Source organism: Chelonia mydas, chromosome 1 (assembly GCF_015237465.2).
Source record: "Chelonia mydas isolate rCheMyd1 chromosome 1, rCheMyd1.pri.v2, whole genome shotgun sequence".
Lineage (NCBI taxonomy): Eukaryota > Metazoa > Chordata > Testudines > Cheloniidae > Chelonia > Chelonia mydas.
Window position 1 is genome coordinate 257840331 of NC_057849.1, and position 142930 is coordinate 257983260.

At 47.0% G+C, this 142930-nt stretch overlaps 2 protein-coding genes across 10 annotated transcripts; both read left to right on the forward strand.

The window, feature by feature from the left end:
* Positions 1-13033: 13033 nt before the first annotated feature.
* ZC3H7B (zinc finger CCCH-type containing 7B) lies at positions 13034-79083 on the forward strand. 6 transcript variants are annotated; one of them, XM_043544089.1, is made up of 24 exons: positions 13034-13289; positions 13696-13803; positions 20888-20948; positions 23838-23871; positions 24370-24567; positions 29110-29268; positions 33973-34053; positions 35889-35945; positions 38135-38177; positions 40447-40706; positions 41183-41528; positions 42556-42614; positions 43435-43597; positions 43680-43841; positions 44582-44787; positions 45837-45937; positions 46448-46629; positions 51157-51242; positions 60807-60940; positions 66625-66730; positions 69518-69626; positions 70860-70993; positions 71799-71962; positions 73226-79083. In XM_043544089.1, exons 2-24 carry the CDS (start codon positions 13722-13724, stop codon positions 73416-73418), a joined length of 3120 nt encoding a protein of 1039 aa, XP_043400024.1. In that variant the 5' UTR covers positions 13034-13289; positions 13696-13721; the 3' UTR covers positions 73419-79083. The 6 variants fall into 6 exon arrangements, with proteins under 6 accessions (XP_043400024.1, XP_043400019.1, XP_007053376.1 ...); XM_043544084.1 differs by having other exon boundaries at positions 13064-13289; positions 35886-35945; XM_007053314.4 differs by lacking the exon at positions 13696-13803 and having other exon boundaries at positions 13064-13289; positions 35886-35945.
* Positions 79084-101463: 22380 nt separating this feature from the next.
* On the forward strand, positions 101464-125552 carry TEF (TEF transcription factor, PAR bZIP family member). Of its 4 annotated transcripts, none has more exons than XM_037882538.2 (5): positions 101464-101926; positions 111365-111688; positions 113892-114112; positions 114890-115101; positions 117015-125552. In XM_037882538.2, the coding sequence occupies exons 1-5, from the start codon at positions 101824-101826 to the stop codon at positions 117034-117036; spliced, it is 882 nt and encodes a 293-aa protein (XP_037738466.1). In that variant the 5' UTR covers positions 101464-101823; the 3' UTR covers positions 117037-125552. The 4 variants fall into 4 exon arrangements, with proteins under 4 accessions (XP_037738466.1, XP_037738473.1, XP_037738453.1 ...); XM_037882525.2 differs by lacking the exon at positions 101464-101926 and adding an exon at positions 108103-108392; XM_037882545.2 differs by having other exon boundaries at positions 101657-101926; positions 114890-125552.
* Positions 125553-142930: the final 17378 nt, after the last annotated feature.

Consider the following 142930-nt stretch of genomic DNA (forward strand, 5'->3'; position numbering starts at 1 on the left):
TTGACACTGCTTGAGTGTCCATCACAGAAAGGTTTGGACAAATGAAGCACCAGAAAAAGACCTGGGGGAGGGAGGGTTGTATGACCTTAATAGGCTGCCAGCAGACAGGAAAACACTGTTGAACATTTATATAGATCTTCACCAGACGCTGACACATGGGACTGTTTGGACATCAATGATAAAGACCTCTATGTCAAATTGGACAACATCCATGACATTTTGTCAAATGGGAAGCACTCTCCACTCCAAGTTCTGCAATTTATTCATGATGCAGAGCTGAAGGACACTTTTCCTAATGTATGGATAGCTTTGAGGATTCTGCTCACACTGCGGGTCACAGTCACGAGCGGTGAGCGCAGCTTTTCAAAGGTCAGGATCGTTAAAACATATCTTTGACGATGGCTGATGAGAGACTGACATCGCTTGCTATTTCATTGCTTGAAAATGCTATTGGCCAATCTTTGGATCTCTCTGACTCTGTGCTTCTGTTCGCGAGGGCAAAAGCGAGAAAAGTGACCTTTTGAACTAAAGGACATGGGTTAATGTTCTAAGGCTATCACCTACTGTCACACTATTTAATACTGATCCACCCAGTGTTGGTGCACAGTTCAATTTCTTGATGTTAGTACATTTCAATTGTTCTTAAAATTAAAAAGTTTCTATAAGCTTAGAGGAAATACATTTGTTATTTGTTTGTATATGGCATGAATAAATACAGATTCACAGATTCTAGTGTGCAAATTTATTGTCTTATATGACATGGATAAATCATGCATCAAAGTCGTGAAATGGGCTACAAATGCAATAAAAATAAGGTATTCAAAAGTTTATCAAATAAAGTGTGAGGGGGGTGCCAAAGATACTCCTCACCTGGGGTGCCATTTAGTCCAGGGCCAGCTCTGCTGATATTCCTACATAACCAAACAACTTCAAGATCTGGGGCTTTAAGAAAAACAATGAATATCATAAGACCCATGATAAAAATCACAAGAATTGGCACTGGTGCATGAACTTGCTAGGTTCCGGAGAGCCATACTCATATCTGAGCAGTGTAAGCAAAGGCCTGGTATAGTCACAATTTTTATACCAGTTGAACTATTTTGATTAGGGGTGAAATATTTCTGCCAAAATTGTTAAATTGGTACTGTTATGCTAGAGAGTATTGGCAGTTACTAGTAAATGTGTAACTAGCGATTTCATTTAAGCTGATGGGCCTACTAGCTGCTTTTCATTCTGTCTCAATGGAAGACGCAATTAAGCTCCTTTATGGAGTAGGTGTAGCTGAAAAATTAGAAGTCACGGCCCAAAGCATTGGCCACCTGGAAGGCTTGAACAAGAACTAACTCAGGGAAAATAATAAGGGTTTCCCTGGGAACTGATGGAAAATGCAGGGAATAGGTGTAAAACCTAACTGTTCCCCAATGCAGCTGGCACTCTGTTGTCATGATATGTACCCAAAAGCTTGCATGTAATATTTCATTGGAAATCTAATAACTACTGATCATTGAAATTCTTGCATGATGTATGCATGATAAACCCACAAAGGACTGTATAGATATGTGCAGAAAATATGTTCTTAAAATATATTTGGCAAGCAGTGCCTCAGCCAAACCTGCTCCAGAAAAAAAAAAAAGTGTGGCTCCACCTTCTTGAATGGATCTCCAATGTAAATTAGGCAAGGTGTGACCAAAGACAAAGACAAACACATTTACATGTAAGATAAACAAACCAACAGGAGAGCAAGTGGGGAAAGATGAATATTTAACTATCTGGATGGAGGATGGAGACTGCACCCCCAGGAAGCCTTCCTGCCTCTTGAAGCAGAATCAATGAACTTTGGGAAGACAGCCTGGTGTCTATACCCCCGCAGGAAAGAGAAGCTTTGGCTGGGCTTACTTTTCAGAGAATACATTTCAAAGGTTTACTGGACTATCAAAAGAAAGAAGAGAGAATCCCATAGTTATCCATGACTGAGCAGATACAAGAGGCTAGAGCTCTTGTACATCTGAGAAAAGTGGACCCTTCAACCAAGAGTGTTGATGTCTCTGGGAACTGAGTTTAGGTGAGAAACCTGCTTAGGCAAGGATTGTAACTTGCTGAAGTTAAGTTTCAGTCTTAGAAGTGTATTTTTACTTTTGTTTGCTTGTAGCCATTTCTGTCTTTACTCCTTATACTTGGTAGCACTAGGTATGACTTTTGTTTAATAAACTTGTTTTACTGTAAACCAATTCAATGCACTGATTGAAAGGAAGGGTGCATTAAGCCCTGTTAAGCTAACAGGCTGCAGTGTATTGTGTTTTTAAAGGACCAACAAACTTAATAACTTCTGTGAGTGTTCAGTGAAGGAAGCTAGGCAGTGCAGGGAGACATCTCTAGGGAACTCGGGAGTTGGGGTTCACTGTTTGTTACCTGTTAGGCAAGGTTTGGAGTAGCAGAGTCCTGGAGTTTGCTGGAAAGGCAGACAAGCTGGTGTTTCTGGGAGTTGACACAGCTTAGCTGTAGCAAAATCTCATTTGCTGAGGCTGAAGGGGGAACACAAAATTACTTACCTTTCCATAAGTGTTGTTCTTCAAACTGTGTTGCACATGTCCATTCCATTGTAGGTATGTGTGGGGCGGGTTGTAGAATGGACAGGTGCAACACATCTTGAAGAACAATTATGGAAAGGTAGGTAACCACTTTCGACAGGTATTTTGGATGAGATTCATGGGTGGCAGGTATAATAGGACAGGGGAGGCAGACCTGGTGCTGCTGCTGCTGCTGCTGGACCCCTGGTTGCGGGGTTTGGGGGGGTGGAAGTTTTTGCTTTATTATGCCCCATGCAGGTTCCAGGGTGGCTGAGGAGGCAGTATTTGCTATTCAGCTTCCTGGATTCATCAGTAATCTCCCTGGACTCTAGGGACGTTATTGATGGAACCAGGAAGCTGAGTAGCAAATACCACATCAGCAGCAGCCCCGGAACCTGCATGGGGCATATCAAAAGCTTATTCAGGCAAGAATGAGAGGCAACTGCATGTGAGGAGGGACAGGGGTTTTCCCAGGCCTGTTGCTGCAGCCAAAGCCTATAGGAAGGAGAAGAGAGCAAGGGGTGTTGTTGCTCGGTGAAGTCTGTGCTGTGGTGTATCCCTGCCTATCATATAGGCAGACCAGGGTCCGACTCCCTGACAGGGAGTGCAATGCCTTTTGAATGGGGAGAAAGAAATGCCTGGCCCAGCCAGCATATTCTTCACCTCCTCCTTCTATTTTTTAAAAAGGGCTCCAGAAGTGATTCTGGCAATTACAAGCTGGTAAGCCTGACTTCAGAACCAGGCAAACAGGTTGAAACTATAATAAAGAACAAAATTGTCAGACACATAGATGAACATAATTTGTTGGGGAAGAGTCAACATGGTTTTTGTAAAAGGAAATCATGCCTCACCAATCTACCAGAATTCTTTGAGGGGGTCAACAAGCATGTGGCCAAGGGGGATCCAGTGGATATATTGTATTTAGATATAATGTACACCAAAGGCTCTTAAGCAAAGTACGCTGTCATGGATAAGAGGGAAGGTCCTCTCATGGATTGGTAACTGGTTAAAAGATAGGAAACAAAGGGTAGGTATAAATGGTCAGTTTTCAGAATGGAGAGAGGTAAATATTGGTGTCCCCTAGGGGTCTGTACTGGGACCAGTCCTATTCAACATTTTCATAAATGACCTGGAAAGAGGGATAAACGTGAGGTGGCAAAATTTGCAGATGGCATAAAGCTACCCAAGATAGTTAAGTCCCAGGCAGACTGCGAAGAGCTACAAAAGGATCTCTCAGAACTGGGTGACTGGGCAACAAAATGGCAGATGAAATTCAATGTTGATAAATGCAAAGTAATGCACATTGGAAAAATTATCCCAACTATACATATAAAATGATGGGGTCGAAGTTAGCTGCTACAACTCAAAAAAGAGATCTTAGAGTCACTGTGAATAGTTCTCTGAAAACATCCACTCAATGTGCAATGACAGTCAAAAAAGAGAACAGAATGTTGGGAATCATTAAGGGATAGAAAATAAGACAGAAAATATCATATTGCCTCTATATAAATCCATGGTACTCCCACATCTTGAATACTAGGTGCAGATGTGGACACCCATCTCAAAAAAAGATATATTGGAATTGGAAGACGTTCAGAAAAGAGCAACAAAAATGATTAGGGGTATGGAATGGCTGCCATATGAGGAGAGATGAATAAAATTGCGACTTTTCAGCTTGGAAAATAGATGACTAAGGGGGGATATGATAGAGGTCTATAAAATCATGATTGATGTGGAGAAAGTAAATAAGGAAGTGTTATTTACTCCTCATAATACAAGAACTAGGGGTCACCAAATGAAATTAATAGGCAGCAGATTTAAAACAAACGAAAGGAAGTATTTTTTCACACAATGCACAGTCAACCTGTGGAACTCTTTGCCAGAGGATGTTGTGAAGGCCAAGACTGTAACAGGGTTAAAAAAATAACTAGATAAATTAATGGAGGATAGGTCCTTCAATGGCTGTTAGCCAGAATGGACAGGGATGGTGTCCCTAGCCTCTGTTTGCCAGAAGCTGGGAATGGGCGACAGGGGATGGATCACTTGATGATTACCTGTTCTGTTTATTCCTCTGGGGCACCTGGCACTGGCCACTGTTGGAAGACAGGATACTGGCCTAGATGGACCTTTGGTTTGACCCAGTATGGCTGTTCTTATGTTCTAATGAAGGGTCTATGGGCCTGAGAAGCTGCAGCCCTCAAGAGGCGCTTTGAAAGCCAAAGGGGCCTTGGGTGAGTTTGTGATGGCATGACTTTGAGGAGTGTGTGAATTATGGAAGTAGAAGGGTAGAAAGAAAGGGTTGTGAGAGGAAGGTGAGGGAAAGGTCCCAGGCAGGTGTTGTCAGAGGAGCTGTGTAGCCCACAAAGGTAGCCTGCTGAGAGGCTTTTCCCTGCAGCGGCTTGGGGTCTAGGGAGGGGAGGCACGGCACGGCTGTGGCTGATTCAGGGCACCTCCAGGTCAGGGAGTGGAGGCTGAGGGGCAGGGGGGGCGCTCAGGCCTCCGATCAGCGTGAGACTCCTTCGGCCGAAGTGGAGGGGCACTCAGGACTTCTCCAGACAGCGGGGGACTTGTGGCCCTGGCCACAGGGGAGGGACAAGGGGTCTTGGGACTCTGGTTGCGGGGTGAGCGAAAGAGGCAGAGCCAGGGGCTAGCCTCCCCTAAGGGGGGCTCCATCCGCCACCCATGGTGAGGTTGAAGGAAAACCTGGTCCCCAAAGAAAATTGTATAGGGAGGCTCTGATACTAAAGCTTGCATCTCTTGTACTCTCCTGGCTGAGGTTATAGCAACCAAGAAAGCCACCTTTGTAGAGAAGCATAATACAGAACAAGTTGCTAGTGGCTCAAACGGGGGGCACATCTGCTTTGCTAGAACTAAATTTAAACTTCACTGTGGAACTAGGCTGGGAACCTGTGGGTATAATCTGAGCAAACCCTTGAGAAATCTGATGGAGACAGGGTTTGAAAAAAGCTGATTTGTTATCCTTGGAAGGGTGAAAAGCTGGATAGCCGTCAAATGGACTCTGATGGAGCTAAGAGCTAACCCTTGTCGTTTAAAACAAAAGACAGTCTAAGATTTGGGAAATCGGAAATTGAGCTGGGGGAACACCTCTTTGTATGGCCCAAACAGAGACTCTCTTCCATCTAGCAAGCTAAGTAGATTTAGTTGAAGGTTTCCTACTATTTAGCAGAACTTCCTGCACCCACTTAGAGCAAACTCGTTTCAAGGCTGTTGGCCATGAAGCATCCATGCTGTCACATGGAGGGCCTGGAGGTTGAAATTAAGGAGGCGGCTGTGACCCTGGAAGATCACATCCACATCTCTCAGGAATAACAGTGGACATTGACCGATAGTAGGAGTAGAGTCAAAACGCAGTGTTGACAGGGCCATGCTGGGGCTATTAGAATAAGGTGAGCAGAATCTTCTTGACTTTGGACACGACTTTGGGCAAGAAAGGAACTGGAGGGAAGGCATACAGCAGGCCTTTAGACCGAGATAGGAGGAAAGCATCTCTCAGTGAAACCAGACTGTGACCTGCTCAGGAACAAAAAAGGTCATATTTTTTATTTCTTCTTGTTGCAAACAGGCCCACTTGGGGAGTTCCCCACTGCTGGAAAAAGGACCTGGACACATCTGGGCAAAGAGATCACTCATGATGACCTGAGAGCAACCTGCTCAGGCGGTCTCCCAGAGAGTTTTGAACTCCTGGAAGATAAGCAGCTCTCAGATTGACGGAACTGGTGATGCAGAAATTCCAAAGGAGGATCAATGCCTGGCATAACTTTAACAAATGCCTCCCTTTTACATAGAACATGGTTGCTGTGCTGTCTGTGAGTACCAATAAATTCTGCCCCTTGATATATAGAAGGAGTGCCATGCAAGCTAAATGGTCGGCCGGAAGCTCCGTGATATTTAAGACTTAGGCCTTGTCTACACTACAGAGTTTTGTTGAAAAGAGGCAGCTTTTCCTCGACACAACAGTGGAGGTGTACACACTCCAATGGAATTTTTGGTGACAAAATAAAACCACCTCGACAAGAGGCATAGAGCTTTTTGGGGCAAAGTTATATGGACAAAGTATCAGTGTAGACACCGCGCTTGGTTTAGTCGCTGTAAATGGCCTCCAGGAGATGTCCCACAATGCCCATCCTGACTGCTCTGGTCAGCAGTTAGAACTCCTCTGCCCTGCAGCCAGGTAAACAGGCTGAAAAGCAGTACTGTGAATTGGTAGTGAGATCCATTCACCATGATTCTGAGAAACTTTCTGTGGCTCTGGTGAATCACCATGCGAAAATAAGTGTCCTTGAAGCTGAGAGCAGCATACCAATCCCTGGGATCTAAGGAAGGGATAATAGATGCTAGAGCGACCATCCAGAATTTTGTTTTCTTTAGGAACTTGTTTAGCTGTCTTAGATCTAAAATAGGTTTTAAAATCCCCTGCCCCCTGCCTTCCCCACCACATACTTTTGCCTTTGGGATTAGGAAGAAATAGGAATAAAATCCCTTCCCTCTGAATGACACGGGAACTTCCTGTGTGGCTCTCATGAGGAGGAGAGACTGGACCTCCTGAAGTAGCATGGTTTTGTGAGAGTGGTCCCTGAAGAGGGATGGAGAAGGGGATTGGGAAGGGAGGATAGAAATAAATTAAAGAGTGTATCCCTCTTCCACTGTGCTTAAGACCCATTGATCCATGATGATGCGGGTCCAAGCACTTAGGAAGTGGTTGGCAAAAATTGTGGTGTGAAAGATGGTACTCTGGTCAGTGGTAGACTGCTCACAATGATTGTTTAGAGGATCCAGTTTGTCTAGTTGCAGAAGAGGTGGGAGGAGAAGAAGGCTGCCTCTTGTAACTTCTGCTCCTCTCTTTGGATGGGTCCTGGCTTTGTGGCAAGAAGGGCTGAAACCCTTGGGACTGCCATGGATGGAACAGCTTTCTTTTTGCCACCGGTGTATATATCCCCAGGGACTTAAGGGTCACCCTTGAATCCTTAAGGCTCTGAAGCCTCTTCTGTGTCTTATCAGAAAAGAGTTAGTAGCCTTCAAATGGGAGGTCTTGAATGGTTTGCTGCACCTCCGGGGGAAGACCTGACACCTGCAGCCAAGATGAACACCGTATAGTAATGGCAGAAGCCATAGCTCGAGCCATAGAGTCTGCCGCATCTGGGCTCACTTGCAATGCTGTTTTTGCAACTAATTTGCCATTCTCCACCACAGCAGTGAACTCCTGCTTTGCCTCATCAGGAAGCTTGACTTTGAACTTCAGGATATTATCCCACAGGCTGAAGTCTTATCGACTCAGCAGAGCCTGCTGGTTTGTGATCCTAAGCTATAACCCTCCTGTGGAATAAAGCTTCCTGCTGAATAGGTGTATCTTTTTTTATTCTTTTCCTTTCAGGGTAGAGGCTGGTGTCCCTGCCTCTCTTTTTCATTTGCAGCAGTGACTACTAGGGAGCCTAGAGGAGGGTGGTTATAGACATGCTCAAATCCTTGTGAAGGGACATAATGTCTTCTCTCCACCCTTTTAGCAATGGGAGGAAGGGAAGATTTGCCATAAACCCTTGACAGATTCCTGGATAGCCTCATTAACAGGGGAAGCTACCGTAGAGGATCCTGCTGAGGCTAAAATGTCAATGAGCCTGCGTGACCTTACCTGCACCTCTTCTGGTTAGATAGCCAGAGCTGCAGCCACCCTCCTCAACAAGTCTTCATGAGCTTTGAAATCATCAGGAGGGGGAGAAGTAGGTATCGCCTCATCAGGTGACGAAGAAGAAGAGACAAAGGGTTATTGAGGAGCTCCCTCCTCCAATTCCTCCACAGGTGAGTCCTCAGCATGCTGTTCCCCCTGCACGGTACCGGTCCCTGTACTGGGGGAGGGAAGACAGTGACATTGCTGCAGATGCTCCTGGTGCCTAGTCAATGTATAAGGGCAGGAAGGGAGCGTAGAGGCTTTAGAATGTGGAGGGAAGCCCCAAGGCCCCAAAAGGGCCATTGATATGGAGATGGGACCGAGTTATATGCAGGCCTTTGGTCCTTACAGTGCTGAGGCTGTGGCCGGTACCACAGTGGTCTGGTGCCCCAATGGGGCTAATGGGCATTCAGATCAGGACACATATGATCCGACCTTGAGGTCTGATGTGGAGTTTGTTTCTCAGACCATAGTGGAGCTGACCCTATTGGTACTGGGGAGATTGGCTCTGAGTTTGGAGATGGCGGTTCTGGTGAGATCATCACTGGCTTCCCTCTACGTGGAACCCTACGGAGAGGAGCATAGGTGCTAGAACTAGGGGAGCTGTCACACCCCCTGTCTTGAAGTGGTTTCTATCATATAGAGGGTTTACAGTTTGGTTCAATGGCTCTCAGCACCCCCATCATACAAATTGTTCCAGCACCCCTGGAGAGGAGCCACAACAGTAGAAGCCACCGAATGGTGCTCTGGGGTTAGAGCTGGGACCATGCGAACATGTACTTCCAATCCCATTACTGGTTGAGATTCCTGAACAGCAGGGGAAGCTGGCACTGACAGGTTAAGCAACTCTCTGGCTGCCTCAAAAGCTTCAGGTGTAGACAGCACCAGAAAGGGCTCCTGAGTCTGCAATACCAAAAAGTGCACACTGGTCCTTCAGGGATTGGTATCACTGGACCCTTCCTGGACTCCCAAGTCAGCAATCTCCGCTGGTTTATGGACTGTGTCTAGGAGTGCCTCTTCTTTGAGTGCACTTCTGAGACATCATCTCTGCTTGGTGCCTTCACTGTAGACTTCAAAGCCCCGGTACTGAGTCTATGGGAGACTTAATGTTGTCTTGTCTTAGGTACTGGCAATGAGGATCTGCCTCTGGATTCAATCAGAACAGGAGGAGCACTCCTAGATGATTTGGACTTGCTCAGTACCCATTCCGAGCAGGTTCCTATGGCAGGTGAAGCACAAGACACCATAAGCGGGTACTTGAGTCTGCCAGCCCCGTCCTTTTTCGATCAGGGTTTGAACCCCCTATAAATGTCACATTTGTCACTCACATATGCCTCTCCCAAACAGTTAAGGCAGCTGGAGTGTTGGTTGCTCACTGGCATAGATTTGTTACATGAGCGACAGGCCTTGAAGCCAGGAAAACGATGCATTAGTCTGGTACCGAGACCGATACCCAGCCGCTCTAGAAAATTACTATCCTTAACTTATTCTTATATCTAAATAGTACAAACACATTACACTAGACTGAAAAGTAACTCTGCGGGTACTAGATACACTGAAAGAGGGAAGACTTGCCGATACAAAGATTGGAGCTCCAACAAAGCAAGGAATTAAAGGGATCTGGGGCACCATAGCCCTTTATACCTCTAGCAGTTGTATGAGGCACCAGAGGACACTGACGCTGCCCCAACAGGTACCGCTCAGGAAAAAATCTGCAAGAACTGTGCATGAGGTGTGCACATACCTACAGTGTAATGGACATGTGCAATCACTCGATGAAGAACTCACAGTTCTGGGAAGCCCAGCAAATTGTCACAATGGGTCATCGATTGAATTTTAGCCATATGAACGAGAAGTATAAAACAACCAGAAAGTCAGGATCATATAGCAAGAGAAGCATTGGTAATGTGGTCCTAAGAGGAAGCCAGGAGAGAGAGGGCTTATTTTGGACAGAAAGCTGCCTGGAAAAGCAGGCTTGGAAATTGTGAGCAAGGAAACTGCCTACTGTTGTTTGATCTTACTGTGTTGAGGGAAACAAGATTTTGTGAACATTCTTACAGAACTGTGTCAACATTAGGGATGGGGGTAGGGGGCTGTACCACTTGAACTGTACTGTTATAGATTGAGCAGTACAACCTTTGTGTGTATAGATAATGCCTGAATAGCCTTCCCTGCTGACTGCTGGTGGTAGAATCTTGGGGTTAACCAATGGGGAAAGATGATTTGGCCAAGTTGGAGCAGTACACATTAGGGCATGTCACTGTTGAATACACCTTGCTGTTACAGGCAAGGGTTGTTAGGGGAACAAGTTAGGACACCCACAGATTGCAGTTGGGTATTTCCATATTGAAACTGAACATTCTTGTATGAAAAATTTAGTCCTTATTTACAACCTAGTGCATGGGCAGCTGGAGGATGAGTTTAAACTAGATTAATTATTAGGCTGGAGGTCCTTTTCTTTCGTATGCGTCGCAGGTCAATATCTAGATTGTTCAACCATCTTACCGCTGCAACATCAAGGGCAGCAAGGTGTTGCAGTCCACCCTCCAATCTTCTAATTGTGCACTCCTCCACCACATGTGTGGCCATTTGCATCGCTACCCCACGGTCACACTGTGAAGATTGGACTAAGCCAAATTTCTGCATTGCGGCAGCCACTCTGGCTGTTCCAGTCAGCAGTCTGTGAAGCCTAGTCCAAGATCTGCACCACAGGTTGCAAACAGAGGGCTATAAGTTGGGGCTTCTGAAATTCATCAGCATGCCTGTCTCTCTATCCCAGAGTTGCTGCCACTCTGAGAGGACATAGCTGTTGGCCTTGATATGCTGTTGTTCATCCAAGATTGGCACTGGCCATGATGCATGGATGGCCCCCGCAAAAGTATGTTACAAAGTTAGTTGTGCCAAGTCAGCAGGAACTTCAGGTGTAGGTGTTTTCTTCTGGAAGTGGGCAGATCTTCTTCTGTGTTGCTTATTTGTGCCTATTGGGACCATTGTCAGCCTTGTGTGCAGCAGGTTGTTTTCATCCACCATAGTCCTCTGTGCAGTTTTAAGGGTGATGGCATCTTGGCAAAGTTTTGGGGGAGCTATATGAGCCAACTTATAAATTAGATGTTAATGTGTGGCTAAGACAGCCAATAATGATATAGGTGGCTGTGTTCATCTCTGAATCAACGAGCTGTATAGCCAACTTCTGCCCCAGACTGCTGCACAATAGTCCGCTGGAGCAAATACCAGCACCAGGAGGTACTGAGTTCGTAAAACATTTGCTTTTGCTCCCCAGAAGGTTCCTGCTAGCTTCTGGATCAAGACAGTGCAGATCTTTAAGTGTTCTAGATAGAACAGGTATCAGTGTGGTCCAGTTTGACTCCTAAATAAGTGACAACTGATTGGAAAGGAAGTGGACAATCCACAATACAGACTGTAAGGGGTTGATTAGCCAGGTAATTGTTCAGATAGAAGGTTGTGGCCACTGTCTCAGTCTCAATGTCAGGCTCCCGAGAGGCAGGCGGTGAGTTGGGAGTACTACTCCCAACTGGCTAAGAACTGTGCACAGTCTTTTAGTGTTTAGGCCCTTAACCCTGCCTCCTTAACCCCCACCCTGTCCCTCTTGTTGTCTTACCCACCTGTTATGTCTTGTCTTTTCAGAATTGGTCCGAAGAGAAACATCTGCCACTAAACAATATTGTTGGGGGGAGACAACGACAGCAGATTAAGCCCCCATCCTGGAATTGGATCCAAATGGAGTTAATTGAAGATAGAGGTGCTCCACATGGATGCAGGGTTCTGCCTGCATGGAGCTTTATGTGGGATCAGGGCCTAAACAGGAAATATGTATGGATTTGAAAAAGCAGTAAAAATTATTTTACAGTTGATATTTCTAGCAACAGACAATCAGTCCCCAGCAGAAGCCAATTAGAAGTTTGAAAGTAACTGAAATTGGATATGTTGCTTGTGTCTTTTGTACTGAGATAAAGAGTTTGAGTGTAGTGTAAAGCAGAGGTTCTAAACCTTTTTCTTTCTGAGGTCCCCTCCAACATGCTGTAAAAACTCTGTGGTCCACCTGTGCCACAATAACTGATTTTATGCATATAAAAGCCAGGGCTGGCATTAAGGGGTAGCAAGCAGGGCAATTGCCTGGGGCCCCATGCCACAGGGGCCCCCACGAAGCTACATTGCTCAGGCTTCAGCTTTAGCCCCAAGTGGTGGGGCTCAGGGATCTGGGCTTCAGCCCCAGGTGAGGGGGCTTCAGCTTTCTACCCTGGGCCCCAGTGAGTCTAATGCTGGCCCTGCTTGGAGGCTCCCCTGAAACCTGCTTGAGGCCCCCAGACCCCTGGTTGAGAACTACTAGTGTAAAGAACAATCCCAAAGCAGTGTGGGATGAACTAGGTAATTGCCATCTCTAATTTTCATGGCCCTCATCCTGCAAGCCATTTAGGCACCTGCAGTTGCTTAACTTAATGCATGTGATAGTCACATTGCTCACAGAGTGATGGTCTTTTTAGGTGGCATATTCTAACTGCTGACTTCAATGTGATGCCTTATTTGCATAAAGTTACTCAAGTGTGTATGCAAAGATTCCAGGCCTGTGTTATTGCACAGGTATTTACTAAAAAGAGCAGTAAAAGTTATTGAAATCAGTGATCAAAATAATATCAACCATAACAAACACTGTGACAATTTGGTAGCAAGACAGTTATCTTGGTAAAAATCAAATAACCGATTTCCAACGCCATGAGGGAAGGGTCTATTTAGGCAAAACCGGTTACCACTAGGACCTAGAAGAAGCTCAGGGAAGCTGCTGTTACTGCTGAGGGAGGGGGAGAGAGAGACCTGGAAATGAAAGTAAAGAGACCAGGAGGCACATGGAGGGAGCTGCAGGGGCAGCAGATCCGGAAGCAGAATGCTTCCTTCTGTAATTAAATAGCATTTACTATTATTATTACTAACAGTAATAATACTCTAATAATATCTCTAGTAATATCATACCATTTATCAAGGAAAGTTATACATAGTGTGAGTGGGGGAAAACCCAAGCAGAGGTGAGTCCTTTATTATTTTTTTGGATTTTTTTTCCTAACTCCAGACATAAAAGGGGACAGGTCTGAGAAATAGGAAGAAAAGCTAAATATTGTATACACTAGCAAAATCCCCCCCTTCCTAATAGTAATTAAATAGAGGAAACGTTTTGCAGTAGCAAAAAACAAGTAGAGAAAATGATTTCTTTTCGAGGCCACCTCCCACCAAAAAGATGTGGGGCTTGCAGGAAATAATTGTCAAAGACCCTAATCCCCTCCTTTAAAAAAAAAAAATGCAACTGGAGTTTAAAAGTTACTAGCGAGCTAAAAAAGCCCCTAGGGTTGATGTGAACACTGGGTATGAACTGGTTTTATGTTTGTGTGGTTTTCAGATTTCAAAGCTTTATCCTTCTCTGTGTTTCGCCTGCAGTTTTCCCTTTTGTGGGTATAAGCCCCATGAAACAGCAAAGAAATGCTTGTGACATAGCTTTTCAGATGTGCATTTCTCAGGGGTTGGAAAGTTCATCAAATAAGAAAGGTTATTTTTATTCTTTGATCCTTTTTATGGCTTCTGGGTGGAGGTTTGCTGTTAGCCCCCCAACCCCCCTTTTTTAAGTCGTCTCCCAAAACACTTGGAAATAGGTGTTTTGTTTTCGTTTTTTGGTTGAAATGATTTGGGAGTTGTTTTTTAAGTGGGTGGGGGAGCTGGGCGATATTGGTGATGGGAGACACCTCCCAGCAATAGGGAGAGCTGACTTCGGGGTGATCAACGCCTGGAAGACTAGACGGGAGACGTTTGTAGTTGCCAAAGGAAGGCGGCGCTGCCTTGGCGCATGTCCCCGCCCGAGATGCTCCTGCCGCCCGTTGCTTCTGCTAAGCGAGCCCGGGGATCGGCGGCCTATGGCTGGTGGGGGAGGGGAGGAGATGACTTTATTCCTGGGAGCTCAAACCAGGCTATTTTGCTGCTAGGGCCCTCAGTGGGGCAGGGGAGTGACACCGCCCCGAGGAGCGGGGAGAAGGGCTGCAGCGCCTGCAATACAAAGAAGTGGCTGGGGAAAAAAATCCCCCTGCCCCTTTGGGTGCCTGTTGCATTGAAATGCCACCCCCTCAGGAGATGCACGGACCCACCGCCTGGGGGAAACATGGCTCAGTGCAGGTGGGAGCCTGCTATAAAGTGGGGCAAGGCCTGAGCATGGGGTGGGGATCCCCAAGACTTGGTGCGCTGGGCGGTGTGTCTAAATGGCATTATTGTGTGTGCTTTTAAATGGGGGGGGCGGCACTCGGGTACTCTGGGCACAGGGGTGGCTATAGAAGTGCCCCATATTTATTTCAGAGAGGTTGTAACAATGACGCTGTCTTGCCAGACACCACTAACGACCTTGGTGGCTTGCAGCATTTCTAATGGGCACGGCGCGAGGGAGAGAAGAGGAGTGGTAGGGTGAGAGAGGGTGGCTGGGTATATGGGATGGGGCATGTTAGAAGGAATGGGGGTTGGTCAGACATGGAGAGTGGGGTATGGGATGAGGTGGTCAGGTATACAGGGTGGACATGGAGCGTTGTCAGGCATGGGCTATGGTGGAGAAGGACTGGGGAAGAGTTCAAGCACATGGAGCGGAGGACAATCAAATGTGCAGGATTGGACAGAGCTCTTTGGTGTACTGGCTTATGCAGAATGTTCTGCATTTGAGTTGAATTAGGTTGTCTGTTTTGCTGCACAAAATCAGGTACAGTTCTGCAGGTTAGCAACTCCTTATCTAAATACCCTGTGGCCCGCTCGCTGGGACATGGCTGCCGGCATCCTGGGCCGTGGCCCCAGGATCCTTCTGCCGTGCCACATGTGGAGAACGTTTGCTTCGCAGACTGATGGGGAAGCCAGGGTGATGCAGGTCCTCCGAGAAAAATTCCCTTTGGCTTTGGCCATCAAAGTAGTGGATATCTCAGGAGGCTGTGGAGCAATTTATGAAATTCATATAGAATCTGAAGAATTTAAAGAAAAGAGAACTGTCCAGCACCATGGTTAATCAGGCACTAAGTGAAGAAATTAAAGCAATGCATGGACTACGGATATTCACATTTATTCCAAAGCACTGAAGATTAACCAGGCAGCATGGTTACAAACCTGTGTGGAGATGGGACACCTCTGGGCATGAGACAAATCAGGAAGTTTGTATTTTTGGATTAGTGACTTGTTTATCTTTAAATAATCAATATTTAAAGGTGTTAAAACAAGGACAGTAAGTATTTCAGAAGCTATTTAAAGAGATCCTATTTCATGTTTGTTTAATTTTAATTTGTAGATTGATTTCTTATCTTTTCATAAAGTACCTGATGCCAAAAAAAAAAAAAAAGCTGGGAGTGAGAAGACCTGAGTTCTGATCTCACCTCTACTGATTACCATTTATATTTCAACGTGTTTATAGCCCATATTACTGACCAAAGCATTGTAACCAAACCCTGGAAAGCAGTCAAGTATTGGCCTTCTCAATCCCCATTTTTCAAATAAATTCACAGAAACTTTGCACAGACAGAATTGGAAATAAAAACCAGATCTCTAATATGGCAGACTCAAGTCTTTTCCACCGAGTTATACTGTCTTTCAGTCTGAATGTGCCAAATCTACGTGCTTCGGTTACCCTGTCTAACTACTAGACCACATTTCCCTCCCAGAGCCAGGGATAGAATTTAGGATACGTGGTTGCCAATATTTTTCTGCTGTCTAGTAAATAGTTTGTAACTCCTTGGCAAAATGTGTGTAAAGTCCCCTCTAGTGGTTAGTCCACCCAGATGGTAGCAGCTAACCTCTGTGACTCAAGTGGTAGAGGTCTGTGCAGGGTTTAAACCTTCCTGCCGATTGAGTCAGAGAGAGTATTGTGTTGTTGCATGTGGTATAGCATAGTTTCCCATTTTTATTTTAAAACAAAAAAACACTAGCTTATTTAATTAAGATGGTGCGAACACATCCTTTAAAACAGGTTTTATAATTAAAAACAATTATCTGTCAGTTATGTTATGACATGCCACAAAATCAAGTGCTCCACATATTGCTTGTTTTTCACGCATTTGGATTGCTGGTGTTCCACATTTGCAGGTTTGAAGTTTGCGAGGCATAGGATGGGACATGGTATGGGGGACTGGAGAATAGTCAGGCTCACAGAGGGAGATGAGAAAGTGGTCAGATTTGCAGAGGGGTGGCAGAAGGAGTTGGGGGCGTGGTCATATGTGGGATAAGGGAGTGGTCAGGCAGGCAGGTCACAGCAGTTATGGAGGGAGAAAGGGGGAGTGGTCAGCTTCATGGGGTGGAGCACAGTGGAAAGTGGTGGTGATCCTTGTTCAGTGAAAGATAGTGGAAGGAGATGTTGTGTCTGAGATATATAAAGGAGTGGGTAGTATTGCAGGATGGTGGGATGCAGGAGGACAGTTCTTGTGTGTGGGGTTATATAAAGCAGGGGTGGAGGCGCGTGAAAAGGTGTGGGTGGGTTCAACAGCAAAGGAAGGTGGTCAGGGTCAGCAGTAGAGGAGGTTGGTTAACCACGTGAGGTAGGAGGGGCGCTATTAGGCATGCAGAGCGTAGAAAGGCCAGTGAAAGGGCTGGCTATGCCTGCAGTACAGGGAGGTAAGAGCACCTCTGAGGCACAGAGGATGGTGCAGAGGAGACAGTATGCAGGGTTCAGCAGAGATAGTGGTCCTTTATGTGGGGTTATCCAGTGGGGATCAGTGGACAGGTACGAGGGTCACAGCAGGGGTAGATTAGGCTGGTGAGTCATCAAAGTGGGGAGCTCTGGAGGGGAGGCATGTGGGGTGTGGCAGGTTAGATGGGTGTGGGGGAAGCAGGGGTGGTGAAAAAGGGGAGAAATCTGAAATGAGCTCCAAGGGGAGCTGGGTGAGTCTGGGGGATCAGAGAAGAGTTATGGAGCCTTTTCCCCGCAAAGTCCGTGGCTCCAACCAGGCCTCTGATCGGTAATGACTAGGGGTGCAGATTTGTCGTGACATTTTTTTATCAAAAGCACAGAGCAGTCATGGTAAATTTAATAAAAATCATGGGTTTAAAGGGAAATGGCGTGTAAAGTCACAGGTAGGAGTCATGAGGTATGAGTCATGACAGAGCAACGGCCAGGCCAGACCTGAGCGGCACTGTGACTCTGTTTCCCAGGTTGCAACACCCTGGAGCAGGGAACCAGACCCAGCCCTGTGGGACAGGAGCTGCTGCTGCAGAGTGAGTGTGAGGCAAGCTGGCTTTGCAGCCCCTGTGCCTGGGACCTGGCCAGGATTGGGGTTGCTGTGCTGGGATGGAGGATGCTGCTGTGTGTTGTCAATGCGCCCTCTCTCCAGGCTGAAAAGGCACAGTGTCACCGCCATAACAATCCTATAGTCCTAGTAGTGACTGAAAGTCATTCTCCGTTGACAGCTTTTTCAGTGATGTGTGAAATAGGTCAGGAGTCCTAGTCCAGATCTTGTTGTAATTTATGTCCACGCCCCATTTGGCCATCTCGTGGGGTGTCTGAGCAGGAAGGTTAAGGATGTAATAGAATGGAGGTTGAACTCCTCTTCCCCCGACAACTTCTCCTACTGGTCCCTTGAGAATAAGGTTGATGCAAATGGCAAAGGTTACGTTAGGTGATGTGTACAGGAAACTTTCATAGCTGCTGCTCATGCTGTACTTGGTGTGTGGATAAACAGGAGTTCAAAGTGCTGCCATAGCATTTTTTTGGCTTGTTGCCTCTAGCTTTGGAATGACCTGCCAATGTTTGATTGTTCTCACCATGGTCCCCAGTGGGCCAAGTCTGTAGGCAACTGCTTTATTTTCATATCTTTTGTTCTATCTGATACGGCCAGTAACTCCCTCTTCCTCTACATTCTCTCCTCTCTCTGGATTTTTGTGATTCTGTGTTCTCTTGCCTTTCCAGCCTTTCCCGTTGCTGCTTCAGTGTCTCTGGTGGTGGCTTCTCCACTTCCTCTTCCTCTCTTTCTCATGTCCCCGAAGGTTCTTTGACTAGGGCTCTTTGTCTCCTTCTTTACTTCATCCTTGGGTGACCTTATTCTTCCTCATCACTTCAACTATCACCTCTATGTGGATATTTCCTAAATCTACCGCTTCCTGACATCAGATCAAACTCTTTGGCCCGAACTCAAGTCCATATCCTCCCCTCTCCAAGCCTTCCCTTCTCTATCACAGTTGATCATCCCAACCTCACAATTTCATTGTTACATTTATCTCCTCTCTTTTTTACACCCAGGTTGTTGATAAATCCTACTGATTTCTCTATTACAACCTCTCTGACATCTATCCAGTCTTCTCCATACCTTTTACTAAAAACCCTCGTCTGTACGTTGATAATCTCTTGCCTCATTTATTACACTGTCCTCCTCTCTGACCTCATTGGTTCTTTCCTTCAGTCCATCCAAAATGCTGATGCTAAAATAGTCTCTTCCACCTGTTGCTTGGACCATGCAACTCTTCTCTTTGAACATGACCTCTGGCTTCCCATCACCTGGGGCAGGTACCTGCTTCCCAGCCTCACCTTCAAGGCTCTGCCCAGCTCAGCATCTGCTTGCATTTCTTTTTACTCTCCCTCTGGCTCCTTTTGTTCTGCCCAATCCTCCTATTTCACTGCTCCCTTTGTAGCCATCTCCAACTCTAGCTTTCATACTTTCTTCCACTTTCCCCTGGAACAGTCCCCTCATTTGCATCAGGCATATTCTCTTTCCTCATCCAGATCCCCTTTATAAAGCTGCCCTTCTTCCACAGGTCCTAGTAAAGAAAATTCCCAAAGAGATTTAAACTGTCTGCCCCACTTTACCCTCTGATCCCTGGTGTGTTACATATCTGAGCACTAGTGTCTGTCCAGTCTTCCATGGAAAGACTCCTTGGAGTAGGGGCCATGACTTTCTCTACGTTTTGTATAATGCAGAGCATGGTGAGGGGGCTTCAATAAATGATAATGGTTGGATTCTGCTGCCATTTCTTGCTTAGACGTCAAGGGCTTAATTCTCGTTTACAACAAGGCTCCTTCAACCTGTTCTGGTTTAGTGTAAAGAACACTTAAAATGGGTGGAAATGGCCTTAATGTAAATAAGAAGTAGGCCATATCTCTTTGATGTTTTGGTGTGGACTTGGAGGGGTGGCTGATTTTTCCTCCACCCCCAGAACCTTTTCGGTGGGAACCCTAGCATGGGAGCATAAATCATGCCTTGAAGAACGTGGCAGCTTGAATTCCACCTCACTTCCCTGATTCTGCCCTTACTCTGTTTATCTGCCTCTCTCCCTTCCCCCCGCGCACCAGGTTGAACACCTTTCATGAACATGGCTTCTCTATGTCAGTGTGGATCTGTGGGCTTCAACAGATCTTTCCTGGCACAGAATTCCAGGGTGCCTTCTATCTCTCTCTGCTACTTCTATGCTCTCACTAAAATAGCAGTGCAGATGTGGGGAGTGGGCTATTCCTGGTTTTGCACCAAAGCTGCAGCAAATGAACAGTGCAAACGTAACTGTTTGAATCTAACCCATTTCAGTTGAGAACAGGGCCTTCTAGGTCTCACTACTCACAAATCTAAGGTAGGGGGGATATTGGCCCCTTTGTATGGTTAACTTGTTTTCATTCATAGAGTCATGGAAAATAGAGGTGCAAGAGAATGGATCTGGTCTCTTTCTATCCTTGGCCAATGCAGGATTGTTCTCTACAGTGGCTTCCCCTGGGCTCTGTCCATTCCATGTTAAATGATGGGACTTTCACCACTTTCCTTAGGAGAATATTCCATAGTCTAACAGGTGTCACCATATTTTCCAGTAGTCAGCCTGAAATTCTCTTTGCCCAGTTTCATCCTTGTACTTTTATTTGTACCACACAAATCAGTTCCTCAGCTACCATGGTGCTTACATCTCTCAAATACTGTAGGCAGTTTTTCTATATCCCCATGGTATCCAACCTCCCCCATCTTACACCAGGTTAAAATCTAACCCAGGTAAGTAGTGATCAAAGTTGCTTATCATCTGATGGCTGCTTGGTAGCCTGCATTAAATTAGTTAGTGGGGGGAAGGTCTCAGTTAATTTTCTAGTGAACAACCACCATCACAATTTTCACTAATTGACTTCCTTGCTGGCCAGTGGCATACCGGTACATATTTAGTCAGGCATGCACTTCTACACTTGCATGCAAAATTGTGTCCTTGATGTGGCGTGACCTCGCATGTACAGTGCATGCAAGGTCATGCTGTGCAGAAGGTGCCATTTTGTTCTTCAAAATGGCATCCTCCATGTGCATTTGGGGGCCGGATGGAATCATCCTGCAGGCATGGTTGGTCCTGGGGAATGCCAGGCATGTATTGCATACACAGACAATATGCTACTGTTGTTGGCAATCTAAGCAGAGAGCTTGGACTGAATGGGCCGGTATGAATGAATTCCTTTTTACACCATTGGGTGGTCTCCTGCAAATCATGGGGGAGATCCATGGGTGGCGAGTTTGCATTGGTGCTGCCTCCCACGCTGTGGGTAAATAAAACATTTTGGTGTCTAAGGCAGTCAGTCTGGAACATTTTGCTAGTGCTATATTCACTTAAATAGTGCACTGCTACTTTGACAGTAAGATCTGTAATAACTGGCTTTGTCTTTTTCTCTCTGCAGACGCTATAATGGAGAGACAGAAAAGGAAAGAGGAAATAGAGAAGGGACTTCAATTCATTCAGTAAGTGAGCAGGTTCACTGCTATTTTCTTTTGACTTTGGACATAGTCCTTGCAACGTATGGTATAAGGAGAAATAACATTTTCTTTTCATTCTGTTCACTGGTCCAGGGCTGATGCTTGGAAAGGTCCAGAGAGCATTTGTCCTGATTCTTCCAAGTGTTGCTCGTCCTGCAAGATGTCCATATTTAAAATCACATCATTCCAATTCCTGTCTTGGTTTTGCCCACTACTTCCGTTCCAATGTGATCTTAATACCCAGTGCAGCAGCGGTAATAATAATATTAACACTCTGCACTTCTTCAAAGCCTTCCATCTGAGGATTTCAAAGCATTGGTCAAGCACTGATAATTTAAGCCTTTCACTGCCTCAGTGAGGTAGGTAAGAGTAGTATCTCCATTTGAGATACGAGGAAACCAAGGCACAAGAGGTGCCATATGTCCCAAGAAGAATCCTGATCCCTTAACTGCCAGTCCTGGGATTTAATTTCTAGACCATCCTTATGTGACTATCTATGAGTTTGAGATGAATGTTTGTACAGTGTTTGGAAGCTAGGAGCCTAAGTTGCTTTTACATGGAATACAACTTTGTATTCCTTCTCCAACAGTTACTTTAGCAAATGCTGAAAACTCAGGTCAAAATTCCAGTGTGTGTGTGAGAGAGAAGCAAGGTGGTAATGAGAATTATGTGTTGGTATTCTGTTTTTTCTTTTTTTAAAGATCCGTTTTGTAATGGAAAGCTGAGAAGGTTAGTTCTCCAATAGTATGTATTTGTACTTCTGATGGATCAATTTGTGACATATAGGACTTCAGAACTGTTGCCAGTGCCTTGGCCTTGCAGTGCTATTTTGGTCCTAGTTCTGCCAGACTGAGTATGTGGGGCTAATAATGCTTACCTACTTCACAGGGGAAGTTGTGAGGCTTAATTTGTTCACATTTCTACAGCACTTTCCAGATGTGGATCTCAAGGCACTTTAGAAATATGAAGTAGTAGTATTCCTGTATAGCATGTCCTGAGCCTTGGAGCAGTGTAAGTTTCATTTAATGGCTTGATTTGAGGGGTCACTGTGGAGGAGGGGCTTTCAAATTTTAGTGGCCTGATGATTCCACCGCCCCCACACACTTTACTTATGAAGTCCATGAAAATTCTTCTGCCTAATTTTAAGGCGCAATAACTGATGAGCTCTAGAAAGAGAGTCTGGTGTATCTGGCTAATGAGATGATTATGATGTAGTGTTCCGAGAGTAGACAGGGGTTAGAAAGGTATGGGGAAAGTGAAAGGCTTTTTGGGGAGCTTGGCATTCTCTTCCCTGAAGAAAAGAAACACTGTGGATCTGGGCTTTGGTGCATTGATCAAGGGGAAGGAACATGGCTTATCTTGTGATTGGTTAAACAAAAGACACTTTATTGAAGGTGACTGGATGATCTCAAGATTGGGTTTGGGATATGGAGTCTTTCACCTCTGGGTCACTTGTTCTAGTCTGGCCCCATCTTGAAAGTGACCAAAAGTCCTTACTGTCGGACTGCTGTTTGGTGGTCCGTATGAAATGGCGTGGTCTCAGTCCTGTTGTGGTACATGTGTTCTCACCACAGTAGCCACCCAGCACTACTGGCTCCCTGGCTGGTGGTCTCTGCAGAAAAGGCAAGGATTGATGGCCTATGCAGCCAGAGCTCCTGTGAGGTGCTCCCTCCAGGGGAGGGTTTAGACCAGCGTTGCTCAAATGTGGCCACCATGAACTTTTCTTGTGGCCACAGCCTCCTGGGCTGGGGGGGGCGGGGGGGGGGGGCAAAGTAGCAGCCACTCCCCCACCCTGTTGCTCCTGGATGCCCTGCCCTGGTGTTGGTTGCTGGGGCCCTGTCCCCCTCTGGAGACAAGGGGGTTGGGCCCTGGGGCACAATGCTGGAGGAGCAGTTCTCCACCTTCCCATGGATGGTGGATCTCAGGCTTTGGGGTTCAGCCCTGGGGCGGTGGGGTGGGGTGGGTGGGTGAGGGGCTTCAGGTTCCAGTTCTGGGCTCCGACTGTGCAGCAGCAGGCCCCAGACTCCAGCAGCTGGGCTTCAGGCTCTAGCCCCCCGCTGCCTCCCTTGGCCCCTCATCCAGGGCTTAATCTGTCACTGGCTTGCCAGAGCTGAATAAATCTCTGTGAAAAGTGATACTTGTATGTATGTTAATATCACTTTTCACAACAGACTTACTAGCTAGCAATAAATAAATTACAATGATTTGGACGTGTATATGTGCTTATTTATTTGGTTGTCCTAAAGCTAATTAAATATTTTAGGGGAAAGTGTGAGAGCGGCCACTGCCAAGAGTTGGTGGCCGCACTCTGAGGCCACCAAAAATTTTGTCCTGAGAACCTCTGGTTTAGACCCTTTGTCGGGGGAAGCGTGGAAGCAACTTGCTGCGCTCTGGGCCTTACTTGTTCCATGGCTAAACAGAGGGATTCAGTGTTCTGGGACCTACCAGTCCAACATCTTTCACTGGTACCAAATTCTCTTAAAAAAATTATGTTCTTTTATAAAAACATTTTAGCATAACAGTATCTGTTCTGATCCCAGATTGAAACCTGGCTGCCTGAATGCAGCCCCTAGAGCAGCTGGTTTGCATAGGGAATAGCCATGAAAATGCAGTCTCCTAAATTAGTCAGATTGTAAACTCTTTGAGGCAGTGACCATCTCCTGTTGTGGCTGTCTGGTGCCTAGCTCGGTGGAGTACTGATCTCTAACTGGCCCTCTTGGCACAACAGCGATACAAGTAATCAATAGTAAATGTGGAGTAAAATGCATAATGAGATCCATAACACAGAGCCAGAAAGACTGCCTGTTTAGCTGAGAGAGATGCATGTGTTTGCACAGACCCACGTTTCATGAAACCTTCCTCTTCTCTCCTCAGGTCCACATTACCCCTAAACCAAGAAGATTATGAGGTAATTTAAGATTTGTTTTTCTGAAGGCGTTTGAAACCGCATAATGGTGGCTTTTGGTCAATACATGTTGCCCTCTTGCACAGATGTTATAAATTAGTGTCCTTGCTTTTGAGAGCCAAGAGGGGCTAGTTATGTGTGGGAGTGGTCTAGTGCCATTTGTCTATAGTGGAAGATCTTTAAGGGGAAGAATACTGGGAGGAGTTAACCTCTAAGAGAGGGGGAATTTGGGTGATGGCACTTAACCCTAGGAGGGAAGGAGTTTTGGTTGAATTAGCCTCCCCACTAGGGGACGGATGGAGTTTGAGGATGGGGAATTAATTTCTTGACAGGAGGACTTGATTTGAGGGCACACGTGAAGATGAATTGGGGGTTGGGAAACCCCTCTCAGTTTCTGGGCATGTTATACAGGAGGTCAGACTAGATGATCGCAATGACCTGTTCTGGCCATGGAATCTATGAATCTCCACTCCACTCTGTTTATATTCTTTTTCCACCCAGGCCTTTTTACAGAAGCTGGTGCGGAACCTTTTTGCAGAGGGGAATGACCTGTTCCGGGAGAAGGACTTCAAGCTGGCACTGGTGCAGTACGTAGAAGGGCTGAACGTGGCGGATTATGCGGCCTCGGACGAGGTGACCATCCCAGTGGAGCTCCTATGTAAGCTGCACGTCAACCGGGCTGCTTGCTACTTTGCCATGGTGAGCACCTACCTGAGCCATTCCCAAGAGCTGGACACAAAACATCGGGAAGTGGGGAGACCCAACAGATGGCCATGCATAGGATGGGGGTTTGAACTGATCTCGTCCACTTCTCCAGCATTGGAGGAGGAATACAGAAAACTCTGAACTCTTCTCATTATGACATTGGTGTCACAAGATCCAGAAAGAAAATGTGAGGGGGTGCCCTTACAGGCCTTGAGAGTGCACTAATATAGATCACAGTGCTGGGGGAGAGGTTGAAGTGCTGTGGAGTTCTGAGCTATAAAGGGCCAGTTCCTTCAAGTATTCCATGATGATAATGCAATCTTGGGAGCATTGCTCTGTAAATTATTCTTTCTCCTGTGCTTGAGAAAATATATTTAATCTAGATCTGGTGTGAATATGGTGGGTGTGGGGTTTCCGTAGAAAATTTTGAAATATTTCAACCAAAAACTGAAATATGTTGATTCTGAATACTGCTGTGGTACCTCATAGGAGCTGTAGTTCAAGGGCCTCATTCTCTATACACCAGGTTCCCTGGTCAGACTACATCTCCCATGATGCACCTCCACTTACCAAGAGGGGAGCTGAGGTGGTGCATCATGGCAGTGTCATGACCACAATGAGTCACGAAAGGTGAAGTCTGGCTGGTAACTCAGCCTATAGAGGGGTATAGGAGCATGAGGTACCCAAACCACAGCTTCCTTGAGGCATTTCAGAACTAAAATATTTCATTTTTTGTATGAGGAAAAAAAAAATCAATTTTTTGGTTTTCAAGTGTTCAGTTTTTCAATGGGGAAAAAAATAAGTTTTATGTGGAAATAGGACACTTTGCAAAAGTTTTGTTTAGTGAAAACCCAATTTTCTGTCAACATCCTCCCCCCACACACATACCGCAAATCATCAGATGGAAAAAATTTCTAATAGCTCTAACTTCATAATTCTCTCAACAAAGTATGCCATGAACACCCAGTACCCTCCTAGTTAAATTGCTGTCATCCATTATAACTCCTCCTAAAGACAAATTTAATAAAACATTACATGTCAAGAGAAGGGTTATTAGCTGCAGTGTCTCTGAAGATAAGATGAAAAATGGAGGCAGTTGTGGGGAAATTTTCTCTTCTTATCCTCTGGCTTCAGGGCCACCGTCTTCTGAAGTATCAACCATTGGTGGAGATAAGATCCTGAACTAAGTAGACCAGTGGCCAAAACTGGTATGGTAAGAGAGAGGGTGCTGGATTGGGTGGACTGTTTGTTTGAACTGGTATGGCAGGATATTGTACTAGATGGACCAGTGCTGTGATCTGGTGTGGTAGTATATTCTATATTCCTGTCTAACTGGTTTTAAACGTTACCCTTCCAGGATCCCAATGTGGTCATACCAGTACTCTTGCAGTAGAAGCTTCAGTCAACCAGTAGGATTTCTTCCCTTCAGAAGCCCATTTCAAAGTTGTTATAGGTGGAACTGGTAGGCAGTGCCTATTATTAAGGTTGCTTCCATCCCAGTATAAGATCCTGTTTCAAGTTGGTTATAACTTTGCCAAACTAACTGTTTAGGCTGAAATTTTCCACACTGGGTGTCTGCCTTCGGCTGAATGTTTTTGGGAAAACTTCAGCTGAAATGGTTCAACTGTTTCCGAGAACAAGGCGAGGGGGAAAATTATGTTTTGCCCATGTTCAAAATTTCTGACAAGTTTTTCTTGAAGATGCTCTTGCTATCTCGCTCTTTGGAGCGGGGACTTTAATTTGGCAGTGAGATGGCCTTTGTGACAGGGAGGTGTCTTTTGCAATCCCTAGGAAAATCCAGCCCAGTTTTAAGCCTTTGAAAAATTCTAAGTTTGCACATACCCAACTGAGACATGTTAAACTTTGTAGCAAATTTCCCCAAGATTCTAAGGGGCCTGAGCATGCTCCATCTTGGGGCTGAGAAGGATTTTACCTGTAGCTACTGCTCCTTGATGCTATGGGCTAGTCTGGAGCCAGGCACTGGAGCAAGGGGCCTGTCTCTCCTATGCTAACAGTGAACACCCTCTGCTGGTCCCATGCAGTGTGGAAGAAGCTGACTGATTCAAATACAAAGGGGACAATAGCCAGACCTGGGGTGGGGAAGGGAGAGTAGATTGGGACAAGGACTCTGATGGGAGGGAGGCAGGGACTGCAGGCAGGTGAGGTGGGGTGGAAACTGGGACTGAAAATTGGGGTAGAGAGAGACTGGTACTGGCTGTGCAAGAAGACCTGAACTGTGAACTAGTGGGTTGAGGGGACGTAGCTGTGGGGGGAGAAGAGACAGATCTGACAAGGAGCTGAAGTGCAATGGGAGAACTGAGATGGGCTGGGTAAAGAGACTGGAATGAGAAGCTTGTGGGGTTGATGCTGTGGTTAGACTAGGAACTTGGGGAGGGAGACTGGAACATGAGTGGGCATGACTGGAGGCCAGTATGCAGATGAGGAGCTTGGAGGGGGAAGTAAGACTGTTTCAGCAAAGAAACTAGGGACAGTGATCTGGGTGGGGATCTGGGATTGGTTGAGCAGGGGTGTGGGGAGATAAGGAGTCCGGAGGGAGACACTAAGACTGGCTGGGCGAGGAGATTGGAATGAAAAGCATGAGGAGTGGAGACTGGGACTGGCTAGGTGGGCAGAGAATGGGACTGGGATGAGGAACCAGGGGTGAGAAAGAGACAGGACTGGGCCAGGTGTGGGCTGGAGGGGCCAGGCGCAGAAGGGGTTAAGTTTGGAGGAAGTGGGTGGAAAAGTCTGTGCTTGCTAGATCATACTCTCCTCCAGAGCCTGAAATGGAACCTAGGATTCCTGAGTCTCGGCATTCCTCTGCTGTCAGCAAATATCTGTGAAATCCACTGACAGTGTCTCTCATCTCCCTGTAGTGCTGGTACACAAAGAGGATGACAGCCTACTTCTGCTACCAGTTACTCCACTAACTCAAGTGGCAGAGGTCTGTGTGGTAAATCTAAAGGTTCCAACTCTGCTGATGACCCTTAGATGCCAAAATCAGAAGGATCCACTGTGATCATCCAGTCTGACCTCCTGAATAACATAAACCATAAAAATCTCCCAAAGTAACTCTATTGGAACTAGAGCATATCTTTGAAAAAAAATCAAAGCATGTTTTAAAATGGTCAGTGATGGAGAATCCATGATCCTTGGTAAATTGTTCCAGAGGTTAATTACCCTCGCTGTTAGAAATTTATCAATATGATAGTATTTGACTTGCTTATTTTAAACCTAGGAAATTACACACACACGCACACGCATGTTAAAAAAAACCCAAACATTGAGGTGGTAGTCAAGCATTCAAAAGTTAAGAAATGCCTGAATTATGGTTGCTTGTGTGATCTTAATTTGGCCCGCTTGTGCCTCATATTATGATGCAGTCTCTAGTTACATGTTTACATACTATTTTTTCCACAGAACCCCTGCCTCATTCAGTGTGGATGGTGCACAGCACAGAACAGGCAGCGCTTACCGAATGAGCGGCTATTCAATATTTAGTTTTCTCCTCATTGGTCAGAGAATGGCCCCAGACCTTATTTAATGCACACTAGTCAAACTCTGCTCTGAAGACAGAGTTGTTAATTTCCTCATATGCTATTCTATGGTGCTCATAAGTACATTATCTGAGTGCTTCACAACCATTAACAAATTTATTCTCACAACACACCCCTGTAAGATGGGAAGGGGGGTGTTATCTCAGTTTTACAGATGGGGAACTGAGGCACGATGATTAGTGGAACTTTTGACTTTAATTTTGGGTGCCTAATTTGAGATGCCTAGGATCTGATTTTTCAGAGTACTCCGCATTACATAGCACTTTTAATGTTCAGATCGCGGCTCCCATTGAGTTCAGTTGCAGCTCAGCACTTCTCCAAAATGGACCCCAGGGTCTCAGGCACCCAGAAAATGAGGAATACATAAGTAGTGACCACCTGTAAAAAGTCTGGTTTAAGTGACTTGCCCAGCATCACACAGGAACTTTGTGGCAGAGGGAGGGGTAGACTCCCATTCTCCACGGCAGCATTCACCTGCCTTAACCGTGAGACCATCCTTGCCCTTTCTTCGATTGTCTGCCTCTTTTACTACACGCCTTCCAACTCCCCCCAACACATGGGGCAGGCCCCTTCGCTACACAACCCTTATTCATCCCTAGAGCTGGCCCACCCTGTGCACTGAATGGTGCAGGAAGTCCTGTGGAAAAAGTGGTATGGGATCATGTAATTCAAGACTACAGCGTACACAGAAGGGGCTGAATTAAGATGCACACAGACGCCCTTAATTCTGGCATTTCCTAACTTTTGAGTGCTTGACTCTGTAACCTTTATAACCTTATAATTACGCGCCCCCCCCCCCCCCCCCAACTGCATTAAATCTAATCTCCAATTGCTTTTATATTCATGGGTTTTGATGACGTATGTTCCCAGTGAACTGCAGTAAATGGTTGGGCAGAACTTTCACCCAGGGAGAGGAGGTGGATTCCAGTGTGTGACAGACACCATTGCCTGCTCAGGTGGTCTCTTTCCTCTCATGCAGGGCTTGTACGAGAAGGCACTGGAAGACAGCGAGAAGGCTTTGGTGCTTGAGAAGGAGAACATCCGTGCCCTCTTCCGCAAAGCGCGCTCCTTAAATGAGCTGGGGAGGCACAAGGAGGCATACGAATGTAACAGCCGCTGCCTGCTGTCCCTTCCACATGTAAGTGTGCGACATGCGTGTCTACCCCAGCCTCTGAGGCACTTTTCCATCTTTCCTTTCCCGCGGTCTAGTGCGGCATGAATGGTGATGGTAGTGGAAGAGAGAAGCTGGCTGTTCTATACGACACACCCGTTCCCAGTAATCGCATCTCTTGGGGAGTTCCAACTCCATGTCCCTGTCAGCCCAAATCATCTCTGCTGAGGCTGCCAACAAAAAAGCTGCCTCTTTCCCATTGGGATGGCTTTGTGATGTGAAAGCCTGCCCCAGTTGGAACTGAGCTGAGATCATCAACTCGCTTCATGTCCATGTTGGAACAGCTATCAGGTGGGAATGACTGCTAGTCACTACCAGTCTAGGAGAGATGGGAACTGGAGACATGGACGAGAGAGATTCATGCCTGGTCTACTCTACACGTTTTAAATGGACATAAAGCAGCTTATGTTGACCTAATTATGTCAGTGTCTAGACTACAGCCTTGCTCCCGTCAGTGTAAGTGCCCTACTCGACTTCCACAAGAGGCTTAGAGCTTAAGTCGGTGTATTTAGGGCAATGCAGTGACTGTGTAGACACTGCATTACTTACATCAGCTGTTGACTGTCTTGTCAGGTTCACAGCAGGAGAGTCGGGACAAGAATGGATCCTGCTTCCAGCTGGGGGCCGGGCCGGGCCGGCTGGAAATGTTGGCTGTCTTGTCAAATTTCATGCCTCCATGCTGTAGCTGTGAAATTGACAGGGCTTCGTGACTCCTAGCGGATGCAGGGGGCCAAGAAGCTGGGACCACTGGATCCCACTCCCCAGAGGCAAGAAGCCCTGGGCGACTTCCCCTCTCTCTCTCCAGCCCACCCCACTCTCAGTAGGGAACGGGGAGGCGAGAAGCCCCAGTCAGCCCACTTGGAGTCCAGGAGCCTGTAGGACAGCTGGGCTCCGGCCAGGGACTTGCAAGCAGAGCTGAGACATCAGGCTTTCATCTCTCCACAGTGCCCCTCTTAGGTCAGTGGAAGAGCTCATGGTGAGGCTGTGCACCACCAACCCAAGGAGGGAAGTGTGGACATGCACCACTGCAGTAATTACTGTGCTGACTGTAAGTCAACCTAATATAGGTCGACTTAAGTTTCTAGTGTAGACATACCCTATTCCTAATCCCCGAGGCTCAGTAGAGCACCATAAATATGTTTTAACTGATAAATAGCGGTCGTTTTACCCATTAAGAGCTGAGTTCAGGCCCTCAGTGGCCAGTGTTTCTTGGGGTGAGAGGTGTCAGTGTGTGAAAGGGGCTTTAATGTGGGTATATTAACAGAAGTGTCATATATAAGACACTGGAGGTAACTGTTCCGCTCTGCTCGGCACAGATGAGGCCTCAGCTGCAGTATTGTGTCCAGTTCTGGATGCCACACTTTAGGAAAGATAAGGAGGACTTGCGGCCCCTTAGAGACTAACAAATTTATTTGAGCATAAGCTTTCGTGAGCTACAGCTCAATTCGTCGGATGTGGACAAACTGGAGAAAGTCCAAAGGAGATCAACAAAAATGATAAAAGGTTTAGGTTTTTTAACCTTTTCTATGAGGAAAAGGTTAAAAAACAACGGGGCATGTTTAGTCATGAGAAAAGGAGGCTGAGGGGGGACCTGATAACACTCCTCAGATATGTTAAGGGCTGTTATAAAGGGGACTGTGACTGACTGTCCTCCGAAGGTAGGACAAGAAGTAATGGGCTTAATCTGCGACCAGGGAGATTTAGGTTAGGTATTAAAAAGTTTTTCCTAACTATAAGGATAGTAAAGCTCTGGAATGGGGATTCCATCCCTATTGGAAGCTTATCCCTGATGGCTGTTAAGAACAGGTTGGAGAAACACCTGTCAGGGATGGTCTAGGTTTACTTGGTCCTGTCTCAGTGCAGGGGGCTGGACTAGATGACCTCTCAAAGTCTCTACATTTCTGGGATTCTGTAATGTTGCTTTGATGTCCTAGATTTTAAGGCCAGAAAGTGACTGTTGTAACCATCTAGTCTGGCCTCCTGTATAACCCAGGCCAGAGAGCTTCACCCAGGAATTCCTGAATCAATCCTGTAACTCCTTTTTGAACTATAGACTATCTAAAGGCTTCAAGTGATTGACTGAGTTAATTTGGTACCTGGTTCTGCTATTTCCTGCTGCTGGCTTGTGTGGTTAATACATTACCAGTATGATGATGATATTGATATTATTTATATCGCTGTAGCATCATGGATCAGGGCACCGTTGTGCTAGGCCCTGTGCACCTACTTAACAAAAAGATGTTCTATCCCCCAAAGAGCTTAAAATCTAAATAATAGTAAATAATACTGTGGTGCTATATAGTATGCTTCTGTGTGGTCCTCGTTGTTGTAATGTTAAGGAATTTTTAGGGCATTTGGTATAGGTATTCCTTAAACTGTTTAAATAAATCATTAGATTCAGTGTAGGCAGCATGGCAGAAGTGGGTCTTTAAGAGAGACTTAAACGTGGACAGAGTCGGGGCCTTGTGGCTAAGGTCAGGGAGCTGGGCCCATGTATGGGGGCCCTGGAGGCATTTTTGGGATAGACTGAGGGAGAAACGCAGAGTTTGAGAAGGGAGGATAATTGGGGCAGGGCAGAGTCCTCTAGAGCCTTAAAGGTGGTGACCTGCAGATTGAATTTGCTATAATAGCTTATGGGCAGCTGGTAGAGGAATCTGAAGAGGGAAGAGACTAAACAGACTGATGAGTAAAGGAGATGATTTTAGCAGCCGTATTATGTACGGACTGAAGGGAGCAATGTGTGTGTTTGGAACATCAGAGAGGAGTGTGCGGCAGTAGTCGAGATGGGATGTAATGAGGGCCTGAATGGAGGTTTTTACTGTGGGAAATGGGAAAACAAAGGATGGATCTTGGAGCTGTTAAGAAGGAAGCAGGATTTGGCTATCGCCTGAGTATTTGTGGCAACAGAGTGGGAGGGTACAAAAGAAACCCTCGAATTGCAGGCCTGAGTGACAGTGACAGCGTGGTGTGGTTGACAGAGATAAGGATGGGAAAGTGGAGGAGGTTTGTGAGGAGAGAGAAGTTCAGTTTTGACCACATATTTACCTGAAGATGGGACGTCCAAGAGGAGATGTCACAGACAGGTTGAGAAGCGGAGTAAGCAGACAAGCTGGCCCTGTGCTGTCCTCACTTTACATCCTGTCTCCGGGCCACGGACAGAGGCCTGGGGAACCCCCACTGTGAGTGGGAGAGGGGAGGAGGTGGGCCCACTGAAAGAGAAGCTGAGGGAATGGACAGAGAGATAGAAGGAGAACCAGGAGACAGTGGTATCTCAAAAACTCAGAGAGGTTAAGATGTCAAGAAGGGGAGGGTAATGGACAGTATCAAAAGCGGCACAGAGTTGGCGGCCCTGAGGTTTGGCCAGGAAGAGGTTGTTGGAGACACTAGTGAGACCAGTTTCAGTAGAGAGGAGAGGTGGGGTGCCAGATTGGAAGGGGTCCAAGACCGAGGAGAGGAAGTAAATGCGTTGGTTTTAGATTGTGCTCAGTGGGTTCAGAGACGGCGAGGATGGCGACAGGGCAGTAGTTGGAGAGACAGGTCTGGTTGAAGGATGGTGCTCTAAAGAGAGGGGAAACCAGGGCACACTAGTATTTGTGAGGGGGAGGAGCCAAAGGCTGGGGAGAGGTTGACAAGGAGGGGGAGGAGCAAGGGGCGCAACGTAGGTAAAGAGCCAAGCATCAGTGGACTCACTGGGGCAGGTGGAGGGGTTAGTGGTGGAGAGAAGGCAGCAGACTTCAAAATTTGAAGTTTGGTGATGAGGGAGAAGATGTTTGCAGGGGGCGAATCATAGAGGATTTAGTTGATTTTTCCATGTGACAAAGTTAACCAAATACTTTGCAAGGAGGGAAGAAAGGATGGGGAACATGAGGCTGAAGGAGGCAGTCAGAGGGTGAAAATAAGTGTTGGGGATTGTGCTCGTGGGACTTGGTGATGGAGGAAACCTGTTTTTGTTTGGCCAGGGAGATGACAGAGTTGAAGGAGGAGAGAACGAAACTGTAGTGGGGGATGCAGTGTGGTCATGGGCCTCCCTCCAACGGTGCTGAGCGACATGGTAGCAGGAGTGGATGCTGGGAGTGACCTAGTGCTGTGGGTTAATAGGGTGGACTCTAACGGGAGAGAGGGGCAGTGATTGGCTGAATTTACGTTGTGACTTGTGTAGTTCCAGGAAGTAGCGTCTATGTGTTTGATACATTGGAAACTTTTTTAAAGAGGAACTGAGAAAGTGAATGCAGACTGGACGTGATGAGCTAAATCATTAGCAGAGCTCAGTGCAGCAGAGGGTGTGGAAAGTCAAAGGTGCCTCTGAACCAGTGTTCCCACCCAGATCCTGGGATTGGAGAGAGGGAGTGGGGTTGAAGGTGGGGCCCTTGTGTCAGTAAGGATCACTAGCCCTGCATTTGGAGACTCGATACTTTGTTTGCCTCTCCATTTCCGCGGCTTTGTATCTCTGCAGGGCAGAATGACATCTTAAATCTGCACGGCCTCTCCTGGAATGGAGTCTGCAATTGACTACCTCTCGACTTGCATGCCAATAAGAATACTAGCATGTAATTCAGTCTGTGTAGTCTGTTTGTGTAACTTGTGGTCTGATTCTGGTTGGTTATTGTATGTGCAGGAAAATAAAACCACATGCTTTAAAATGACAATGTCCTTGAATTACATTTTCCCTAGGATGAGAGCGTTACGCAGCTTGGTCAGGAGCTCGCACAGAAGCTGGGTTTAAGGGTTCGGAAAGCATATAAGAGGCCTCAGGTATGACTCTTTCTAGACTGTCCTTTGGAGTCCACTGATATGTTTCTGTACAGGCTACTGATTCTGAGTGGCTGCATTGCCATAGTTATAGCCTTCAGCACCTCCTGCTATTCCACTCCTGGGAATGCCCCACCCCCAGATCTGCCAATCATTCTTCAGTCCTGGCCTGCAGCACCCCTGCAGGTGGATTTCCAGCTTGCAGCCATAAGCATCTTGGCTTGGTGCACAATCTCATATATCCTAAGCTACGCAGAATGGAGCCTGGACGTTGTTTGAGGGGATAGCTCTAAGGCAGCAGTTCTCAAACTGGGTCAGGACCTCAAAGTGGATTGCAACCCCATTTTAGTGGGGTCGCCAGGCTGGCTTAGACTTGCTGGGGCAAGGGGTCGAAACCAAAGCCCGAGTCCCATACTTTGGGGCTGAAGCCCGAGGGCTTCAGTCTTGAGCAGTGGGGCTGAGATTACAGGCCCCCTGCCTGGGGCTGAAGTGGTTCCCCCCACCACTCCCCTGGCAGTGGGGCTTCCCCCCCCCACCACCACCACCCGGAGTGGCAGGGGTTGACCAGGCTCAGACTTCGGTCCCCCCTCCTGGGGTCGTGTAGTAATTTTTTATTTTTTTTGTCAGAAGGGGGGGGTCACATTGCAATGAAGTTTGAGAATCACTGCTCTAAGGAAAACCCTAGTGCTGCAATAAATGGATGTGGTGGTTCAATATGGAGCATTGTTCTCTCTATCAGCATGAAATGTACACCCCAGGATTGTGCTAAGGGGTGCTGAGCTACTGCTATGGCTGTCCTTTAGATAAGGCAAAATCACTTCTGGTCACTGACGCTCCTGTGACACATTTCTCAAGAATAGGAATGTTAGCCCCAAGGCTCTGGCTGAATTCCAGCTTGAGTGATTGACATTCTGGTCCCTCAAATTCCTCTCTGTGGTTTTATTTAGATGCAACATTCTTCTTCAGTTCCTGTCTCTAACTCTTGTGTAACCTTGCTGTGCAGTGTTAAACAGCTGGCACATTCCAGCTGAGAAGTGGCTGCATTTCAGTGCTAAGTGAAGTGATTTGTAGTAGTTGGCAAAGAGCTTTTGGGTAACTGATGCTATATAAATATCAAGTCTGCGTGTTTTGAAATGCAGAATAATAAGTGGTGTTGGATTAGAGGAAAATCCTCCACTTGCTAGATCTCTAAAAATGTTGTAATCATTGAATCTTGAGAGAAGGGAAACTTTCCCTGAAATACTTTCCATACTTACTCACCCCGTTGGCCCTCTGCACTTTTCCCTCTACCTCGTTACTCCACAGAGATGAGTCTAAACTGTGTCTATGCAAGCAAAACACAAGACTCCCTTTTTTAATTAATTGAAACATTTTAGTAGCATTTTGCTACAGCTTGCTCTAGCTTCTGTTTTTCATTCCAGTCCTTTAATGCACTCCAAAACTAATTTTTTAAATTACAAGGCGGAATGTCTGTCGTGGGGTGGGGTTCAAACTTACCATCTCCTTATGCAGCATTACAACAGGGGTGTTTTCGCACCAGGGTATTGCATTGATGTGCATTTTGCGCCAGGATGGCTGGACTGAATCTGGGGCTCTTTCATAATCCTGCAAGCAACAGGCTTCAGGGACAATCACATGAATTTTGGGATGATTGGTGCACACTGAGGAAAAGCAGGCAGTCCTGATTTCTCTCCCTATGGTTTGTGGTTGTAGAGAATGCCTGATAGGGAAGTGTACTGTTGGATAGCAGTGGCTGAGAAGATACAATCAGTCACCACCTAATTTGCAGGAGTTCAAGGAATCCCTGTGTCATGAAATCTCTCTCTTCCTTGCAGCAGGAATTGGAAACTTTCTCTCTACTCAGTAATGGCACATCAGCCAGCTTAGCAAATCAGGTACAGTTCCTGTCTGACATTCTCAATGTCCGTACATTATTTTACATGAGAGTTTCTATATTTTATTTCATGCAAGTTTATTACCATCTTTTAGGAATAAAGGATCAGTGTTTATCTATTTTTCCCTTTTCAAGGAACAATGTCAAGAAAATTATTTTTTTTTAAATATTTCCATTTGCTGCAGTGCTGATTACATTATTAAAGTTGAAAAATTCTTAATCTAATTTTGCTTTTCACTGTCAAAGCTTGCATTTCACTTATCTAGACTGGATGACTTCACTTTCTGTTTCCTTCTCTGGTTCTGGTACAATTACAAAGTGCTAATATGCAAGAACAGGAAGTGAAACAGATGAAGAAACTTATAAAATGAAACTAGACTGGGGGATTTCACTGTCCAAGCTGAGTGAAGTGTGCCAATTTAAACATTACTTAATTTATTATTTACTCTTTTGTATTACCGTAGCACCTAGGAGCTCCAGTCATGGACCAGGACCCCATTGTGCTAGGCACTGTACAAACACAGAATGAAAGATAATCAGATCACTGATTTCATTGCAGGTTTTTAAGAGATTTCATTAAAACGCTTCATATTTTTTAAAAAAAATTTCACAATCATTTTAGGCTCTTAAATTTGGGGCCTAGCACAATTTGACATTGTCCCTTTTTAAATGAACCTAAAAATCCCTTAAAAGATACTAGAGCAGTACAATTTGAAGTTTACATTGCTGGGTGACTTACCTTAATATCTGTCTAGCAATGAGAATCAGCCTTGGATCATTTCTTGTAGCTGCCCATAATCTTCTTCTATTGAAAATGTTCCCTTTTATGGAAAATTAGAACACTGCAAAAGCTGAAGTTGTAACTGATGAAGTTGCAAATGTGTAATCTCTAATATTTGTCATACTGACGTCTGTCATTTTTAACTAAAAGTAGGAAGAAAAATGTGTTTGCACTGTTGGACTATAGGCTCACATTAGGGTGAACTGTGGCTTTAACTTGAGTTTCAATCTTAGCATAAGGAATAGGCCCAAAGCCTGTGATTTTTAAAGAGAGTCAGATCATAAGAAGGAAGAGTTGTTTGTGTTAAACTTGTGGTGACCCTTAAACTACTTGTGTTATCTTATTTAAGGTTTGGGCTGAGGTCACAGAAATTTTTAAATTATTATTATTTGGGTACCAGGTGCAGTAAATGATTGGTTGAATTGATTATAAAGAAATGCTTAGTTTAGGAATATGGTAAAATGAGATAAGAAAACCTTGAGGAGAGAGGCCCAGTCATTAATCTTGTCCTGACCAGAGCAGAGGGTAGAGCTCGGCTCTAAGCTGCTTCATCTGGCCTTGGCCAAGGTCTGGTAACCAGCAATGACATCACTCGTTTGTTAGAGTGCATAAAAGGCAAGGTTTTCTATGGGTTCTGTGTCAGAGTGATGGCATGATGGGAAGGTGTCTTCCGGAGCCGGAGCCTGTTTAGCCAAAATACTTAAAACTGTGCTGTTGCTGGAGTATAGAATATAGGTATATTTGCTTATACTTGTATTTTGGATATAACTAACACCAAGTGGCCTTTGGACTAATACAGGAATGTTTGTGTGGAAATGGAGTCATGGTAGGCCTAATAAAATTATTAGGAAAATTATTCCCAGCAGCACCATTCATACTTCTGTAAAGTTGCCCATTTATTCCTTGCCTAGGGCTCACAGTCAGCAGTTGTTTTGGCGGGAACCTTTTCCTGTTTTTAGTCTTGCTGTAAAAATTAGTGGTTTATTAAATGGAAAGATATATAAGCTAAGAAAGGCTAGTTATGTAAGATAAAGCTAATCAGATCTCATGCTTTGTGGGGCTAGCTGATTGGCTCTGGGAATCAGGAAGGAATATTCTCACCCACATGCAATCCCATGTGCAGAATTACTGAGAAGGTCAGGTATTATGGGGGTTTGTTACTTCAGAGGAATGCAGGTTTTGGTCACTGCTGAAGGTGAAATACCAGGCTAGGTGGAATAGTGGTCTAAAAGTACATCAGTTCAATTGTTCCAGCACTGAAAGGCGGGGGTGGGGGGAGAGGAGGGAAGCAGCAGCAGCCTGCACTGAAGATATTTGGGAGGGGAGATTTGGGGCTATGAAGCACTAACACCTTTCAAAAGATGTCTTTGTAGTGATGAGTTGTTCTTCTCCTTCTCCCTGCCTTGCAGATGACTTCCAATGGGTTGGGCTCCATAGATGATATTGAAACAGGTAAAGCTTTCTCCTTTCTGTTTCTCATGGCAGCAGTAAAGCACCTGCCCGGGTTGGGTGGACTAATAGTTGCTTTGTCTTCATTTGGACCTCTTTTGCGTTTCCTGACTTTGGAGACTGGAAGAGACCAGCCTAGCAGGGATGGGGGCAGGAGGTGGTGGGGAGCAGGAATGTATGAGGTGCTGTTCTTTATATTGGTTTGTCTTCACGTCTTCAGAATCCTCAGTGAACTATTAAGACACTGACAGAGGGGAAAACCAGGTCAAGAGGCACTTACTAGGAGAACCTTGTACAATCGAACTCTATAGCTATCCAAGCAGAACAAGGGACATATCATATTTTTGGATAAATGGGGACTAATCCATGCAAATTACAAACACATGGGGACGTAACCTATTTTCAGCTCTAAAGCTGGGTTTGAACAAATGCGATTCTTCTGTATGTTCCCAAACAAAACAACTTTAAAGTTAAGACGGTAGACACAGAGCCGTGCTTTGAATACACGCTACCCTCCAAGAACATTAGAATTGGAGCCTTATATGTTTAGAACCCCGGGAAATGCAGAGTGAAAGTTGCAAGGTTGCTGTCCTCCTGCCAGGGACTAAACTACCGTAACTCTATCCCCCGTAGAAATGCCAGCCCAACACCCACCCTCCTTAACAGCGTATTGAAAACCATGCTCCACAGCACACTGGTTTTTATTTGTTCCTTGCATAAATGTCTGCAATACTAGGTGTGAAGCTTTGTCACTGCACTAACTATTGCTGGGCCCTGGTAAAGGGCCCCATTTTATGATCTGGGTGTATGAAGTTTGCATGTGGAAACACATTAGCTCTGTGCTTAATGACTCTTGAATAATTGACTATCACATGGAATCATAAGACCCAGACCTGTGAGGTGATGAGCGTCTCTTATGAGCCTTCAGTACGTCACAGAATTGGGCTGTTAATGCAGAGTGAGGAATGATTGCTTTCGCTTTGCTATTTGTCTGATCAGGAATTGACATATGTGGAAGACCATAAAGCAGCCGAATCACTAATCAGTTGAGATGAAGGCGTTCTAGTTTTGGGGTTGCTGATAACGTTTTTGGGGAGGTTCTATGGCCTGTGCTATACAGGAGGTCAGACTAGATGATCACAGTGGTCCCTTCTGGCCTTGAAATGTCTGAACATGGAACTCTTTAGTAGAGGATGGAGAAGGTGGTAGTATTTTTCTGATTTTTTTTCTTTTCAGGGCATCACTACGGGGCAGAATGAAGGTAGTTTGGGTGCCTGGTTTGAGACTTACATGTGTAACTCTGCATCTCCTGGGGGTCTAACGTTTGGACTGTTTCTTTTCAAACTCTAACAGTTTTGCAGGATAAAGCGTGCTCAGATGACCAACGTATGCTTGCCACCTTAACAAAGTATTGTGGGGGTGGGGGCTGAATTGCCTCGTTTTCGAATAGTCAGAACACTGGGCCAGAGGGTGAAGGAAGCTGTAGGGAAAGTTGTCTCTTCTCCCCCCCTTACCCCCCTTGCCCCTAAAACTACTGAGGGAAGCCTCAGTAATGCAGTAAAGATCTTTAAGGCAGGAAGCCTGTCTCTAGGAGACATTGAGGGGAGGGGTACTCAGGAGTGAGGCACCACTCTGGCAAGGGCATCTGGTGAGTCTTCTAATGTTTGTTGGGGACCCAGTATTCTGTATGATCTTTGGGAGGCTTGTCTGGGCTTCCTTACCCTGCTCCCCTCCCCAGTCAGGGTTTGTGTGTGTCCCTCCCTTCCCCGCCAGGGAAGCTCAAAACTTAAAGAGCCTGCGCGGAAGTGGGTTTTAGTGAGGGGCACAGGGGCTGCAAGGAGCAGAGGTGCTAGGAGGACAACTGAGCTCTGCAGGAGGAGGCAGTTTAGAAGCGTTTAAAAACCACCGGACAATGGGGTATAGGACTCTGGACTCATGGGGCCAGGACTGGACATCACTGAATTCAATAGCAGTTTTGCCATTGACTTCAGTGAGACTAAGATTTGGCCTGCAGACACTTCCCAGGCATCATCATGGGAGGTGAGCATTGTCTGGCTATTCACGAGGCATTCTGCGAAGGCCTTTGGGAGGTCTGAGACAAAAACCAAAGGCCAAGAATCTCTGAAACTGGAGCCACCAGTCTGTAAAGGTTTCATCTGCTAGGGGCTTGAGGTTCAACTAAGTTGTACGTCTTGTGTTCTTTGGCCAAGCCACGCTCGGCTCACCCCCAGGCGCCATGTGACTGGCTTTGTGTCCCCCTCCCACCCTGCAGACTTCTCCATGGACCTGCAGTGCATCCCTGCTCCCGTCGCCACCTCTATCCCTGTGAGCGAGGGCACAGCCCTTTCAGCCTCTGACATGGATGCAAAGGGCCTGCCCACCTCTCTCCCTGCCGCCACGCTGCTCCATTCTCCGGATTGCGTATCCCTGCCTGTGCCCGAGAGTGTGGAGGACTTCACAGATGGGGAGGTTATTGGGGAAGAACTGGACTCTCTTCTGGATTCCTTGGCTGATGGGTCACAGTACCCTCTAGTAAGAGCTCCGGTCGTGTTCTGAATTAATCCTTTTAGAGCATGTTCTCTCTCTCTCTCTCTCTCTCCTCACCGTTGCGTGTTCCTCTGGCAGTGTGTGCTCGGTCACTTTCTTTCTTCCCATCGCTGGCTTGTGTGTCTCTAAGGAGCCCATCTTAGATCTTGGCTCACTGGGTGGCCTGGTGTGAGTGAAATACATAAATCCAGATGGAGGGGCTAGTCCCACATGGGAATGAAGATAGCACCTTGCCCCCTTTCACCCCCTGCTTTTAAGTGTTTGGGGGTGGAAATGGGCCTGGAGGGTGGAGGCTGGCTTATTGCTCTGAAGTTAAGTGTTGTGCACTCTGGAGTGGGAGACCTTGTTTTACTTGCTGCTGTAGTGTGCTCTGTCCATCCACCCATCTCTCTGACACATGCTTCCTCCAGTCCTTTCTCTAACATGCTGTCTGTGCCCCCTTTTCCTCCCAACTCTCAAAGTCTCTGGTCCAGGGAACCATTCCCACCAACTTGCCTACTGAGATGCCCCAGCTGATCCCCGTGTTTCCAGGCGGAACCCCTCTCTTGCCCCCTGTGGTGACAGCCAACATCCCGATCAACCAACATCCTCTGCCACCTGCCTCCTTCGGCCTGGTGATGGATCCCACCAAGCAGCTCTCCTCTTCCGTCCTGGATGCCTTTGAGCCCACAGGGGGCAGTGGTGGCTCCCCCTTGGATTCTCTGGATTCACTGGACCTGCTCCCGTACACAGAGCCACGGCTCGATGCCCTGGACGCCTTTGGGACTAGCAGGGGCTCACTGGATGCCCTGGATTCCTTTGCTATAGGTAGGTGCAGGGCACAGAGGAGTGGGGGTTGCAGGTGTTTGACTGTGACGGTGCCCCTAGAACACTGTGTTAAGCTCTGAGCGTCTCCACAGCAGGCAGATGTCAATGTTAGAGACGAGAGACCAATAATTAAGTTTCCAGAGAACTGATTGAGATGGACGAAAGATTAACAGAACTAAATATCAGCACAGCTTGTCTGAGCGATAATTGTGGGGGGGGTGTGGTGGGGGGTGTGACCGCTGATTACAAGCATCTGCAGGATGTAGACACCAAGGGGGCAGAGCTGTTGTTCAGGGTTATCCTGGAGGTATAGCTAGAGTAATGAGGGGACATTCAGGCTCGATATCCAAGAAACATTGCCTGACACTGAGGTCTCCTAGAGTGTGAGTGGTCTCCTAAGGGAAGTAGTGGGAGCCGTTTTACTCCAAGTCATTTAAAACAGACTTTGGCAAAGTCTTGGCGAATCTACTGTAGGACAGGATTTTGCATTGGGCAGGGTGGGGTGGACTAGGTGGTTTCGTCAGTCTTTGCCTCCTTTGATCTCTGTGAGCAATAAGTGTCATAGCCCAAAGAGCACTCCAGTCATGTTCTGTGGAGCTGGGCTCTGGAGGGAGATCGGGTAAGGAGCATTTCAGCCCCTTGGGGCATAGGTAGGCTCCATGGGTGACTGTGCAAGCATGGGGATATTACAGCAGACTGAATGCTAGAGCGTCACAAGTGGAGAAGAGGTTGCCCAGTGAGGCCTGTGCTGGAACTTCGGCTCCTGTCTGTGCTGAATTCCTTTGGTCCCTTGCTGTTTGTGAAAAGCACCCTTAAGGCAGCTGGCAGTGGGGTTCTGTTGCCTTCAGGGATTTCAGAAAAAGGGGAGGCTCTTGCAGAGGTTTTCAAGTCTCTGCCCTGGGTACTGGATGTTCCTGGAAGATGAAAAGAATTAAACTATTGAACAAGCGTAAATCTGTGTCTCGGGCATCAGAGCAGCTTCCAAAAGTGAGATGTGTGTGTTTGGGATTTTTCTTCCTCTGCCCAGAAGAAGCTGGTCCTCAGGAACTGCGACACGCTGTTGGCAGCCAGAAACCATCTTCTGCGGTGAGTGAGCTGCTACCCCTGCTGGATGTACCAAGGTGCCCGTGTGCCATGGGAGTGGGGAGGGCACGGGGCTATTCTTGCACTCTGGGCCCTTTCTTAATCAGTTCGAAAATCTGGTGGCTTCAGTTACCCTGGCCTGTGTGCATAACCTCCTGCCCGCTCGCCCCCTGTGGTGGCAGGGCTGTATGGAGACTTTTCTCCATATGTGGTAGCACAGCATTTTCCCCTTCCTTCTTTGTCCCCTCCCCCAGTGTATTATTGGGGTGAGAATGGAGTCAAATGCTCCATTCCAGTCTCCGTCATGCATGGGATTGCACGTTGGTCTCACCGGGTCTGAGGTTGGGCTGAGGCTTTTTCTCTCAGGAGCTCTGTGGGTGGGATGATCTGCCTCTATCTAAACTAGGTTATTGAGTGGGGCTGGGGCATCGTTGAAACTCCGTCCTTCCTGTTTTATTTCCGTCTGACACGTTGCACGGCAGGGTTAGTTCTTCTGTTCAAGTGCTGGAAGGTGGGGGAGAGAAGCCCTTCTTCCAGGGATGAAGAGAGAGCTGTTGTCCCCTGAGCTGCTGGCCCTTCCGTGGGGAGGGAGAGGTCCTTCTCTGCTGCAGATAAATTGCCCATCGAATGTATTTGAAAACACAACTGGTGTTCCTGATGCCATTTCTGAGCCGCCTGCTGCTGGTGGCGGCCATCTTGCTGAGGCACGAGCTGTTGTGTGTTTGCGGGGTCATGAAGGGGGCCCAGCGTTAGTCTGGGGGCCAGTTTCTGTACATTGGCTGTGAGGATTAGAAGAGGGATGTATGTGTTTTTTGTCTTTCAGGTCAGCCTCAGTGGGGTGGGTCACCCTATCATCCCCAAGGGGGCAGAGCTCCTGCAGTCTCAGCCAGAGGTGGTGATGCCCAACACTGCCCTGCTTGTGAAGAACCCCCTGGCGTCCACTCATGTCTTCAAACAAGCCTGCCACCTCTGCTACCCCAAAACAGGTGATGTGCTTGTAACACCCGCAGCAGTTGTGTGCTTGGGGATTGTTTTCCTTCTTGCTGATCAGGTCCTCCTTTCCCATAGGCCCCAAGGCTGGTGACTACACTTACCGGGAAGGCCTGGAGCACAAGTGCAAGCGGGACGTATTGTTGGGGAGACTGCGAAACTCTGAAGACAAGACCTGGAAGAGGATCCGGCCCCGCCCCACCAAAACCAACTTTGTGGGATCCTATTATCTGTGCAAAGGTGAGCTGGTGGCGGGACGGGACTGTGAGGCGTATGCTGTCAGAGGTATCAGGGGACCTTTCAGCATGGATCATGTGCTCCCTCTGGAGCCTTCTTGCTCCTTCGTGAAATGATCACTGGATTTCAGGGGTTGGGAGACAGAGTGAGAAACAGAGACGAGACGGATGAACCTGTAACACATGGTAGAAAACGGGAGCTTCACACAGTGGAGCAGCAGCTGGTGCTTTTGCTCTGGGTACAGGACAGCTTGGAAAGAGCGATATGACTGGCCTCTGGAAATTTCGCAGGGTGGTGGGAATGGCAAGACTGCAGCCTGCTTCTCTCAAAGCAACCAGTTTTAGGTGCCCCGCTGAGGTGGGAGAGCCTGTCTCCCACTGGCACTGAACTACTAACACTGCTCCCACCAGCACGGGCTGGGACTTTGGTTCGGGCGAGAGCCTTCCCTGCTGAGTAACCAGCTCTGCTGCAGAGCACTGGGACTTTCCCAAGAAGTTCCCCATCCTAGGCCAGATCAGGCCCGACCCTGCTCCGTGTATGAGATGTAACCAGACTAGTCTCTGAGGTGGTGTAACTATAAAGTGTCTAATGAGGGGCCAAAAGCTCAGGCTTGGTGTCTTTCTTAACTCTTCAGTTTTAGCTCCTTGTGAGTTGTGGGGAACAGGGCAAGGTGACGAGGGCGAGCTCAGTTTCTGATCTGGCCCCCCTCTCTGTGGGGTGCTCTGCTCTTTGTTGCTTTGTAGATATGATTAACAAGCAGGACTGTAAGTATGGGGATAATTGCACCTTCGCGTACCATCAGGAGGAGATTGACGTGTGGACGGAGGAAAGGAAGGGAACACTCAATCGCGACCTCCTCTTTGACCCGCTGGGAGGGATCAAGAGGGGCAACCTGACCATTGCCAAGCTCCTGAAGGAACACCAGGGCATCTTCACCTTCCTCTGCGAGGTACAGGGAGGAAGAGGAGCGGGAAGAACTGTTTCCTTGGGGAATGAGCTATAGGCACAAACCTCACACGTTCCTTGTGGCAGATATAAATGCCAAAATGTAACTCTACTGTAAGTGTGTGAAAGAGGCAGGCTCCCTTCTGCTGCATCCCATCCTAGATCGGCTGTCAGTGTGCAGCTGGACCATTGGTCCATCCTGGCTAGTATCCAGCCTTCAGAAGCAGCCAGTCCCTATTGCTTCAGAGGGAGGTGACAGAACTGAACAATCCATGATGTACCTGAGCAATTGTGCGATGCTGTAGGTGTGGAAGGGGGTAACTCCTCTCTGCCCTCTGCAGGTGGTCAGCTCACGCCTGGAGCATACAGTTTGACTACCCTGGGCTTTCATAGCTAGCAAGGTTGTTAATAATCATAACTTTGACCCAGATGTTTGAAAAACCATAACCACGTGATGGGCAAAATTAGTGTCACTTCATTCATAGATTCTAAGGCCAGAAGGGACCATTGTGATCATCTAGTTTGACGTCTTGCACAACACATGCTGTTTGAAACCAGTAGAGCTACCTTGATTTACATTAACTGAGGATCTGGCCCTCTCTCTCTTGGCCTCCTGCAGAAACATGTTCCCCAGGGTAACTGTGTATGTAAAGCAACATGACTTTTGTTTTGGGCTTACTCGTCTTTAATTTCCCCTATCACTCCCTTTGCTTTTGCATTTTTTGGATGAAAAGAAGGGAATTATAAGTTGACCTGGTTAAAATTTTTCCAACTGTGATGAAAAAAACTGTTGGAATGTCAAAAAAAAAAAAAAAAAAAGCGCCAAAAATTTTGTTTGGAAATTTTTACAAAATGTGTTTACTGGTTTCCAAGCAGCTCTAATGCTAAGTTTCCATCAGGCTTGTTCTAATTTTTGGACCTCTTGAGTAAGTTCCCTCTAGCTCTTCTCCCTTCCAAGTGAAATGATCGCAGTCTGGGTGAGCTCTCTGGCAGCATCTCTCCTTTTTTCCTGCTTTCTGAGATTTCCTAGTGTGCTGCTTCTTCCCTTCTCAGATCTGCTTTGACAGCAAACCCCGGATAATCAGCAAAGGGACCAAGGACTCTCCAGCTGTCTGCTCCAACCTTGCTGCCAAACACAGCTTCTATGACAACAAGTGAGTGAACTGACCCGTGCAGTGCCTGCTGGAGTAACCCTACTAGTGCCCAGCCAGCTAGCTCATGTTACTTGCCCATTTCTTCCTCTCGTCCCCAGCACATGAAAGCACAAGGTGCGATATGTTGCCCTGCATGTCTGACACCTGGTGCCAAGGGATTTGGAGCCAGATCAGAGCCCATTGATGTCAGTGGAAAGACTGCAGCTTGACTCCAGTGAGCTTGGATCTGGCCTATCTGCACAGGGGTTCAGAGGTCAGATATTTTAAACAAGGTGGTGTAAAGTGTCTGCCTGAAGTGCTCCAGGGTTGGGGACAAGGCATGACCCAGGACTTGGATCCACCCGTGCAAATGGCTGCTCATTGCACTATCAGATTGTTAGTGACTCCTAGGATCGGCTTTAACACCCATCCATGCTTCAGCCAGCTCAGAGAATGGGGGAGGAGGAGGGATGAAGAGTCAATCTGTTGATCCCTTGTGTTTCTCTTGCTTGGCCATTTTCCCCACTGCAGGTGTTTGGTTCATATTGTGCGTTCCACCTCCCTGAAATACTCTAAGATCCGCCAGTTCCAGGAGCACTTCCAGTTTGATGTGTGCCGGCATGAGGTGCGCTACGGCTGCTTGCGTGAGGACAGCTGCCACTTTGCTCACAGCTTCATCGAGCTCAAGGTCTGGCTGCTGCAGCAATACTCGGGTAAGTGCGCCGCTGGGTGTGGCTTTGGGGTGGGGAGGGAAGAGGAGGAGAGAGCGTGTGCTCGTGCCTTCTCCAGCCTAGGTACTGTGCCACTGGGGACAGAGAGAGGGCCTGGCAGGGGGGTCTGGCAGAGTTCAGGAAATTTTACGTTCTCTCTCACATACATGCACTCCCTTCCCTCTCTCGGCTTGTAGGAGATAGAGGTGGGGCCGTGAAATGCTCTGACCGGGAGGTCAGCCCTTCCAGTGCTATTGCCAGGTTTGTCTGTCTAGGGGCAATCCTGGGAATTCCAGCCCAGCGAGCCTTTACCTCAGGACCACGTGTATTGGAGGAAATGGTCGTTAGAAGCAGAGTCCTAGAACCGCTAGGTGATCGGGATATGGCAGGGACAAGCCAGCACAGCTGCTGTGAAAGTAAATCAGGCCCCTCTGATGTTTTGCTTCTTCGAACATGTTCACAAAATAGTGGTAACCAGTGAGATTTCTTTGAACTTTCAAAAAACCTTTGATAAAGCCGCTCCCAAGAGGCTGTTATGGAAACTAAGTAGTTGGCAACAGGCCATCTGCCCCCTCTCAGAGTGCGGTCTTCAATTCAGGTCACTTACATAATGGCACGGAAATCTCTTCAGTCTGATTTTTCTCTCCCCTCCAAGTGCTTTGTCTGATTCTCTGACTCACTGCATGCTGAGCAGAGATTTTCACTGACCTGTCCCAAAATGAAGCCCGACTCTTTTTCCTGCCTTGGAACAGTTCAAGGAGAACCCAGCAGTGTGCTTGGAGGAGTTCGGCTGAAATTAGAAGGCATATTTAGGCAGGCAAAGGACATTTAAGCAGGCTGCTAAACCTGTGACAGTTCCATTTGGTGCCCATCCGGAGGGGAAAGCACAGAAATATCTGCCTGCCTCTCGAGGTGCTTGTGTGGCCTGTCGTACTGATGGGTTCTGTAGTATTTAAGCTCCTCCTGAGTACGTAAAAAGAGAAATTATGAATATAATCTCCCTCCTCAGCCTGGGTGCAAGCGAGTGTGTCTGTGTGTGAGAAGAGGACGTGGGTTTTGCATTTAGTTGCACAGGGGACTCGAATCATGCTCATTCCTGTTTCTTTACAGGAGTGGGTGCCGTTACGTAGGGGCAGTCCCTGGGAAAGTTTTGTCTCTGGCTCACTCAAGAGCCTGCCCTCCATGGCTGATGGTCCCAGTGAAATGTAGCTGCCATGGGAGTTCATGGTTACGGAGGGAGAGGGGCTCTCTTGGGGACCTGGGGCCAATCCCATGGAGACCTTTGACCAGCAGGGCAGGGAGCTTGACTTGGACTCTGTTCACTGGCGAGCCAGTGCAAGGGTGGCTGTACTGGAGGTGATGTGTTCAGTGACCCGTGTCGCTAAGCAGATGGGCTGCTGCATTTTGTAGCCGCTTGAGCTTTCTCAGGCTGTGTCCTAGGGCTGATGAATTGCACTTGTCAGTCCTGGAGGGGACACATGCCTGGGCCACGACAGCCAGATGGGTGCAATCTTCTGGCGAGTAGAAGATGGTAGTGGGCATTCTTTTGCCACCATCCAACAACACTTGGGGTTTTCTGGACTCCTCAGGCAGTTGCCCTCCATACTGGTGGATGGTACAGAGGAGGGTGAAACAGCTGACAATGTCCAAACGTAAATAGTTGGCTTTAGGTTTCAGCATTCCTATCCCATTGAGATGCTTGGGCAGTTCACGCCTCTCAGAGCCATTGTTTCAGGCTGTCTGCAGACTCAAGAGGACAGCACTGTTTGCACTTGGAAGGTTTTTTTACACAACCACAAGGTCAAGAAATGTAATTTTAAAACTAACAAGATTTTTGAGCAGGATCTTCTGGTAAGAGGTTGGTTTTACCCTACATTCTGGAATTGCAGAATGCATGAGGGCTGGGAGAAGTGGACCCAGAATGACATGATGCAGTCTTTCCTGGGGGCTAACACCACGTTGTATCAACAGTGTTTTGCTAGTGATGTCCTTGATTTCAGCACCAAACACAGGGCAGCTGCTGCTTCAGAGGCATTTCTGGGTGTGCTTGAATAATAAAAATGCTTATCTAGTGCTTTGGATTTCCTCAACGCACTGTACAGACTTTAACAAAATGAATGCCCCAACATGCCTGGGAAGCTGCCAGACGGTATTATTTCACAGATGGGGAAACTGAGGCACGGAATGTTCTGACTTGTCCAGTGCCACGCAGCAGGTCATAAGAAGTATAGAGGTTCCTGGCTTCCGACCCTCTGGACTACACAGGCTCTCAGAGCCAAGAGAGCATTCACAGGGTACTCTGTAATAGCAAAGCTAACATAACAGCTTTCAGTGACTGTAATATATACAGCTTTGCTGCCTTTCTGTATCAGTGGGGCTTTATTAAAGCAACCCTCTGGTGTTTTTGGTTTCAGTGAGCTGGAAGTTGGTCAGACATCTTAAACATCCTTCATACGCCATCTCTAAACTGCACGGCAACAAGATAATTAGGCTTGGCATTAACCCAGCTAGTTAAAGATGTCTCACCACATACTGCTCCACTGACTACATGCTTGTACGCCTGCTAGAAAATTAACAAGTTCTCACTGTTCGGTGCTCCGAGACTCTTAATGCTGGTTGGTTGTCTCCACGCTGGTAGTGTTGGCAAAGGCTCTGGTTCAGATCCTTGAACCCATCGAGGAGTTAACTCCTGAGATAAATTGTGACCAAGGCAATGTTTCCATAAGAGTCTTTTTCTTACCAACTTGATCAAAATTGAAAAAGGACGTTTATTTTGAAACTAGTGTCTACACACAGACTTGCAGCAAAGTACCACGAGGTGTGAATTACACCTGATTTAGTTATTTAGTGACAGTTTGTGTGTAGATCAGCCCTTGTGGCTTGTCTACACGCACAAATTGTATTGCTTTACCTACACTACTACAGTTAAGTGTCACATCCCTCTTAGACTGGAGACAGTTTTACTGGTATAAATGTGCTTATTCCTCTTCCTGTACAGGAAAAGCTATGCTGGTATAAGGTGTCTCGAGATTGATATAACTGTCCACGCTAGGGGCTATACTGGTAAACAATCATACCCTAACCAATATAGCTATATCGGTACAAAAACTGTAGGCATTTATCTTCAACCAAATATGTGAATGTCTTGTTAATGGGAGGAGCCATAGCTGGTATCCAATAAAATGTACGGCCTGTTGTTTGGGTTTTGGTTTTTTGCTTTGTTTTAAAGTGGATTTGTTAAGTCCCTAATCAAAACTGGGTGACTTTCCATAAACAGACAGACTGAATCTGGGAGCCAGGAATTAGACTTTCAAGATCTGTGAGAGACTGGTTGACTCAGGGGAATGTGATATACAGCAGAACCTCAAAGATACAAATTCCAGAGTTCTGGACACCCTCTGGAACCGGAAGTCATCAGGCAGCAGTGGAGAGACAGACAGACACCCCCCCCCCCGTATATTTACTGCCTTGGGGCTTTAGCCCCGGGGCTCAAGGCTTTGTGGGGGGGGTGGAGGTTGGGGTTGCAGTTGCGTGGTGGGGGGGGCGGGGTCAGGACTCTTGGCAGGGGGTGGTCAGGGCTTCTGACCCTCTGGAGCACCAGGGCTCAGGGCTTTAGATTGGGGGGCACTGGGGCGCAAGGCTTCAGCCCCACAGCTCTGCTTCTGGTTTTGTGGGGGCGCCAGGGATCGAAGCTTTAGCTACAGAGGGAACGCTGGGGTTGAAACCAGCCCCACGCCCCAGTGCCCCCTGAAGCCAGGAAAGGAACTGCGGGACAGAAGCCCCAACAAACTTTGTGAGGTTGGATCCCTGAGCTTCAGCACACTCTTTCCCCCCACCCCTGATCTAAAGCCCTCCTGAGGGTCAGAAGCCCTGACAGTCCCACCCATGGCTGAAGTCTGTAACGTCTTGTTCAGAGTTACGGACAGCCTCCATTCCCGAGATGTCCCGAACACTGATGTTCTACTGTATGCAGCCTTTCATCCTTAAGGCACCAGCTCCAACCCAGCTGCAGGTTGGTAGTAATGTACGTGGCCTCTGCTGGCTGGTCAGTGCTCCGCATGACATTGTTTGGTGGATCTTTTTTGTCAAGATTTTGTAGGACAAGTGTCCACATCTTAAAAATTGCCAGCAAAGGAGCCAGTGGCTGTCTCAGCAAGAAGGCCAAAGACTGACTGAGTCATGGAGACTGAATTCTTCTCTCTCTCTGCGGTGTTGATTCACATGGGCGAGAGAGAGAGTGTGGAGGAAATCTGAACTTCCTTGGCCTGTGGTGAACCTGTTCTGGTGATAAGTAAAAGGCTGGCGTCTCCAGGGATGTGACTCCAGCACCTTTTTAGCCTGTAAACTAAAGATCCATGTGATGCAGGCATGAACTGAAGCATTACTAGAAGTGGAGACTTGGACCGGTGGTGGTGATGTGGCTCCTTTCCCCTCCCTCCCTCCCTCTCTCAGTGCCTTTGACGCTCGGGTGCCTGGGTCAGCAGACTGGTGTGGGGATGCTCAGTCGTGTCTCTGCTTTGTCGTTCTCAGGGATGACCCATGAAGATATTGTCCAGGAGTCTAAAAAGTACTGGCAGCTGATGGAGGCGCATGCCAGCAAAGCCACCAGCGGCACGGTAAGAAGCCACGGGGACCCTGGGACTGGTTTGTGTTTTTTTGGAGCTGTTACTTGCACCTGTTCCAGCCAGTTCTGTGCCTTCCCCTCCCACTGCCGCTCCCCACCAATCAGAGAGAGAATATGGCACCGCCAGGGCCCCCTTTGCCTCCTGTGTGCTACAGCGAGCAGGGTGGGAGTGAGCGCATGACAGCGGCCTGGGCTGGACTTGTGGTTCTGCAGGGAAGGGTGAAGCCCTGCTGTTGCCAAACCCCAGTGCGAATGGTGCTCTGCACAGCCATGGAGAACATAAGAAAGGCCATACTGGGTCAGACCAAAGGTCCATCCAGCCCAGTATCCTGTCTACCGACAGTGGCCAATACCAGGTGCCCCGAGGGAGTGAACCTAACAGGTAATGATCTAGTGATCTCTCTCCTGCCATCCATCTCCACCCTCTGACAACAGAGGCTAGGGACACCATTCCTTACCCATCCTGGCTAATATCCATTAATGGACTTAACCTCCATGGATTTATCTGTTATAGTGCTAGCCTTCACAACCTCCTCAGGCAAGGAGTTCCACAGGTTGACTGTACACTGTGTGAAGGAGAACTTCCTTTTATTTGTTAAATCTGCTGCCCATTAATTTCATTTGGTGGCCCCTAGTTCTTATATTATGGGAACAAGTAAATAACTTTTCTTTATTCACTTTCTCCACACCACTCATGATTTTGTATACCTCTATCATATCCCCCCTGAGTCTCCTCTTTTCCAAGCTGAAAAGTCCTAGCCTCTTTAATCTCTCCTCATATGGGACCTGTTCCAAACCCCTAATCATTTTAGTTGCCCTTTTCTGAACCTTTTCTAATGGCAGTATATCTTTTTTGAGATGATGGGACCACATCTGTACACAGTATTCAAGATGTGGGCATACCATGGATTTATATAAGGGCAATAAGATATTCTCCATCTTATTCTCTATCCCTTTTTTAATGATTGATTCGTAACATCCCGTTTGCTTTTTTGACTGCCACTGCACGCTGCATGGACGTCTTCAGAGAACTATCCACAATGACTCCAAGATCTTTCTCCTGATTAGTTGTAGCTAAATTAGCCCCCATCATATTGTATGTATAGTTGGGGTTATTTTTTCCAATGTGCATTACTTTACATTTATCCACATTAAATTTCATTTGCCATTTTGTTGCCCAGTCACTTAGTTTTGTGAGATCTTTTTGAAGTTCTTCACAGTCTGCTTTGGTCTTAAGTTATCTTGAGCAGTTTAGTATCATCTGCAAACTTTGCCACCTCACTGTTTACCCCTTTCTCCAGATCATTTATGAATACATTGAATAGGATTGATCTGAGGACTGACCCTCAGGGAACACCACTAGTTACCCCTCTCCATTCTGAAAATTTACCATTTATTCCTATCCTTTGTTCCCTGTCTTTTAACCAGTTCTCAAGCCATGAAAGGTTCTTTCCCTCTTATCCCATGACAACTTAATTTACATAAGAGCCTTTGGTAAGGGACCTCGTCAAAGGCTTTCTGGAAATCTAAGTACACTATGTCCACTGGATTCCCCCTTGTCCACGTTTGTTTGACCCTTTCGGAGAACTCTAATAGATTAGTAAGACATGATCTCCCTTTACAGAAACCATGTTGACTTTTGCCCAAGAATTTATGTTCTTCTATGTGTCTGACAATTTTATTCTTTACTATTATTTCAACTAATTTGCCCGGTACTGATGTTAGACTTATCGGTCTGTAATTGCCGGGATCACCTTTTAGAGCCCTTTTTAAATATTGGTGTTACATTGGCTATCTTCCAGTCATTGGGTACAGTAGCTGATTTAAAGGACAGGTTACAAACCATAGTTAATAGTTCCACAATTTCACATTTGAGTTCTTTCAGAACTCTTGGGTGAATGCCATCTGGTCCCGGTGACTTGTTACTGTTAAGTTTCTCAATTAATTCCAACACCACCTCTAGTGACACTTCAGTCTGTGACAGGTCCTCAGATTTGTCACCTACAAAAGACGGCTCAGATTTGGGAATCTCCCTAACCTCGTCAGCCGTGAAGACTGAAGCAAAGAATTCCTTTAGTTTCTCTGTGATGACTTTATCATCTTTAAGTGCTCCTTTTGAATCTCAATCGTCCAGGGGCCCCACTGGTTGTTTAGCAGGCTTCCTGCTTCTGATGTACTTAAAAAAACATTTTGTTATTACCTTTTGAATTTTTGGCTAGCTGTTCTTCAAACTCCTTTTTGGCTTTTCTTATTATATTTTTACACTTAATTTGGCAGTGTTTATGCTCCTTTCTATGTACCTCGCTAGGATTTGACTTCCACTTTTTAAAAGATGCCTTTTCATCTCTCTCTGCTTCTTTTACATGGTTGTTAAGCCACGGTGGCTCTTTTTTAGTTCCTTTACTGTGTTTTTTAATTTGGGGGTATACATTTAAGTTGAGCCTCTATTATGGTGTCTTTGAAAAGTGTCCATGCAGCTTGCAGGGATTTCACTCTAGTCACTGCTTTTTATTTTCTGTTTAATTAACCTCCTCATTTTTGCATAGTTCCCCTTTCTGAAATTAAATGCCAGTGTTGGGCTGTTGAGGTGTTCTTCCCACCACAGGAATGTTAAATGTTGTTATATTATGGTCACTATTTCCAAGCGGTCCTGTTATAGTTACCTCTTGGACCAGATCCTGCACTCCACTCAGGACTAGATTGAGAGTTGCCTGTCCCCTTGAGGGTTCCTGTACCAGCTGCTCCAAGAAGCAGTCATTTAAAGTATCGAGAAATTTTGTCTCTGCATTTCGTCCTGAGGTGACATGTACCCAGTCAATATGGGGATAATTGAAATCTCCCACTATTATTGAGTTCTTTATTTTGATAGCCTCTCTAATCTCTCTTAGCATTTCATCGTCATTATCACTGTCCTGGTCAGGTGGTCGATAATAGATCCCTACTATTATATTCTTATTAGAGCATGGAATTACTATCCATAAAGATTCTATGGAAGATGTGGATTAATTTAAGATTTTCACTTCATTTGATTCTCTCTAGCGTGAGGCATCGCTTCCAGCATGCTCAGTCACAGTGAGGGCTGCCTTCCCCCTGCTGTGTGCCAGGGGTGGAGCAAAGAGGATGGTGCCTGTTGTGATGGGGGGGGTGTGGAGGGGAGATGAGAGGTGAGTCATGAGTGTAGATAGTGGGGGTCACACAACATGACCGCCCTTCATGTTGCCTCTGCCTCCATCCCCTAAAACTTGATCTGTATGTAGACAACATACACCAGCAACTTCCTCCTCCTCATGCTCTCTGCCCTGTGGCTGGCCAGCCCCTTGCAGAGCTTGAACGCAGTTGGGATGTGCAGTCCGGGATGGGTGGCACCAAGGTGGGACGGTGCTTGGGGCTGGCTCATCTCAGTTAACGAGAAGCTGCAGAATTATCAGTCACTTTTTGTTGGAGTGGGGATGTGACACCCCCAAATCACCTTCTCCTTAATAGACACATTGGAGGCTGCTGCTGTTTCAATGCACTCCCAGCAGCTGCAAGCTGCTGCTAGGGGTGCATTGCAGCAGCAGGGTCAGCCCCCACTTTCCAACTCTTCCCCCCCCCCGTCCCCCTCCCCCCGCCTGCTCCCCTCACTCACCCCGGGGCTCTCGGGCTGGATGGGGCTCCACCTGAGCTACCTGGTGCTGGGCACCATGTCACAGCTCCTCTTCCCGATCTCGAAGATGCCACCCAACTCACCTTAACGGGCAGCCTGCAAAGCGGGCAGCCTGCAAAGCGCTGGGACTCTAGCAGCAGAGAAGGAGAAGCAGCCCCATGTAGTGCGCGGGGGAGCTCAGCCCACAGCCACCCTGCTGCTTGCTTCCTCCCTCCCCGCGCTGCATGGGTACATGGTGAGCGCCGCCACCAGGGCGAGCCACTGCCTCCTTGCTGCTAGGCATCCCAGCGAGAGGTGGCATGAGAAATGGGGGGGGGAGGCGGACGTGACCCTGCGTTCCCCCTGCCCCTGTGTCGCCTCTGCAGGGAAGGAGGGCATCCCGCTAATGCAAGCCAGATCCCGTGGGGAGCAGTAACTGTCATACTGGTGCCAGGTTCAAACACACCTTTTAGGGTGGAGGAGCCCATTTTTAAAAACAAGTCCAGGGACATTCAAGCTCAGGTGCTGGTGAAGCTGGTCATGCCAGCCAACCAACCTGGGGGAAGCTGCAGGGCAGAGCAAATAGAAGGCATTGCTTGTCCCCCTGGTCGTACTCCTCCTCCCCCCCAGGCTTTCAAGGCAGCGCTGACCCTGAAGAGGGGTGTTTAAGCAGAGAGCATTGCTCCACGCTTGCCTCCTTCTGAGCTGTAGGGTCTGGGTGGTGTCAGGCAGACCTAGCCCTAACCACGTGTCCTCTACCTTGGTGGTGGTGGCTGTTTGCATTGTGGAGCAGAGCCCAGCTGGTGAGTAACCATCTGAGCCCAGCCCCGCCCTGGGGTCAGATTAAAGCTGCTTTTGCATTAGAACACAGAGTTCTCTCTTCTTTACTTGCCTGGTGCAGCTGACAAGGTGAGAAAAGTAAGAGCAGAGTCTCTTTATGCCTCCAATCAAGGCCTTGGCATACAAACCCTGCCGGTGGAGGCCTTGTTAAACCCTCCTGCCACAAGGGGGGGTCTTGGCTTCCATCTGCAACATACCGAGGAGTCGAGTGGCTCACCCAGGATGTAGGGGCCGTGCCTGGGTGGCAGAGCAACAATACTTTGTTGGCAGTGTAGAGACCACAGGAGCCAGTTCCCTCCCTGCAGAGCTGAAAAGCTAAAATCCAGTCGGGTGAGACCCTGAGCGTCCTCAGCTCCCATCAGAATCACTGGGAATGGAGGCCTAGCAGAGGGATTAGGTCCTAAAATGGACAATGTACAAACAATAAAGACAAAGGTTGGGAAGTAGGAAATAACACCTGGAATATGCGGGTTCCCCTTATTGCTAAAGGCCTATAGCAGTAACATGTGCAGTGCCAGGATCAGGAGGACATCAGTGCCTGTGGGGATTGAAGACCGAGCTGACAATTTCCAGGCCCCTTTGCTAAGGGTTTCATAAAGCTGCATGACAGCCAGGCGCTGAGTTTTGTGGTGGTCTGCAACATAAAAGAGCTGCAGGGCCTGTGTCGCTGTGTTTGTCGTGGGACACGTGGGATGTATTGTCAGTGTAGCTGGAAGGTGCTTGCTTATCACGTCGTCCCTTGTCACGAGCGTGGAGCTGGTCGGTGCCCCAGCCTGACGCCAATGCACGGCATCGTTTGTGTCTTTAAAAAGAGAGAGAGACTGTCCTGCCGTCAATTAAAGCCACATGCATGCCTGGCAGCGCACCACAGCTCTGGCAACAGTGAGTGTCGGACAGTAGGCTCAGGAGAGTCAGCAACTCGCTGCTGCAGACTGCAGGGTAGGGCTAGCCCATTCGGCAGAGAGAAGTTTGTTTTTGCTTTTATTTTTCTCCAGCCTGAGCAGATTAATCTGGCATAACATCCACCCAGCTTCACAACTCAGCTGCATGGCAAAGGCAACTTCCCAGGAGCACTGTGCAAACTAGCTCCTCCTCCCACCCTTAACTTAAACAGCTCTGAGGTCAGCTTCTCAGGGGTCCTTCAGACAGCAGGAACAAGGCATCTCCTATAGGGTTAGGAGCAACCTAAACTGTCACAGCAGCTAATTGAGCCCCAAAACCAGCTAGATGCCTCTGGTTGGAGAAGAACAGTGTAAGGCCGCAATGCTGTGCAGACGAGGAGGTTCACACAGGAAGTGTCACATGCCAAAGGCCTGCTCTGCAGGCTAGTGCTGGAGCTCAGTCCCAGAGGACGTGGGGCTCTCTGGCCATTCACCCAGAGGTGGTCAGAGAAGTTTCTGATCAGAGTCTGCTGCAGTGCAGAAGCAAACGGCTGCTGGATGTGGATGGGAGAGGAGGTGGTTTGGGGAATCTGCAGTAGACTTACCCTGACTCCCGGAGGTCTTTGCAGCTCCAGAAGTTACTGTGCCACATCATAGTGGCCAGCTGCTGAACAACATCTGAGGTGAGCATCAGAGTTGGTAGCTAGACACTGAGGGAAAATGTGGGAAGGAGAATTTTTTTGCCTCCTTTATAATGTGTCTGGTGCCTTATTTGGAACATGAAGCTAAGAATGACCGTGCCAAAGTCTTGATTCATTTGATTGCTACAGTTTAGTAGCTAACCTTGTTGTAGTGTTCTGTGTTGGCTTCATAACAATGGGCTCTGTTATAACCTGAAGCCCGTTTGACTGACTTAATGTGTAGCAACCTCTCGAGACCCTAATTTCCATGTCACGGCGATTTGTTTTATTACCAGTCTGCCAGACGTGTAGCATGTCCTTACAAATACAGCTGTGTATAGCAGCAGCTGCTTTGACTCTTTACGCCCAGTCCCCTCTGAGCATGCATGCATGCTGGATTTACTGCATATGGTCAGTGAGACGTTCTGGGGATCACCTGCCTGGTTAGGGGTTTTGTCACTGCCTGCCCTGTAACCTTGTGTCCCTGTGCTGTGCAGCTATGATTCAATCCCCTGACACCAGCAGCCTGCCCACAAGCACAAGGTCTCACCCGGGCTTTCAACAGCCTAGGTACTCCTTGCAGAGAGATCCCCACCAGCCTTTCCAGTCCCAAATTCATCCTTCCCCAGTTCTTAAGTACCAGACGTTCAGACTGTTCCCATCTGGTTCCTCACCCCCTAAAGGCATGAAACCAGCTCCCAGTTATCAGTTCACTTTGGCCCCCACTCTCCACCCAGTTTGCACACTAGAGACCCGCTTGGGGTAAAAATAAACAAAAGTTTTGTTTGTTAAAAAACCACAGGTTCAAAGATGAAATTGTAAAGGCATGAAAACCTGTACAAGTTACATAGTAAATAAACATAGACACAACCTCCGACTTTACTGTTCCGTATTAGATAAAATCCCTTTTCAAATACAAGTTACCTATTGCCCTAAAACAGTTTCTCCACATACCCTCTAGCTAAAGAAGGGATCCAGCATTCGTGGACAGCCTCCTGCCTAGAGACTGTCCCTCAAGTTCTGGATAAAAAAAACCTTAGGCCTGGTGTACACTGGAAATTAGGTTGGTTTAACTACGTCACTCAGGGGTGTGAAACATCTACGCCCCTGAGCGGCATAATTAAGCTGACCTAAGTACCCATGTAGACAGCCCTAGGTTGGCAAAAGAATTCTTCTGCAACCTAGCTACCGCCTCTCGGGGAGGTGGATACCTATGCTGACAGGAGAACCCTCCCGTCTGTGTAGGTGGCGTCTACACTGAAGCACTACGGCAGCAGAGCTGTACCACTGTCGCCTTTTAAGTGTAGACAAGCCCTCAGTCTCAAGCCTGTTTTTAAAAGGTTTTTTTCCCTTTTATTTTCTCTCTATCCATGATGACTCCTGCTTAGCCAGAGTGGGGAAATTCCTTCTTGGCTTGATAGCCAGGCTGTCTCTCTGCCTTCCCATTATCGCTAATGGTCCATCGTTGCCTTTTTCTGGGCTGAAAAAAAAAGCTGGTTTCATGTTAAAACACCTGGCTTGGGTGGTGCCCCTTTCTGCTTGACTGCTCACGGCCCTGCTGTGAGATGTAGTTGGAGTTGGAGTTCAGCTTCTGAGCAGTTTTCTGTACACAAAGATTCATAACCTCGTTCTGTGTACATATCTCATACTGACCAGCAAGTTCAGGGCATGACAAGCTTTCGTGAAAGACCTTATTCGATAGATTTTGCGTACTGTATTATGCTATAATTCAGTTGGTTTAACTGCTTATTTTGTGGGTTTAAACCTTCTCTGCTCCTCCTGGGGTGTCTGGATCCTGATCGTCACAGTAAATGTTCACGGTCTGTGTACTACTCACATCAGAAAACTTTTGGTTAGCTCCTGCCTGAAGTTCTCGGAACAGGAGCCAGACACTGTTAGGACCTTTTCAGCTAATCCTTTCTGGTCCCTGAACATTGTCATGCTCTGGATCTGACATGTCAGTCTGGCCTGTCGGGTAGAGCTAACCTGCATCTCATGGTTATGTTGGGAAATACCCCACGTGGCGGGATAATACAGCAGACCTTGCAGGGCTGGTGAAAATGAATATGCCACCAGATCTGCCTCAATCAAAAGAACTGAGTCTGCTAACTGGAGGCCTGTAGGTCCGTAACTGAGGTACAGTTGGGCTCTGCATTGTCCATTGGACCTTTCCACCTGCCAGATATTGGCCCAAACGTCCCTAGGATCCACATTGCTGCTGAACAAACTGACTAAAACCTGCTACTGATGGAGATTGTTTGCTCTCTGGTAAATGCCCAGCATAGGAAAGTCAATGTGGGAAAGCTGGTGCAAGCTGGTTAGCTGGCACAGGCAGACAGTCGCGTGTACTGGCACAAAATCATTGGGCTCCGCAGCCCGCTCGCCTCTAGGGGCACTCCTTTGGGAGTTCCGCCTTGGCTCTGGATCCTTGGCTGCACCCCAGGTGGTTGGCTGCTAAGCACAGCTCCTTGCATCTGCATTTGCTTCTTCCTTGGGAAATGAGCTGTAGACTCAAACATCACGTGTTCCCTGTTGTTGCAGATATAAGTGCCTGAGTTAGTGGCGCGAATTCCAAATGTAACTCTGCTGTAAGTGCGTGGAAGAGGCAGGGACAGAATTCAGGCCTCTTGATTGCAAATTGTGTATCTTAATCATAAGACCGTCCTTCCTCCCTAGACAGCATATGAAAGGACTGCGGACATTTTGTGACTCTTTCAGCTAGGGATCATGATGTAAGGGCTATGAATTCTCAAGCGTCGGGTCACATGTTGGTTAATAGGCTGGTGGGTTGAGTCTGGCTGTGCAACTCAGGGCACAGGAACCTCAGGAGTGGAAAGTCTGCCCAGAATGGAGTTTAGAGGCACAAGATGGGGCCCACATCATCCAGCTGTGACCCAAGAGTGGGTGGCGGTGGCTGGATGTAGTGTGGCCAGGAGACATGTTGATTCAGTGCAGCCTGGGGGGCCGTCTCCTGCTATCAGAGCTCCTAAGGGGCCCAAACTGTGACTTTAAACTGCTTTCTCCAGATAGACAGCATCCCCAGGAAGCTCAGTGCAGATGCCCCCTACCCTCCCTGCGAATGAATCCCCACCTCTTGTCTGCAGCTGCACCAGTGGGTCCAGATTGAGCCCTCGGTCAGCGCTAGTGGTGTGTGTGGCCTGGTTACGTGCATTGTGAGGTGGTTGTGTCTTCCTGTGAAGACCTGGGTTTAGCCATTGTTAGAGAGAGGGTACAAACAGGAGGGATCAATGGCCCTATATCATATGGCAAGAGGGTAAGGAAACCAGACTAAACTGACCAGTGGTTTGATCTAATCTGGTATCTTGATGGACCAATGGCTTGTACTGCCAAATGAGAGCTCAGTCTGCCTCTGTCTTGGCTTTTATACTATGCTCTTTGCTGTAGTGTACAAGTGCCTATGGGGAAAGGCATCTATCCCAGGGCATACGCATGCCTGTACACAGTAATGACTGGGGCAAAGTGTTGAGGTCATTTGCCTGAATCCTGCTTCTCCATGTGATCCTTCACAGGCTGCCCCCCGGGCTCCGACGTCAAGCAGCTTTGACCTCCAGATGAAATTTGTTTGTGGCCAATGCTGGAGGAACGGGCAGGTGGTGGAGCCAGACAAGGACCTCAAGTATTGTAGTGCCAAAGCCCGCCACTGGTGAGTGTTCCTGCCCTCTCCTCTGTCTCCCCCGTAGCCTCAGTGCAGGATTTCCCCCTGCCATGTATTCATTCTCCAGTGCTTTGTACAGGCTACTTTGAAATATCTGTGAGGGCTTCCATCCTGGCAGACTGTTTCCTTGAGGAGACTCTTCCACAGTTTAATAGACATCACCATTAGCAAACATTCTTTGAGTGCTTGCTTGTGTTGATTCCATTCTAGGTGTGTACACACGCATGTGCACGGTTGTCGGATATGTTTGCCTTAGCAGTATCCATAGGGTCGGCTGTGGCGCCCTCTTGACTGCCACGCTCATACGTCAGTATGTCAGGTACCGCCAGCACTATGCCATCTGTTACTTTTTACTGCCCGGGGTGGTTAGTCGGAGCACCTTTCCTTGCATAGCAAGGGCTAGCAGTTTCATTTCTTCTGACTTTGAGCCTTAGGGCCTTGTAAATAGTTGTTTATAGTAGTTAGTGTTAAGTAGCTGTTAAGTGTAGTTAGAAGTTAGAGTCCCGGAGGGGACTTTGCCCCAGGCGGGGCACGCCCCGGTTTCCAGGGTTTAAGCCCTGCACGGACTGTAACAGGCCTATGCCTGTAAGTGACCCTCACAGCAGCTGCCTCAAGTGCTTGAAATCATGTGGAGGACAAGTGTCATATTTGTGGGGGGGGGGGGGAAAATTTGACCCAGGACTCTGAGCGGGGTATTTGTTTCCGGGCTCTCCTCATGGAGGCTGCCCTTCGTCCGGTTTCCGAGCCATCCCACCAAGAGTCACCTAGTACCTCAGCCTCAGTGCACAGCGCACCTCCAGCACCACTCCCTGTCGCCAGTGCCCAGAAAGAAAACAAAGAAGCACGGCTCCCCGGCACCGGGCAAGAAGGGCCATGGGGCATCAAGCAAAGGACCCAGTTCGGGCCACCCGGTCACTCCAGAGCCATGTGGACGCGCCTCCCTGTTCAGGGCCCTTAGCCCCTTAAAGGAGCCACCACTGACTCCCGGGAGGGTTAGGGCACCTAAACTTCTGGCGGCATTGACGCCTTCCCAAGCTCCCCCAGCACTGAGAGAGTAGAGGCCTCCTCCCGTGCCACAGGAAGTGGCAAAGGCTCCCTACAAGGGCAAGCCAGCCACTAAGACCCCTCCAGGGGTAGTGGAGCTCCACCAATCCCCCAAGACAAGGCAGCGCTCTCCATCTCTGCACCGCAGATCTACAGCATCACAGCCCAGATCCTCTGGGGCTCGCCCTCGGTCAGCAGCACTGTGATCACGGTCCCCACCATCTCAACGCTGATCACCTAGGGGGAGGCACTGGTCTCCATTCTACCGGCACTGTTCACCCTCCCGCCAGTCATCCTCTCGGCACACATCTTGGTTGCCTGCCCCGTGGGAGCACTCCCCGTCACAATTCCAGTCCCCTCTATGCCGGCACCAGTCTCTCTTCCTCCTCTCCCCCACCCCCACACTCCAGGCACTGGTCTCTGGCGGCGACAGTCAGCAGGCAGACACAGGCGGTGACGGCCCTGCCGTGGTCACCGGAAGGGGATTCCTCCGGCACGGAAGGGCAGTTCAGCCCCTCGCCAAGACCCCACCAGCGCGATTGGGCACCTGATGCTGTGTTGACATCTACAGCGCTGCCTTGGCAGCGTGGCCGGTGCAGTGGCCTTATTAGAGTGCATGGGGCATGCTGGTTATGACAATGCCCCCTTCACGCTGCTCATCTGCCGCCACCTGGAGCAACAGCCGGTGGCACCGGGTTAGGTGCATGAGACCTGCTTGGAGGTCGGGGTAGAGGAGACGGCATCCACCCCAAAACCCCGCTCCTCCACGGGGGGATGATGCTCCGGAGCCTCCCCCAGCAGTACAGTTGTCGTCCTCAACCCTTGATGAGGCTGTCACGGGAGCCTCGAGGGTCAGCCCGCCGGACAGTTTTAGAAGAACACCAGGCCCTGCGTCAATGGGTGACCGAGAACTTGGGCCTAGAAGTGAAGGAGATGGCCAGGCAGGTGGACACCTTGTTCAGTGTCCTCTCAGCCTCTACCCCGGCATGTGTTGTACTTCCAGTGCATGATGGGGTCCTGAAAATTGCCAGGACTCTCTGGTAAATCCCGTCGTCCATCCCTCCCACTCCAAAAGGGCCTAAAAGAGGTACTTCATCCCAGCCAAAGAGTTCAAGTACCTTTTATACCCATCCACTTCTGGGCTTGCTGGTTGTCTTTGCGGCCAACAAAAAGGACAAGCAGGGACACACCAGTTCAACTCCCAAAAATAAAGAGGCCAAAAGACTGGACCTTTTTGGGGAGAAAAATTTATTCAACAGCCAGCCTGCAATTCCACGTGGTGAACCAACAGGCCCTCTCTGGCAGGTACAGTTTAAACTTGTGAGGACGGTCTCTTTTCGAAGCAGACTGATGCAAGCCTGCTTAGGTTTAAGGACACTTGGGCCACCCTTCACGCACTGGGCATGCATATGCCGCAGTCCGCATGGAAGCAGTTCTGGCTGCACCCACTACCAAGGCCTTGGCAGCCTCTCCAGGGGTCTGCAAGGAGAAGGGATAGAGACACGAGCTTTAGTCATCACCACCCGTGCAGCTCAGCCTGGCAAAGCATCCCAGGGCCAGAAATGCTCATTTTGAGGGTGCGCTCGAGAGCGACGCCCCAGTCAAATCCCCGGATCCACCTTGTTCTTTCCTTGATCATGTTCATCCCTACCGTTCGGTCACAGGTCACCTCGGACTGCTGGGTGCTGGACAGAGTATCTCAGGGCTGTACTCTGCAATTTTCTTGGCCCTCCTGAAGGGCAGGGTGGTGCAGATCCTGACGGACAATACTGCCGTGATGTATTACATCAACAGGCAGGGTGGCACCGGGTCTTCGGCCCTTTGTCAAGAAGCTCTCCGCCTTCGGGATTTTTTTGTGTGCGGCATGATAGCCACGCACCAGCCTGGAACCAGGAACATCATAGCAGATCACCTTAGCAAGACTTTCTCATCTCGCCACAAGTGGCCGCTCCATTTGGAGGCGGTCAGCATAATCTTCCAGAACAGAAAATGCCATGTGTTCTGTTTGATCCGGGGGGATGAACGGGGTGCCCTACCAGATGCCTTTCTCGTTCTGTGGTCGGGGGCGCTGATGTATGCCTTTCCACCAGTGCCGTTGATTCACAGGGTCCCTGTGAAGATCAAGCAAGACGGGGCGAGAATTATCCCAATAGCCCCGGCGTGGCCTCACCGGCACTGGTTTGGCACATTGTTGAGCCTTTCGGTAGCCACCCTGCTGCTGCTGTCCCAGAACTACAGCAGCCTTTTGCACCTGAACCTAACAGCACTGCACTTGACCGCTTGGCTACCGCATGGCTGAGCACGGACGAACGGGCGTGCTCCCCCTGTGTTCAGCAGGTTCTGCTGAGTAGCTGGAAACCCTCCACCAAAGTGACTTACCTGGCCACGTGGAAAAGGTTCATGTGCTGGGCCTCCGAATGGCGTATCTGAGCCGAGGAGGCCCCACGGCAGGAGATCCTGGATTATCTGCTGCACCTCAGGCTCCAAGGGTTGTCCCTGTCATCGATCAAGTTCCACCCGGCTGCTATCTCGGCTTTCCATCCTCTGTTCCCAGGCAGGTCGCTCTTCGCTCATGCCATGATGGCATGGTTTTTGAAAGGTCTGGAGTGTGTCTACCCACGTGTCCAGGATCCCATCCCTCCCTGGGACCTGAATCTCATGCTGTTGAGGCGTCTGGGGCCTCCCTTTGAACCTCTGGTTTCCTGCTTCTCTCCTGGAAGGTTTCGTTCCCGGTTGCGATAACGTCGGCCCCCAGGGTGTCCAAGATCAGGGCGCTTACTTCAGAGCTGCCCTATACCGCCTTCTACAAGGATACAGTCCAGTTACGACCGCACCCAAGGTAGTTTCTGCCCAAGGTAGTTTCCCAGTTTCATACTGGCCAGGACCTATATTTACCCGTCTTCTTTCCAAAGCCTCGTACGTCAGATAGGGAGCACAGGCCACACACTCTGGACGTCAGGAGGGCGCTGGCCTTCTACATAGATAGAACGAAGCCGTTCCGTAACTCAGTGCAATTGTTTGTTGCAGTGGCAGACCGAATGAAAGATCACCCAGTGTCTGCTCAGAGCATTTTGTCCTGGATCACGGCCTGCGTCCACCACTGCTATGAACTGGCGAAGGTGCTTCCACCAGTAATCGTGATGGCACACTCGACTAGGATGCAAGCATTGTCAGCGGCCGTCCTGGCACAGGTGCCAATCCAAGAGATCTGTGGGGCTGCTACCTGGTCATATGTCCACACGTTCACATCTCAGTATGCTCTTACCCAGCAGGCTCGAGACAGCGCTGGCTTTGGCAGAGCAGTGCTGCAAGCTGCAAGACTGTGAGCTCCGAGCCCACCTCCACTGATACTGCTTGTGAGACACGTACAATGGAATTGACGTGAGCAAGCACTCGAAGAAGGAAAAACGGTCGCCTACCTTTTCGTAACTGTTGATCTTCGAGATGTGTTGCTCCTGTCCATTCCGTTACCCGCCTTCCTGCCCCTCTGTCGGAGGAGTTGGCAAGAAGGAACTGAGAGGGCATAGGGCCGGCGCATGAGTGCAGCACTCAAGGGGGCACTACAGCCAGCCCTAGGGATACCGCTAAGGCAACAATCTTTGATGACTGTGCATGTGGGCGTGCGCACATCTAGAATGGAATGGACATGAGCAAAACATCTCCGAGAACAACAGTTACGGAAAGGTAGGTAACTGTTTTGTTTTGTTTTGTTTTTTTCCTGCTGTCAGATTCTGTTATTTTTCATTTGTATGCAGGGCCCTCTTTGCTCATGGCACTTTGCAGAGAGAAAAAAGACACAGTCCCCACTCTAGGAGCCCACTTTCCCTTTGTTCAGTTCATCCCATTTCTCCTAGCTATACTCAGCTGGAGCACCCAAAACAATTCATCTCCAAACTTGTTTCCAGACGTCCGCTGTTTGTAGGTGGCAATCCTATCGCTATTGGTTGTACTTTTAGCCATGGTATGTACTTTACATCCTTTTTAAATGAGTACTTTGATCATTTTTGTTGCATTTCTCTGAAACGCATCCAATTTGTCTGCCTTGGTCTGTGAATGTGGTGCTCTAGAAGAGGTCTCCTCAGTGCTACATAGAGAGGGACTGTCACCTTCCCTTCCTGGGATGTCATTTCTCTGTCTGTGCTCTATTGGCCTGGATTTTTTTTGCCACAATACCCTCTTCTGATCCTTTTGTACGGCACTGTGGAAGAGTGCTCTGCCTCACTCTAGGATCTTGTTCACAGTGCAGTGTCTGTGTGTAAGGATGTTCTACAGCATCTCTCACCCTGAGGGGTCCTGAAGTGGGTTGTGTTTTACAGACTGTATAGATCAGGACCGGTTCAGCCACCCCTGGGGATGGAGTGCTGCAGATGTTCAGCAGTTCACAAGAGTGGGTTGTGGGGGGGAGGAAAGGGTCCCTTTGGCTCACCCTGGAGAGCTACAGTCTGTTCTTCTGGTGTGTCTGCTGTAGTTACCGGTAGCACATGCGCGCGCACACGTCCCAGTCCAGCTACCAACCAGTGCAAGGGGCAGGCTGAGTGACGGTCCTGGTGTGGTGATGGGATATTTTAAACCCCCTTTGCTTCCCCTCCTGCCTTTTTGTTTTAATTCCCCCTCTCCCCATTTCCTAGCTGGACAAAGGAGCGTCGCGTCCTGCTGGTGATGTCCAAAGCAAAGAGGAAGTGGGTATCCGTCCGACCGCTGCCTTCCATCCGCAACTTCCCACAGCAATATGATGTAAGCCCTGTACCCCTTTGTGGCTCCAGAATCCTCTTCCTTCCTATTGCAACACTTCATGCACCAAGCATGGAGCCAGTGCTTCGATGTTCCGAGGGCGGGTGCTTTGTAAATGGTCGGGTGGGTGGGTAGACGTGGACTCGGGTGGAAAGCAAAGACCAGCTGAAAGCCAAGAGAGATCAGTTCCATCTCAGACAGCCAGCTCCGTGGCATGGTATGAAAGGACCCTTGCAGGAAGGTTTTTGACACTGCTCTTTACACCATCACCGCCTATAGGACTGGCCGGCTCAGGGGATGGGATCTAGCCCTTCATCTCAGGTCACGCCTTTCCAGGCCAGGTAACAGGTGGGGCAGTAGGCACGGGATAAGCTTATGTTGTCCCTGCTTTTGCTGTTCCTGTTCTGCTGGAAGAGAGAGCACTAGTCTTCTAGGCTTCCAATCCAGCCACTTCCGCCAGTTTTTACAGATCTCTTGAAAGGTGATTTGAAAACTGATGTTTTAAAAAAAACAAACAAAAAAACCCCTCACACCCTAAATTAAAACCCCAGAGCTATGTGAAAAGCTGTAAAGCCCAGTCCCAGCTCAGCATGTGATGGGAGGTGGGATAGTGCTCTTCTTCTTTCTGCCTCAGAGAGCTCCCCTCCCCTCAATTAAGAGGTGTCTGGCATCTCTTAATCTAGAGCCAGAGGGGAGCCCATGTGAAAATGCTGGGGAATCCCCTTCTGCTCACAGCCAGGGTAGCTATAAAGCATCTGCGACCTCTGTCAGTCGGATCACTCAGCTGCTTGAGTGTGTTCCGTTGCCTCGCAATGAAAGATTTCCATGTGCTGCCATGGCAGTCGCAGGCAGTGCCTGGGGGAGTGGGAGTTTCTTCCTGGAGTGGCTGCTGACTTCTGGGAAACTGTCCTGGGTTTTTCAGTCTGTTTCTAATCAGATTTTGTCTCTCTCCCCTCTCAGCCCAAAGCCAAAGTCATGTGTGTGTTGGAGGTGGGAGGGGGCGATAGGTCAGACCAAGTTGCTGTTGAGATGTCACCCAGGAGAGATCCCAGCTGTGGGGTGGGGAGAGGGGAAGGGTTTGGACTCGCAGCTTAGCTGACTTGGTTTTGTTTGTTTTTAAGATTCCCCGTAGTGCAAAAGGAGGCATGAGTGCTATGGCAAATGGGAGCCGGTGTCTGGCAGAAGAAGTAGCCCTTTGTTTTCTCCACCGTGCCTCCATTAAAGAGCCTGTGACAGGCACTGCCAGGAGGGGGCTAAGGCCTGCCTGTCACGTGGTTCAGCGGGGCTTTAAGAGGAAGGGGGGTGCGCCCATGGGAGAGCTGCAGAAGGAAGGACCCCTGGGTGGGGGCAGCACATGTGCTCTAGGGTGACAGCTTTTGTTTTGTGAGTCTGTAAACTGTGTCCTGAGAGGAGGACCTGACAAGAGCCTTGGGCCTGGCTCTAAATTCTTCCTGAGCTTGTGAGGGAATCATTGACCTGCGGCCCCAAACGCTGCCGCTGGCACTGATGTTATTGGAGTGTTTGGGGGGCTTTTCCTCTCTTTCCTGTGTGGGTGGACACGTGTGGTTAGTGTTTGTGGAAAAGGAGCCACGTTGGCTGCTGCTGGGGAGTGAACCCGTTGGTTTGTTTCCACAATAGGTAGTGCATGGGCAGCAAGAGTGCAAGCTTCCCACCCCGGCCCTGCTGCGCTCTCTCTCTCTTGCTTCCAATGGGTGAGAGAATGGTTATGTCTCCAGTGACGCCTTCAGTCCCTGGCCCTGCTGCTGAGGCTGCAACAAGGGGGTCAGTGTGTTAACTGCGGGGGTGGTTTTTGCAAGGTAGACGCTTCAGCGGGGGGGCTGCAGTGTCAAAAACCTCTGCGGTCAGGTGCTTCCGAAAGGCAGTTTCCCTTCTTCATACCATGCCTTGCTCATTTCATGTGGGGCCACGTTGCAGCTTCCCGGTGGGTAACAATTAGGGGTCACTGCTGATCTGGGCTGGATTGCAGCCATCAGCTTAGTCAGGGCTAGCTTGAGAGTTTGCAGGGGCTAAGCTGCTGAAACGGGGGGAAACCCAGCCGTAATTCCAGCCCGGTTGCTGGAAGAGGAGAGAGGATCTGGAGGGGACCCGTTTCCTGGCGCTGAAGCGGGAGATAAGGTCAGCTGGTGATTTGCGAAGGAGGCAGCGCCCCAACCAGCTGCTTGCTTTGGCTGTGCATAAGGACAACCGTGAATGGAGAGGAAAGGCTCTATATGCCACCCGCTGTTGACTGAGCCCTCCAGACTCTCCTTGGCAGGACTGTTTACAGGGGGAAAGGGAGAGAGTGTGTAACTAGCAATGGGTGGGCTGGAAGTATGCAGGGAAAGCTTTGCTGTTCCTAGTAGAGTTTTGTCATTGGGAACTTTTGCTATGAATCTAAACTCACCTTGGGCATCTCTCCACTTCCCTCTGAAAGCCTCTCCACCTCTTAAAGACCTCCATCCATCAGGCTGGAAAGGACATGAGTGAGAGTCCCCTTAAGTTGCTTTCCACCACCTCACCTGGCTCCATGAGTAACCTTATCTGTAAGCGGGCCAGCCATGGGCTTGGTGGATAGGTAGTGAGAGGAAAGTCACTGAACTCAAGCCTCCTGTGCATTTATACAGAGATCTCATCCCCCAAAGTCTTACGGGACCCAGGGAGAAAAGGCACGAGTGATCAGCATCACCTGCTCAGTGCCTCTGCTGGTTGGTCTGTCCCTTTCTCTTCTGCCTCCCTAACCAGAAGGGTCTGGGTGGGGGGGGCTGTGTTTTCTTTTCTGTCTCTTGACAGCTGTGTATCCATGCACAAAATGGCAGGAAGTGCCAGTATGTTGGGAACTGCTCCTTTGCCCACAGCCCTGAGGAGAGAGACATGTGGACCTTCATGAAAGAAAATAAAAGTGAGTGGTGGTAGCTGAGGGCAGGAATGGGGACGCTGAAGAGCACAGGGTATGTTACGCCCTTTCTCCCTGGCGTCCCAGAGCTGGAAAGGATGTCGCGCACCCCCGCCTTTCCAGCAGGAGGGTGAAATTACTCTGAAAAATGAGACTCTCAGAGCATGAGCTAGAGCTGTTCAAACGACAGCCATGCACAGCTGCGCAATCACCCTTCTGCCAGCGCACCCAAGTCCTGCACCTGGTGCTATTCCATTCTCACCTGCAGGCTGCACAGCTCTGCTCTTCCTCTGCTAGTCTAGCCCTGGCTCCATACACCTCACTCCTGACCTCTGCCCCGACCTTGCCTCTCACCTTGTTCTGCTAATGTCCCTCACGCCTAGGCTGCAGCACTCCCTGCTGATTGTGTGAAAGATCGTACACAGGTGTGTGAACTTTGTGTCCTGAATGAGGACGCTGTTGGGCAGTGCCCCTTACAAACAAGCTTGTCCTCACTTGTTAATAGTTCTTGGAAATGTAGGTGGTCACCATGCCCCATGGTCTTGGCCAAAATTTCTCCTTCTACCCTTGCCACCTCACTGTCCCGCCAGTTGAGTTGTAGAGCTGGCCAAAATGCTTTACCTAATGGCAATTTTGTTAAAAAATGCATTTTTGGGGGGTTCCAAAACTATTCAAAAATGTGGGTTAAATTTGGTGAATAGTTTTGGCCAAAAAAGAATGATCCCCCTCTCCGCCCCCATGTCAGTGTTCGGATACTTTGTTTCTGAAGAAAATGTCAATTTGAATTAATATTTTGTTTCGAAAATCACAACATTTGAAACCCAAACATGCTACTTCTTTTTTTGTTGCGTCTCCTGCTTTGTTGCAGCAGGAGGTGAGCTACCCAGTGAGAGGGATCAGGCTCGGGTTTGATCTGGCACCTCCTTGTGGGTGTGAAGTCCAGAGCGATCGCTAACTCTTTGCCCTCCTTCCTTCTCTCTCAATATTTATAAAAGCTGCCATCACAGTACCCTGTGAGGTTCAGAACTCGCATCTGCCTCCCTCCCCCAGACCAAGGGAAGAGATTTCCCTACCCAGCCTCTCACCTGAGGAGGTAACCGCACCTCAGAAGGAGTGTCTGTAACTGAAGGGAGGGTGCACACTCAACACCAGATCTGTACAGGTCCCTTGTTCTGACTGTGTCCATAGTGGGTGGGTAGGTGAGTTGCCTGGCTGACCTGGCTGATTCCCTCCTCACAGTATTGGATATGCAGCAGACCTATGACATGTGGCTAAAGAAACACAACCCTGGGAAGCCAGGAGAGGGGACACCACTCACGTCGCGGGAAGGAGAGAAGCAGATCCAGATGCCCACCGACTATGCTGACATCATGGTAATACCTCTCCTTCCTCCTACCTTTCCTCATTCTGACATCTCCCCCTCTCTCCTGTGCGTCCCTGCAGGAGTCTCTTGAGAGGAGGCTGTGCTAACTGGAAATCCAGCAGGGTTGGAACGCTCCCTTGGGGAAAAGCCTGTGATCTTTGCCAGCTAGGAGGAGGGCAGCCGGGCAGTGACGAGGCAGGAGGCCATAGGCCTGGGTCAGCAAGGCTGCTCCAGGACTTTTCTGTCAGTTAAACATGTTTTTATCCAAGAAGTCAGCTGAAACTGTATCTTACGCATGAACTCCTGCTTCCTTGGCCCCCGCCTTCCACCCAGGCTCCCGCCCTTCCCTGGAGCCCTGGAATGGCAAAGCCCCACGGCTGGCCGTTTTGAAAAGAATTGGTTGGGGGTGAGAGATCTGTGGGGGTGTAACTGGCCCACCAATGGGTGGGAAGAGAAGTAGGGGGAGAGTGCATAGGCAGCATACTAATGTGTGGCAGAGGAGAGGTATGGGGAAGGGGGATGGGCAGGCCACTAAGGTCTGGAGAAACCATATCTAATTGCTCAACAATCCCTCCTATGGCTGTTTATAGGGAGTGATACTGGTGGGCTCAGACAAAGAATCTAGTCCTGTCCCCTGTGGCCAGCAGTTTGATGATCCCAACACTGATGTGTCAGGAGAGGGAGGGAGGTGCTGGGTGGGGTGGGGAGACCCTTGATGCTCTGGCGGAGAGGGGACATCCCTTCCTCTCCACTCCCCAGCGCTGGGCAGGTCAGGGTGGGCACCGCTAACGGGCTGCTCGGTCTGTGCCGGTTAGATGGGATACCACTGCTGGCTGTGTGGGAAGAACAGCAACAGCAAGAAGCAATGGCAGCAGCACATCCAGTCGGAGAAGCATAAGGAGAAGGTCTTCACCTCCGACAACGACTCTAGCTGCTGGAACTACCGCTTCCCCATGGGCGAATTCCGGCTCTGTGACAGGTACCGCGTGCACCACACCTCCGTTCCGCACAGGGGCCACTGCCGGTGAAAGGAGAGCAGACGTGGTACTGAGTAGCTCTGCTTCTAAATGGGGAGCCCCAAGGAACTGCAGCTCCCGGAAATTCTGGGGAGGTCAAAAAGTGGGAGATGTTATTGAAGAGGTGGGCAAACTACAGCTTGCCAGACCGTCCTGCCTGGCCCCTCCCCTGCTGTCCCTCCTCCCCCACAGCCTCAGCTTGCCCGCCACCAGCGCTCCGGCAGGGCGGCACAGCTGCCAGTCCTGCTGCCGCTCTGAGTGGCATGGTAAGGGGGCAGGGAGCGGGGAAGTTTGATGGGGTGGGGTCCCGGCGGGGGGAGTGGTCAGGGGACAAGGAGCAGGGGGGGTTGGATGGGTCGGGAGTTCTGAGGGGGGCAGTCGGGGCAGGAAGTGGGAGGGGGTGGATAGGGGGCGGGGACCAGGCTGTTTGTGGGGCACAGCCTTCCCTACCCGGCCCTCCATACAGTTTTGGAACCCCGATGTGGCCAAAAAGTGTGCCCACCCTTGCATTATTGGGAACAAACTCCCTCCCCACACCTAAAAGTGATAAACTACAAAACTAAAAGGCACGAGTGATGCTTCTCCAGTCTCACACAGTCTGTTTATATTTGGGAAATGAAAGAACCTTTAACCCAACAGCCATGCCACCCATGACTATGGTGACATCAGCTCTCACAAGCTAATCAGAGCCTGGCTAGGTCCTTGCTTGTCTGAGACATCTCTTTGGGAAACCCAGCTGCTTCAGTAAGTGGGTTTATTGTCTCACTGGAGTGCCCCTCTCTCTTTTGTCCATGCCTCAAGATGGTGACAGGAGGCATTGTGCCGCTGGAGGTGAAATAGAAAACTGAGGTCCTGATCACTCGTGTCTGTTTAAAGATCCCTTGGCGTTTTTTTCAAGAGTAGGGCTGTTCAACCCTAAATGTTAGCCCAGTTCTAACTTGTCATTTCATTCTGCAGCCCTAAATCCCCTTCTGGTCTCAGTTGGGTATGGATACATCACTTCTTGGCCAAACCTGTTATTGCTATACTCTCTTAAACAACCCCCAGGCTTAACCCCGGAGGTGGTGCTACATGTCTTCAGTCAGAGAATGAGCCCGATACAGGGAGAGAGTTTGTAAAGTGCTTTAGAATCCAGCACAATGTTAATGCTAGAGAAATGGAGCAACCCTTTAAACCTTGCCCCATTAAAAAAAATAGTCCAGTGAGTTGTGTTTCTCTCCTGGCAGGTTCCAGAAGACCAAGGCCTGCCCTGAGGGGGAGAAATGTTGCTTTGCTCATGGCCAGGACGAACTGACAGAGTGGCTGGATCGGCGGGAGGTGCTGAAGCAGAAACTGGCCAAAGCTCGCAAGGACATGCTGCTGTGCCCCAGGGATGACGACTTCGGCAAATACAACTTCCTATTGCGGGACGGCGTATAGTTGGGGGGTGGTTTTTATCCGTTGACTGGAGAAGGAGAAGCAAGTTTTCAAAGAGTGAGACTGTGGCAGGGCAACTGAGATACATGTCTCACAAGGAGAACTTTATTTTTTCCTTTTGTCTCAAGATTACCAATATGATTTTCCGGTGGTGAATGAAATTGTGACCCAATTCCTCTGTGGCCAGTGAATGCCGTGCTCATAAAGTTTATTTTCTATCTTCTCTTTTCTTTCCTTATTCTCTCCCCACCTTCTTCTTCTTTTTCTTTTTTTAATTGAAAGGAATGAACACAGTTGGACATGAGAGAGAGAAAATCCTTTCGTTTTAATTCCCCACCTCTAGACTCTAAGTGTAGCTGGGAGGTTTTTTGGGACATTGCAGTGTCATGAATGCATCTGAGAGGGGGAGCCGAGATTGGGGAAAGGGTTACTAGAGCATATGTGTCTGCAGTCTTCTGTGCTCATTCTCCTCAGTATGATGGAGCAAATTCCTCTTCTCTTTCACACTCTCCTGGAAGAACAATATAAAAAACAATTATAGCTGAGATGCAGGTGGGGAAAGCCTTTAAGTCCATGTGATTTAAAAGGGTGGTTTTAAAACTCCTGGCCTGTTAGCTGCTGTGGATGACTGCAAAGGAGCAAAATTACATCCCAAGTCTTCCCCTGAGGCACACGACAACTGAGGAGGGTAACAGCTGTCTAGCCCCCCCACATACATGGGTGCAAGGAGCATAGCTGAGAAAACAAGCAGGGTGCTTTTTGCAGAAGGGGCAGTTTGAAAGTGATCATGGATGACTTTTTTGCTATTACTATTGATTGTACCCAAAAACAAACTAGTAATGGGTCATTTGATGTCTCTCTCATGGACAGAAGAGTGCAGGTTTTTCTTTTTTTTTTTTTTTCTTTTTTTTTTTTTTATTAAACTAGTGTGATTATGTAAGTAAGACTGAGTCTGTCCACAGGGTATAGCTAATACTGTGGTGCTGTTGTCATCTGTGTGCTCTGGGCCTTGGGATCAGCCAGGAAAAACAAAGTAACAGAAAAAGAGCTTGTATTTTTATTTGTCAGCAGTGTAAAGTCAGTCAGCTTCTGCTTCGGGGATTACGTCTTTAAATAGTCTACATACTTGGTTACTTGGATACGGGTTTTGTCTGTAGAGGCTGAATGTGCTGTCAGAGGAAGTGGGCATAAATCGATTAAAGGACACTATCGAGTAGCATAGGCCCAAAATTCAGAGTTTGTGTTTGACAAAGAACGCGTTTGGAAATGATTTCGCGATTGAAATGAATACAGTGTGGTTGCTGGAGGGGCTTGAAACCTTCTCTTGCAGTGTTGCAAAATCAAGCTCAATAGCATTCGACTAGTGTGTGGGAACCAGAAAACAAAGCTAACTAGAAATGGAAGACCAAACCGACCAGGGTAGTTTGGAGCTGAGTGAAGTGCAAAACACAAACCATTAGCGTGCTGAAGAGACCAATTTTAAAGGTTCTTTTAGATTATTAAACTGAAGCCAGTTATTAATGCAAGTAAGGAGAATGTTTGTTCTTAGAATGTGATTTTACGTTGACAGTGTGTCCCCTTGCAGTCTCCCCTCCCCTCCCCCAAAAGAAAAAGGAAATTAGCTCTTCCTGTATCCATTGTCAGACAGAGGCCAAGATGTCCAACAACTGTCTGGAAGAGAAGAGGAAGATCATATTTGTAATATGAGGGTCCCTCAGGGTAAATAGAAACACACAACCACCCAGACGCAGTGTCCCCATCAGGTTACACCTTGCTTTTTTGGTGGGGAATGTTCAGCAGTAGGAAGTGTGCTTTTCTGATTGTGGTTTTTTTAAATCATTACGAACATTGCATTTAAACTGGCTTCTAAGCTTTTGTGCCTCCCTCCCCTCACTAGACTGCCGGTGCTGCAAGTAAAGTCATTTTTCAGCAAACTGGCCCCTCCCAGCAGGAAGAATAGAGGAGTGCCTCTTTGTCATGGGAACATTCAGGCACGCAGGGGATACAGGAGCCTCTGATAGAATCACCCCGCCTCGTGGCGCAAGAAAGGGAACAGCTGTCAGGTCCGCTGCTGGTATTGTGCTGACTTTCATTTTGAATTAGGTCAGCTCTAGGGGGAGCAACTGACACTCAGAGGGTATGTCTACACTGAAAATGCTACTGGGGCAAAGCTGCAGCTGCACCGCTGTAGCGCTTCAGTGTAGACACTCCTACACTGACAGGAGCAGTTCTCCCATTGGCGTTGATAACCCACCTCCCTGAGAAGGGAGAGCTAGGACAATGGAAGAATTCTTCTGTCACCCTAGCATTGTCTACACCGGGGGTTAGCTTGGCATAGTTGCGTTTCTCAGGGGTGCGGAATTTTCACGCCCCGAGAGTTGTAGCTGTACGGCTGAATGTTCCCAGTGTAGACCAGCCCTTAGACTGTGTCCACTGTAAGTGAAGCTAGTGTTGCCAAATGAAGTGACCTAGCTGAATGCTGTTCCTGTCAGAGCAGGTACTATTCTCCGTTGAGCCCGGCTGAAGGGATTCATTAGTGCATGTGGCATGCGTGGCTCCAGAGGGAAGATCCATGATGTGGCCCAACACTTGCCATCTGTCAGCAAGGTGGCGGGGTGACCCCACATCATTTGGGTGGGATGGGATTGATGCAGGGATATGTTAAGAAGATGGCAGAGACTGTCCATAGTGCATGCTATACCACCTGCACTCTTGCCTTGTTAATTTGAGGAGTGGTGATAGGACGTCTCACTGGATTTTATATCTCCAATACTGGTATGATCTAAATTATGTTAAAACAAGCCAGCTCAAATAGAGGAACCCGATTGGCCAAACTGGGGTGCGGAGTAGAGTCTCAGATATAACTCCACTGAGGTCATGATCTCAGTATTTATAATGGCAATAATGAGCTTATGCCAACACCCCAGAGTTTCTCTGGGGGTCAGCTTTGTGCCTCATCCTGGTTCACCTGTAACTGGGGAGTGGATGCTCTGGCATCTTCCCCGTTTGTCCTGAGCCTCCCTACCCCTCACTCTGATTACAGTTTAATACAGTGTGCATGTGTGTACATAGTTTGATACAGCACCATCAGCTCAAGAACAAACAGTTCCACCTTCTTAAAGCAATGTGTGTGTAGTTTTTTTTTTTGTAGGGTCTCATGAGATTGTTTTGCCTGTGAGAAGTCTGAGCCCTCCAGTGCTGTATGGACAATAAATAAAACATGGCTGTATTTTGCATGGTGGTTAAGCAGCAATGGGTCCCCTTTTCTTCACCCCGCCTCTGAGAACACGTGTCCCTAGACAAGAGATATTAGGTAGGGAGCAATATGTAGGAGTTACTGAATTGGCACCTGGCATCTTTATACAGACCTAACTCTGGACGTACACAACTCATAGGCAGCTGGCTTAGCTCTTGCATAGTGATTAGAGCCTGGGGGTATTAATGAGACCTGAGGGCTGGTCTTTCCAGCCACTGCTGTTAAGTCACTGGGTCCCCTGGACAAGCCGCTAGCCCCTCCATGCTTCAGTTTTCCCTTCTGCCAAATTGCGATGATAACGATATGAGGCTTATTTCATTAGTGTGTGTACAGCTCTTTGGGATCCTTGCCTGGAAGTGGCACTTGAAGCACAAAGATTGAGTATGTATTCGTTGTTTATGATAGAGAAGTGAGAGAAGGGAGGATACTTTTTCTCGCATGCACGCATGCCCCAAGGAGACGGCAGAGCAGCTGGAGAGATCCTTGCTCCACTGATCCCAGTCCCAAGTTTTATTGGATGCCCATGGTTTTTGAACAGGCTGATGCTGTATTTGTTTCCAACGATCGGGGTGAGGTGCGATTTCTGTTTAGATTTGAAACTGGGCACCTCATCTCCTAGTACGTACATTTCATTGTCTCAAGCACTGAAATTTTAAAGGCTAGATGGCAAGGGAGAGGGATGCTTGTCTTCTATTTTGCCAAGTATAGTCATAATGTATAGAATGCTGAGACACTAGATTAAGCAAAGTAACAGGAACCCAACTGCTGCTAAATGAGCTAATCCAGCCTTCCCGTCACACACCCCTTTTTGTAGCTGTCTAATCCCTGCTTTACCAACGCGTGCTCAGCTGGTCACTCCCTCTGCAGAATTTACCAAAAAAGTGATCTTCGCACCAGTGCGTAGGCTCGTACCATGTTTGCTGGAGTGGCAGCAGGCACGTGTGCAGGGGAGAAGAGAGGAAAAATTAATCAAGGGGGGGAGAAATGCTTGTTTTTTATTTTAAAAACAAATCTGCATTTACAGTGTAATTGTTGCATTTGCTGCGCTGTGATTTAAGAGTTGATCATTTGTTTAGATTATGGAGCGGGGTGATGCCCCCCCCTTCTCTTTAATCAAAATAACTGCTCTGTACCCACTCTTCTCCAGACTGATAGTGTTGGCTGGGGAGGGGGGGCACAGGGGTTGGGGATGCTCATGGGCACTGCGTATCTATTTTTGTTTTCCCAGATATGATAACCTGATCTGTGGTGTTGCAGTATTTTGTCACAGACTTGTTTTAGTGTGTATATATGTGACCCCTGTGAAGCATATATACACAGGTATTAAATATATCGCTCTATATAATATTATATATGTGTGTGGTATCGAAGGAATCTTTTTTAATGAGGGTAAAGGAAAAGGACTCAATCCAGAAAATGCAGCATCTCCTGTTTCAGTGTGAAGGCTTCCCCCCCACCCCCACCCCCAGCTGGGGTGGCAGAAAGGAGGAGGAAGGGAGGAGTTTATAGATAAGTATAAGGTTCAAGCTGGGACAGGTTTTCCTGATCACACCTCTGAAAACCCTCCGGTGATGACCTTCCTACCCCACCCTAGTGAAAGAACATTCAGGTGCTTAGCTAATGAGTAAAAGTTGTTATGATTAAAAGCTTTGCTTATATGTATGTAAAGGGCAGGAGACTCCAGATTTGACCCCTCATTTTATTTTGCTTAGCTTTTTTCAGTGTCATATTTCATCTCACCAAAAATACTCAGCACTATCAGCTGTACGATAATTAAACCATAAGCTCCAGTGTTCGAAAAGAACCCGACAAAGAACCAGTATGCTCAGCCCAGCACTCACTCCTCCTACAATAACAATCTCGCCTGTGCAATGTGGGGGCTAAGGGGAGGATTTTCACAAGAAAACAAATCTGAGGGCTAAAGTTAAGAAAAATATCTTGCCCCTTTATTTATAAAAACCAACACACACACCAGGCTTTGATTTAGTTCAGCTTGTTAAGTGCTGAGGGATATAATACAAATCCTTCTCCCAATTCTTTAAGTGAAGGGAGGGATTTGTGAAGTTGGTGTCAGAGGTAACCAAATGTTTGAAGCAAAAAACAACAAATCCGCTCATATGAACAGTGCGTCAGAAATGGATGTGCTCTTGGCACGTGAAAGGGGAAAATAGCAAAGGGGTTGCTGCAGTTCTAAGCTGGATAGTAATGAGATGGAGTCCTTTAAAATGTCTTTGTATTAATATAATTTAAGAATACCACGCTTTACTATTAAAGAAAACCTTAGTACCTTTCATAAGGTCTAGTACAAAGATAATAATGTAGATGTTTTAACAATTTTGTTTTTGTTCTTAAAACAAACTTGCTTCTTTTAGCCTTTGTAATAGAAAATAAAAGTGTGCACTTTAAACCCTCTCCAGATGACTTGTGTGTCTGTGTTGCAAAGAGCTTGTGAAAGGCCTTATCTGGGCCTCAAGGCCTCCTTAATAAATGACATCGCTGCTCCAGGAAGAGAGTGGTGTGGGAGGGGAGGGCGGATGGGATTGAAGGACACCTGGTGTGGTTTTATATCCAAGTAATCCACTAGTCTTAATAATCATTCATTGCTAGTAGCTTAATAGTCTTTCTTAGAGACATAGCTAACGTATATACAGAGCATCTGAACTTAGGCCAATCTATCAGTCTAACGTGAGAAACAACAGCCTTCTTCAGAAGTCGCTCCCACACCCTGAAAATTCTATTCAGTCTCTTAAATCCACATTAACGCCACATCTGTCTTCTAGTTTTTTAATACAAATCTATTCATATCAAAATTGTCTTAATAGATCTTCTTTGAGGCAGTGGCCGTCTAAATTCTATATTTGCTGTGTTAATGAAGTTGCTCTTATTATTTAGAGGAATGAGGTCATTTTCTTCCTGCTCTTGGTACTGTATTACCTCATTTCTTCTTTCAACTAAGTCTGGTCTGTACGTAACAACTGCAATGTCTCTGATTTCGCCTATACGCTTGACCATTATTAGTCATGACATCATAAGACTGAGGTGCTACCTCTTTTGTTACAATGGCTTTCTGAGCCCAGTGTCTACCAATATAGACACACACACTCTCATTCCGTTTCTAATAAGGTAGTTTATGCAATCTTGTATCATAATGAATCTTTTGATACAAACTCGACTGTTCATACTTATTCTTTTCTTTATATCCTTTTTTAAACAAACATAGGTAATCTGTTTCTGTTAAACAACAAATGTGCAGGTGATAAAGCTTGTAATGGTGATGTTCTGTAATTTAATAATGCCAAATATAAATCAGTGTTTGTTTCTTCACCTTTTTTGTTAATAATCTTTTTACTATTAACACGAATTTTCACTAGCCCATTAGATTATGGGTAACCTGACTTGATGTAATATGTTTGAAATGATATGCTATGGCAAAGCTTTTCAACTCTTGACTCTGAAACTAAGGTCCATTATCAGTTGTTACTATATTGGGAATGCCATACCTTGCAAAAATTTATTTCATTTTATTAATGACTTGTTTGGCATGTTTTCCAGTATAGATATATTTAGGAAAATGCAAGTAATCAAGAACTATAACATATGCAGGTCTTTTATATTCAAAAAGATCTAAACCTACTTTAGATCAAGGTCTTGAATTTTCATGAATAAATGTCAGGTTTTCTAGACTGAGCATTTCTACATCTTTTTACAAATGTCACATTCTTGTATATAATGCTCTGTTTTTGTTCATTTGTCACCAATACAGAACCTCTCTTGCTCTGTTTACATTTTTCTATGCCTAACTGTCCCTCCTGTGTGTGTTTCAACATCTCTGCTGTTAACCCTAAAAGGAATTACTACTATTACCTTTAAACAGAATTCCTTCAATTACTGGTAAACCTTGAATAAATTGATTATATGGCTTCAGTATCATTTTATTAGTATTATTAGCCTTTCAATAGCTGTAATAATCCTTTATAAATTCTCATTCTGTCTAGTTGCTTGTACAATTTCTTCCCAGACTGTGTGACAGAATATGCTCCTGTGTTCATGCACCCTACACGCTATTGTAATAATGTTTGTACAAGGTATGCCTTGTGTGGTATTTAAAAAAACCTCAATTTGTTGATCAATAATGTCATGGCAAAATGCACATAGCAACATTATATGTAAAGTTATGAACATAAGCTGAAATCATGACTGAAGTGTGTGTTTCCTGGATAAGTCTGGGGAGGGACTAAACCAGTTCCTCCGAGGCAAAGGGCAAGCTGAGGCCTCAGCCAGGTGTCAATGAGGCTGATGGACCATTACCTGTGAAGTGGCCATTTTTTGACAAGGAAGAGGCAGGCACAAAAAAAATCTACATCTTAGCTAAGAAACAGCATGGAGTTTCTTTTCTTCACCAGACTGCCTGTTGCTAGGGTTGCCAATTTTGGTGGGGTGTATTCCTGGAGGTTTTTTCACATGATGTTTTTAAATTAAAGATTAATCTGGAAATGCTTCTCAAGGGGGGGGGCAGCCACCCCAAGACACCTCTCTCTTTCCTTGCCCGTTGCAGTGTCAGCACATGAGAAGACAAAAGGAAACACCTGTTGGCCTTTGGGGGCGGGGTCCTGACCTGAAGAGTTTGGACAGTAACCATGCTGGAAGCAGGTGCTGAGAATTTTTGTTTGAATCTAATATAGTTAGGCACTAGTCAACATTTTTTCTGTTTTGTCTTGTAACTAGGGTTTCCAACCCTCCAGGATTGTCCTGGAGTCTCCAGGAATTAAAGATCAATCTTTAAAGATTATGTCATGGGATGAAATCTCCAGGAATATGTCCAACCAAAAATTGGCAACCCTACTTGTAACCATTTCAGATTAAGTGAGTACAAGTAATGAGGCATAAAAGTCAATCTCTTTGTAGTTAATAAGCTTGTTTTACTGTTATCTAATCCAGTGTGTTTAAGTGAGAGTGTCTGCATACTCTATTTAAAATAATAAAGTGGCATATTATTCCCTTTAAGGATTAACAGACTTTATATATTTGTATTGTCCAACTCAGGGCTGGACAGTGTAGCACATACACTTCTGGAGAAATGTTGGGGTCACCCTGCAGTATAACCAAGGCTGGTGAGAGCCAGAGTGTAACTGGCAGGCTGCAGTTATACACAGACACTCAGGGTGTGGCTTGCATGCTGGAAGGCTGTTTGTGAGCGGATCATGGGGGAGATACTACAGCAAGGCATAAGGCACCCAAGGTTGCAGAACCACCTGTGGTCTGGATTGTGCACTCCGATATAGAAAACGGTTTAAGTACATTTACATGTACCACATCCCCCTTCTTCAGTTACATTGGTTATGCAATAAGCTCTAGAAACAGTATCAGCAACAATTAATGATTTGCTTGGCTGATACCCTAATTTTAAATAATTGAAAAAATAATCTTTGGAACTGAGGCGGTATGTCTGTCATGTTCCTTTTTGAAATATTAACTAATGGTTTGTGATCTGTTTCTGCCAATACTGGTCTACCCTATATACATGTGAAATTTTTGCATGCAAAAACCAATGTCAAAGCTCTGTCTCGGAGCATACTGACATTCCATTTTTGATATGGCTCTAGGATGCATAAGAGAGTGATTTCCATACGTCACCCTACTTTTGTAATAGAACTGCTCCTAGGCTTTGTTTGGAGGCATATGAAGACAATTTTATAAGTCTGTTACTATCGAATCGTTTTAATATTGGAGCTGTTTTTATTAGTTGCTTAAGATGCTTAAATTCTTGTTGCTGTTGACAGTCCCATTTCCAATTATTACTTTTACAAAGTAAAGCCCTTAAATATGGTGGTGGTTCTGCTAGGCTAGATATTTATTTTCCTATAAAATTAACAATATCCAAAATTTCTGTAATGACTCGTCTTTTAGATAAGCAATACTATCAATGGGTTGTATTCACTGTGGATCAATCTATAATCCCTGAATGGTCAGTTTTTCCTTCTAGAAATGTTAATTCTTGCACTCTGAACTTATTTATTTTTATTACGTTTCAATCCTGTTACTTCAGCTCTAGACAATGCTTTAGTTAATCTTATATCATGCTCTTCTAAAGTTTTCCCTTATTATTTTATCTATGTACACTTTCAAAAATGTTTTGTATTGCTCTATGAAATACCTCTGGAGCTGAATGTAATCCAAAAAATCTTTTAAACCAGTAACAGCCAAAAGGTGTATTAAACATACATTGCAATCAACTTTCTTGCTCCAACGGTATTCGCCAAAATCCATTTGAAGCATCGAAAGTATTTTGCTCCTGACATTTGTCCAACTGTTTCTTAGTAAGTATTTTAAGATGTTTCCTTTTAACAGCCTTAAACAAGTCTTTTAGATCTAAACATAAATGTAATGATCCATCTTTATTTTCTACTGTTAATAATGAATTCACCTACTCTAATTATATCTAAATTAACTAACCCAATTTTTTGTATCCTATTTTTTAAAGCTAAGGATATCTTTCTAGTTGCATGTATTACTGGTTTGTTTCATTTAACTCTTTTTTTACACATTATATTCAATTTACCAATGCCAGTGAATAACTCTGTAAGTGGCTGTTTTCTTTCCAGTGTCTTGGAATCCTGAATAGTCTGAATTCTACCAGGTAGATTTAGTGTTAAACATTGTTTCTAAATCTAATATAGAAATGTTTTCCCTTAACTACTACAAATCTTGTTTTCGAAATTACTTTTAACTATGACCTGTAATTCATAAATAGCCATAAGAATTTTTTCATCCCTATAATATTGTAAGTTAATATGTATTTGTTATAACTACAGATTTTACTTCTGGACATTTTAAATTTTTTTCTGAAATTACGTTAGCTTGTGGACCGGTATCTATTACATAAGAAATAGATGTTCCATTAGTAGATAGTGTAATTGACCAATCCTCCTTGTAGTTCAAAGTCACTGTTTCAAAATACCTAGAAACAAGTTTCTTCATCTGTTATGTCGGCTCTGTTGTCCTTACTTGGTATTGCGTGAGAAATATACATTTAGTTCAACATTCAAAAGTTAAAGTTTTTCCAGACTTCTGTTTATAAACTTTTGTGAAATGATTGTTTCTTGCAGATATGACAAGTTTGACCATATGTTGGACATTGCCTAGGTTGGTACCTCCTTCCACATCTAGAACGTTCTTTCATATGATTATATGTTTTAACTTTAATACTTTCACTCTGTTTTCCTCCATACTACTATTTTTTTTAACTTCTCTATTCATCAGTTTGTTTTCTTTCTTAAATGGGCAATCACTGTTGATTAAGTTCAGCAGTTTGACACATTCTTGCTGCTTTTTCCAGATTTATATGTGGCTCTAGTCAACTTGCTTACGCTGAAATCTTTATATACCCATCACAATTTCATCTCTCTCATTGACTCAAATTCTAGAAATTATATTCTGACTTATCTTTAGATCTGTTAAAAATGCTTCAAAAGTCTCTTTGTCCATTTGATTTCTTGAGTGAAATCTTTCAATTTTTTTTTTGTAAACAGTATTCCTCAGATTAAGACACACTCTTAGAATGTTCTCTAACCTTAAAATCAGATGAATTATATAATTGTTTCAAGTCCATCTTTTTGAATATTGCAGGTAATCTTTTATTCATCTTCCTTATTCATCTTCCTCATCTTCCTTATTAAGAATGCCCCCATTCCTAAAAACGTCAAGAAATGCTGCAGAAAATTGGAAAAAGCTTAAACGTGAACTTGATTGATTTTTGAGGGCCTTGGAATCTACTCATAAGGAGTAGATTCCAAGGCCCTCAAAAATCAATCAAGTTCACGTTTAAGCTTCTTCCAATTTTCTGCAGCATTTCTTGACGTTTTTAGGAATGGGGGCATTCTTAATTGACCCATCTTATTTCAATCAAACTTGTTTTTCACTTATGAGTAACCTTTTTACCTCAGGGTGGTGGTGGTTTGGGGTTTTTTTTTAACTTCTAGTTCTTTTTATCAGTACTTTCTCTCCTGGTACCCTGTGTTTTATATTCATGTAATTCACCAGTCTTCATAATTATTCATTGCTAATAACTTGTCTTTTTTAGATACATAATTAACATATACACAGAGCATCTGAACTCGGGTCAATCTATCAGTCTAACCTAAAACCAACTGCCTCTTCCAACAGTCAGCTTCCACACTTCGAAGAATCTGTTCATTCTCAATGCCACAGTAACATCAAACCTGGTACCTTTCATAATATAGAGCTGCCCTCTTGTATGGAAAAGTGTGTGTGTGTGTTGCAATTCTCCACCTGCCATGCAAATCTTTGTGTAAGTGGTCCGTCTGAATGACATATTTTTACCAAGCGTGTTGAGCCTGTATAAGGCCACTCTGCATTAACACATCCTACCTAAGTATATGGGGCACCCATGTTTCCAGGCTGCGGGTGAGCAAGTCTGTAACTTGATTGTCAGGCTATTGTAGAGTTCTGCTGTGTAGATTGGTCTGAATAACTGAATCTGTTTAACTGGGTTAGCCAGTTCTCCTGCCTCCCATGTTTCACTATAAGAGGACATTCCACACCCTGGGACACCCACAGTCCTCTGCACCTAGTACCAGCAGCTAAGGCAATGCAGAGTAATTGCCCAGACTTCCCCCTATAGAGAACACTGTCCAGTGGAGCACCACAGGTGTGGGGAAGAGGTCAATACTGGGACACTTGCTAAATATTTTCAATAATGACTTATCTGAAATTTCATTTCTTGATTATACCAAAATATCGAGATGTGGCAAACACAAGAAACTCGGTTGTATAAATACCCAGGCACTTACTGGAACTGTGGGCCACATGCAATGAACGACTAGCTGAGATTCATTATTGCAATCTTGAATGCAGCGGGATACAAGCACCAGGACAGCTATGTGGAAGGTGAAGACAGAGGATGACCTACTGGTAACAAGCAGTGCCAAGCTAAGCATGAGCCTGCAGTGCAAAGCTTTAGGAAAAAAAGTCCAATGCTGTTTTAAGATGTCTATGGAGGTATCACCTGTAAAAAACTGTGTGGTAAGTGTCACTCTATAGAACTAGTGTGACTTTGTCTGGAATACGGAGTGGAGTTTTGGTCTCCATGCTTCAGGCAAAAGCTACGTAAAATACAAATGTCAAATATAGGAGGATTGGAGGACAACACGAGGAGAAAGAGCTGGAGCTAAATGTGCGGTGTTGAGAAAGGAGAACCTCCCTGGAGATATGACCCAAAACTATAAAATGAGCACTGAAAGAAGGGAACTCCTGAACTTCTTGCTCTTTAGTCATCACATGTCCTGCTGCCTTCAGAACACAAGTGTTGATATAATTTTTCAACAGTAACAGAGAGCAAGCAGTGACGAACTCTCAAGGCCAGGTGGTGGAGGCCCTGGTGATACAACACAAGCTAGATATGGAGGATGGAGAACTGAAAAATGCAGTTCTGAGGTGATTTTGCACGGGGAGTTTCCCTTGCACGCTCTAAAATCTGTAAATGGGGTTCCTAGTCGAACTGCATGATCACTTATTGATTATAGAGCAATGTCAAGCCATGATGAAACATGAAGATGAAATATATACATGTGATGCTAAACCTGTGGGCCAGCTCAAAAATTGTAACAGTTAATGCTTGGGAATTACAAGCTTGTGGGCCAGACCTTTGAAAAACAGGCTGTTAGGTACCAGGTGAGTAGAACTCATAAATGAAGCTCACCCAGGACTGGAAGGGGAACCTCTCAAACATGACTCCCATCATGGCCACCTCATGCTCTGAAGAGGGGGAAACATTTAACATTAAAGGAACCCTGAGTAACTCTTACTCCTATAGATTCCCTCTGTCTGCAGTGACTATTAACTTTCTGATACCTTACAGGCAGATAGCCATGTGTTGCTAGAACTGAACACCTGGTAACAACATGTACCCAATACTGGTTGTGCAGTAGAACTGGAAATCCCTGACTGCGTGGAGTGTGTGTGGGTGACTGCACCAGTTTTCGTATGCTGAACAGCATCAGGCCCAATGAGAATATCAATAGGAGACCCCCAAGAAACTGCATGGTACTGCAGGAAGTGGTGTTAGTGACTTGCGCAGGGGTGTTTTGAGTCAATAAGGAACCAATATTTCAGAATGATGGCAGGGGAATCTATTCAGCTGCAGATGCCATCTTTCTTTTGAGACCTAAAAATGGAGGCCCTGACTATCTGGAGTCATCAAAAAAGCTGCTTTCCATATGAGGAAAAGTGTTGCCCCTATCCTAATTCCAGTTTGGGTAATTACATCCTTCTGACATACATTCTCCCCCACCACACACAGTTTCAGTCACATACAGTGTCTTCCCTTGCTCTTCTCATTTGCATTGCTCCAGGGCACATCACCCCAGAGGCCCCTACATTTCAGTGGTGGGGGAGTGATCCAGTCTGTAAAGTGCTCTGGGATGTGTAGGGGGTGAAAGGTGCTGGAGAAATGTCTGCTGTAACATAAGATGCGAAGAAGAGCTCCAAAGCTTGTCTTTCATCAACAGAAGTTGGTCCAGAAAAAGATATTACCTTACCCAGTATGTCTGTGCTGTAACATAATTTATTAATTTCACTGCTGGCCTCACTTATTTTAGAGGAAGTACATTGACCTGCCCTGAGGGGAATCGGTGTCAACTGCCCTCCTTGCCTCCCTACGCAAAAGGCTTCCACTGCTCCCTATGAGATTAACAGTGGGGAAGCAACCACAGCTGGGGCCATGCCCCAATCAGGCCACCGCTGGCCCTATAAAAGGGCTGTGAGCCAGGAGCTGAGTCAGTCTCTCTCTATCTGGGGAGAGCAAGAGAGAAGGACCTGGCTGCTTGGGAGAAAAGGGTACCTGGAGTGGAGCAGGGCTGGGGAAAGGCCAGAGGAGCTGGGAAGCTCCAGTCTGGCAACTCCCCAGGCTGAGGCCTTGCTAAAGGCCAAAGACGGTACTGGGGCTGCAGAGGTACAGTCTGGGATTAGGCAGAGGCAGCTGGTCCAACACCCCCTTGCCAGTGATGATTGGTTTACAGACTGCAGTCTGCCCCAGTGAGCAGGGGCTAGATGGTGACTGGCAGTAGCCACTGAGGTGAGGTGGAGATGAAGGGTTGGGGGTTCCCCTGGGAGGGGAAACCCAGAGTGTGGGGGCACTGCCAGAGGGCAGTACCCCCAAGGAAAGGGGCACCGGTGTCCGTGAGGGACACCGGGGCCAGCAGCAGGCAAGATACCTGCCTGCAGGGGGTGCTCTGGGCTGGAAGAGCTAATTCCCGAGACAACCAGCAGGAGGCGCTGCACGGGTGAGTCATCGCTCGGCTATAGATGGCCATGGGTGTGCAGAGCTGTGGTGAAGCCAGCTGCCACGTGAGCTCTCCAGGAGGGGGAGGGGGCACAACTTTGGATTGAAGCAAAGCTGATTAGTTTTTGGCACAGACATGTGAAAGGAATTTCTTCTGCCTCAGGAGGTGCAGGTGATTCCTCTTCCCAGCACCGAGATCAGTTGCTCGTCCAACACAGGGCTCCATAAGTAAGGCCTGCTGGCTTTAGACAGTTTGGGGCAAGGGAAGGAAGGTGCCAAGGATATGCTGCTGGGACTTGTTAATATTGCCCATGTGCAGTTTGGTTCCATTTAGGCTGGGACTGGGGGAGACTGTAGTGATTTTAGATGAAGAGCTGCAGGCTCCCACATGCTGATGACCATTACAGAGGTGCCAAGCTGAATGCTCAAAGTATTGATCACAGCAGCTCCTCGCTGGAGCCACAGGGATGCCAGCCTAGGACACCCGAAATGCTGCTCTAATCATTGCAGCAGGATGTCTAAGGGAAGCATTTGCAGCTCACATAAGCAAAAACCATAGCTGCTTCTTTCCCTGCTAAAGTAAGGGAGTGCCTCCCCCTTCCCTCCCTCCTTCAAACAACTAGGTTGCCCTTCCCACTCTGTCTCAAGGGAGCTGAGCTGAAACTGAACACCCACACCATGCTGTGCCCAGTGATCGAGGGAAGGGATTAAGGAGAAGCAGTCACGCTGCTGCTGACACCAGGCACACCTCCCTGGTGCTCTTCAGACACCTGCCTGTGGGTATTAACTCTAATTCTCCCTCCCATGGATGCTGTGACAGGAGCACTTTGATTAATTAGGCCGGGCCTTTCCGCTTGCTAAAGCAGTGAGGTGGGAGGCCACCCTTAGCTCCCAGCCTGGGGAGATGTTTCTTTAGCACTGGTGAAAGGGGTGAGATTGGTGCCCCTAGCAATCAAATTCTGTAGCCGAAACACAGGGGCAGCAGGCACAGTGCCAGTGGGTGATCCCCCCAGAAATACAGAGGCGGTTCAGAGTAAGCCCTGGTCTACACTAGGGGTTGAGGTCAGATTTAGCAGCGTTAAATGGATTTAACCCTGCACGTGTCCACATGATGAAGCCCTTTTTTTTGACTTAAAGGGCTCTTAAAACCGATTTCTTTACTCCACCCCCGACAAGGGGATTAGCGCTGAAATTGGCCTTGCCGGGTCAAATTTGGGGTACTGTGGACACAATTAGACGGTATTGGCCTCCGGGAGCTATCCCAGAGTGCCCCATTGTGACCGCTCTGGACAGCACTCTCAACTCTGATGCACTGGCCAGGTAGACAGGAAAAGGCCTGTGAACTTTTGAATTTCATTTCCTGTTGGGCCAGCGTGGCAAGCTGCAGGAGAGTGCAGAGCTCATCAGCAGAGGTGACCATGATGGAGTCCCAGAATCGCAAAAGAGCTCCAGCATGGACCGAACGGGAGGTACAGGATCTGATCGCTGTATAGGGAGCGGAATCCATGCTATTAAAGTGTCTGGGGATGGAGCGGAAATCCTCCAGGGACATCTCCGTAAAGCTCTCCTGGATGTACTCCCAAAGCCTTTGCAAAAGGTTTCTGGGGAGGGCAGCCTTATTCTGTCCACCATGGTAGGACACTTTACCACTCTAGGCAAGTAGCACATAATCAGGAACCATTGTAGCACAAAGCATTGCAGTGTATGTTTGCTGGCATTCAAACAACATCTGTTCTTCATCTCTCTGTGTTATCCTCAGGAGAGTAATATCATTCATGGTCACCTGGTTGAAATAGGGTGCTTTTCTTAAGGGGACATTCAGAGGTGCCCGTTCCTGCTGGGCTGTTTGCCTGTGGCTGAACAGAAATGTTCCCCGCTGTTAGCCGCAGGGAGGGGTGAGGACTAGCCATGTGGTGGGGGGGGAGGCAAAATGCAACCTTGGAACGAAAGCATGTGTTATGTATGTAATGTTAACAGCAGGGTTTACCATGAAAGAGTGTACCCATTGTTCTATAAAATGTGTCTTTTTAAATACCACTGTCCCTTTTTTTTTCCTCCACCAGCTGCATGTGTTTCAAGGATCACAGGATCTTCTCCTTCCCAGAGGCCAGTGAAGATTAGAAGGCAAAAAAAACACACTTGCGATGAAATGTTCTCTGCCTCCACACATTCATCTGTGCTCTGTCAGTGTGGGAGGACAGCATGAGCTTAGACAATGTCAGAGTGCAGGAAAGCACAAAATGACCAGGAGGAGAGGTGGCGGGCTGAAGAGAGGGCTGAAGCTGAAAGGTGGCAGCAGAGTGATGAGAGGAGGCAGGATTCAATGCTGAGGCTGCTGGAGGATCAAACTCAAAAGCTCCAGCGTATGGTTGAGCTGCAGGAAAGGCAGCTGGAGCACAGACTGCCGTGACAGCCCCTGTGTAACCAACTGCCCTCCTCCCCAAGTTCCATAGCCTCCACACCCAGACACCCAAGAACGCGGTGGGGGGGCCTCCGGCCACCCAGCCACTCCACCCTAGAGGATTGCCCAAACAACAGAAGGCTGGCATTCAATAAGTTTTAAAGTTTTAAACTTTTAAAGTGCTGTGTGGCCTTGTCCTTCCCTCCTCCACTACGCCTCCCAGGCTACCTTGCCAGTTATCCCCCTATTTGTGTGATGAATTAATAAAGAATGCATGAATGTGAAGCAACAATGACTTTATTGCCTCCGCAAGCGGTGATCAAAGGGGGGAGTGGAGGGTGGTTAACTTACAGGGAAGTAGAGTGAACCAAGGGGGGGGGTGTTTCATCAAGGAGAAACAAACAGAAATTTCGCACCATAGCCTGGCCAGTCATTAAACTGGTTTTCAAAGCTTCTCTGATGCGCACCGCGCCCTCCTGTGCTCTAACCACCCTAGTGTCTGGCTGTGCGTAACCAGTGGCCAGGTGATTTGCCTCAACCTCCCACCCTGCCATAAACGCCTCCCCCTACTCTCACAGATATTGTGGAGCACATAGCAAGCAGTAATAACGGGAATATTGGTTTCGCTGAGGTCTAACCGAGTCAGTAAACTGCGCCAGTGCACTTTTAAATGTCCAAATGCACATTCTACCACCATTCTGCACTTGCTCAGCCTGTAGTTGATCAGCTCCTGACTACTATCCAGGCTGCCTGTGTATGACTTCATGAGCCATGGCATTAAGGGGTAGGCTGGGTCCCCAAGGATAACTATAGGCATTTCAACATCCCCAACAGTTATTTTCTGGTCTGGGAATAAAGTCCCTTCCTACAGCTTTTGAAGCAGACCAGAGTTCCTGAAGATGCGAGCGTCATGTACCTTTCCCGGCCATCCCACGTTGATGTTGGTGAAACGTCCCTTGTGATCCACCAGTGCTTGCAGCACTATTGAAAAGTACCCCTTGCGGTTTATGTACTCGCCAGCTTGGTGCTCCTGTGCCAAGATAGGGATATGGGTTCCGTCTGTGGCCCCACCACAGTTAGGGAATCCCATTGCAGCAAAGCCATCCACTATGACCTGCACATTTCCCAGGGTCACTACCCTTGATATCAGCAGATCTTTGATTGCATTGGCTACTTGCATCACAGCATCCACCAGAGTAGATTTGCCCACTCCAAATTGATTCCCGACTGACCGGTAGCTGTCTGGCATTGCAAGCTTCCATAGGGCTATTGCCACTCGCTTGTGAACTGTGAGGGCTGCTCTCATCTTGGTATTCTTGTGCCTCAGGGCAGGGAAAAGCAAGTCACAAAGTTCCATGAAAGTGCCCTTACGCATGCGAAAGTTTCGCAGCCACTGGGAATCATCCCAGACCCGCAACACTATGCGGTCCCACCAGTCTGTGCTTGTTTCCCGGGCCCAGAGTCAGCATTCCACCGCATGAACCTGCCCCGTTAGCACCATGATGCCCATAGTGCCAGGGCCCGTGCTTTGACAGAAGTTTGTGTCCATGTCCTCAATACTCTCATCACCGTGCTGTTGCCGCCTACTCGCCCATTTTCGCTTTGCCAGGTTCTGGTGCTGCATATGCTGCTGGATAATGTGCGTGGTGTTTAATGTGCTCCTAATTGCCAAAGTGATCTGAGCGGGCTCCATGCTTGCCGTGTTATGGCGTCTGCACAGAAAAAAGGCACGGAACGATTGTCTGCCATTGCTCCGACAGAGGGAGGGGCGACTGACGACATGGCTTACAGTGAATTAAAATCAACCAAGGGGGTGGCTTTACATCAAGGAGAAACAAGAACAACTGTCACACAGAATGGCCCCCTCAAGGATTGAACTCAAAACTCTGGGTTTAGCAGGCCAATGCTGAACCCAATGCTCAACCCGCTGAGCTATCCCTCCACCTGGTATTTCAGACAGGACTGAATCTCCATTAAACTTTTCAAGGTGCCCCTGACAGACCTCACCAAAACGATTGTCAGCCGTTGATTTCACCGAGGGAGGGGGGAGCAAATGAATACAAAACAAATCTGGTCTATTTCCTGTTTTGATCCACTCCATCTGTCTTTTACATCTTTGGCTGGCAGCAGACGGTGCAGTAGGACTGTTAGCCATCCTCATCTCCTGCCTGCTCGGCAAAAGACGGTGCAATAGGACTGCCGGCAGGACTAAAGAGAATGTCCTGGTCAAGTCACTCCTATTTCAGTCCCTGAGCGCATGTTTGCCCAGGCGCTCCTGACCGACCTTACCGAGGTGGCCAGGAGCACCTCGGACACAGTGATGATGGTTTTCAGGCCTATTGCACCGTCTGCTGCCACAAGGCAATGAGCTGCTGCTGTGTAGCAATGCAGTACCACATCTGCCAGGACCCAGGAGACGTAGGGTGACAGTGAGCTGAGCGGGCTCCATGCTTGCTGTGGTATGGTGTCTGCACAGGTAACTCAGGAAAAAAAGCACGAAACGATTGTCTGCCGTTGCTTTCACGGAAGGAGGGAGGGAAGGAGGGCCTGATGACATGTACCCAGAACCACCCGCGACAATGTTTTTGCCCTATCTGGATCTCAACCCAGAATTCCAAAGGGCGGGAGAGACTGCGGGAACTGTGCGATAGCCACCCACAGTGCAACTCCGGAAGTCTATGCTAGCCTCAGTACTGTGGAAGCACTCCGCCGAGTTAATGCATTTAATGCACTTAGAGCATTTTCTGTGGGGACACACACGATCGACTATATAAAAACAATTTCTAAAAAACCAACTTCTATAAAATTCACCTAGTTTTGTAGTGTAGACATACCCTATGGGTCAGTTGCCTCCTGGGCACTCCCTCCTGGCCAGGGGTGCCTGGGCATTGCCCCTGCTAACAATTCCTCCCCTTTTCAGGACTCTCCCATCATTTCCACATCAAAGGGACAGTCTCACCAGCTTCTTATCAGGCTTCAGTCTCCAGGCACTTCTGGCCAGGCTTTTAGTCCTCTTTCATTTTGTTAGTACAGCAAACAAAAATTGAAAACAACACTACTCTGCTAGTGTTGAATTCTGGCCTCAGGGTGTCTCTTCCACAGTTTCCTGCCTCTGGCAGTCTCACCAACTCTCTCAGTGCTCCGGCTGCAGCTTTTCTCTCACTCTCTGGCTTCCTCCTTGTTGCAGCTTCCTGCTGCTCTGATAGTGGGACCACCTGATCCAACCCAGGTGTGGCTCCTTCATAATCAGGGTTGGCTAGCTTTAGGCACTCAAGCCCCTATGGGAGAGGTCCTCTGTTACAGGCTATTCAATCCTTGGCTTCTGTGCTGAGAATTAGTGCCAGTAGTCATGGGGCTTTTGCCATGTGGGCACTTACCGAAGGGCTTGTCTAGAACTGTTAGTGCGTGGCAAGCTGGGCTGTAAATGCACAGCACACTAGGGTGCCACCCACTAACTGTCTGTGTGGACCCGGCTACCATGCGTTGAAAGTTTCCTAGTATACACTAACCTACTCCTGTTTCATTGACTCATTTCACAGTGACTGAACTAGGACATTAGTTGTCTACTGTGGAAAAATTCCTCTCCCATTCTCAGACCTCTGAGCCATCCACCCGCCTTTGATATTTGATTATTTTCCCTTAAAAAATAAATAAATCACAACCTGTATGATACTTGAATGAAAGATCCTCCAATCTATGGTGATATTTGTCTATAATGAGCAATATCATCACCCAGGTAATTTAGTGTGCGGGACAGTCAGCTGCTAGGGAATAGGCTGAAATTATGTCCCCTACAAAGGTACTGGAGGGCAACACAATGTGGGCATTGCACTTCAGGTTTATGTGGCAGCTATCCCACTAGCCCCAACCAGTACTGAGCTCTGCCAATAAGGGTCACTAACCCTCCAGGATTGTCCTGGAGTCTCCAGGAATTAAAGATTGTCATGTGATGAACCTCCAGGAATTAGGGCTGTCAATTAATCACAGTTAACTCACGTGATTAACTCAAAAAGATTAATCACAGTTTTAATTGCACTGTTAAACAGTAGACTATCAATTGAAATTTATTAAAGATTTTTGGATGTTTTTCTAAATTTTTAAATTTATTGATTTCAATTACAACACAGAATACAAAGTGTACAGTGCTCACTTTGCATTTTTATTACAAATATTTGCACTTAAAATGATAAAAGAAATAGTATTTTTCCATTCACCTCATACAAGTACTGTAGTGCAATCTCTTTACTGTGAAAGTGAGAACAGACATTTGCATGGCACTTTTGTAGCCAGCATTGCAAAGTGTTTATGCTCCAGATATGCTAAACATTTGGTTGCCCCTTCATGCCTCTGTCACCATTTCAGAAGACATGCTTCCATGCTGATGATGCTCATTAAAAAAATAATACATTAATTACTTAGTGACTGAACTCCTCGGGGGAGAATTGTATGTCTCCTGCTCTGTTTTACCCGCATTCTGCATATATTTCATGTTATAGCAGTCTCGGATGATGACCCAGCACATGTTTTAAGAACACTTTGACAGCAGATTTGACAAAACTCAAAGAAGATACCAATGTGAGATTTCTAAAGATAGCTACAGCACTCGATCCAAGGGATGAGGTGTGGAGCATGCTCGCAGAAGTCTTAAAAGAGCAACACTCTGATGTGGAAACTACAGAACCGAACTACCAAAAAAGAAAATCAACCTTCTGCATGTGACTCAGATGATGAAATTGAACATGCGTCAATCCTCACTGCTTTGGATCGTTATCGAGCAGAACCTATCATCAGCATGGACGCATGTTCTCTGGAACGGTGGTTGAAGCACGAAGGGACATATGAATCTTTAGCGCATCTGGCACGTAAATGTCTTGCAATGCTGGCTACAACAGTGCCATGTGAACGCCTGTTCTCACTTTCAGGTGACACGGTAAACAAGAAGTGGGCAGCATTATCTCCTGCAAATGTAAACAAACTTGTTTGAGCAATTGGCTGAACGAGAAGTAGGACTGAGTGGACTTATAGGCTCTAAAGTTTTATATTGTTTTGTTTTTGAATGCAGTTTTTTTGTACATAATTCCACGTTTGTAAGTTCAACTTTCATGAAAAAGAGATTGCACTACAGTACTTGTATTAGGTGAATCAAAAAATACTATTTATTTTGTTTTTTACAGTGCAAATATTTGTAATAAATAAATATAAAGTGAACACTGTACACTTTGTATTCTGTGTTGTAATTGAAATCAATATGTTTGAAAATGTAGAAAACATCCAAAAATATTTAAATAAATGGTATTCTATTATTGCTTAACAGTGAGATTAAGCGCGATTAATTTTTTTAATCATGTCATTAATTGCGTTAATTTTTTTTAATTGCTTGACAGCCCTACCAGGAATACATTGAACCCAAATTGGCAACCCTACTGCCAATGCATTTCAAGCCTGAGTTTCAGCTTCCCCTAGTGTTGCAGTCCTGAGGTCCCACGCAGCTCTGCCAAATGCCCCTCACTTCTAATCTCCATCTCTCTCTTACTTCATGAACTACTGCAATTCAGGGGTGCAAGAACTAGGGATGCTGGGAGTGCAGAAGTGGTTTCCATCATATACAGGGTTTACAGTTTTGTTCAATGGCTTTCAGTACCCCTACTATAAAAATTGTCCTAGGACCCCTGCTGCACTAGCTTGGATAAAGTCCACCGTAAAGGGGGAGCTGGGATTTGGCACAAACATTCTTTTTCAAAAGGTTGTGGTGAAATTTAGGTCATTGGCAGAGAAGGTGGCTCTCATCAAAAGTTACAAAAATCCCCAAAGAAGCCAAGTTCAGTCCTGAAGGAAGTAGGCAAAACTCCCCTTGACTTCAATTGACTACCTAGCCCAATTCCTGGTTTAGACAAAGAAAAGAAGAAATATGTGGAAAGGTCATTGCCTGGCCTCCAAGAAACTTTTCTAATGGGAAAGAGGGGCCAACTGCCAGTGCTGAGTTTTTCCATCCTCAGGGCTTGGAGCCTTGATGGCGAACGCTATGAGTCATCTTGATCCACAGGACATGTGGCAGAATGATGCGAAGTCTCGGTGAGGGCAATTGTGACATTCCAAAGCAAATTACAATGCTGCAAAAATCAATTGTCTCAGCTGAAATAAAAATAGCATCTGTTTACTAGAGGAGACAAAACTACTGGATAACCAAGTTGCTTTGAACAGAGTTTTGCCTCACCCACACAGAGGCGGATTGATAGACGAAGAATTAATAATAACTGCACTCAGGACTGTTAGGGGAAATCAACCTAGTTAGCATATGTGACTCCATTTTTGGTTTCCTCTCGGCCATTAACTAGAGGCGAGCACATCACGTACCAAGGGAGGATCCTTCAGGGTGGACAGCTGGACAGTTTCAAGATAAGGGAAACAAAGGAGACAGGAACCAGCCAACATGCCTGAAACAGTTGCTAATTCAGCTTTTTTGCAGGGGGAAGGTGGCTGGGGTGGAAGGGGATTGGTGATAGATAAGGAGAAGGCCTGTTTATTGGTTTAGCCTCCCCCCCCCCCCCCCCCCCCCCCACCGAGGCACACAGGCAGGATGTTTTGCCAACATTATATAATCTTTGTGTAACCTGTAATCGGGGTCCCGTTCTGCTTAACAGACTGGTACCACGCTCGAGCGTAATAAACCGACAAACTTCGAGATGCTCTGCAGTCTGTCTTTATTTGGTTGCCTCAGCCTAGCAACGAACTGCACGTGTCCTAACTGGAATAATTCGTAACAGGAGGCTCTGCTGTACACTTTAAGCCATACCAACATGCAATAAAACTCTATAGAAAAATACCTTCTTAAAATGTGGAATTAATAAAGCAAACTGAGGGGTCTGCTACTGGGAAAAAGGGCCAAGCTCAGAGTAGGAATGGGGTGTAAAGGAAACAAATATGTGTTCAACATTAGTTTTATATGAAAAGCCAACTTTGTGGTGAAAACTGTAAAAGTGGGAGGAAATGTACTAAGATAGATGTCAAGGGAAGAATATTCCACGTTAGGGCCCAGTGCGGTCAAGCCACCATTGCATACAAATTTAAAAGGCAAGATTAACAGGCTTATTACCACACAGCAGGTGGTGTGTGTGATCAGATACCTGGCGGGATGAGGTTTAGGGGAATGGTTTTGCATGTAACTCAAGCCTACACCACTAAGGGCTTTAAAACCCAGGAGTGCCAGTTTAAAATTAAGCTACATCTACGTACAGGATATAAAGAATGCATGGCAGGCGTAATTTGACCCTGGTAGTTCAAACCGGTGAGCAAACGTGCTTCCAGAGGCTGAACAAGTTGTGAATGATGGAGAAGCCCTGCTGAGAGCTCCACTCAGATGGAATTACAATAATAAACTGCACGGGAGCATGAGGGCCTGCAAGGTCATTGCAAGATGATAAAGATGTGGCCAGGACAAACTGTGCATCTGAAATAAACACTTTATTACGATGTCTGACACACAGCTTTCCACGGACAAAGACAGAGCCAGTGTTTTAAACATTATTCACTATCTCAGAGCAAGCCCCCTCAACAGCAGGGGCACAAACAAAGAGAGAACCTTCCTGTTACGATGAGTACCTACTGCCATGATTTTTGATACCCAGGCCTTGAAAACAAGACCGCTCTGATGCATCCTTCTAGTGAAATCAGCCAAGCATTTCTCTAGGGCAGGGACTACATTTTCAGGGTCTATGAAGCATGAAAGACATAGTCTTGGCAAGAGGCCTGTAGCGGGGCAGTTACCCGCTCCGGTCCTGACAGGGCTGAGGCTAGCCCTGGGAGAGGGCTGGGGCTGTGGGGAAAAGCCCAGGCTGATTAAGGGAGCAACCACAGCTGTGGTCAGCTCAATCAGGCCCAGCTGGCCCCTATAAGACGCTGTGAGCCAGGAGCCTAGTTAGTCTCCCTCTGCCTGTAGCGGGAGAAGGGCCTGGCTGCAAGGTGCTGAGCAGGATACTGAGATTAGATTAGGGCAGGGGAAGAGCTGGGAGCTCTGGCCTGGAAAGCCTCAGGCTGTAGGCCTGACTACAGGCCAAATATGTGCAGGGTTGCAGAGGGGTAGCCCATGGGTAGGCAGAGGCAGCAGGTCCAAAACCCCCTTGCCTGCGAGGAGTGGAGTATACACTGCAGTCTATCCCCGATACAAGGGGCTAAGTGGGGACTGGCAGTAGCCCAGAGCGAGGTGAGGTGGGGTGGGGTTAGAGGGTGGGGGTTCCTCTGGGTGGGGAGACCCAGAACCTAAGAGTGTGGGGGTACTGCCAGGGGGGCAGCACTACAGAGAAAGGTGAACCGGGTTCTGGGAGGGACACAGGGGCCGGTGGTAAGGTGGATCACCGGCCTGCAGAGGGTGCTCCGGTGGCTGGATGAGCTGATGACTGCCAGCAGGAGGTGCTGCTGGGTGAGTCCAAACCTTCACAAGGCCTCATTTATATGGTGAACACATGGTGGGGGATAGTACTTATTAGACCTTTGGTGAATAACACATGAATATCTATCACCACAGAACAGCCCCTCTTTTCTGTTAATGGCTCAAACCACTGGATGGCAATTTCAGACACTAGCAACTTCCTTCTTTTGCAGAAGCAATAACCCACAGGCATTTGTTCCACAAATTACTGAGAAGTCTTCTAGCCCTCAAATGGCTAGCTATATGCAATCAAAAACAAATAAAAAAAAAAACATTCTTGTCCCTGACCAGTGTCGTCTCACCTTCAAAGAGAGGTTGTAGCCCGCCTGGAATCAACCCAGGATGTCACTGGGTGTACAAATGCATCTGGAACTGAACAGCCACTACCTGCTCAACTTTTTTTTTTTTTTTTAATCAAGGGGATAAGTTAGACTTGGTGATAACAGGCAAGCATGCCAGTGTCAATGAATGGGTCCCTGAGGAGGGGCAGGCCTCTGCATATTTGAGGATAGTCTGTCTCCTCCCCTCATTAAACAGACATTAATAATGAATGGCCCCCACAGCTACTCCACTTGCCTTAAGCAACCAAGATAGACAAGCTAGAGAACATGAAACAATGGGTGTTACCATACGCACTGTAACGAGAGTGATCACTTAAGGTGAGCTATTACCAGCAGGATGGGGGGGGAACCTTTTGTAGTGATGATCAAGGTGGGCCATTTCCAGCAGTTGACAAGAACAGCTCAGGAACAGTGTGGCGGGGGGGATAAACATGGGGAAATAGTTTTACTTTGTGTAATAACTGGGAGTGGATGTGTCATTACACAAAGTAAAACTATTTCCCCATGTTTATTTCCCCCCCCCCCCAACTGTTCCTCAGACGTTCTTGTCAACTGCTGGAAATGGCCCACCTTGATTATCACTACAAAAGGTGTGGTTCCCCCCCCCCCCCCCGGAGCTCTCCTGCTGGTAATAGCTCACCTTAAGTGATCACTCTGGTTACAGTGTGTATGGTAACACCCATTGTTTCATGTTCTCTATGTATATAAATCTCCCCACTGTATTTTCCACTGAATGCATCCGATGAAGTGAGCTGTAGCTTACGAAAGCTTATGCTCAAATAAATTGGTTAGTCTCTAAGGTGCCACAATTCCTCCTTTTCTTTTTGAGAAAAGAACATGGGCATCCTTCTTGAGAGACTGTCTCCCTGTAGTATACTGCAACAGCTGTGATAAGTGGAGGCTCTCGAGCTGGAGCTGCCTCAATATAAGAGAAGGGGCTGCTGGCAGGTTATTCTCCCTGGAGGAATGCTGATTCCCCTTCCTTTGATTCAAAAGAGCCAGAAACTGTGTCCTTCAGGGAATTCTACAAAGCCTCTCTCCTTCCCTCTGGCCTTTTAGCAGGAGAGGGGCACAATAAAGGCCAGTATTTGTAGCTGTGATGGTGTATTGGCAGGACGTTGTTTGGCTGGCTGGTTATTTTCTGGTTTGGGGGGAGCTGCTAAGGTTTTACATCATTAAATTTTAATTAAGAATAGCGTTAAAGGCATCTCAATTGAGATTTTCAAAGCCGATTAGGGGATTTAGCTCCACAGCACCCCTATTCTCCTTTCAAAATCTCAACCCTTGAGTCCAGAAAAAGCACTTCTCCCACCCACCCACCTACACCTTTTTGTTATATATCTAAATAAATCTAACCATGTCTCTGAAAAGAAACATATTATTGGAGAACAGCAACGAAAGAAGAAGCAATTTTCAAGAATCTGGACCCTGGTAAAGCAAAGCCCTTAAGCTGAACTTCACAGATGTGAACAGTTTCACTGAATCAGCAGGCTACTCATGTGAGTAAATGTTCACAGGATCAGGACCTTAGTGCCCATAAAATCAGCATTCGGGGATGAGGCAGCTCAGGTGCCCATTTTATCTCTGAAAAAACTTGTCATTTTTTAAGTAAAATTCTACATTTTTGGGGAAGCAAATTTGGCCAAAATTGTGGTTGGTAAGATTACTAAGAAAAATGTCTTACATTATTATAGGCAATAGCTTATTAAGTATAGACAATGTACATTGTACAATATACAAAGACAGTTTCAAAGAGCCTACAAACTAAAAGATGGAGATATACACAATTTGTGTTTTGTATGGTACTAGTACATGTGTCTGCTATCAGTGTTTGAGTGCCTCTCAATGTGAGTGTTTCAATGTGTATTTTTGCTGGATCTGTGGTCTCTATGTGTATTTGGATCTATGTGTGTATTTGCTGTCAGTCTGTATGTATTATGTCAGTGTGTGTATTTACTGTTTGTGTCTCTGTGCATTTGCTGTCAGTGGGTAATGTATACTCTCGTATGTGTGACTGTGTGTATTTGCTGCCTCTGTTCGTTGTCCCTGTGCTCTGTGTCTCATAGTGTGTATTTGCTGTCAATGTATGTGCTCTCAGCATGTGTGTTTGTTTGCTCGCTGTATCTCTGTGTGTGTTCCACTGTCTCTCAATGTGTGTTTGCGTTTGCTTTGTGTGTGTGTGTGTGTCTCTCTCTCTCTCGGTCTGTTGTTTCAGTGCATGTTTTCCCACTGTGTGTTTGCTCTCAGCGCCTGTGATGACCTGTGTTTGCTCTGGGCATGTGTCTGCTCTCGGTGTGTGTGACTGACTGCCTCTCAGTGTGTGCATTACTTGTCCGAACATCTTTCCAAGCAGCCGGTGACTTCTTTCCCAAAGTTAGGTAACAAGCCCAGTTCTTTGCAGCCTGCTTGGCTGCGGCGGGCCCTATCAGCCAATCGTGCCAGGCGGCCCCGGCCCAGCCAGTCAGGAGGCCGTTTCCACCAGCGGGCCCCGGAGCGGGGACGCGGCTCGGAGGCGGGCTGGGCAGGGCAGGGTCGGCTTGGGACAGGCTGCTGCTCTCGCTCGCTCTCATCTGCCCAGCCCAGCGCTGCTCCGCCAATCCCGCGCCGGGCACGGCCTCAACCTCTCTCGTGACTCCCATTAGCGCCATCTGCGCCCAGCACCCAGCGGGCCTCTCCGGGACACGGCATGTCCGGCTGCGACAACCTCGGCGTCCCGCCTGCCATGGACTTCCCCGAAGTGCTGAAGTCCCTGCTGGAGTACTCCTTACCCTGGGCCGACACGCTCGCAGGTAGGCGGGGGCCCCCATCCCTGCCTTGCCCCCCCGCCCCGCGCTCCGCTGCCCGGCTGCCCTCCCCCGGGAGAGGGCGAGGCGGGGGTCCCGGTAAGACGGATCGCCAGCCCCGGGAAAGGGGCGCGGCTGCCGAGCCTTTGGGGCTCTGCTCCCAGCGAGCCCGGCGGGCTTTGCGCCGCAATAGGCGCAACTCCTCGCCAGCGGCCGATCCTCTGCCCTGTTTGGCCCGTTTCACACGAACGGCCGAGCCTCCGGCTGTTGCTGCTGCCCCTCGCCCCCAGGGGCCCACGGTGGGAACGAGTCACCCAGGGGGTTGGGTGTTTGTGGGGCAAACTCTGTGTCTGCTGCTGCGGCGGGGGGTTACGAATGCAAAACTGGGCAGGGAGCAAGAGCGATGTCCCACCTTCTGTACACTTAAAGCCTCTTCCTTTCTGGACTTTCCCTCTTGCTGTGTTCCTAGGACTGCACCGCACAAACCAGATGTAAAAAACCTAGGAGATCCCCCGGTGCAAACTCCTGTCCTCTCCGGGGCAGTGCAGGATAGATCAAGCCACCCTTGCTTGATACACTCTAAGGACTGTAAAAAGAAAAGGAGGACTTGTGGCACCTTAGAGACTAACCAATTTATTTGAGCATAAGCTTTCGTGAGCTACAGCTCACTTCATGGGATGCATGCAGTGGAAACTTTTCCACTGCATGCATCCCATGAAGTGAGCTGTAGCTCACGAAAGCTTATGCTCAAATAAATTGGTTAGTCTCTAAGGTGCCACAAGTACTCCTTTTCTTTTTGCGAATACAGATTAACACGGCTGTTACTCTGAAACCTCTAAGGACTGTGGAATCGCTACACCCAGGGACCTTTCCATTTTCAGATGAGATAGTTACATGTCCCTTGCAAAAAGAAAAGGAGTACTTGTGGCACCTTAGAGATTAACCAATTTATTTGAGCATAAGCTTTCGTGAGCTACAGCTCACTTCTGTAGCTCACGAAAGCTTATGCTCAAATAAATTGGTTAGTCTCTAAGGTGCCACAAGTCCTCCTTTTCTTTTTGTGAATATAGACTAACACGGCTGTTACTCTGAAACATGTCCCTTGCAGGCTGCTTTGTGGTTGTTTTAACTCTTTCCTGGCTGAGCAGCGTTCTGGGTGGGAGTGCACGTGGAAATGCCATGGCACACCTCAGTCATGTTTGGACATGTGCCTCCTTACCTCACAGACTGATGTTCACTGAACTGAATGTTCTCAGGAAACTGCTGCCAGGACAGATATGGTTCTGTGGCAGCAAAAGGGGCTAACATGGTACAGGAGAGGTGCACCAGAAAAGGCATTAATGAAAGAATCTCTTAGCCAAGGAGAGCGGCTAATGGGATATAAATGGGGGCAGGAGTGCTGGTAGTAAGTGGCTTATGGCACAGAATAATTAGACACAAGGACCTGTGGCATTAGGAAGACCTGTGATGACGAAGGGATTAATGTAGGTCCCCACCTCTCTGAACGGATTCATTTTGTCAAGTCCCTGTAGCACAGTCCGTCTGTTGTTCCCTGTAAATTCACTCCCTCCCTTGCTGAGACTTGTACAATAACCAGACTGTTATATAATATGGAGCTGGATGGCTGGTCCTGGACGTGTTTCTCAGCTATCCTGTGCCCTGGTGAAAAGCTGACCGAGAGAGGAGGGTGTAGTTGTGGCAGAGCTAGGAAAACAGTGTCACTAGTGCAAGTGCCTGGATGCTGCTCTGGCCAAGGCTGGATTAAGTAAATTCCTTAGATCCTTGGTATCTAGATTCAGCGGAGCGAGGCAACTGGTTGGAATCCATCCAACCTAGGAGAGCTGGGAAGAATTTGTTGAGGGGGCTAGAGAGGAAATTCTTTGATTATTGGATATGACTTTCTTTGGCTGCATGGGGATATGGTACCATGACAACTCCCTCCCTTTGCCTGGGGACCTCCCTCATGTTCCCTTAGTCTCCTTTAGTTCTTAGTTCCCTATTAGTACACCTCCCTGCCAGAGCCAGTCTTTCCAACCCCCTTTTTCAGGGACCAGGTCTGTCATCACACACACACCCACACCCCTCCATTTTACATACTCTGCTATCCTGCAGCAGACCTCCTAGTGGTGTTGATTGCACACGTACCCCCCTACCTGGCCGTAGGCTCCTTATTACAGATCCTCCCGTCACATCAGAGCTGTGATTCTCGTCACCCCCTTTGGAGCTGAATTCCCCATCACAAGCTAAGCAGTGTAAAAGCTAAGCCCACTGAGGATTCCCATCTTGCATGCCCCAATTCTTAGTACCACAGCTAAAGAGAAACTGACAGTTACATTTGCAAAATCTAAATAAAGCAGGAGGGTGCAGCTGATGTTGCAGTTTCCAGTGATCTACTGCACCCATCCACTTTATTTCATTGGTGACTAGACTCTGAGTATCTAATCCCAGGAAGAGTCCAAGGAAACGTTCTCAAACCAGCCTCTCCCATCACTGCCTGAAGAAGAGCCAGACACTTGACACCCATGCAGAGTGCATTGTGAAGGATCCCACAAGAAGCTCCCTGGAAACTCCTGTTAAAGCCTATGCAAAAAATCATCTTTGCGTAAATTAAACACTCCCTGTGCACAGGCACATGCCTATGACTGTACAAAGCTAATCCTAATGTTCAGCATCTGCTGAACTCATCTGGAAGTAAGTCAGGGAACAAGGTCAGTCTTAGGCACAAACACTGCACCTCCACCAGACGGTCTTCCACTTTTGGGGCCGAGAGATGAGGAAGACACCGTTGAGCTAATTCACTGCCTAAGTACAGTAGTTTAGATTCCTTTACAGATCTTCGTTTCCTTGGACTCTTCCTGGGATTAGATACTCAGAGTCTAGTCACCAATGGAATAAAGTGGATGGGTGCAGTAGGTCACTGGAAACCAGCCTTGCCAGGGAAACTGCAGCCTTGAACAAAATGGTAGGAAGCAGATATGAGGACTGTAACCCTCTGACAAGCACTCAGTGACACCTCCTCTGTGAAATCTCATTTCCCCTGGGAGATTCCTTCTCCTTTTAAGTCTCCCCAGGCTGAGTTCTCGTCTTAGCTGGAGGAAGTTAGCACATGGTGGAAACTTCATTTACAGTCCAGTTGCCCCACATGGAGTATCATGGTCTGCAAATGGAGGATTTATTATGAGTAGTCTTGTGCATGCCTTTCTTTGCCCCTTGCTGGATAAAATATATTAAATCTTCTTATCTGTATATTTCTGTCCTCTACCGGCTGAGCTAGAGGAGATTGCCTGTGCGTATGTGGGCACTAATTGCCTACTATTTCGAATCTGTAGAGGGCATATATCAGTTCTATTCTTCTTAGATTTTTTCACTGTGCTGCTCATCATGGTATGCTCAATGTCTTCCAGTGATGCATTGAGCAACATGACTAATTACTATCATGTGCTATCTCTTCTCCATTTATCCCCCTGGAGCGTGGGTGGGAAATTGATTTTGATGTACTATGAGCTTGTATTAGTGAAGGTCAGGTCAAAGAAAGTTTGCCTTGCAACTGGGACGGAAAGTGATGAAATCTGAGGTAGTTCTTAGATTCTAGGGGAGTGAGTTCCATGGTCATGGTCTGACCCATGAAAATGCATAAATGAGCTTCATCTTTGTGGTAGATAATGGCACTTGTGCCAGAGGAGTGCAGTTCCCTTCTGGCTGAATTATGGAAGTGGCTCTTTTAGATATGGGGTGGACCGTCTTGAGCACGTCACACTGTCCTCCACTGGTTGGAATATATTATTTATTCATACATCACTGTAGATGTGTGTGGCACTTTTACAGTCAAGTAAAAGACAGTGTTGTGGTTCAAAAAATTGCCCATTTGAAGTGTATATCACTGTCTATGAGCTTATTAGCTTTGCTAGCTGAGCTACTGGAGGTACTCCTTTAACTTCTGGCTGGGTAGAGATCCGTGTGTTTGGAAATGGAAGATTACAGGATGTAGTCCCTCCACTTATGCATTTAGGTGGCAAGTGTCATATATGTATTTGAGTGATACAGGAAACATTCAGCAGGAACAGAGGTGGGAAATTACTAAAGACAAGAAAGAAAAACAAGAACTCGTAGATCACCCCATCCAAAGCCTGCCTATGTCAGATTGTAACTCTGGGTGGTTTCTCACCAACTTCACCAGTATAGTTATATTGGGTCTGCACCTCTAAATCCAGCACCATTTTCCTTGTTTGTTTGAGGGCTGGAAACAACCTCAAAGTTTCTTCCTTCTCCTAGGGGTTTGACATCACATAGGACACATAGCAGCTATTGTCATGATGCAGAACAGGGGGAGATCATATCCATGTCACAGGGGATAGGTGATCTCTGGATCCAAATTATATTCCTCAATGTTCTTATGGTCTTCATGTATCCTCCTAATTGCTATGCTGCCTGATGCAGGCAGTAATGCTAGTATCCCATCTGGAGGTTGCGTTAGGTTTGATCTCCCCCGATGTTGGCCATGGAGAATAAATTTGCATGACATTTGAATTTAAGCAGACTGGTAGTACCATAGAGTGCTCTGCCTCTTTACATTGCCTTTCACCTAGTTTCCTTATGTCGGTCAATACGCTATGGTTCCCATTAATCTAAATCATTATCACTAGACTGTGACTTATTTTCCCTGCTCTCCCCCAATAACAAAAAAAGCTAAAGAGATGGAAGCTCTAAACACATCTTTACTCAGCAATATTCCCTGGATGAAAAATAAGGAATAGATTTCCTAAGGAACTCAAGGCCAGACTTTCAAGTGCTCGTTGCCTACTATTGGGGCAAGATTTTCAAAAGAATGCTGCATCCAGCAGGTCCTATTGTGGTACTGGCAGCCAGATGTCAAGAGCTCAGCTCCTAGCTCACTGAGCTCTCTTGAAACTCTACCCCTGCTTGTGTACTTTTGAAAATCTACTCCAAGAAGTAAGGCAGGTGCTGGTCAGGCACAAATGTTAGATGATGACTTTTGTGCAAGGAGAATGATCATACACATCACTGCTTCAGACCCCGGAGGGAGGGGGCTGAGTCTGATTTCACATTTTTTTTCACTGTGATGACATGATCTCTTTGGCAACAGACAGACATCTTCTATGATTGTACAGTGCCTGGAACAACAGGGAAGGATTCTTGGTTGGCCTCTCATCACTAACATAATAAAGATAAAATAGAAGCACCAAATGCTGGGGAGAAGCAGAGGGTGGGAAAGGAAAAGAGAAGAAGTTGGAGTTCTTTATCTCAGAGTATGTTCCCCTCCCCGGTTGTGCACAAACAACTCCTTTTTAAAATATTTCTGGGTCCATAGCTCCGCTGCGGCCATGACAATAATTGCCTCTAGAGGATACGAATATTAAAGAAACGAACGTATTTCTAGTGTGTGTTGCTGACATTTAGCAGCTGCACGCAAGTGGAGCCCGTGTCACGTGATCAGCCTTGTCCTCACTGGAAAGGTGACTCGCGAACAGCCAGCTGGGGCCAGTCCGGAGTGGAGCTGAAGTAATGCGACCCCTAGTGTAGACAGAGGCTGTTTGCCTGAAACCAGAGTAAGCTGGGGCGATGCACGTCGCAGCCTGGAGCAGCTTATCCTGTGCACACACGAGGCACTCGCGCTGGGGGAGTCACGCGGGGACACACGTGGGGCATAATCCCCCGCGCGGCCGAGCGCTGGCTGCAGCCCGAGCTGGGATCGCTCCGAAATCCGGCCCCCCATCTCCGCTGGGTGCGGAGCCGCGGCCCTGCCCGCTGCAGGGAAGCGGGGCCGCGTCTCTGGGAAGGGATTATTAGGGAAAGGGGGGGAGCCGCTGCGCGCGCCCGCAGCCCCGCCCCCTCCCGAGGGGGCACGGCAGCTAATGGGCTCGCGACTCCCGGCCCCAGTGGCTGCGGCCGCGCGCTCTCCTGCGGTCGCCGCGGCACTCGTGCGCGCGCGGTCTGTGGAAGAAACAGCGGCAGCGGAGACGCGAACGCTTGGGGCGCCGGGTGGGCGGGACTAACATGCTAATGAGTCACACGCCTTCCTTGCACTTTCCTGGCCTGCGCCGGCCGAACGTGCCCCCCCCCCCGGCCAATGGGAGCGCTGCCCTGGAGCGGCGCAGCCAATCACAGAAGGCGGCCTAGCTTGTGGGCGGGAAGTGAGGGAAGCTCGCGCTCATGAATAAAGAAGTAAGGCGAGGCTGGCTCGCGGCGTCAGCTGCTGGCGCGTGCGCCTTGGCGGTGTCTTTCCGGGAGCTGCTGGCGCAGCCCTAATTCGTAGCCTTCCGCTGCGGGGGCCTCGGGGTTGGCACCGCTCGCTGGGCAGCGGGGAGCATGCCCGGCCGCGCCGCGCGCCAGGAGGCAGCAGCGGGGAGCGCGGGGGCGGCCGCCTCCGCGCAGCAGGAGCGGAGCCTGGCGGGCACCTTCCCGCTGGTGCTGAAGAAGCTGATGGAGAATCCTCCGCGGCACGCGCGCCTCGGTGAGGGCGGGAGCGCGCGCGCACGCACGGCGCGACCCCGCGAGCAGCGGGACGCGCGCGTGTCGAGGGGGCGGGGCGAGACCCATCTCCCTGGTTGCCGGGGAGACGCCCTGGCTGGGCCGGGGCCCGCGAGTGGCGCGTGCTGCTCGCCCGCCCCGCCGGCTGCATGGCAGGGCCGGGCCCAGCCCGAGGCTCGAGTGGCTGCGGGCAGGGGAGCTCCGGGCCCTCCCGGTGTGCCCAGGCGGCAGCAATGCGGGGGGCTGGAGAGATCCGCCCTGTCCAGTGTCTTCCCCCCTTCCTTAGCCACGCGGCCAGGGCTGCCCTGAGGAGACCTGTGGCCTGGGTGACTGCCCTGCTCGGAGTGTGGCTGCAGCCTCGGGGCTCTTTGCCAATGCAAAGTACCGCAACATAAACCAAAAACCAACCTCCCCCCGCAGCAGCGCGGCCTGTCCCCCAGGGCTGGGCTTTGCTCCCGGCTCCAGGCGTGGCCACCTGGTGCGTGCAAGTGTCCAGTTGCCTTACAACGCCAACCAGAATCAACGTGATTTAAAACTAAGTCGTCAGTGTCGTTTGGTGCATTTGGGGGAGGGATAGCTCAGTGGTTTGAGCGTTGGCCTTCTTCATCCAGGGTTGCGAGTTCAATCCTTGAGGGAGCCATTTAGGGATTGGGGCAAAAATTGGGGATTGGCCCTGCTTTGAGCAGGGGGTTGGACTAGGTGACTTCCTGAGGTCCCTTCCAACCCTGATACTCTATGATTAATACTTATGCTAGTACCCAGCCATCTCAGGCAGGATGGGCTCGATTATGCTAGGTACTGAACAAATGCATGGAAAGAGTTCTATGTGAAGAGCCTATGATCTAATATCAGCCTGTGTGTTCCTGCCAGCTGTTGAGGAGTCCTGAGCCTCTGGCTGGCGAAGCAATTACTTTCTCATCCAGGTTTGTTCATTCGCTCTGAAGTACATTTTCTTCTGTGCTTTTAAACATAATGTGCAAACTAGAGCAGGTTGAAGTAACAATGATACTCTATCACAGTGCTGTCCTTTTCAACGGAAACCTCATTCTTGCCTTGAGCCTTCAAAAGACATATTCCACCTTGCTTCTGTTCCTGCTAAGGAAGTAGTTTGAAGTAATGTCTGCCAGAGTAATCGGGGTAGGGCTTTCTAAGGGTTGGTAGGCAGGATCTTCTAAAATCACAGCAGGGCTAAAAAGGGCTATCCTTGTCTCTGTGTGTGGTTGACCCTACTGACTGATCTATTCCATCTGCTTTGGAACAGCCCAGTGTTCTCAGGTTTGTGCATCGTGCCCTTTGCCAGGCTACCCTATGTGAACATTGAAGAGCTGACCTCTGATGCGACAGGATTTACATCTCTCTGGAATTTGTCATTCTGGTCACTGTTGTTTTATTCAGAATCCGAATGAGGGTGCTGTCTATTTCCATATTGCAGCATAAGGAAATTTAGTTTACAATTGCTGAGCATTCTTGCAAGTATATATTTATACTTTGATCACACCTGCTGCATGAATTTGTACCGCTGTATACACTTCCCACACAATAGCCTGTATGTAGACTTCCAACCCCCAAATTAACATCCCATCAAGCAGTAATTACCTGAGGTTCCTGGCTTCCAGAGAGAAATCTTCACTGTATTGCCTAAAGTGAGAGGAGTTCTCATCCAGGTACTCTTGTGTGGGAGTGAGCACCTCACAAAAATTGAAAAGATCTCATTGCTCTGCAGCCATTGCTCCTCATCCCAGGTCTCCACCATCATGTTTTCACCAGTCTGTGGATGTGCTTCTGCCCCCAAAATGGTACTCAGTCTAGTAAGATCTAGAGATAGGCACCTTGAGTGAGTATGAGTGAGTGTGGGTTTCATTAACAAAGTAGTGCCATTATTTAAGGCTGTCTTCTAATTCTTATGGGCCTCATTCTTTGCTGAGATTCTACTCCGCTTATCTATGACCTTCAGCAGCCAGTTGACCATGCTTCCAGGAATTCAGTCAGAAATGTGCTTTGCTTAGCATAAAGACAACTGTGCTTCTTCTGGGTATACCCTATAGTGTAGTTTAAACAGAAAATTGCATCAGTTTCTGGGGAAAATTCTAAGGTGTTCTCCTACAAGCTCCCCTTTTGGGGAGCTGTGTGATAGGTACTTTGACCTATAATTAAGTGTTGGAGGGAGTACTGTGTGGGGACACTGAATTTTTTCAGGAACAAATGCTTTTATAAATGCTTAGCTGAACCATTACAGTTAGCATTTAATATAGATGGACTTTGTCTTATTTCCAAATCAAATATGAAAATCCCCCCCCCCCCCCTTGTATCTAATCTTTCCCTCTTTGCACTTCTCTCCCAACTTCAGGATAAACTCTTGTTACCTCAAAGGCTTCTTAATAGTTTCCATTGTAACCTGACCCTTCCACATCTACTTTTCCTGTCTTCCAGGAAAAGCCTGGGAGAAACAAAATATCTGCCATAAATCCTAAAGATAATCAAATCTAAACTGCGGTGAATCATGGTGCTTAGGACTATGTGTATTATGCCACCCCTGGGTGGGTTGTTTGCAGCATGGATTGTACAGAGGACCTCTATGCTAAAAGACCCTGCTCTCTTAGCTCAAAGACTTTAATGTAGCTGTAAATCTCTGTGGCCTACCTATTAGATGGAGACCAACAAACTGTTAAGTTTCAGAGTGGTAGCCGTGTTAGTCTGTATCAGCAAAAAGAACAAGGAGTACTTGTGGCACCTTAAAGACTAACAAATTTATTTGAGCATAAGCCTTCATGGGCTAAAACCCACTTCGTCGAATGTTACACATGGAGATTGGTCTGAGTAAACTGGTGTAGAACATGTTGAGTTAATTTCCTTGCTCTGATGGAGTCTGTATTGAACTCTTACCATTATTTAAATCTAGTCTTTAATCTTCTAACCCATATTTTACACTGTGACCTTTATGTTTTTGTCTTTTAGATAAAGAAAAGAAGGAAAAACTTGAGGAGGATGAAGCTGCAGCTGCCAGCACTATGGCAGTCTCTGCCTCCCTCATGCCTCCCATCTGGGACAAAACCATCCCTTATGATGGGGAATCTTTCCACCTGGAGTACATGGATCTGGATGAGTTCCTCCTGGAGAATGGAATCCCTTCCAGCCCTGCTCACCTCGGCTTGAACCAGAACCCGCTTCTGCCTGTGGCTGAGCTGGAAGGAAAAGAGCCCACCAGCGCATCTGCTGCCTCTCCTCCCTCATCATCTTCCACTGTAGTTTTCCAACCATCTGAAGCTGCCTCCGGCACAGGTAGGTGAAATACTTTGAAGCCTTGTGAATGGTTTCTGCTGTTGTGATATGTAAAGAGGCCTCCTTAACCTGGGGAGAAGCACTACCATCCTGAGGAGATTAGCTTCAGAAGCTTAAACAGCATAAACAGTGTTTAGCCTATACAGTCTCATTCATCTGTAAGTTCCTGCTAATCTTTATGAAGAGGTCTTTCCCACCCCCAAAATAACTTAGGGCTTGTCTACACTTACCGGAACATCCACGCTGCGGTGATTGATGCATCGGCAGTCGATCATTCTCCTGTTGACTCCTGTACTCCACCTGATCGAGAAGAGTAAGGGGAGTCAACGGGAGAGCGTCTCCCTTCGACATCGCATAGTATGGTCCCTGTGGTAAGTAGATCTAAGCTACATTGATTTGAGTTACGTTATTCACGTAACTCAAATTGCGTAGCTTAGATCGACTTTTCCCTTTAGTGTAGACAAGGCCTTAATGCCACTGCTGCTTAGCCACTTCACATTCAGTGTATCTGATTGCAGATCTTGTGGCTGTTGATGCTAGAGCTGGGTGAATGAGCCTGGATAAAATAAGAACCAGCCCAAACATTCCCCAACAACTGAAGCTGGACTTTTTTAAAGGTTTTAATATCTGTCTTTAAAAAAAAAAACCAAAAAACACATTGCTTCTGTGCTGTTTTGTTTCTAGTTGGAACTGGCAAATCTGAAATACCAACTTTCTGATTGGTACTTCTAACCTAGCAAGAGTCTGGAATTCCTTGAATTCTTGTGAAAGAATCTGTTACTATAAGATCTGCAGTCTTGATAAGTTCAGATAAGCTTTTGAACACCTTGGTGGTTCAGTCCATTGAGGTAAGCCATTAGTAGTTAGTGTACATCCAATGAACTGTGCTTTATGGAAATGTTATAATAAAGCCTTTCATTTGGCTTGTGAAATGTGACAGCTAAGTTTTTTGGACAGAGGCTGTTTATACTTTAGTTTGAAGCTCCAAGGAATGCTTGGAAGTCTCTTGAGTACCTGAGGTGAGAAAGGAGAGACAAAGAAATAAAACACATTTCTGGTGCCTCCACCTTAGCTACCAATGACCTGATCCTAGATAGCAGTGTGCGTATCTGGAGAGGACCTTCACTTTTCTGTTTAGTGCTGGACTTGGGAACTCCACACAATAACACTGCACAGACTTAATGGCTATTTTGTGAGGAAAAGAACCTGCGAGATGGCTTTATGGAAAGGGCCTGAACCCTGAACCCCTTTCCACGAACCTGGTAGACATATGCACAACATGGAGTACAAAGGTTTTCAACAGGAGAGAGGAAAGAAACCATGCATCAAGTGCTCACTTATTGACTCCATGTTTATATATGATGTGTTTTATGTTATCCTTTGGGTATAGTTTTTGTTGTTGCTTCTCCTAAACTCTTGTGTAGTGTTGCTAATGTTTTACTGCCCAGATATGTGGCTGCATTTCACTGGTGGAAGAAGAGACTTATTTATCCCTACCTATATTTCACTTAGTGCTAAAATTTGCAGTTCATCAATGTGAAAGATGTATATAAACATAAAGTTACTGTAATGTGACTTTTAACTCATGTCTTTAAAGATCATGCTACCAATCTGTTTCTGTCACAGTACACATCTCTTCCACACCAGGCCCTCTGTTATTACTCTTCCATTTACATATAAGAAATAAGGAAGAACATGATGTGTGGATTTTTATCAAACCTCTATTTTTCATGCTGAAAATCAAATTTTTATGGTCTTCCGTGGGCTCAGTGAGAGAAATCTCTAGGCCAGCTCATGCTTCTGTGGGAATTTCTGAGCCATAAATGGCAGGGAGCTAGAACTCTGAATTTCTGATTTCACTCTGTTGGAGCAAATACTTCTTATATGTAGCGAGGTGCACAAGGTCGCAAGATTTTTGCTGAAGGGAGAAACTTTCTGCCATGTTTATCTTCTTGTATATCTCATTCTGGGCATGCATGCCCAGGGCTTGTATTTCTTCCATGGTGAAGCAGGTTATCCAACACTTCTGTGTAAGGTTGAGATGTTATCTCTTGCAGGGGATGGAACTGAGTTCACTATTAAATAGAAGTGATAAATGTGGCATACACTAGGACAGTGAGCAGAGATGCCCATATATGGGTACCTGGATTTATTTTCTTCATCATGCTGATCTCCTATTGTGATGTTTACTGCCTTTTACTAGACTCCTCCCCAGAGAGTGAGAGAGAGACTCCGAGCCCTGTTGATCCAGAGTGCATTGAGATTGATGTGAACTTTAATCCTGACCCTGCTGACTTAGTGCTCTCCAGCGTGCCCGGTGGTGAGCTCTTCAATCCTCGCAAGCACAAGTTTGCTGAAGAGGACCTGAAACCGCAGCCCATGATTAAAAAGGCCAAGAAGGTTTTTGTCCCAGATGAGCAAAAGGTAACAGACTTCTTATATCAGACTGATAAGGCTTTACTCGGAGTGTGGGGGGGTCTTTTTTTGTATGTTGAAATACATTTGGGGCAAGGCCAGTGGGCCATACCTACTGGGTTGAGTGGAGAACGTTGCTCAGAAGAGGGTTGGAATACTGACTCCTATTCAGCTGTAAGGCCCTTACTGCTTTAACTTGGAACAGTGAGTGAATTGTTGGGCAGGAGTGACTTGTGGTGGTAGACGCAGAAAAGGATGGAAAAACTAAGTTGTCAGCTCATTCCTCCTTTGCTCTCCTCACTAATGCAAATTTGCACCCCACAAATGGTCGTGCTCATTTGCCAATGCTTTTGTCTAGTCCAATTCTATGTGCCCCAGACAATGGAACGTTAATCACTTTCACTGGGAGATTATTCCACAGGCTAATAGACTTAGCTATTAAGAAATTGTTCTTGATGTCTAGCTGAAATGTTCCCTTTGTCTCCTCACAAGAAGCCTATTTAGGATAGTTCAGGGTGGGGTGGGGAAGTAAAATTGAGGTGAAATTAAACAATCTTCCAGTACCATGTTGTCTAAACTTCAGTTTGTATCTGAGCCTAGCCAACCCAACAACTTCCTGCATGAGCTACAGGAGGAAATCTGATAGCGAGTAGGATGGCTTTTATGGGTAGGATGACTCTTGTGGTAGGGCAGGAAGGTAGCTGTTTGACGCTGGATATGAAATACTGAGCTGTCAGATTGGCTTTTTTTCTCCCTCCCCCCCCCCCCCGCCCCCCTTTCCTACAGGATGAAAAATATTGGACAAGGCGAAAGAAGAACAACGTGGCAGCGAAGCGTTCCCGTGACGCTCGGCGACTGAAAGAGAATCAGATCACAATCCGAGCAGCCTTCTTGGAGAAGGAGAACACTGCCCTCAGGACAGAGGTGGCAGAGCTGCGCAAGGAAGTGGGGAAATGCAAGAACATTGTCTCTAAATATGAGACCAGATACGGACCCTTGTAAGCACACCCTCTTTCCTTGCTAGGGCTCCTTGTTTAGTTCTTGGACTTCTCTGCCTTCTGTAGAGACTCCCAGAAATAACATGCGTGGAGGCCTTGTCATTGTGCATCTATAGCAAAGATCCGCTTCTGATGGCACAACTTGGTCAGGTCCTTTCCTGACCCTTGTGGTGCCAGAATCTAAGTTGTGTCCGTCTTTACAGCTTTGTTTTAACACTGCTAGAGCAGTTGGTGATGCTAATCCAAGAGAATGGATTCATCCATCCAGGGAAATAAAAGTGAATCTGTTTAGATTGTTGGACAAGGCTTTTGCTTTCTGTTCTAATCTCCATTTTAAATGGAGAGAGAGCTGGCTGAAGTGCAAAAGTCTCCTGTTCGTTCTCGTTCTCTCTCTCCCCCTTTCTTTTTAAAACTTAGTTTTATAATTTGGGATACAAATGGGTGCTGCTGGACAGCATCATAAAAAAGTTCCTTCCCCAGTTCCTAGACACTGGAACGTAGCTGAGCGGCCCCTGTTGTGCAGGGCTCTGTGTTCCTGTTCAGGAGGAACAGGGAAACCTCCTAGACCTGGGAACTGTCTGTCTTCTGCAGAGGTGAAGGTAACGTTCAGATGAACATGCATTTGTGTAAACCATAGTGCAGTGAACACATTGTTTCTAAACAATACTTATACATTTTTCTTTGGTTAGCTCCCAGAAGCATAGGATGAGGTGCAGGGCAAAGAGCCCCATACTTCTCCTTTACTAATGTGAGGTAGCGCTTTCTGAGTTCACAGCAATGGGTTTTAGGGAGTGCATCGCTCTTTTCTTCCTTTCCCCTAATACAGTTAGGGGACTTCTTTTCTTGAACTACTAATTATGCAGCGCATGACTCTTCATTCAGAAGTGAAGGAGAAGGGCACCACCAAACTTTGAGTCATTTACCTGTGGCCTCATCAGATCAAATCTTAGGTCCATCTGGTTTGGGAATCACCAGCACTTTGTGTTTTGGGCGGGGAAGGGGGGACAAACCCAATCCACCACTCTAATGCATCTTCGCAGTCGTACAAGAGTTGCACCTCTGTAAGTGATACTTGGTCCTTTGCCTTTTGAGCAAGCAAGGGAGAAGCCACACCCACTCTAAACATGAAGAACTTCTCTCACAACCTCTTTGGGTGGCAGTCTCTCTATGCCAGCTGGTTTTCTCTCAAGCACATGACTTGCCCTCTTGGTGCTGAGAATGGATTACTTCCGAGTACTGCTCGTACAGTAAATGGTGCTAAAGAAAAATGCATTCTTGTGAATGTTGGAGGCTGCTTCCACCTGCAAGAATGGAGAGCTTTAGTAAAATGCCTGGTACAAAAGTAGACTGTCACTGTCATATGTATTTTATCCCAGGCTTATGGCAGTGAATATGTTATAACTGTTGGTTAGATGTCTGGGGATGGTGTTTGTATTTGGGAGCAAGAGGAGTGTGGGAGATAAAAGGTTTTAGGATAGATTTGAGTGAAGGAATTAGAAACTTATAAGAGCGTGTAGAAGTTATGGGGTTTCTTTTCTGTAACAGATTTTGACTAGGTCAGCTTTGTGAGCTCAGTGTGAGAATAAAACAGCTTGTCTAAATTCATATGTTCACTCCCCAATGGAGTGGGGAAGGAAGCTAATCCAGCATGATTAAAGTAAATCTATACAGGAGCTGTTTTCTCCCTGCATTATTACCTGCTTGTCTGGGCTGAGCTGTTTTGTTTTGTTTTTGTTTTTTTTGTGGAGCGCCAGTCTGATTCCTCCTGAGCATCAAGGAGGGAGATAACTTTGCAGCAGGAAAATAGAATCCCACACCACTGGGTTTTTTCTTTCACAGAGTGGTGTGTAGTGGTGATAGATGGAGTATACTGTAAATAAATTGTCACACTTACTGCTTTGCTTTATTTAAAGTGACTTATCTGATTCCGAGTGATGCAACTTTAAAGACTTCTAAAAACAAAGAAACTAAAAAGCACACATGAAACCATCTGTCTTCAGAGTGAACAGTGAGATGTGTGAGAGGTATCCAACAAAAACAACTGACGGGGACACTGCCTGCAAGTATCCCATCTGAACTGCACGGGGGCTGACATGATGAAAAGTGCAAGGTCTTCTCAATGCTGTGTATGGCTTTCTTATCTCTCTTTTTTTGTACTAATGTTTTTCTTCTCTCTGTAATCAAACTACAGTAATGTTACTTACTGACACTTGTCAATGACACTCACAGCTCATGTCTTTCAGTCCAATCTGTTGATGACTTGTGTGAATGGTGACTCTGTTTTGATACTTGAATGAAATGGGAGGAAGGGGGATTCTAACTTAAAATGGCTTAAACTATATTGTCACCGATTTTTGGGGTTGGGGGGAGCAGTAGAATAGGTTTCAGCTACTGCTGCAGCTGGGTTTTGACAAGCGTAGCATCTTGTGAGGTACTGCTGGGGGTGCTGAACCAGAGGCATCCATGGAAAATAGTCTAGGAGTGCAAGAAAATGCAACAGATTTGTTGAAGTAAACTAAAAAGCACCATAGAGTGCTGTACAAAGAGTAACAAATAAATCCTGTTATATAGCCCAGATGACACACAACTCCTTAACTACTTCCTCTCCTGATATGTACACTATGGGGAGCCCAGCTCCTTCCCCTTTTACTTTTAAGGGGATACTTTTGTATCTCAATAAAATTATATCCATTTCCCTGGCTGCTGCACCAAAATAGAGGAGAGGTGTATACCTCTCTGAGCTGCTGAGCCGTGTATCTGGCTGCAGGCCAGACCAGTCAGTCTGTATTGAAGCCCCAGAGGAACAGTGGCTAGCAGCTACTATGCTGTGCATCCTTCTCTTTTTCCTACTGCACTCTAATTCCCCAAGCACCTCAGAGAGTACGGTGTGCATCTGTCTCATGGACCCAAAATATCCAGCAATTCCATTGTGTCATAATGGAACAGCTTTAAAAACAGACTCTGGGCGTGTATGGAGATAGATGAGGCACTTAGAGCATTGCAGGGATGGTGGCCCTGTGTAGAAAAGGGAGGATGTCCATGGAAGGAAAGATGCCATCAGTACAGGAAAAGACTCCTAACCAGACATCATAACCAAATGTATAGGTGAAAGAGAAAATGGAATGGCTTATTTCCAGTAAAATATTGTAGGGCTGCACTTGTATCCAAGGTTATGTCAATAACATAGAAATGGAGAGGAGGTTTTCTATGTGTCTGTATGACACACAGAAAACTCTCTAAACTCTCTGCCAGGAGGCTGATTAATGGCAGACACCTGGCTGATAAAGACCTTTTGAAAGCCAGCAAAATGAAAAGGGCCTAAATGGGAGGCTCAGGATCCATTACAACTGAAACTTATGACGTATGGTTTAATACTGTACAAATACCATGTCTTCATCTTCCCCAGAGGGATTCCTGCCCCCAGAACTTCTTAGTAGGAAGGTGAAGAGGAAAGGGAGCAATGGGGAGAAGCAGACTGTTGCAAACTTTCTTTAAACAAAGTTGTAACCAATTAATTTTTCAGTGGAACCTGGAAAAGATGAATGGGCTTGATCCATCAAGTGCACTGCTTGATCTAGTCTTGCAAGTGGACCATGTTTTCAGTGTTAAAGAACACGCTTTAACTTTTTTCCTAACCAGTAAGAAATGTTATCAATGCGTCATATGTATGTAATAAGATTCCAGGATTGTCTCTGAAGCCTATTCATAGAATCATAGAATATCAGGGTTGGAAGGGACCTCAGGAGGTCATCTAGTCCAACCCCCTGCTCAAAGCAGGACCAATCCCCCAACTAAATCACCCCAGCCAGGGCTTTGTGAAGCCTGACCTTAAAAACTTCTAAGGAAGGAGATTCCACTACCTCCCTAGGTAACACATTCCAGTGTTTCACCACCCTCCTAGTGAAAACGTTTTTCCTAATATCCAACCTAAACCTCCCCCACTGCAACTTGAGACCATTACTCCTCGTTCTGTCATCTGCTACCACTGAGAACAGTCTAGAGCCATCCTCTTTGGAACCCCCTTTCAGGTAGTTGAAAGCAGCTATCAAATCCCCCCTCATTCTTCTCTTCTGCAGACTAAGCAATTCCAGTTCCCTCAGCCTCTCCTCATAAGTCATGTGTTCCAGTCCCCTAATCATTTTTGTTGCCCTCCGCTGGACGCTTTCTAATTTTTCCACATCCTTCTTGTAGTGTGGGGCCCAAAACTGGACACAGTACTCCAGATGAGGCCTCACCAATGTCGAATAGAGGAGAACGATCACGTCCCTCGATCTGCTGGCAATGCCCCTACTTATACATCCCAAAATGCCATTGGCCTTCTTGGCAACAACGGCACACTGTTGACTCATATCCAGCTTCTCGTCTGCTGTAACCCCTAGGTCCTTTTCTGCAGAACTGCTGCCTAGCCATTCGGTCCCTAGTCTGTAGCAGTGCATGGGATTCTTCCGTCCTAAGTGCAGGACTCTGCACTTGTCCTTGTTGAACCTCATCAGATTTCTTTTGGCCCAATCCTCTAATTTGTCTAGGGCCCTCTGTATCCTATCCCTACCCTCCAGCATATCTACCTCTCCTCCCAGTTTAGTGTCATCTGCAAACTTGCTGAGGGTGCAATCCACACCATCCTCCAGATCATTTGTGAAGATATTGAACAAAACCGGCCCCAGGACCGACCCTTGGGACACTCCACTTGATACCGGCTGCCAACTAGACATGGAGATCATTACCCGTTGAGCCCGACAATCTAGCCAGCTTTCTATCCACCTTATCGTCCATTCATCCAGCCCATACTTCTTTAACTTGCTGCAGAGTCAGTGTGAAGCGATGGAAAACAGCTACACGGGTGGTTGAGAGCTCTTTTTGTTCTGAATATCAGCAGGTGCAGCCATCGCTGTGATCTGTTACTGTCATAAGTTCGCAGCCATTTTTGGCTTTTTTGCACATGTGACTTTACAAATTACATCCATGGAACAACACAACTAGTACTTGTATAAGTTGGAACTCTTAAGATTCGCTAGGATAGTACATGAAAGTTTCCAAACATCTGCAAATGGGTTACTATTCCAGCATCAAATTCCTAAAATGTCAGGAATATAGTGCCACCTGTAGAAAGTGCCGCAGGCTTACACCTTGTAGTACAGCCTTGAACAACCTTTTTTTGGAGGGTTACTTTTTTAGTTTAAGGGCCTTGATTTTAAAGATGCTGAATGCATGTAAATATATGATCTTCTAGCATTTATTTCCAGTTACTTAGCTCTGAATTATTGTTTTTCACAGCCATGTTTACCATTTGAAGTGAGGTGGATTTTTTTAGTTGAATAATAACTGACTAAATTTACAAGTATGATTCATTTGGATCCTGCCATCGTTCTGCATTAGGTACAATCCTAATACACTTATTTCAACAGTCTTAGTTGATATTTAAATAGGCAACTACAGTGGACTATGGTAACCTTTAATGCTATCGTCTAGAACAATGCATGTATGGAGAATTATCTTTTGTAATAATCATGCTACATTATCACCATAATATTCAAGTAATGGGAATAGTTCCATTTGGTTTCCAGATTAATTTGTGCAATATAACATAAACCAGTGAAATATTCATTTGGTTTGTCTTTCAGAGAAGACTATCCATCTTGCATCCCGTGGTCCTTCTGTGTAGATTAGTGCACAAAGTTACACATCATGTGTGCTGCTGTACCTAGGTGATACAAGGTTGTGTCAGTCAAGCATAGTTTTTTCTCAAGTGTGGATTGATTTTTATAGCTGGAGAACCGTCACGTTGTGAGACATCCAGTAAGTTCTCTGAGGTAATGGTGGTGATCTCTTATTCCCATATGAACACAGCTCTTACCAGCCACCTCCTTTGTGCGGGGCCAACACCTCTCTCTGTCTTGTTCTGGCTTTCTGTTGCGAGATTATGTCAGACTTCTTCCAATTCTTACAGTCTCTTGGCGGTTAGGCATGCTGCTTCAGAGCTTTCCACTCCTTTTAGAGTAAATTACCATGAACTCTCTGAGATTGTGATAGACGATAATATAACTAGGATTGCCATCTTACCTGTGCAGCCTCTTCCCCTTGGTAACAGTACCGTAGTGTCTGCAGTGGAATACTGACAAATTGTTTCAAACAAATTTAGTATTGAAAGGGGTTGAATTGACAGGCCAAGAGCCTGAAGTTTTCTAACAGCACAAGTTCAGCATGAGCAATAATTAAGCAAGGTTCTCACATACACTGCTTCATGGCAACGTGTCCTATGCCTCACTAATAGGGACCATCTCAAAGGGAAAAAAGGAAATTGCATCTTTGGCCTTACTACAGAGACTATCATGAAGGGAGCAGTTTGATGGGGATGCCTGTTCAGTAGCCCCTGTGAAATGACTAGTGGTTTAAATCTAGCTTCCACTGAACAGCCATCAGACTACAAACTTTCAAAATGTCCCCGCTATTAATAGGGTTACCTGTGGGGAACGTCTGCTTTAAAAATGTCTATTCTATTACATAACCAGAAAAAACAGTTCAATAAATGATGCAAGAGAGAATTCAATGGGCATTCGTTTCATACAGAGTCTCCCAATAGGTCTAACAGCGTAAGATATCTAATAGCAGTGCACATCTGCAATAAATACTCCTTAAGTACATTTTTTACTTACAGCCAAATCCTGTTCCCATTGAAGTTGTTGGCAAAGCTCTCATGAACTTCCATAGACAAAGGTCTTTATTCTCTGCTCTGGTGATTTTGAGTTTTCATCAAACATTGGAGCGGTGGATGACTTTGCTTTCCTCTGGAGCACACTGAGCCTGGTCTACACTTAAAAATTAGAGTGACCTAGTTACATCACTCAGGGCTGTGAAAAGTGTATGCTCCTGAGCAGCATAGTGAGGTTGACCTAACTTCCCATATAGATGCGGAAGAATTCTGTCAGCTTAGCTACAACCCCCTCAGAGCGTTGGATCAGTGACATTGACGGAAAAACCCCTTCCGTTGCTGTAGGAAGCGTGTATAGTGCTATGGCAGCACAGCTTCTGCCTCTGTAGGGTAGACAAGCCCTGAGTTGGGACCAGAAGAGACCTCTGTGATTGCAGGTGCAATATTGGTGGACTGATCTTCCCATCACTTTTGTTTATCTTACAAACTAGAAAACTTTTTTTATTCAGACAGTCTGCTTAATTAATCTTTGATTTGCTGTTTGGTCTGGGTAAAGAAGAAATATGCAGTGTATGCTGAGAGAAGAAATGTGTTAATTCCAGGTGTCATATAGTTCTTTACTTTTTTTTTTTAATAAGGTCTTCACTGCTGATAATTATCCATTTCATTTCTTTGCTGTGCTATTTGGAAGTCCCTTGTGTTCTAGCTGGAAATACTATTTTCCGCATCATCTGCTGAGCTGCTACTAACTGTACCAGGTACATCTTGAGGTAGCAGGTGCAGTGGAGTCCAGCAGCGCCGGAGTTTAGGAATACTGTAAAAGTACAATTGTTGTGACAAAAATGTTTTGTGTAGTCAGCAGGAGAGCAGTGCTGCTGTGCAATTTCAGATCCACAGAGCTCCTAAACTTTACAGGATTGAAGCTCCTGGTTATCAAAAGTCCTGATTTTACAAAGTGTTTAGTTATCTCAAAGCTTTGTAAAATCAGGGTGTGCCGGTATTGTTTTCTCCTGGCTGTAGTGGGTGAACCCAGGACAAAGGGGAGGTGCAGAGGTGACCTGACCCATTAACTTCATATTGTACAGTAACCTAGATCTAAATCTTTACTGAGGAAAGAACGTTTATTTTAGTATCCTTTTTTTTTTAAGGGCTTTTCCCCTCACACAAATACAAAATCTTCACCAGATTTGTTGGTCTTCAGTAATTTGTCTGTTGTACATCTACCAAAACCACCACTACAGGTTGGGGGAAGGGACAAAGTCAATATTTCTAGCCGGATGGTTCATTATATTTTATTGTGTGGCTTTTTTGGAATACAAACTTTTAAAGTTCAGGCAGTCATAATAGAGTGGAGAGTTGTGAGGGAAGTAAAAAAGTAAGCAGAGCATAAAGAAGAGAGGAAAAACCAAAAGATAAGGTTAAGGCAAAATATTAGCCTGAGCCAGAATGCTGAAACTGAAGCCGAACTGCTTCTAACTTTGGGGCAGTTCAGATCCAGATCTCATCCCCACAGCTTGGGCTCATATCCAAGATGTTCACTTTTTAAAGTGATGGGTGCCTCCTTTTCTTGCTCATATTTCTTATGGGCCACGATAGAGAGTGAAGGTGAAAAGAACTTTGGAGAGTGGGGGAAGTTGCTATTATTTTTAACTACTGTAGTTATATTAATTTACTCACTGTATGTCCATTAAATTAAGGCACTTGATTCTGACGTGCAGATCTCAGTAATGCTGCACTTTGCTCATGTGGTTACCTGAACTGCTTGACAGCACTGCATCCATATGTGAGGATGAGGTGAGGATTCGTTCACTTACCTAAATGGAATAGCGGGTAGCTGGTATCTATCTTTTTAGAGAAGCGATGAGGTGTCTGTTTGCTACTGGTCAGGGTAATGGAAGGATTCATCTTCTACACTCTTATGTGATGATGTGATTTATTGGAATATTTTGTATAATTTAGAATATGTAAATACACTTTTAAAATTAATCTGTCCTATAAAGTAATAAATAACGCTTCTGTTGTAACACCTGAAAATTGTTAAAAGTGCTTCATGTCATATGACTTGGGTTTTTTTTTTCTAGAGAACTGCAGAAATCAAAGTGAGATTGATGTTGTGGAGTTTTCATTTAATTGTGATGCTTCCTGTTCACAAAAATATTTAAAAATAATAAACCACCCAAATAGAGAAACTTCATTTTATTTTTTTACAGTAGTCACTGAGGTGACATTCATCACTGTTCTCAGACAATCCCATTTTCTGGATTTTCCGTTTTGCTGTTGGCCAATAACAGTTAGAAAGCACTCCGATTGGTCAGTTTCATAAAAAGCACTGTGCGAGTCCAGAAAAAACAGTAACTTGTTTTTTAAATTGCTTGGTTGTGGCTTAAACGTAGCCCTCTAACCAGACTGCGCTGTCATTGACTGTTACTGCAACTCACCCATAACATAAGTAGAATAAACCTTCATCAGTCGTGTTGTGTGTACACACAAATATATGGTTATCCTACTCGCACACCGTTGGTGCATGGAGAGATACATTGACTAAAGACTTGAGTTTTCAGCATTTTCATTGGATACTGCACAGATGGAACTTTCATCAGCCAGTGAAATTCTTCTTTGTGTCAATTTTAGACTAGAGGAAAACAAAATTAATGGTTGAGAATCATGGTCAATGTGTTAGGAAGCAACTTGTCCTTGTCCTTCAAACTTTATCTAGCATTGGGGCCCACAGCCCTGTTATAAAACCTTCCTGCTGACATATCTTTAGCTCGCTGACCTTAACTGATGTACAGCAGTGGCCTCCTCTCCATTATCTGCTGCTGCAGCATTCCATTGAAATAACAATGGAAAATTACACATTTTTTTTATAGTGGGCAGAAATGGTGGTACATTTTTGTATTATGTTCCCAAGCTGTTAAGTAACTGTGAAGCAGCTAAGTTATGTGCAAATTATTCACTGGAGTTCTGCACCTGTCAACCTTTTTTGGAGAAGAGGAGAGAGTCCGTTTTGATCTAATTAGTGTTTCTGGAAGAATCGCATTTGGTGTGTTTGGTTTACACTACATTTTAATGCCAGAAGCAAGAGAATTTTGAAGTGTCCTTTATTTGGATCTACAGATAACACCACTCTATCCCACTCATTCAAAAGGAAAAATTTGACTGCGGAATATTTTATTAACTGCAAAATATTATTTTAATATATAGTTTTGCTTTGTGTCATTAAACAATTGCTGTGTTTCACCTCTTGGGTGTCTCCATTTTTGAGGAAGGCAGAGTAATTCCTGTATATAGTTTTGTAAGTCAGTCTGTAAAATGCTTTTTGGTCATTCTGAATGAAAGGCCCTATAGAAATGTAAAATTGCTACTATTTACCAGATATTATCATGTTTGTGAAACAGGTGAGTAAAGTTGTCTATTACCATAAATAATCTAGCTTCGCTATTAATCATGTACCCAAAACTGCTCATTTTGTACACATACTCTTGCCAGCTGATCAAAGAAAATAAAGGTACCTGAATTGCAGTTTGATGAGGAAAGGGGCATTTCACTGTACACCCAGTATCCTCCTATATTTCCATTTCTGACTTTTTTTTTTTTTTTTTAATGAACGAACTCTGGATTTGAAGTTTCCAAGTACTGAAAAATCGCTTGGAATTTGTGGGTACTGTAGTTGAAATCCTTTCTGCTCTTGACTGGTTTTTTTTAATGCTTTTTTGTTTAATATGTAAAGTTTTGACTGTATGAAATTGTTTAGTATTTTTCCTTTTTAAAAAAATAAAGTGTATATTCCACTACAGGAAAATCTAGTCATGTATTTTTCTCTCTCTCTCTCTGCCAGCATTCTGCCTGATGCTGATCCTTCAGTTGTTGTTGGAAGGTGCTTCATTTTCCAAAATTAGGTCCTGCTGGTCCCTTTGTATGCGTATACGGTGTACATGCAACACAGTTTCTCATCTTCTGTTTCCTTTATTGTGATTATAAACTGACTTCGGAAATGTCACAAATGTCACCATTCATACTTCATGTCCCTTGATCACTTCCAGATCAAACTTCCACTTTGCAAGGTCCAAAGAAAACCTGCCAATGCCACAAACATCATCTGTGCTCTCTCTGCCTCAGCACTACAATGAGGTAGTTAGGATTTAGTTGGCAATCTTGTGGACGAAGCAGAATTTATTTAGGACTCCAGGGAGAAAATATGTTGAAAATGATTTTCTCCCTCTTCCCCACTCCCCTTGCCTATTTTAAACCACAACCAAACTTTCTAATAAATGGTGCTGGTGAAAAGTGCTGGATTACTTATTCCCCCAATCAGGTAAATCCTACATAGTAGTAGTGCATGCTTTTTACTACCCCCATCCCAACCCTGTGCCTCAGACTTAACTTAAAAGGACCACTCCTGGGGAAAGGCCTTTGGTGTCTCTGGCCCCATTCAGTCCTTGGCCATTCCCATTGAGACTATCAAAAATGGGGCCAGTTGTGACTTTAGTATGAATAATTAAGGTGCTGTAAATGTACATGGTATCAGAGGTGTAGTCGTGTTAGTCTGTATCCACAAAAACAATGAGGAGTCCGGTGGCACCTTAGAGACTAATGGATTTATCAAAAGCTTATGCCCAAATAAATCTGTTAGTCTTTAAGGTGCCACCGGACTCCTCATTGTTTAAATGTACATGGTGCTTTACAAAACAAACCAAGACCTGTTCCATGCACCTAAAACTGTATTGTCTGTAATGACACTGTCTAAATTTACAGTCCCATAAAAGGGAAGGCTGGGGGAGGACTACCTCTGCAAAGAACAATGTAGAAAAAATTATGTGGACAACTCTACTAGGAAATGCACTGAGGCGTCTTCACCATTTTTCAAAGTGACTGGCCATAGGATAGTAGCAGTGATTTCTAATGTCTGCTGCTTCAGTCTGATGAACTAGAGGTTTAAAGCTCCTTTTCTCATGCCTGACCCTTGAGTCATCTGCTTCTAACTCCCGTTTTTTCTATAGCTGTGCTGAGCAGGATTGAAGTTTGCAAAATGTCAGCAAATCTCTTTTGGACTCAAATCTCCCTTTATTGAACAACAGCCCCATCTCCTGTCAGCTTCATCTACAGAAGGTGCGGTGTGGGAGAAACGTGAAATCAAATTTCCCCAGGTCTCAAGCAGTGGTGGGAAGGGCGTCTAGATGTGATTGAACAATAAACACAAAATACACGTGGAGGCAGAAGGTTCCATACTCTGCTGTTTAAATGAAACCTTTGAGAGCCACATGGAGTTGTAAGAATGGCCTTGCAGTCTGGATGAGGAGGGGCTTGATGATGGGCTCTTGCTTGTTCTGATCCTCCCCAGGTCTGTGGTGAGCAAAAGTTACTGCGGTGAAGTTAGTTTCTCAGTCTAGCTCTGCATGAAGTGGCTGCTCACCATTGGTGTCAAGTGGCCTCCTTGGCAGTCTCAGCAGAGAGTCCAAGGACTGCACTGACATCTCCTCCCTAGAGTGTTCCAGCAGAGTCTGACCGAGGCACAGCTGCAGGGACAAAGCTTGCATTGCTGATACTCGTGTTACGTTTTACCTTCTCCGGGGCATAAAGGGAGCGCTGAAGCTACAGCAACAGCTTGGAGCACACCTTTTACCAGCAATCAATTCGTTTGCTTGGGCACTGGAAGGAGCCGCTGAAGGCTGAAGTGGAATTTCTATCACTGGAGGTGCTCCAGGGGTCAGACTAAATGCCCATCTATCAGGTATGGGTTAAGGGATAATGGAAATCATACACTCATAGAAGAAGAGGGTTGGAAGAGACCTCAGGAGGTCATTTAGTCCAACCCCCTGCTCAAAGCTAAATCATCCCAGCCAGGGGTTTGTCAAGCTGGGCCTTAAAAACCTCTAAGGAAGGAGATTCCACCACCTCCCTAGGTAACCCATTCTAGTGCTTCACCACCCTCCTAGTGAAATAGTTTTTCCTAATATCCAACCTAGATCTCCTCCACTGCAACTTGAGACCATTGCTCCTTGTTCTGTCATCTGCTACCACTGAGAACAGCCTAGCTCCATCTGCTTTAGAACCCGCCTTCAGGTTCAGGTAGTTGAAGGCTGCTATTAAATCCCTCCTCACTCTTCTCTCCTGCAGCCTAAATAAGCCCAGTTCCTTCAGCCTCTCCTCATAAGTCATGTACCCTAGCCCCCTAATCATTTTCATTGCCCTCCACTGGACTCTCTCTAATTTGTCCACATCCTTTCTGTAGTGGGGGGCCCAAAAGTGGACACGATACTCCAGATGTGGCCTCACTAGTGCCAAATAGAGGAGAACGATCACGTCCCTTGATCTGCTGGCAATGCCCCTACTTATACAGCCCAAAATGCCATTGCCCTTCTTGGCAACAAGGGCACACAGTTGACTCATATCCAGCTTCTCGTCCCCTGTAACCCCTAGGTACTTTTCTGCAGAACTGCTGCCTAGCCATTCGGTCCCTAGTCTGTAGCGGTGCATGGGATTCTTCCGTCCTAAGTGCAGGACTCTGCACTTGTCCTTGTTGAACCTCATCAGATTTCTTTTAGCCCAATCCTCCAATTTGTCTAGGTCACTCTGGACCCTATTCCTATATGTACCCTCCACCATATGTACCATATATGTACCCTCCACCATATGATCCTCCACCATATGTACCTCTCTCCCCAGTTAAGTGTCATCTGTGAACTTGCTGAGGGTGCAGTCCATCCCATCATCCAGATCATTAATGAAATGTTGAACAAAATCCCTAAGGTGTTGCAGAGAATAGACTAGATGACTGGCTAGAGCTGTCTCCTGCTACAAATTATTTACTCCCTCTTCTCTCTGCTCACCCCCCTGAGAAATGCCATGATTGCCAATGACCTGGGTAGCATGGGGACTCAGGTTAGGAGCGTAAACAAACTCTCAATCGGTTAACTAGAAATAAGAACCTGACCTATTTAACATTTAAGGTCATGTCCAGCCCATGGGCTTGATAGCGCATTTTAAGAGGAACTGTGTGGGTGCAGTGAGGTCTGTAGTATGGGTCTCATTCTAGAAACAGATTAACATCCCAGTGAGAACATTTGGGGTTGGTGCCTAGCAAGATGGCTGCTGCTAGCAGTAGAAATACTCATTGATGCTCCTTCCCCTACTCCCGGTCAATGTCTTCTGTGGAAACTTACAAATTTGCTAAATAAGCACATTTTTATTACCTGTTCCCTGCAGGAAAGTGCAGTGATGCTCAGAAGAGTGGCAATGTAAAACTCTTCCTCAGCCAGTCTGCTTCCTGTCTGTAGTGGAGTCAGATCTGCTGACTTCAGTGACCAGAATAAACCCTTAATACTTTTTGCTCCTGCTATTGTCACAAAGCCAGCGGAGCTACAGGAGAGTGAGCTGGAATCTGTTCTGTTTTGTGTTGGCATTGCACTGCCAACAGATTTATTTTTTCTCCCCAAGAAGCCAACTAGGACTTAAATCTGCAGAGAACTGCTGTGTATTTAAAACAAGGCATTTCTCTTCTTTCCTGCTACTCTGTTAGCCCTTGTTACTAGCTAGCACATCTTAGGAACCATATTTCAAGCACTACACATGGTCTTTGGCAGGTGTGTTGGGGCATAGTCTGTTGATCTGGAGATGCAGGTTCTTTCACCAGTAGGTGACTAGTTTGCATATGTGATCACAGCTTTAATGTGACACTGAATTCCCCTTCAGAATCACAATTAAGTGTGGAGGTTTCATGATTATTTGAGAAGGGAAAATGGCAGAAGGCAGCCATGGTGTGTCGGGAATGAGGGGGAATAGAAGGAAGCAGTGGGGGCATGTAGAGAAAGGAGCAGAGTTTCAAGGTTTGATTTGAAGAGACAATTACATCAGGAGGAGGGGAAGGGGAGGGGATCCTGGATAATGTGTAGTGCAAGTGAAAGAAGAGCCAGTGTCCAGCCTTTCTCCTCTGTGGGAAGGGGGAGGATAGAGACAGCTGAGATTGGAGGAACTGAGGGGAGTGGACAGGCAGGAAGAGCAGGGTAAAAGGCAGAGACTCTGGCAACATTCTAGCTGTGGCAATAGGTAGCTTTACACACTTTTTCCCTTTCATACGCATTTGCAAGTTCAGGGTCAAAGATTACTTAGATTTTTCTAGCCCTGGACTTTGCCTCCAGAGAGAGAGACAGTGGAGTCAGTGACCTGAGCTGTTCGACCCAAAAGCAGCACTTTTTCAGGCTCCTAAAGTAAATCAGAGTAAGACTTAAACAGCTAATCTCTTCAGTTCTGTCTAGATTCTTACACCCTGCCTATCGCCAGAGTTTGTGAGCATCCTCCAAAGTTAAAAATAAACCAGGTGACCACCATCAGTCAGATAAAGGGTTCTTCTCTCACAGGAAAAAGTTACATGAGGGGATTGATTTTGGTTTTAAAAAAAATCATAAATGAAGGTTAAAGTGAGGTCAAAGAAGTGAGCTTTGCATTAGAAACTGAAAGTGGTGAAGACTGTGTTTGTATTTACTTCCTTTGGGAGGGAGTTCCAGGCCTAAGATATAAGTTTCTGCCTTCAGGTAGACAGCTCCGCTGGTTCTGAGCCATGGGCTCATCTGGCTCTCAGAGGATGAGGGGTCCTTCAGGCAACCTTCCCCTGGACTCTAATAAGGACTGAAATCTTAAATGTGAATTTGTTCTCTAGGTAGCACGTAGAGTGAGCAGAGTACAGGGCTGATGTTTGTGGTAACCTGTGTTGCTGAGAAGAGATGCTGCTGCGTTCTGCACATTTATTTTCAGGGCTGATGCTTTTAAGTCCAGGTAAGTAAAGTGAGTAGAGTGTGTTATTTTAAGTTTTATGCTTACAACATGGAAGAGAGCCTAGGCAGATATACTATAGCTTGGTGGCATAAATTTTACTCCTGAGGGAATTCTGTGCCAAAACAATTACAGATTCTGTGTGCAATGTTTTAAAATTCTGCAAATATTATTTGTCTGTCAATAAATGTGGAAGCTTCAGCAGGGCAATGGGGAGCACTGGCCACTGGCTGCACAGAGGTGGGAGCTCACTCTGCATCCCCCTCCTGACATGGACTTGGGGATAAGGCTGCACCCAACCCTGATAGCACAAGGGTTGGGCCTGCCCCAGAAGCGCCCCAAGGCCCTGCCCCTCTATGCTAGCCACACCAGATGTGGGCAGGCAGGCACAGCCTGGCAGGATCCAAGTGTGGAGGGGCTTAGTGTGGGGGGACCAGGTGTGAGGTGAGAGGGTTCTGTCTGGTGCAATCCGGGTGCGGGAAGCTCCGTGTGGGTTACAGGAGGGATCTGGATGCGCAGGGGCTTGTTGGGGGATTCTGGGTACAGGGGGCAATGGAACTCTGCAGGGGGTTCCGGGTGAAGGTGGTTGGGGCTCATCGGGGGTCTGGGTGTGGAGGGGAATGCAGCTTGGTGGGAGAGTCTGCATCTGAGGGGCTCAGCAAGGGGGTCCAGGTGCTGGGGGAGTGAGGCTTGGTGGGGTGGGGATCTGGGTGCAGCTGGTTGGGGCTCAGTGGGGTGAGAGTCCAGATGTGGGGGGCTTGTTGGGGTGGTTCAGGTGCAGGGGGTTGGGGCTTATTGATGTGGGGGTTCAAATGTGGGGGCTCAGAAGGAGGTGGTCAGGGTGCATGGGTGGGGGTCCAGATGCAGGGGGGTCTGGCTGCAGAGGAGCTCCGGATGCAGGGGAGTTCCGGATGCAGGGGGTGCCTCTCGATGGGGTGGAGGATTGGGTGAGGGGGGCTTGGCAGGGGGTCTGGGTATGGGAGGGGTGTCAAGATGCATGGGGGTTGGTGGATGAGGAGCAGCTCCCCCTGCAGTGATCCCTCCCCACCACAGTTGAGGAGCAATGGGGGAAGGAAGTGTGAGAGGGAATGTGGAGCTTCCATCCGTCAGGGGAGGTTTATGGGAGTGGGTCTGACCAGGCGGCGGGCCCTGGTCACTCCTTGCAGGGGAAAAGGAAGTCCTATCCTCCCCTATCCCCAGCCCAGCTGGGACTAGCGCCAGGCTCAGCTGCAGGGTCTAAGCCACTGGCAGGGGCATCCCCAGTCCCCTCCCCCTGCAGTGAATTACCTCTCTGTCAGCTGCTCCGGGTGCCCAAAAATGACGCATCTCCACTGCTGGGGAGGAGTGTGTGACCACTCTCAGGGCTTCCCCATCAGAAAGTCATTTTTCTGTGGGGAGGCAAAGAAATCTGTGGGGAACATGAATTCGGCATCCGCGCATTGGCGCAGAATTCCTGCAGGAGTAAACTTTGATTGTAAATCCAGGTAAACTGCACAACAATAATCCAGTCAGAAGGTAATGAAAGTGCATATGACTGAGACCAGGTCAACATCAGCAATGATGAGACCTAAGGTAACATTTTCCAAAAGTGTCTAAGTGACTTAGAAGCCCAAGTTCCATTGAAAATCAGTGGGATTTAGGTTTTAAGAAACTTAGCTGCTTTTGAAATGTTACCGGCAGTCTAGTCAGAAGTTGTTGAATGTCTGTATAATTCCCAGATAAAAAACCCTAAAACATAAAGATTTTGGTACTGTAAGTAGCAGATATTGGAGAATATAAATACCAGGAATGTTGGTATCAAGCAACCTTAACATTAAACAATATGGAGATACAGTAAGGGTTAATGTGCATCGAGAGTCAAATACCTTTACAATTCATACATCCTCTAGGAAAAAATCTTGATATGTGAACATCATCATTAAACAATAAGCACCTGAACTATGACCCCCAAAGACATAACTTCTAAAAATATTGTTTTTCAGTTTACAAGTTCTAGAAAGAAAAAAAAAACAACTTTTCAACACATAATACACCACCAGATCTATAGTACTTATAACTGTCTTTCACCAACCTCCATACATGTCTTCTAATTGTGGAATACTAATATTAATTCATGATTCAGATATGCAAAAATGTATTTAATATTGATTTGTTATGTGTATTCTGGTAGTGCTTAGTGGCCTTGCTCAGAGAGCAGGGCCCCATTGTGCTAGGTACTGGAGACCAGATCCTCTAAGGTAATTAGGAGTCTAACTCCCATTGAAATCAGTGGAAGAGAGGCACCTAAATACTTTTGAGGATCTGGGCCTGCAAGTACAGCCTACCCTCCCATGCTGACCACACACAAAAAAAGTCCTTGCTTTGAAGATCTTATAATCTAGGTAGTAGTAATAGTAAAAACCTCCCAGGACTTTTGTCCCTCATCCTGCAAACTGCTCTACACACACAAATCATTGCATAGAGCAGTTTGCAGCATCAGAGCATTTGTAAGGATTATTGGCTAAAATAGTGCTTTGAGTTTATTTTTGAGTGATGATCATCTCTCCCTCGGGGAGGTTGTAACCAGCTACATTATAAGCCCATCTCTCTCTCTCTGTGAGGGTGGCAAAGAGGTTTTGTCACAACATTTTGGTGAAACAGAATTTTTTTTCTATTCATAAATTTCAGATGATTTTATTAAATGTTTCTGAAGGGGCAAATTATTCTCCCCATTTAGCAGGTGGAGAAATTGAGGCAGGAGGAGGTTTAAGTGACTTGCCCAAAGTCAGACAGGGATTTGAACTCAGAAATTCCTGATTCCCAGTCACGTGCCCAGACCATGAGGCCTGAAATGACTTCCACATTGGTGATGTCAGATATAAGGAGGCCGGAAGAGCCCCATTTCTCTCTGTCTCTCTGAGAGAACTCAGTCAATATCTGTGACATTCCAATGGCATCAACTACCAAATGAACTGAAGCTCCCTCCCCCAATTTTTTGCTGTTCTTTTATTTGGAGGAGGCTTTCAAAGCCCTGAAGAAAATTGCCCCTGATAGCTTGGTTCCCCCTTCCCCTCCCCAACCCACTCTGTTCCACAGCCCATCTTCTAGCTCCTGGAGGACCTCAGTGCTGGTGTTATGCCAATAAAATAAAAACCAGCAGGATCTTATTAAAGGGGAAAAGGCAAAATATCACATTTATTGTGAATACCGAAAGAATCATAGTAAGCAGTTAGTTATAGCTATAACATTCCATTCAATCTCATATTTATTCACACATTCATTCATACACACACACACACAGGTTCTGCAAGGTTGTTATCATAGTTACCAGCCTTAGAGTGGTTCATGCAAAGCCACTGGCCAGGTGGCCTGAGGAGGGAACAGGGCCTTGTCAGATGCACATCTGATGCTCCTGGAAGTTGGTTTGCAGAATCAGACCCCAAAGTTCTCACTTTCTAGAGCCCATTTTTATAGGAATTTATTCCTATGCCAGTCTATGGGAATTGCTTCATCATGCTGTTGCTGAATCAATCAGCAGATGGCACATTCCTGACGGCTCCGTGCTGCCAGATGTTATCTTGTTCTTCAGTTCTCCCATCCTTGAGGCTGTTGGGTGGATTCCAGTCTGCCCTCTGGGGGTCCTCTGGTTGTTTCCACTTGACGCCTTCTTCAGCCGATGGACACTGGATTCTTAGGCTGGCACCTCTCTGATCATTCAGTTATTATCCACACCAAGCATCCATCCACATACATCCTCTATCTCTATTTTAATCACAACTGTTAACAAAGCGAGATGAATACAACAAAAGGGCGGGGAGCCTCTGGGTGCTGTTTCTATTGTTACAGATTATTGCTTTGAGTCTCTCTCTGTGTGAGTAGGTTTCAGAGTAGCAGCCGTGTTAGTCTGTATTCGCAAAAAGAAAAGGAGTACTTGTGGCACCTTAGAGACGAACCAATTTATTTGAGCATAAGCTTCCGATGAAGTGAGCTGTAGCTCACGAAAGCTTATGCTCAAATAAATTGGTTCGTCTCTAAGATGCCACAAGTCCTCCTTTTCTTTCTGTGTGAGTAGTTGTTGTTACAAAGAATTGCTTTGAGAACAGACTCTGTCTTAGAATGTACTAACACAATTAGCAGCTTGCAAGTTTCACACAGAGAGGGAGAGAAACAGTACCAAAAACCAAGAGACCTCGTAATTAGTAATACCCTGGAATTTAAACTATGGGGAATCAAACTCATTTGTGATTTTAATACAGAACTTCTTTAATATGATCCAACATAAAATGCTGGAGCCAGCAGGAGGGTGAAGTCCCTGCAGTGTGAAGACGCCTGGAGTGTGTCCTTCCCTCTGTGCTTCCCACCCACGCAATAGGGGCTCAGTATGTTTCCTCCACAGTGCTTCCAAGGTCCGGCTTACCCCTGCATGTTGTTTGGAAATGGAGAGGCTGCTTCGGGTCTCACTTTCTAGGGCATGTAAATCTGAAGCCTGTGGGGTTACACGGTTGTAATAGAGGAATGAGCGATGAGATCAGAAACTGGCCTGCTAGCCTTAGAACATTGCGAGGGCTACTTGCTTGTAAACTAACACATGTGCCCCATGTGCAGGCACATGCACTCTTGATCTCTACCCTCTTCCTTCCAGCAACATAAATCTCTCATCCCACCGGTAACCCCCAGCAGCCAGACCTCAGTACCAGCTGCAGATACTGCTTGTGGTTGCTACCCTCTTTTAAGCTTCCTAATCCTACTGCTGCCTTCCACCTGGTGCCTGCTTTCCAGACCCCGAGACTGCCTGCTACCCTCTAACTAGCTTGGCAATTCCTATGGAGCTGCTGAATCTGTCCGCATCCCCTGTATGACCATCCTGATCCCCTCTCAACTGCCCAATGCTGAACTACCCACCCCAAAGCCTCAGCTGACAAGACGTCCAGCTACCCTTCAGCAAATGCCTTGATGATTCCACCATGTCTAACCCTCTTGCAATCCCTGCAGCGCGCCCCCTCCTCTCCCTCCAACAGCCTGATGCTCCTGGTTTCCAAGCATCTGCCACTTAGCCCTTTGAACCTAACAATTCTATTTTATTGTTTTAAACCTCTTCTTAAAGCACATCTCTCTGTGTTTCCAGTGACTGGTCACTAGAGGGCTCTGTGGTAGCATAACAAATAGGGTGACCTTGTCTCTTTAAAAAAATAAGCAAAAGCCCTTCAAACTCAGGATTGCGCAAGGATCCCAGGGTTATTCATATTGGATTAAAATGAAAATGAGAGGAAAAAAAAACCTCTTTGCCCAGAGCCATTAATCCAGGCCAAAGTCAGCAGGCTGCGTGGGTATTTAAAGGCACAGGACACTCCCTTTAGAGATTTCAATTTCTTTCTGTTCTTGGACCTGCGTGCTGGGTTATTATCGGGCAGGAGTCCAAATGCACTCCAATCAAGTTCTTTCCCTGATAAATCTCACTCAGATGAGTGGGCAACCCTCAGGAACGTGCTCGCCTGAGTGAAATAAGCCTTTTATGTCACATGCAAAATGAACTGGGAACATACCAATTGCTATACCAGCTTAGACCAGAGATCTATCTAGGCCACTATCCTTTTTTTACCAGCGTCAGGTGGCACCTTCCATGGACACTTATTGAATAACCTGCCCATGGAGGCCCTTTCCTCCTAACCTCTGTCACAGACTCATGGCCTGAGGCAAGACCATGTCTATCCCTTCCCACCTTTTGTGTCTTATCTAATGCACCAGTGGGGTGGGGCAGTGCCTTCAGCTGAATTCACTCAGGCCCAGATAACAAAACTGGCAGTGGTCCAGTTTTTGTGCACTGCCATTTTTGGACCCTGTGTTGACTCTCTGATTTGGACTCTGCACCCTGCCAATTTATACAGGGAGACTGGGATGGGGCTACGATATCTGTGTATTTCACAGCACCGCCAAGTCTCACTGGGTGACATTGGGCTGGTCACTTAGAACAAAGTATTCTGTAGTCTGAACAGTCAGGGCTTTGTTGCAAGAATAGGTTCCTGGGCAACAAAAACACTAACCCAGGAACCTATCCTGGCAACAAAGCCGGTGGCCAACTGTGCCCACATATCTATTCAGGGGACACCATCAGAGGGCCTAATCACATCAGCCACACTATCAGAGGCTCGTTCACCTGCACATCTACCAATGTGATATATGCCATCATGTGTCAGCAATGCCCCTCTGCCATGTACATTGGCCAGACCAGACAGTCTCTATGTAAAAGAATAAATGGACACAAATCTGACGTCAAGAATTATAACATTCAAAAACCAGTCGGAGAACACTTCAGTCTCTTTGGTCACTCGATTACAGACCTAAAAGTCGCAATTCTTCAACAAAAAAACTTCAAAAACAGACTCCAACAAGAAACAGCAGAACTGGAATTAATCTGCAAACTGGACACCATTAAATTAGGCTTGAATAAAGACTGGGAGTGGATGAGTCATTACACTAACTAAAAACAGGTTTCAGAGTAACAGCCGTGTTAGTCTGTATTCGCAAAAAGAAAAGGAGTACTTGTGGCACCTTAGAGACTAACCAATCTATTTGAGCATAAGCTTTCGTGAGCTACAGCTCACTTCATCGGATGCAACGATTAAGTGAGCTGTAGCTCACAAAAGCTTATGCTCAAATAGATTGGTTAGTCTCTAAGGTGCCACAAGTACTCCTTTTCTTTTTACTAACTAAAAACTAGTTCCCCATGCTAATTTCCCCCCTACTGTTACTCACACCTGCTTGTCAACTGTTTGAAATGGGCCATCCTGATTAGCACTACAAAAGTTTTTTTTCTCCTGCTGATAATAGCCCATCTTAATTGATTGGTCTCATTAAGAGTTGGTATGGGAACCCGCATTTTTTCATGTTCTCTGTATATATATATATATATATCTTCCTACTGTATTTTCCACTGCATGCATCTGATGAAGTGGGCTTTAGCCCACGAAAGCTTACGCTCAAATAAATTTGTTAGTCTCTAAGGTTCCACAAGTACTCCTCGTTCTTTCTACTGATACAGACTAACACAGCTACCACTCTGAATACTTAATGGGTTTATCCTCACAACGCCCTTGGGAGATAGGGAAGTGCATTGGACAGATGTTGAACTGAGAGGCTAAATGAATGGCCCATGGTCCCACTTACTATCTGTGTCAGAGCAGGGAACTGAACATGGCTCTCCCAAGTCCGAGGCCATGGGATTTTCAAAGCTGGTGATAGGCACATCCAAGTTGTCTGGGAGCCCAGGGGGGTGAGTGCTCTAAGGGGGTGGGACAGGGTATGCGCTGGGAGGGTGGATGTTAGCACTTTCAGAAAAGCCTCTTAAGGCTCTTAAGGGCTGCTCTGGGCGCTCAGAAATAATGATGTTAGAGCCACAACTGAGTCAGGAGGCCCATGTTCAAGTGTTCAAGCAACAGTCCCTCTACTGGGTGCTCTACAATCTATCCCCTGTGAAAATAACGTGGGGAGGGACGGATAGACACACAAATGGACACACTCTCTGTGTGTGTGTGTCTGTGTGTGTCTGTGTGTCTTTTCGGACAGGGAAGGAGGATAGTGGGGATTAGGTTAGACTCAGAGGCTAGACAAGGTGAGGGTGAGAGGCAGATAAGGTTGTGATTGGGAGGGGGGATCACTAAAGGGGTTGGTTAACAGGGGCACAGCATTGTCGGGACAGTATCTGGCCCGGGGGGGGAGGAGGGGATTATGTACATCAGTAGAGAACACATGAGAAGGGGGTGGTAGGCAAGGGAATTGGAGGCTCAAGGAAGATGGATGCGTCTTTACCTGTCTACCAAGGTCAAGGAACCTCTGGGAATGTTCCTCAATCTCCGTGAGGTCATACCGAAGCGCTGGCTGTCCATGAAACCACCCCGCCATCTCCAGTGAGCTGAAGGGAGAGTAGGGGAGGCTGATCCAAAGGCGCCGTTATTATACTTGGTTACTTGTGGCTCGGGGCTCTCGCCACGGCCCAGGGCCCTGCTGTGCTAGACGCTGGCCAGCGTCTCTGTCCCAGCCAGGGAGAGCACAGGGCTCCCACGGACACCGGACGCTACGCCGGGACTGGCGCCCCATTGCTCCTTTCTGATTCAAGGTGTTAGGGGGAGAGGGGCCCAGAGTTCCTCACTGTGCCTGAGCAGAGCTGGGCGAAGGACATGGGGAATGGGGCAAGGGGGATTTATGTGACCTTTGTACTTCCCCTAGTCTGGGGGCTGGTCAGGGCCCCCGACTGCAGGTTAGATCAGCCCCAGGGCTGCCCTAACTTGTGCTTCTGGCCCTGAGGGGCTGTAACAGCAGCCAGCGCTGTCCTGGCTATGAACCCAGTCCCTGCGAGAGCTCCCAGCAGGCCCCTTACGTCAGGGACTGTTATGGGACGGTGTAGGGCTGTTGTACTGGCCTTTTGCCATTTGAGACATCTTTCCTCCCTCCCTCCCCCCCACCTGCAGAATTCCCTGGGGTCCAGATCTGCTGGGGAACTAGCTTGGAGGTGCCCCAGCACCATGCGCCGTCAGGCCTGTGGTGCCTCATGGCAGACCTGGAAGTGCCTGGCACACACCCAGCATTCTCTGCTCCAGACCCTCCGTCTCTTGACCTCATGTTCCCACATGACACTGCAGTTTTCCCTCGCCATCCTTCTGCTCAGCCCCCAGTGAGAATGCAGGGGAGGGAGTGACCTTTCTAATGTTACAGCAGGAGAGAATGGGAACTGCCAGTACTGCTGGTGAAGGGGAAGGGGGGAGGTGAGGGGATGCAAGCTGAGGGGGACAGAGCAAAGAGTCCAGAGGGGAGGGGGCAGTGGAGGGATGGGGGAAAGACAGGGAGGCCAGGAGACAAAAGGAAAGAGGAGAGGAGGGCTGGAAGCAAACAGGCGTGCGGCTAGCCCAGCAGTCTGAGCTGGAGAGCTCTCTGGAGCGGCTGAGTCTGCAGCCCTGTGGAATCCTCCCGGCTCAGAGGTGCTGTTGAGATGAGAAGCAATAATTATATTTGCTTGGGGGAAGGCCTGCCGTACCTTGTCTCTCCACTGGGTGTGGGGTCGGGAGGGGTGAAAGGACAGCTGCACATCATGATGAGGGCGAGAGGGGAAAGAAGAGATGGGGAGGGGAGATTTAAAAATAGCCCCTTCTAATTTTTGTGGCTGTCACTCACTATGTGTAATCCACCCCGCGGCATCCCAGCGCCGGTATATACCATGAGTTACATAATGGGAGACACACAGGCGTCACTTCAGCCTCGAAACAGGGACAGACGTGACATTTACGCTGCGTGTTTCCCAATCTGTCCCTCCAGCCCCTGCCCAAGCCTGTGAATATGGAGCAGACGCCAGGTGCCTGACACCTGGAAACTGGCTAAGGGTTTGGGAGGCAGGATATGGGGGCAGTGACGAGCAGGAAAAGGTTCCAGCAGCTGGGATGTGGAAGCAGTGGGGCTGGGGAAGAGGCAAAGGTTGGTGTATTGGTGCCGATGGGTGTAATGGGAGAGTCCTGGGAGGGGGAGAGCAGGTTGAAGTGTTTTGGGGGGTAACACTGCAGGAAGTGGAGTGACTGGACGGGGATCAGGCGGCTTTGTGGGGGAGCAGGAAGCTCAGCTGTGGTGGATGTTGGGTTTCTTGTCAAGAGGTAATGAGAGGCTCCATTGCATACAGGGGAGGGGTGGAAGAAGAGGGAGAGATCTGCAGTTGTGGGGAAGTTTGTTGGAGTATCAGGGTATTGGCCATTGAGGGGCAGGCCAGGGCGCTACTGAGGAAGCTGAGAAATCAGCAGTCAGAGGGGATTGGGTTAGCAGGCACCCGAAACTGAGGCACGTGGGGAAGAAGGGAGATCAGCTATTCTGGGGAGGGTCAGAGTGCTTGGGGAATAGTGGCGGGGGGAAGGTCAGGTTTTATCAGAAGACGACTAGGGGTCAGTGGTCACGAATGAGTGCATTCATTGTTGGTGTGGGAAGGGCTAAAGGGCCAAATCCTCCCACTTCTTGTGAAGGAGAAAACCGGCATTCCATTCTCCTCATGCCGGTCATTCTTGGGCTGGGATGCCGACCTGCTGTCATGTGCCGCTTTCCCACCCTCCCAGCTTTGCCTGGTGCTGTGGCTACTGATGACTCAGGGAAATTCCACAGCAAGTAGGAGGTGCAGGCAGGGCAGTGCAGGTTGTGAGGACACATGGACAGAGGCAGGCTGGCTGGGCAGTGGTGGAGAAGCGAGGAGCCTGGTGCCATCTAAATGTAAAAATGAGCCTCTCAGCCCCTCTGCACGGCCTTGAAGCACTTTCACGGCTGCCTTCTGCCCCAGAACAGTGCCACATGTCTGCTCTCTTCTTCCAAAGATCACCTGCTCCTATTCCGTACTCATGCAGCCAGCCTGCCTTGGGTTACTGACTCATTAGTATGTGGTTATGCCAAGTGTGTTTGCTGAGCACTGCCCGTGTGCTCAACTCTGCACAGGCTTGGAAGAAGATCCAGTTGGCCCCTGGAGTTTACAATCCGAGGGCCAGACACAGAGGAATACTGAGCGTTGCTTTGCACTAACAATGCCTGCTGGTCAATGGACACTGCAGGTGCTCTGCACTTCACAGGCGCTGACCCAACACAGTGCAGTTCAGTCCAGTCTCAAATGGTGCTAGCGTTCCCTGCTCACACACACCAGCCAAGCCTCCTGGAGTATTACCTTGTTGTGGTTTACCAACTAAGCAGGGCTGGAGCCAGTTGGGAGCAGCTGGTTTTCTTTGCCCTGGTCACACTCACTGTGCTGCGGTGATGGGGTGAGGGGTGGTGTGACGCCACTGGTCTGGCTCAGTGCTACCTGGGGATCCCATGTCTGCTGGAGTGGGGTTCAGGAGCTGGCCTCAGACATCAGCACTGCTGCCAGTTTGGGCTTTCTAGGAAAATTCATGCCGAGTTTGTAAACAGCTGTGAAATCTCCTAATTATTCTCAGCAGTTTTCCTTTCAAACTGACCTCCCAGAGCAGTGAGTAAGTCCCAGGCCTGTGCACTCCCCGGTTTGGCAGCATTTGGTAGGGCTGGCTTTAGTGGCCTCTATTCCATGAATGATCACAGGCTAGGAAGTTAATTCTGTGGCTGCAGAGCTAAGCACTTTACATTAGCACCAGCAATAAACAGGATTGCTCAATCTCTGAGTCAGCCCAAGAACTCCCAAGGGCTTGAGTCAGAGGAGATCACAAAACCCCCTGCGGTTGGCCTTAGCATACTCCCTCCTTCCCTACCTCATGCCCTGCCCTGGAGAAGGTCAGTACTTCCCCAGGAAGTGGCCTGAGCATTCACACTTGCTGAGAGCCAGAGGAAATCACAGCATCCACTGAAGTCAACCTGAGGGCCTCTGTGAGACTGGGCAATCTAGGGCAGTAAGAAAGAGGAGGTGGAACTGAGCAGTGGATACAAGTTTTATTATAAAAGAAGGAGCAGTGTGTAGAACAGAGGATGAAGGATGATCCTTTGCAGATAAACTAGGGTAGGCAGAAACCTTTTCGTCTAGATTTCCTAAGGAAGGACTTGCTACCCAGGAGCAGCCTCACAGCAGGGGAAATGTCCCTCCAGCTCAGGGAGGCCATGAACACAGGATCAGTCACTCTTACTATCTGTACGCAGGGTTGCCAACTTTCTGATGGAACAAAACCGAACATCCTTGCCCCACCCCTTCTCTGAGGCCCTGCCCCACTCACTCCATCCCCCCCTTCTGTCGCTCGTTCTCCCCCACCCTCACTCACTCGCTCATTTTCACCGGGTGGGGGGGGAGGGTCCCTTTTTGACCAGGTGTTCGGTTGAAAATTGGACACCTGGCAACTCTATCTGTAGGGCCTCAGCTGCCACAGCTGAGGCTCTGGCCATGAGTTTCCACCCAGTGGTTCTCACTGCCAAAGAGAGAGAGATGGCACCAGCAGCACTCAAATGGGTCACAGGCCTTCCCAAAGAGCTGGGTCCCAGATGACTACTTGAGTACAAGGCCTGCTCTGCATACGTACCGGACACTGTAAGGATCTTCTTCAGGGAGCTCCGATCCCTCCCCAGACTCGCAGGAGGGAAGCAGGTGGTGTGGAGTTATGTCCCTCCTGAAATATCATTGCCTCATTTGATTATAAATAGTCACAAAGGTGTCAGGGATGTTATTAGCGCAATTGCTCATGACACATTTACAGGAAGAGCCAAGTGTTTGCCAAGAAGTGATGACAGTGGCAGGAGAGAGCCAGACCATGCTAAGGGAGATGTTCTTCTGGCCCCATCTTTAGCTCTTCCTCCCTCCTTCTGTTCAGTCATTTTCCTGCCGTCCTATTTGAGGCTGAGAGTTGCCGATGCTCCTTCTGTACCGCTCCCGCCTTCCTGCCCTTTGGCTTCCTCTCCTCCTATGTCTTTTGCTTTCCTTCATTCTCTTTTCTTCCCCCACAATCCCAGTCTACTCCATCTTCA

Excerpts from the sequence above, each read along its gene's own strand:
- ZC3H7B (XM_043544084.1), top strand. The coding sequence starts at position 13,722 with ATGAAACAGCAAAGAAATGCTTGTGACATAGCTTTTCAGATGTGCATT. Across the intron at positions 43,598-43,679 it reads CCTCTGCTACCCCAAAACAG|GCCCCAAGGCTGGTGACTAC; the intron begins GTGATGTGCTTG and ends CCTTTCCCATAG. Across the intron at positions 46,630-51,156 it reads GCTGCTGCAGCAATACTCGG|GGATGACCCATGAAGATATT; the intron begins GTAAGTGCGCCG and ends TGTCGTTCTCAG.
- TEF (XM_037882525.2), top strand. The coding sequence starts at position 108,248 with ATGCCCGGCCGCGCCGCGCGCCAGGAGGCAGCAGCGGGGAGCGCGGGG. Across the intron at positions 111,689-113,891 it reads TGAAGCTGCCTCCGGCACAG|ACTCCTCCCCAGAGAGTGAG; the intron begins GTAGGTGAAATA and ends GCCTTTTACTAG. Across the intron at positions 114,113-114,889 it reads TTGTCCCAGATGAGCAAAAG|GATGAAAAATATTGGACAAG; the intron begins GTAACAGACTTC and ends CCTTTCCTACAG.